This window comes from Leuresthes tenuis, unplaced genomic scaffold (genome assembly GCF_036924035.1).
Source record: "Leuresthes tenuis unplaced genomic scaffold, fLeuTen1.0.hap1 SCAF_15, whole genome shotgun sequence".
Taxonomy (NCBI): Eukaryota; Metazoa; Chordata; class Actinopteri; order Atheriniformes; family Atherinopsidae; genus Leuresthes; species Leuresthes tenuis.
This window is the reverse complement of record NW_027325369.1, coordinates 27037396-27149515: the sequence shown is the minus strand read 5'-3', so window position 1 is coordinate 27149515 and position 112120 is coordinate 27037396. Positions and strand designations below refer to the sequence as shown.

Here is a 112120-nt window from a genome sequence, read left to right as displayed (position 1 = left end):
TTCATTTAAAACAAAGAGGGATTAATATATTAGTGTAATGTTCTCCCCAAAGAAGCAGGCATGAAAACTAATTAGCTAATGCCACCATCATCCAGTTTTGGCTTCATCTTTGTTTTATATAAATGCATGTTCAGACTGAGCAGGTTTAGTGTGACGCTTTCCACACAAGTAAGCACCAAAATTAATGAACCCTCCAATAAATGGAAACACACTGCCAAAACACTCCTCACAACCATCCTCTGGGTGTCCGAGCTTTGTTCAAACCCAAAGAGAAATTAAGGAAAAAAATTCAAATGGACACAAAATATGAATACTCATAAAAATGAGAGCAGAAGGTCAGTAACGTGACGTCAGACGCATTCAGAATTTGAAACAAAACACTTACCTAAACACTAGTATAATAGCTCTGGGTTTATATCAATGACAAAGCTAAATATCTAAAATCTTCATTTATAGTTTGCTCAATCACCACACTCATATAGAAAAAAGATCGTAGCCAACGTTAACTGGAGGTCAAATATTAAACACGTGCAAGCAATGAGCTCAAAAAAGTGTGCAAATTACTAACACCTTATTATTTTTACATTATCTTCATAATAGAGACCATAAACACATAATATTAAGTCGTGAGGGTGGCTCTCAGAAGCAGAAATCCTCGGCGGGTATTTACGCTAGCGTTAGCAATAGCATCACTTAAATTTTAGTTGCTAACTTAAACGTCATTCATGCTTTACAAGACGAAAGTGCAAACAGAAAGGTCAGTTACGTTTGTACTGATAAGTATATTAAACGTGACAACAATGGTGCCGACTACACTCACATATTTTTGAAAATCACCCCGATGAAGTTCAGACGTCCGCCGCTCTGCACTAAAGGCGGATTCACTGCATCCTCTCGGTCACGGTTACGGACGCAGGTGGTTGACGCGAGAACGAGCACGCATAGGTTGTGGACAGTATGTATGCGTGATCGAGTGGTGGAGGGGCGTGGTTTGTTCAAGTTCAAATATTACTTTGTTTTTCGGTGTTGTTGTATAGACTGCGAATAAAAGTGTTTCTCTTAAATGTTATTTTATCTATGCTTTACAATCTGTGAGTTATTGTTAGTTTTTCGTCATTGGTGACCTCTGAATCCACACCATTCAGTTGTGGCTTTTGTTGTTAAAGTAACAAGTCACCTGAAAATTAACCTAACAAGCATATTAAGTTAACTTTAAAAAATTTGAGCTGATCTCTCCAATTTTAATTAACCTTTTGCATTAAATTAGTTAACTGAACAATTGTTCAAGCAGGCCTTGTTTGTCATTCATTTACTGGGTCTAAAATACGAGAATAGCTGGTTGTTCCAAATAGGTAATGTTTACAAGTTATAATTATGATTGTTTTATTATCATATGTGATTTTGATTTTCTACACTGCTTTAACCTGGCTGTTGCTCTTCATCACTATAACTTTCCTTGGACTTAAACTAATGTTACACTTGGTGTCAAAATCTAAGAATTTTTGGGTTTTCACTCAAATGCAGTTGTTTATTCCACAGCTGTATTTAACAGCAGATGGCAGTGTAGTCTCTTAAATGATCTCTTATACTGTTATCTGTTACTGTATACTGTATACATACAGCACCACATGGAGGCATTTGAGGCAGTCTAGAGAATGAGAAAATATAGATATACTGTGTACTGAGGATCATTTGATTGCACATTCAACATTCATTCATTGAAGGTGAGTGGTCAATCTCAATCAGACCTTCACACCTCAGCCTAAACAATGTATTACAGTACATTATGAAATAGATTTATTACAGCAGAAAGAGATCATCAAGAATTTGGGAGTATACACTTTTATGATGGGCACAAGTAAGATATGATTGTAGCTACAGGACACAGTGATAAAAAAGAAAGTGCACACTCTTTGAATTCTAAGGCTGCTCATTAATCTGGGAAGGGATGTGAGGTCATTTCCAAACTATCCAGAGTCCATCATTTACAGGAAGTAAATTTACAGTAAAGAATTATTATTCACATCACAAGACAGTTGTCAGTCTTCGCAGAAGTGGATGTCACAAGTTCACCCCAAGGTCAGACCAAGTGATGTTCAGAGAAACTGTAAAAAAAACCAGGAGCCACAGGTCAGACTCTACAGGCCTCCGTCTGCATGTTAAATGGTAAAGTACAACTAGAAAATTTCTGAGGACATTTCGATGGGTGCCAATGGAGCTACTGCCCGCTGAGAGGCAGAGGCTGTCATGATATACTCATATTGGGTGCAGACATAACACAGTGGCTGGCATTAACCTGTTTTGTCATATAAGGCCCAGTTGAAAAAATTCAGAATAATGGGAAACAGGTTTGCCAGCCAGTCTTGACACATATGTGCGCATCAGTGTGCACATACTCACATTTTCTCATTATTCTGAATTCATCAACTGGGCCTTATGTGTTATAACAGGCGACCTGGTTATAACGGCTATGAATGGGAACCCGAGTTGTCGCTGACTGCGCTCAGAGGTGATTTGAGAGAAAACCGTGAGCTCAAGCACAATGATGGTGACTTTGGGTGAAAGAGGACAAAATACTTATGTTTAGCAGTACAATTTGTCAAGGTGCAACAGACATTTTGGACGTGAGAGGTGTTTGTTAGAGTGATTTTGGTATTCATTTCAAGCTGGTCAAAATAGAGTGTGAAACCCCAGGACAGGAGAGTAAGAGGAGTCCTGATTTTTCCTAAAACTTAAACTGTGTCAAGGCTATACAATATATCAACAAATCCTTGAATTCGATTAAAGTTGAATCTTTCCTGCCCTGTTTAAACTTTGAATGATGTCTCTGTGATGTCGTATGGCTGAGTTATGGGGCCTCCAAATAGGGCTGTTTTTGTACAAATATATATATGCATTTCAATGCATGTACATAGGACCAAAATTCCCAATTTTTCCCAATTTTCTGGTATTCTGTTTGAGTAAGGAGAGAGAAAAATTAAAATACACTATTCCCAATTGCTTTACACATGGCGATATGCTTTTTATCCTAGTGGGACCAACCATGCAGTAATAGCGCACGGAAATTTGTGACGGAAAAGGAAGAATAAGTAGTGGAATAAGTATGCACAATAGTAACATGTTTGCTCTAAGGCCTTCGGCATTGGCACCCATAATTAGAAAAATACTGAACAAATATGACTTGTTTGGAAGGATTGTCAAGAGAAAGCCTCAAAAAACTGTTGCATGATGTTTGGCGGTAATGCACAGCACCATATTCGGGGAAAATCAAACACATGACTCAGCACAAACACGTCATAACAGCCGTGAAGAACAATAGTGGAGGGCTGATGTTCATCTAGACTGAAATACTAGATGATCAGGTGGGATACTGAAGAGGGCTAAAAACAGAAAAGTCTCCAACATAATAAAGAAGAGCTGAACAAAATTCCTCCACAACAATGTGAGAGACTGATAACGTCATAAAGAAAACGATTTTCTGATCAAGTTATTACTAAAAAAGGTTGTTCTACCAGCCAGTGATTCATTACTTACTTTTTGTAACAACGTCATGCATTGTTGCTCATCAACAGGTTGTATAGACCGAATTTCAAAACATAGGAAGGTGCATATGCTCTCTTATGATGTTCTTATACATAAGAACTTAAAATTGAGAAAGATGTAGTTTATTTTTCATGACTGTATGTAGCTTTGAGTAAGACTTCCCCTTTAAACCTTCAAATTACAGAAAAAAGGCTTGAGTGACGGTGTTCCAGATAATACCGATAAAAGCTCACATGACTTTTGTCTTAATTACAGCAAGGCATTCAGCCCAGAGTTACCAGAAATCTGAACCATTTGTTTCAGTAAATCACGTGTCAGATGCCAGTATCAAAATCAGTGTTGTCATGGCAACTGCTGCACAAAACACAACAATGATCGTAAGGAATGAAAGGTCATTCACCTGTAATAACCTAACCTGTGTGTGATCATCTTCAACTTTTAAAATCCTCTTTCAAAAGCATGTTTTGTTATTGTGGTGCCCCTTTACAGTATATCGTTGCATAACCATGTCTGTTCCCACTGCATGGCAAGAAAAAACCACAAAGACTTTTGTTTGTCAGCTCTTCCTGTTTACTGGTGAAAAGTGATCACCCCACTTCCCCCAGCCACAACTCACATGTGCAGTATAATTATAGCACTAGAAAGTTGTGAGATAGCTTTGTTGGGATAGTGACTTTAATGAGGAGCTTTTGAAAAGTAGCTACATGGATATCAGGTTACAGCAGAGTTACTGTGACCGTGTGAGACGGAAAGCCCCAGCAAGGAGAGCACGATGACTCATATATCCTGTCAGGCCATCAGGCCGAGCCACCTTCATTGGCTAACACATCTCACAAGATAAGAAAACCAACCCACCCCCCTCCCTCAATGCTAAACAAACACGAAACAATCATAATCAGATTGAAAATCTTTATTGCAATTACACAAAAGCAAGCCACAACCAGAAAGCTTATACAGGTAAAAGCTTATGATGTCACACATGATATGAACTTTGATTATATAAACAGAGAAAACAAAACAATGCATAAAATACATAAAGTAACGGGACATATAATGTCATCAGATACTACAATGGATACAGAGTATCAATAATAGTGTATACAATATAAATAATATACATTAATGTCTATATTTATATCACATATTTTTATGTATTATATTAATAGCTTTTTATCAATAATAATAATATATATAGTTATGACATTATGATCAATAATAATAACATTATAGTTATCATATTATTTACTATATATATATATATATATATATATCATATGCTGTAATGCTACAGGACACCGAAAGAACACTCCTTGGCGCTGCATTACGGGTCTCCAAGCTTCCACAGCTTTAGTTCAAGTTACAATCAGAATGTGGGCCTATGTAGACGTGAGGAGGCCACGGAGCTACTAATGGGTCCTCAAGGTGCACTCACTGATGCAGCAAAGAGTCTGTCAGCTTCCACAGCCTCAAGAACAGTACGTATATACAGCAATGCATCCCAGCGGTGGAATTACAGTTTTTGTTTGGAGCACAATTGCAAAACATGTTGCGAAACACCGAAAGTGGCCACAACTAGGAAGGCGTTGACATTTATGACATTATCATTGCGAGTTTGATTCAATTCAACGCTTACAATAAAAAGAGAAATGATTGCTTTCTCTTGAAATCCCATCAGTATACAATATTGTCAACAAAAAGAAGCTTAACCTTAGACAGAAGCGAAGCAAAAATAAAAAATGGCAAAAATAGTTTTCTTCCAGCAGTGGCATGTTGACATGATGGCAGTAGTGAATGATAGAAAGTAGCGTGGGTTCGTTCATGAAACGAATTAAGAGTTAATAAACTACATCAAACTTTAATCCAGCTAATAAACCAAAACTCTGATAAGAGTTACATCATGTGAACTCGCAATGTATGTGTATTAATGCAGAGGGCAAATTTTATGGAAAATATAAACACTTTAGGAGGGAAAAAGGGACGAAAATAGTTATGTACTGCACTGATTATGCTGAAATTAACCGATAATGTAGTGTCAAGAGCATGCCAGTACTAAAAGAATACAAGAAAAAGTTAAAAGCACAAATAAAATTCCCAGCAGTCAAAATCTTTAAGATAGCTAAATAACCCTTACCCAACACTAGCTAATCTAGCTTCACCCCTAAAGCTAGACAATATAAAGCTATTATATGACTAAATGGGATGCCTTGCCTCCACATCAGATGGGTTGGGGATGCTGTTGAGCTTCGTCACTAAGGTGTAAAAATGGAAGCATCTGCAGGTCCTGTTAATGAAAACAGCCAGATAATTGTTTCAGTCCTGTTAGATGAGGAGGGTGAGGACAATTAAAGCCATTTTTATAAGTTAACATGGTGTAAAAGTACCTGAGACGTTTGTCTTTGTATTTCTTGTGGAAAAACCATCCCAGTAGGACTAAACATAGGAAAACTAACACTGCAACTCCAACTCCAACTCCAATCCATTTGGCTGGTGATCCATCTATAAACAGACAGCAGTATATTCAAATAATTTCATCATCAAAGGCAACAGGACAAATGCTCTATTATCTTGCTTTACACAGAAAGAAAGCTTCCCCCACTACATCAAGCACATCGGAAACATAAAAATATTTGGGAAGCAGCACAGGCTCAGATATCTTTATACCATGGTAGTTAATATTACTTTATAAATTCACCGATTTATGCTGAAATATGCTGGTAAATTGGTCAGGGAAAGAGGTAGAACAACTTCATTATGTTTCTCTCTCTGCTAAACTTCCAGAATATCTGAGGTCGGCTGAAACTGTCAACTCATTTAAATCAGGGCTTAAAACATTACTATTTACTGCAGTTTACCAGTGAACTAGATATTGTAGAATAATCTGTAGCTATTGTTTTTATATTTGTCTGCTGTTGCTTTTGCTTTATGTTTGCTTTTTAAATGCATTTTCTGCACTGTTTCTCTTGCTTTTAGCTTTTGTTTTTAATGATCTATTGTTCCTTTAATGTATTTCTCTTGTAAAGCACATTGAATTGCCTTGTGTATGAATGGTGCTATATAAATAAAATTGCCTTGCCTTGCCTACAAATCTATTCACAACAAATATTTAAGGGGCTTCAATAACAAGGAGCTTGTGCACTGCTGAGATTTCTATTCATATTATCTGTTCACATTTTGTCTACATGTTCAAATTTATAACCAACATCTGATAAAACCGTTAAGTAAATTGTAGTACCTTTGTTTTGGTAAGACGAAGCCTCTCCACTGCAGTTGGCTGTAAAGCGAAGATATTCTCACATTAGAACATTGAGGAAATGGATATTCACACCATATTTCATAGTTGATCAATTGATTAAGAAGAAAATTAAGACTGACGGGCAAATATACTCACTGGTGCAAATAGCCGTTACATCGATCAACTCACCAGTCTGTGGGAAAATAAACAAATTATTGCTGTTAGGAAGAAAAAAACACATCTTCAAATTAACATAATTCTGGCATTTTTAAGGTGAGAGAAGTCATTGTAGAAGAAGTAGCTACTATGACACTTTCCATCGCTCATATATTTGCACTAGAAGAGCTCGTTTGTACAGAGAGTTAGAGAGCAGTCATTTTTTGTTTCTACATATTGCTAGTTTAATACCTCCAGCGTGCAGTGCTTCTCTAAAGACACGTAGGGTAGGCACTCTGATGAAGTCAAGCTGTCGGGGCTGCTGTGAGTCACAGGATGCAAGTGTCTTGAGAAGGTTGCTATGACGTCATCCTGAAATTAATGAAAAAAGAAAAGAGTTAGTCCTTGACAGTTAAGCAGTTAACAAAAACCAAAGAGCACATGTGCTTTTAGTAAAAGACACTTTGATATGTCAAGACTGCTTTCGAGGATGCTGATGTCACATTGGTTATTTTTGTTATGTTTTTAGTTCTTGGTTTAGTCATTTGTTTTGCCATGTTTTCCTTTGCCCTGTCATTCAGTTCATCCACGCCGCCTGTGTTTTGTTCTCAGCTGCACTCCATCTCATATCACCCTCAGTATTCAGGTATTTCAGGCTCCCCCATGCACTCTGCCAGATCCTCACCGTCATTCATGTGTTTCAGGTTTGGCGTTGGTGTTCTCGCTCATGTAATGTTATGTCATATCAGGTATAGTCATAGTCAGTCAGGTTTCTTTGTTTTACTTAATCCAAGTCAAGTTTTTTCATAGTCAATAGTTAAGTTTTTGCAATCCGGCTCAGCCACGCCTTTTGTTTTTTTTTTTGGAATAAATCCAGTTTTCATTTAAAAAGCTGCATCCAGGTCCTAATCTCCACCACGCCTCGCACCCAACCCAAGCATTCATGACAGATGACCTGTTGTTTTTGCCCACAGACGCATTAGGAACAATGGAATCAAAATGAATTACACCAACATAAACTAGGTTTCTTGTTGTGACAAAGCAAAACAGGTGTCATGAAAAACGTGGGTGGAAAAAAGGCTCGGGTTAGGAAGCTGTTTAGGTGAGTCAAACTTACACTTATGTTTGTCCATGAATACTCATTGCATCTTATCCTATCTAAGGTAGCAAAGACCCTGTAAATCATCTGGTGACCATCTCCAGAGGCGTTGCATTGGAGGGCAAGTGCAGTACATCTCCGGAAAAGAATCACTGGAAACAAAAATAGGTTACAGTTTACTATTATTGGGGACTTTCCCCATCGAGTCTCTCCATGCTAGACCTATGCGAGCCAAGATATTTCAGTTTATACAATGTCGACGAATAACTGCTAAACAAGCGTCCGTAGCTGATCTCTATAATGTACGTATCACTTATCTCACTGTAATTACTCTGTATTACTGCTCATTTAAACATGGCTCATTACTCTAACAGAGTTTAAAGGTACCAGTGTACGGAACCAACCCAACTTACTATGTTACATGTTGTAATCAAAATAAAACCTCTAAGTCGCACGTGTAGTCGTCACAATCAGATCAATAATTTGTGCCGAGTCGAGATTTGCAAAACACTAAAGCAGTTCAAGAGTGATCTAACGGAATTTCCCTATGACGTCAAAAACATTAGACTTTCTTTTTTTAACAATTCATTTCTAATCTAATCTAATGGTCGAACCAGATGGTCGATCAATTTATCAGACGTGTTTCATCATCGCTTTGTTTGTCACTTCTCTTCAAAACATCGATGATTCAACGCATGACTCAGACCGGATCCCGAAATCAGTCAGAGCTTTGCAGGAGAAAGTTTTAGCTTAAAATCAGCCACTCGAGGAAAATGTACTTACGCAGGCACAGGACCGCTGGCAGTATCTTTTTCAAAGTCATATTCTGATGAGAAAGCGCCGATCGTTTCAATTATTCAAGAGGAGATAAAAGTACGTGCTAACAGGAGCGTACCGGCAATGGTTTGATCAAATCATATTTCCGCTTTTAGAAAAAACGTACAACTACCGCCCCCTCCGCTGTCCAGCCTTCAAAATACAACGTAATCAAATTAGCATGTGTTTGTGTACATGCAAACGCGCATCTGTTCATTTATTTCACATGCACATAAACGACATCTAAATTACCCTACAAGTCTGTATATTAACTCAATTCTGTTCGCTTTTATTTACATGGCGCCAAAACACTATATATGTCATCAGGGCACCTCAAAGACTCTCTCCAATTAAAACTAATTGTAATCCAATTCATTGCAGTACAGTCGTAATCCAATCATATCAAAATAATTCAAATAGAAATGAATGCAAATGAAACCGGATGTGTTTGTTTTCTGTATTTCTTCCACCAACACAGCGCTGATGCTGGTGTTGTAGGCGGCTGATGTAAAATTGCAGCAACTGAATGAAGTTACCGTGGCTGTCATGTGATGATGAAATCATCGTGTATCAACAATGGAGAAAGCCATTTATCTCCACTGGTTTAAGCTTATTTAAAATGTTTGCATCTCCTCACTCGGAGTGCATGAAAAAAAAACTGTTGGCTGAAGATATGTTCAGATAAACCTTTATTAGTCCCATAGTGGGGGAATTCCCATTGTTGCAGCATAAGACAGAGTATGGCAGGGAGTATGCGTTTCAAAACAGAAAGGGTCTCCGTGGAAGGGTAGCTGCCAAGAGGCCATTCTTAAGGAAGGGAAACAGGGAGAAAAGGCTGAGCTATGCCAAATGACACAAGAAGTAGACTGAAAATCAGTGGCAACAGGTCTTATGGGGGGAATGAATCCTCCCCAGAGCCCGGACCTCAACATTATTGAAACAGTGTGGGATCATCTTGACAGAGAATGGAACAAAAGACAAACACAAAACACATTTTTTACCTCATCTGACCCTCCATGAACTACATGACATCCTCATTGAAAGCCAGTATCAAACCCAAACATTACATTAGTCAGAGCGATGCTGCCACCTGGTGCCTAACCAACCACACAGAGACTGAGATATTCAAACACAATGTGTCCAAAATGACCAAATAGATTAATATCTCAGAGTCACTTGTCCTTCTCCATATGTCTGATGTGGCCACATTTTCCCTGCAGAGGAGAACACTCAACATTACCTTTGACTCATAATGTTTGACTGCTTTTTAGAATTTAAACTAATTCAGATTCTGTTGATTAACACCGTTTCTGTGCACAGATACACCAGCCGGACCTCGACACTCACCGTTATTCAGCTTCTCTGCTGAAACTGGCCAATCAGCAAACAGGAAAACATCAACGTATGACGTGATAAAAGGTTAAACTACTAAAAACTCCAGTCATGAGAGTGCAGGTTTCAGTGGTTGAACTGGCTTCCAAACAGGGACCCTGTTGAGTTTTTGAACAACAGAATAATGTTTGAATGTCTACTTTTAACATGTTTTAGTGAGAGATCCTCAAAGATAAACATGGTTGCTAACCACGACTCTAATGTATATTTTTGAGTATTCAATGAATTTAATGAGTATTCAGACTCATGACAGTTTAAGTGTCAGTTGCTGAAGACTTTGGGTTAAAACAGACTGTGCTACTTTTCCCCAGGATGTGTATGATGATATGGGTCCGTTTACAACGTGAGACTTTTAAAGTCATACAGAACACGATTACTTCAAGCTACTGCAGCTAAAGGTGGATCTTCTTAAACCCAGCTTCTGCATTTTGGCGTAGTCGGTGCAAGTAAAGGAAAATGCCGTCTAAAACGTTGTGTTATCATCTATCTGACCTAATTCTGTGACCTGGGAGCACTTTCATCTTCACATGACTGACAAACACGATTCAGTCTGGTTACATCATTTTAGTCATAACCTTTGTTCTTATTTTCTCTCCACGCTTCCTCATTCCTTTTGGAGGCACTCTCCTCACGCCTCTTGATAAGACAAACTTCCCGCCAACTTTACTGTACCTCCAAAGCACAGAGATTTATATTTAAAAGGGGTATCATCTCACGATAGGAATGCTTTAAAAAGGCAGGGAAACTGGCTTGGGCGATACCCATAATTAGCTTAAAAATAGATCCGTTGTCACTTAATTTGGTTGTAAGACAAACAAAAGAACTTTAAACTAAACCAGCACAAAAAAAAAGACATATCCTGGGTTTGGAATAAACATTACCAACACAAACAATTAAGATTTTTATTAAAATTCATGTAAATAAATTTAATCAATATATAAACAAATGCCTAAAGTAACACTGGGAACAGTCTGTGGGGAAACATAGTAAACTAGGAAGAGTCGCTGTAACATAAATTAACGTATGTTGGTAGAGTGCCTGTAAAACACCTTCATCTTCTTCACTCCATGTTGTTTCACGACTGTGAATCGAAGAGTTTGTTCATGAGACTTGGATGTTAAATAAGACTCAGCTTCCCTTGACTTTCCAGTACAGTCTCATCCTTAAACCCGAGCCTGACTTAGGACTGGCTTACTTTGAAACGTGCTGCTATTTTTGGAGTCTTTTGAAATTAAACACCGTCATCGATGCGTCGAGCGAGCAACATGAATGCGACTTTGGAGCCTTCGACACAAAGTAGTAAAACATTTTCCTGTTCAAGAAGACGAATGACTGGAGGCACCGTATAAAAGCGGAAAGCGAGTTTGACGGTTACTGACGTTAGAATCCCTTACATGAAATGTGTGCTTTTAAAGATGGTTGAAAGCTGAGTGCAAAAATAGATTTTGCAATAGATTGTCACTTTGTTCTCCTCTAAGGAGACTCTGAACAACACATGTACACATTTTTTTTTTTTAAAGCTTTTGTTGCCCAACAACAGGCTGACGTCTTGGAGCAGGTAGGTAGCAACTTGAAAGTTTCACCCAATATGGAACTGGTGCATCGGTGGCCATCACCAGTGAGTCAGCCTCAGATCAGTTACATCTCCACCTCTCAGTAAATAAGACAACTAAGAGCACCCATGCTGACATTTACCTCACCGCTTTCCAAAATTCAACTCGCATCTCAGCTCTCATTTCTGTACATTTATATACTGTACGCACACACACACACACACACGCACACACACATCAACAGTAAGTGGGTAAACACAAGACACGAAAATACATCGAGTGTAACAAACATGAAGTGACTGCATGTTTTTCATAGAAAATTGATAAACTGCTTTGTATTGCTTTGGCCTGTTCTGTGAGGAGTCTGCTCATGCTGTCCTCAGGCGGTGCGGACGTAGCCGCATCCGACTGCAGCGCTGAGAGGACGTGGCAGCATGAAGACGGTGGGAAACCGTACTGACGGCACCAGTGTCTGTCTTTGTTTTACCACCGTCCCTCGTCATCTTTCTCCTGGTTTTCCCTTCTTGGCAGAGGCTTCATATTAGAACCCAAAAGTGTCTTTTTGTGCAGTCAAGTCTGTCTCGTCTTGGTCCCATTTGCCCGGGGACAGGCACTCTTCAGTGTTGAAGTCCTGAGGGTTTACCCCAATGTCCAAGACCTGGGGGTTAGTGCGAGACTCAGCGAGTCTGAAGGAACAAAAGAAAAATGGACATATTCTTAGTAAAAGTCTGTTTTCAAATGCATGAATCAAAATGAAAATGAAAAAAAAAAAGCTCATGAAGGATGGTTCATACAGCTTTTACTGGATGTAAAAATGTTCATTTCTAATGACAAGATCATGGTTCAGAAGAAAAAATAAATAAATCATACACGTGGACATAAAATGATTCCCTGAGAGAATCCCATGGTGGCGTAGATCATTTCATTAGAGTTAAACCTAAATGTTAACACAGCACTTTCATTCAGCGTCACGGCACCAACACAGTGGAAAGCTGATGGAAGTGTTTAAAATAAAAGAATCTACATTTGTGATGAAGATGTGGACACAGTGAAGGAGATGTGAGGTTCTGAAGCAAAGACTTCTTCTCCAGGGCGTGTTAAACTGTGAAATGGTAAAGAGGGGAGTGTCCTACTCAGTGCATCTGACAGTGAGTTGAAAAAGGTTCTGAGCTACGTTAATGAGATACACCACTGAAAAGTAATGCAAGACTACATGGAGAAATGACTCTGGCTGATCCACACAGATGAGCAGGCTTGAAAAACGGGTTGACGAGGGGAGAATGAGGTGGAAGTCACAATATCCAGTGAATGATATTGTTACCTGAGTAGGATTCAAAGCTATCCAGACTGCGGCTGGGGGGGAGGGGGTGCAAAGGAAACATCACAAGTCAGGCAACAATTAAACTCACAGCCTTTTTCAGCTGCCATTTCACAATGTAAATGGCTACATTCTTTGGCTGCTGTGTGGTTTAATTTTGAAACATTTATGCTTACAGGTGACTTATACCACATTACATTATCAAAGTCAGATGTTACCATTTACAGCCAGCAGAGGGCAGTAAAGAATCAAAGAAAAAACTAATGTGACTGCTGAAAGCAACACATCTGCAGTTCACAATGCAAAGTTTCCAGGAAAATCTGTGGATTTAAGACAACTTAAATGTCCGTCATCTGAAACATGATACTTCCTGCTGAATAATCTGCAGCTCTGATGGCTGAACCATTTTATGTAGGTCATAATCAGTTAGAAACAAGCATTCTTAAATATAGCAAAACAGTTTATAATGACTTTCTAAAGCCAAAATTAATGATTGATAAGACAGAATCACTCGACCCAAAACATTCATTTTACTCATCTGTAAACATCGCATTATTTTATTAAATCCTCGCACAATGCTGCTCTCTGAAGCTAAACCCTCATTCAGCAGCATCCACAGTCGCAGCCTAACAAGTTATCTCTAATTTCTTCTTCTGCTCCAACACCAGCATCAAGCTATGCAATCAGTGCGGCGGCGTCTCTGCTTGTGTGGGGAGCATCTTCGTTAATCACAGAGCTGCAGTCCAGCAGCGTTGGGGTGTAATTACAGTGTGTGCAGACAAATAATTTGTTTGATAACAGGTCTAAAATGGCCTCTTAGAGCTTGATTACAAAAACTGTGGAGCTCATTCTCTCAGCACTAACCGATGGTAAGAGAGTAAGAGGTACACTGTGAGATTAAAACGAGAAGTAGTGCCAGAGGAAATAATTGCTCTAATAAAGAGTCGGCAGAGTCTTTATGGCGGTCCAAAACAAACACAGTGCCATCTGACCTCAGTCCAACAGCTCATCTGAAAGAGCTGCCAATACAGACCGAACCGAAACATTAATCACAGCGAACTCTGACTGCAGTCTGATTAATTTGTTGATTGCACAAAGTTTGAGGTCCAATCAGCACTGACTTGAAACTTTCCTGCACACCATACCTCAACTGTTATTCCACAACAAAGTTAAAACTGAAGTTTTTCTGGAGCTACAGTAAGTTCCTCTCCATTTGGAGTACAAATACCAAGGAGTTTGTTTCTACACAGAAACTGTTCGTAATAACAGGTTTACGGATTTCATGTGAAATCTCAGTGTGGGCCTAATATGATGGCAAATGGGGCCTACAAAAGCAGCACGACTCCAGGCAGGCGGCGGCTGTGCCACAGCCTGTAAACTGAGCCTGTCTCCTGTCTGCTGGAGTGCTCCGAGTTTAGCTGAAGTTTAGTGGAGGGAGAGGCTGTGCTGTTTTTTTCCCTTTCATTATGAGAGGCCCAATCTACAGGCTGCAAGCAGTTTGTGAGGCTGTTTAGTCCAGAAAACCCAAAAATCACAGTTCTGCTCACCTTGAGAAAGCCTCATCCAGACCGTCCTCCAACTCCTGCAGGACAGAGCACAAACAGATATTAGTTAGACGGGAAGTTTTTGTGTCACGACATGCATGCAGTCACCTCTCGCCTCCTTTCTCAGGCCTACAATGGTCTTGGAAGGTTATGCTATTTGCAGTCCCACACCCTGTCCTGCTATGTGACCAGTAGATAAGACCAGTTCTGTTCAATAGGCTATTGTCTACCTCAGTGTGGCAGCAGCAAACCCATAGAATACAGTCTTTTGGGTAGAACAGGTATATAGCAGTACATCACTGCAAACCTTCTCTCCCCATCTTATCGAGCCTGAACAGCTGAAACTTACTGGCCAACCCGACTCTTGTCTTACCCATACAGTATTGTTGTTCTCTGCTGCGTGATTATGCACCGTAAAGGGATCCGATTCAGCCTGCTTTGTTCCTGAGTGGACCTGCGCTGCGTTGGCTCCCTCTGCCAAATCCAGAAGGGTCCCCGTGGCTACATCTACAAATAAAAACACAGTAACAAGCACAATTTACTCAATATGACCACATAAATGATCAGCACCTGACATTATCACAGCCTCCTGCAACAGAGAACAGAAGCAGGCATGCACAAAGTCATTAAGCCTCTAATGACTCTCATCAATTCAGCCATCTGTGGATTGTCACGTTGTGATAAGTGGGCCCAGAGTAACCCCCCGACTCTCACGTCTAACTATGGTGACACCACTGATCTGTAATGGGATCGGTTCGTAATAGTCTTTCCTGATGATTAATGTGTGTCAACACTAATCTCAGTTTAGTAGTGATGCACAGGTCAGGGTTTTTTTTTAATATCCGCACCCATCTGACCCAATATGAGTCAACCTGCCCAGTTCAACCAGCAAAAAATCTGTTAATGCACAACACAATCTGTAACAGCGGTGGAACCAACCTTACAACATATGTGCATGTAGAAGTTGTTCTTTACTTGTTCTTACTTTAGCTGTTAAGACCGTGTTCTGGCTGTCGTTTAGTCGCAATGTAAACAAAACCTGCACCCTACAACTGGTGAAACTCATCTTCAAGGGATAAATACCTTAATTATTCACAGGTATAAGCACTTATACCTTAAAAAAGATAAACAGTCAATTTCAAGTAGAACACTGGAGGCATAAAAGGCTAAAACAACACTCAAAACCTGTCACAGTCAGCTCTCCGTCTTTTCCAAGTAAATTAAATATCTGCTGCTTCCACATTCTCCAAAGTCTTTTCCAGTTTTATCAGACAAAAACAGGTCATTTGAAGATGCAACTTTGGTTTCTGGAAATAGAAACTAATCTATCAATCATCGGACAAAATAAGCATGAAAGTAAGGATGGGCTTTCTGAAGCAGGAAGATCCCCCAGCAAAATATAATCCCAACACAGGAAGCCGGGGGGTTTATATTGTGGAGTCAAACTAAGAAGCCTGCCACTGGGAGATCGTTGAAGGTATCGGGTCTCATCAATAAGGCTGACTCATCTTTGACGATGCAGTCCTGACTGTCTGTCTTCGTGACATGCCATTTAATCAGCCAAGGTGAAAGACGCATGAATGGAACCTTGCAAACATCACAATGCACTTTAGGAGAGGCTCACTCTGCTGTTTGAAAAAACACGTCTCGAAGCTTCCACCGATATGCAACTATGCCAGTTTGCCAAAGAAATCCAGTCCAGTCCGGCAGCTCAGTGACCCACCAAGTCCAAATGCAGTCACAGAGCCTATACGCTGGCAAAAATCCGTGCTCCAGTCCTGCTTCTCAGGGGATCATCCTATGAATCCATGTGCCATGAAATGCTACACATTCAGGATCATGGAGCTATATGTAATGTCAGGACAGATTTAGAAAGAAATCCCTTCCTGGTTGGAGGCCACATGGCTGAGCAGAAGAGAGAAGCTCAGGACAAACATCCCTGCCTCTTCCAAACTGAAACCTCCGACACCAGAATGATCGGGGAGGGCTGGCATACAAGCCCCCGATAAAATATCTTAGGAAGATCTTAGGAAACCTAACTGAACAACACTGACTTTTTCACACTTTCAACACAAGCTGAGCTGAAATTCTGCAGTATGATTCCACGACATGATAACAGCTTTCCTATCATAAAATTTCATGGGATTACTGAAACAAGACTTGTTTTATTGGACCACAACAGAGCCGCGGGGGATTTAATGCTTTCAGATCAAAGAGACATCCTCATTACCATTATCATCATATGTAATCCCCTTAAAATGTCATTTCTTGTTCACTATAACGATGTTAGTGAGTCATTGTTACCATGAGAAACTGTTCTGCTGAGCTCCAGGCTTAATATAGGCCAGTGTTTAACAAGTGGCTGAATACTCTTCCTCACTGAGGCCGCGGATGCTGTGACACAGAGAGTGAGAAAGATGTGATGTTAGCTGACACGACTCACCTCCTCCCTTCAGGCTGCCCAAACTGGCCGAGCTGTCCGACTGAGAGTTGCTGGCTCCTTCTCCATCTGAACTCGTCTTTACTCTCTTCTCCTTCTCTGTGAACGACAAAAACACAGTGAAGACTAAGAGAAATCGGGAAAAAAAGACCAGTCAGCAATGACTAGTCATCTTTGATTCTTGAAATAGTAAACGCAGGGCGAGTGCCCCTGCAACGCATTACTCGGAGTGTCTGTTATCTTTCTAGCAGCTGAATATATAAGCATTAACCGATTCACTAACCAAGCATTAAATGTGGGTAAACAAATCAGCGGCAGTACATTGGCAGATAAGGTTAAGGCCATTCCTCAAGCCATCTGCCAGCTGAAATCTACACCGGGGGGCTGCCTGTGCTTCAAAGTCTGTAACAGGCTTTATACATCAGTAAGTGCAGCATTTAAACAGAGTAGGTATGACATCTGGGTCAGATGGATGGGAAGCTTTGCTCACTTTATCCTGCTGAGACGTCTCTACACAAAAAGCAGGTTATCCAAGGTGAGTGACAACAGCCGTCACCAGACTTCTGCACAGCAAACTCAGTGTAGCAGAACGCCTTCAATGCCTGTTTTTCTGTTTCTCAGAATCACTCCTCTGAATTACAATTAGAGTTCAAGCAATGGCCGAGAATGTTTCTCCAACGCAGTGGAGTTCAGACTAATTCATTAAAAGTCCTACACAGACTTCCAGTGCAATGATTTCCTGGAATATTCCTGGGAAAGAGTCTGACAGTGTTGATTTAAAACACTCCATAATGCAAAATTTATGATGCTTTGTTGTTGTTCTTTGACATTTAATAGACAGTCGGCACGGTTACATGCCGAGTTGAGTCAAGCTACAGCTCCAGCTGGACTGGGCCATTTAACTGGACCAGTTGTAATAGTTTAGACACACGGGAGAGGAATCCAGTTATTGACCAAAGAAAGTATGAAGCTTCAATGTTGCCGATTGTGTGAGAAAATGTTCAAAATATTCTGCTACTTTAACGTTGTCTGTGGGAGATCTTCGTACATGGAAGTACAGCTGAATTCACTGCATAGATATTAACTTTAAGTTACCTGAATGCTGATTTTGTCACGTGGTGCTACGAGGATTTTATTAGAGCAGAGTGGCAGTCTTGGTGGATTTTGGTCATTACAAAAAAAAAGAGAAAAAGATGTGAGTGAAAGCAGCTTTATTAGGAATTTGGCTGCATTAATATGCTTTACTCTTCTTATTAAAGACTCAAAAAGATGGAACTTTGGGGCATGAGCATAGCGTTTCGGCCCACTTCTGTCTAGTTTAGTGTCCATGCAGGGGTAATTAAACTCCAAAACAAAATATCTGGGTTGATGTTTTGATTACACTTAAAAGTGGAGGTAAGCAACCTAAAAAAACTGTCCGAAAACCAATCTGTCTCCATAAGTGCTTTATTTTATTAGCCGACATCAAATCAGGAGCTTATCAGATGTGGATTATTTGCACAATATCAAAAAAGTATTCTTTTAATATCATTTAATGTCAGTACTGGCAAATCACGACACACCCTATGTGCAAATGTATGTCAAAATCATTGATAGAGGTGATACTCAAAAGCGTAGTAGAATAGATTAAATATTGCTCCTCAAACAGCGCTGCTGAGCACAAAATGCTCAACATTTCATAGAATATGTTTCTCCTCCACTGTCCATTTTTATCTTTTAGGTCATGTAAGAGTGCAGCCTCTACTCACGTGGAGTAGAACTACATTATTTGTTCAGATAAATACATTTTCATGTAGTTACTTTTGTTCCAGCCTAAATAACAGGCAGTTCTTACTGTGATCATTATGAAATCCATAAGTATTTTCTGAAGGGCTGCACGTGCGTTTTGTCTGACTTTCTTTACATCAAAACAATCTTTTGATCGTTTCTCAGAAAAACAGGCATTGAAACGATCATTTCATCCCCATCAAGCACCTCTAACTACATTGGTATCTTTTTCTAAATCAGTAACTGTTTAATTCTGGTTTACATAAGAGGCATTTCCTGTTTTGATAAGCTGTGTTCTAAAAGTAAAAAGCAAACAGGCTTCACTCATTATTTGGCTTGTTAGAAGAGATTTCCATTCCTGCGCTGATGTGCCTGATAAATAAATATTTTCTAACCACGAGTTTACTCAGGATGCACAGAGAAAAACAGCCATCTCAGCCCTCATTAAAATATCATAATTTCCCCTGACACGAAGGTTAAGCAGATGCTTAAACAAATCAGGAATTCATGAAGAAAATATAGCTGCAAGCAGCGATACGGGGTCTAGCAGAACAGCAGGTAAGCCCGCGGCTGCTCAGGAAGGCATCATGAGTCCACAGACCAAGTTTGGTGGTTGAAATGAACTCGTCTTCATCCAGGGATTCCAACGGTACCTCATTTGTCCAATTTGAACCAACGGCTCCAAAGCTATGAGCAAAATGCAGTTTTTCTACTTATAGCGCCCCCTCTGGGTGGAAGTGCACCAGACTTCTTGGGCTACTTACAGACTTGATCATGAGTCTGTGTTAGAAGTTTGATGTCAAAAGAGCAAATGGTTAATGAGATATGGCCTCACGTCCTGTTTGGCGCGTCATCGCTGAGTTTGATTGGCTACTACGGGCAAAGGGAAACGAAATAAAAAATTCGACATTATAGCTCTTGTGAGGCTTAGTCTGAACATTCTATATGTCAAGTCCCGTGGAAATCAGACAATCTGGGTGACCTTTAATGCGTTTTGAAGGTTTTTGATATAATTCAAGATGGCGGACAATCAAAGATGGCGCGAATGAAATCATAGGGTGTGTTGACCTCGGCTATATCCAGGAATTACAACGGTAACGCATTTGTGAAATTTGGACAAACAGGTCAAAGGTTATGAGGAAAAATGCATTTTTGCTAAAAATAGCGCCACCTATAGGTCAAAGTTCTACAAAATTCTTGGGCCTCTTTAAGATCGAGTTATAAATATGTGTTATGAGTTTGATGTCAAAAGATTAACCGGTTACTGAGATATGGTCTCACGTGCTTTTTGGCGTAGTCGCCGTCAACTTTGATTGGATGTACTGGGTGAACAAAGTCGAATTTGAAGTAAAAAACGAGCAACTTTTGTGCGGATTGGTCCAAAGATAATCTGTGCCAATTTTCATGAGAATTGGTCAAAATTTGTGACCTGTGAAAATTTTTTAAGGTTTTCAACAAAATCCAAGATGGCGGAAAATCTAGTTAGACGGAAAATGACGTCATAGGGTGCGTTGGAATCGTCATGATCCAAGGATTCCAACGATACCTTGATTTTGAAATTTGGATCAACGAGTCAAAAGTTATTTAGCTGAATGGGCTTCAAACTTTGACATGTTGGTGGCGCTAGAGAGTTTTGAATTTGGGCACGAAATTTGTTGAATTTGCTAATGGGACTGTCCTAATTAGATGTGCCAAATTTCACAACTTTTTACCATTGCGTTAATGGGGCTGCCATAGACTTCAATTGCAGCGGAAAGTAGAAGAATAATAATAATAATAAGAAAAGCTAGTAAAACAATAGGGTTCTGCAGCTTCGCTGCTAGACCCCTAAAAACACAAGACTGTGTGCTACTGTGATAACCCCCCCGAGGGGCCACAATGCTGACCCACTCTAAGCCAGGCTTTCAATACCGAGGCTGGAGATGAAACATCCATTCAGTCAATCCTTATAAAGACCTGTTTACGGTAGGAAAACATTTCCATTTCATCACTATCCTTCACCAGCCCCCCGCCCCCACCCAAAAAATAAAAATAAAAAAATCCAATTTCCCACGAGCCCTTGTAGCTTAGTGATGGCAGAGCAACAAAAATTTCCCCAGGGCACCTGTTATCAGCACAGTTTTCTCCTGCTACTCATAAACATGAGACCAGAGCAAAGTTATACCAGTTCACAGATGGCTGTAGTCTTTACAGGGAATGTTCTACGAAAACAGCTTTGAAGAGCAGAGATGGTAGCTGTAATATACAGAGGAATGTGGGTCAGTCATGTGTGGTGCACCGAAGAGAACCACACTGGGTGGTGAAAGAAACAAGGAAACGAGACAGACTTAATGTGGATATCACCTTCCTGCCTGGACCCTGCGGGGGTCTTGTAACTTTAATGAAACAGCCTGAGAAGAGTTTTTATTCCTACATTTCTCCCTCCTCTTCAGTGTCTAAAAAGGAATACCAGTTCTACTTCTTTCCCCTCCGTAAACCTCTAAACGAGCAAAAAGACAACTCATTAAATCTGAATAAACTAAATACTTTGCTCACCCAGAAATATCAAGGAGGAGGAAAGCTGAAAAGTGGTGAGGGACGGAGAAAGATGTGAGGCTGTGTTTTGGAGCCATGTTAGAAAGCGAGAAGGCTGTCTGCACTAAATTGGTGTTTTTTAATATTCAACCCAGAAATGCGTTTAAAAAGCAGACGAGGCGGCGTTAGGCGAGGAATCTGTGGCCTTGATCTTGACGGGGGAGAAAAAAAAAAAAAATGGAAATGTTCCCACTCCCATTTAAACATTCCATAACAGCACAAACAGAAGAAGGCGAAGGGCTTAGAAACACTGCGAGAAACAAAGAGGTGGTAGACATTTCCATTCAGTGCAAGTGTGCGTCTCTAAAGGACTGAATAAATAAGAGCGCCTTCGTGTGAGACAGGATCAATGCCACTGACATTGAATCTGTCAGCGGGCTGAGCTTCCACTGACACACGCATACAATCATTTTCCTTTCTCTCCGACACACTCGCCATCCCAACACCCCTCCGTGCCCCGCCTTTCAGGCATCCTTGCCCCCATCCCCCTCCATTGCTCCCCTCTTCTCCATCCATTCCAATAAACAGAAGCAAGAACTGGGATGAGGATGGACAGAAAAAGAAAATAGCTCAACAATAAGGTGGCAGGTGCAAAACACAGCAGGAAGTGTGTGGATAATCACTAAATCTAAAGACCACCTACAAGGCAACGCACGTGGAAAGAGGAGGAAGAGAGGTGGTGAAGCAGAAACTAATATCATGTGGCAAAGAGCTGCTCATTTACGCCGGAGTCATACACCCAGTAAATTACATGCATGTTCTGCTGAGCTGTAAAAAAGAGTGACACCATCCTTACACAGCACTTTGCCTGCCTGCTGCGTTCCCAATTGTGCCTCAGCACACACAGACATTTCCTGTGAAGTCGACAAATAAAAACGCTCAAAAAAATAAATAAATAAATAATCAAAGAGGCTGAAGATGTTACCAGACTTGCATGAAAACAGAATACATTATGAAGAGTAGACAGAATGTTTGTGCTCAGAGGGTGGAGTGAAGACACACTGAACTCATCTGAGAATTAAGAGCTCTGTGAAGGCAAAAGATTTATTCTAGCGAGTCTACATCTGCCAGTGGAAGAACCTTGGGTGGAGTCTTGACCTGGCTGTCAGAAAGACGCATCACTAAACTCAAACAGGTCTTTTTGGGCGATGATTTAACCACTGTGAGAACAGCAACGAGGCGCACGGTTCAGTATTTCACACAAACTCTTGCAGAAGATGTCAGGGCCAGTGTCAGGAAGACAAGAACATTTATGTTTTCATGTCGACAGGTCAAAGCAGAATAAAGGCAAACAAGGAACATAAAGGATGAGTACAGTAAGAGGAGAAAACAGCAATCATCCGTCAGACTCTTGTTGTTGGGGGCAACCGTGCATACCTTCCTTGGCAGCCTGCCAGAACTCGAACGCCACTCTGAAAGCCTGAGCCACGGTTAGGGTTACTGCCTGGGCCTGTTAGGAGGGAGACAGAGAAAACAGACCAGAGTCAGGGATGAATAATACCCACATGCATCCTTCCAACGGGAAGGAAGACCCACAAGGGCGAGGAGATATCACTGTGATACAAACAGGAACTGACCTCAAGCACATGAGGTTTCTTCAGAGATACTCGAAGAGAGAGGGAAGAGAAACCAGCGGACTCCACGACAAGTTGTTTATGTAACTGGGAGGATACGTGGCCTCCCAGGCCACAACTAAATTAGTGAGGGGAAGGAAAAGGAGGGAGTGGCTCACTTGTTCAAAAAACCTCCAGGGATGTGAGAATGCCAAGAGAGGAATCGCAGCCTCCTCGCCCCTCAAGCCCTCATTCCTTTTTTTTCTCCCGACTTCACATTTATACATTTGAATAAGCACAAAAAAGCACGACTGTGTCCTCAGGTCAGCATGAAGGGCCTCACGTGAGCACAAGCTGACTCAAATAATCGAATTAAGAACTGTCTACTATTATTTAACTGAACAATGTTCATCTATAAAAATCAATGGCATTGAAGGAAGAGTTCAACATTTTGGAACTAAAGACTCTTCCCATGACAGTGCTACTAGAGCTGGTCCTTGTTTGTATTTAAAAAGCCTATCCATGTCATCTCCTGTTCCCCAGCATTGCCCAAGAATGGTGGTGCAGTTTTGTGACTTTCAGACAGAGCTTTTCAGTCTCAGATGGGGGTAAAAACTGTTTCTTTTATCTTAGAGGGAACATATTTCGCAAAATGTTTTAAAAGGAAACCATCCTCACTTCAATTCCCATGAAATGTTAAACTAATTTGCGTAAACCAGAGCACGCAGTGCGCACCGTGAGGACGAGGACCGAAGTCGCTTACCATTTTTCTCTTGGAGCAGAGGAAGGCATGACACTCGAGACTCTCATTGTGTTGGCTCTGGACAATGTAGGCAAACACTTTGTCATGCATTTTGTCCGCAGTGCAGTACGATATTCTGAAACAGACAGACAGACAGACGCACACTTTAGTAAAAAAAAATCTAATTATTTTCATACTTGTCGCAGATAAAGCAAGACCCCTGGAAAACTATCTGCTCTAAGCCCTTAAGCTCGTCTAACAATCTGATTTAAACCGCTCACGAACTATTACAGAAAAAATAAAATCCCAGACATTCTTAAAGCCAGCTGCACTCAGGATCTAACCTCTGTAAGCATGATCAAAAACACGCACCAGCTGTGCAGGTACACAGCGAAACAATGTCACGACTGTGAAGGCAGCACATGCGCAGATATCCGTTCCATTTCTTTCTGTTCACACGCACACTTTGCTCAACTCTGACGCAGTAAAAGCTTTTACACCGGCCTCGAAAATACACGAGGGGACTCACGCACTACAGGAGGTGACTACTGGTGTCATTCCTCTGTGAGGCATCACGCTTGCTCATCAGTCTCAGGTGCAGAGTAAGCTTTCAAATCAAGCCATAATGCCCTACAAATGGCTATTCTCCACATTTGAGCACAGTGTCATTACTCCGTTTCCAAAGTGAAGTGCAGATTGGCAAAGTGGGTAAAACGATGGAGAAAAACACAATAATGGATGTCTGCCATCTGTCACTGATTTGCACCGACTTTACTGTGGGATAATTAAACATTAACTAATGATTATTATAGAGATAAATATAAGAGAGCGTGGGGAGAGGAAGAATCACAGCTGTGATCTGAACAACACATTCAAGATTTACAGCAAGTGTTTGGGTGGGAGCGCATTGGGGAAATTGGGTGTCAAGGAAAATCAATGTTTCTATTGGCCGTCCATCTTCTCAGCAGAAGTCTGAGACGAAAAGGCGCAGAGGGGTGTGACAAACAGCTGCTTTAAGTTTCCACGCTATCCTAAGGTCACGGCTGAACACACCTCTCTCTGGAAGTTCTTCACTTTGCATTTCCAGCTAATTGTAACCTTCAACTTATAATCCCTCAGTTGAAGGATGTAAATGAGCATTTAAATTCAAATGTTACATCTGAAGTTCAGGTGGAAGAAGATGCTGGAGGCAAAGACGCCACGTGATGTGGATACGTCAAGTAAAGGTCAGTTTTCTAAATTACTGCTTTTCACAGCAGCCAGGCTACGCTCTGAAAGTGTATTTAGTCAGATGTGAGCACACAGACGTGCAACACCTTATTTTCAGAGTTCACACGACTTATTACACATCCCAAAGCTAACAGAGAATTAAAGCGGAGACTGAGATTTGCTTGTTGTGTTAACGTAACTCGGTGACAGTTGTGTGTTGCAAACAGCTCACAAAAATGTGAACTACAGCACAACTCCACCCTAGAAAGATTGTAGTTCCTTTTTACGTTTCTCAAAGCTTCCCTTTGCTTTTTGAAGTTTCTGCACCACTCGTCAATCATGAAAAATAAAAAGAGGGATTTTATTTTTTCATATATACTTTGACATTTTAAAGCCCAAACAAAGAGCCGGTCTTGACGTGTTTGGAAGCATTTAGAGCTTTATTACGACTTCTGATTGATTTTAAACAGGTGAATGGTGGATGAAATCAACCCCAACTTGCACAGACGGGGAACAGATGTTTGCTGACAACAAGTAGAAAGACTGAAACAGAAACTCTCCAAGAAGCTTGCTGCTCATCCAAAAGTGGAACAGGAAGAAATACGGTCACTGAAATCAACTACTCTGTCAATGCTTACCTCAGAAAACTTTCAACTGAAGCTAAACCTCTGAGATTTTTAAGGTAATAATCAAACATAAGCCTATTTGTAATTATGAAAAGAATGGAAATTCCCATCTGACCTTGATAAAGCAGACTCACAAAGGGGGAATTTAAGGGAAGTGATTCAAGCTTGGCTCATGAGCTTTAGGCCAATAGAAGTAAAACAAGCATGCAGGCTGCGGCAGGCAGAGCGAGATCTGCAGGTATTTAGCAGAGAAGACGAATGTGAGTGCACGACACCCGAGGTAAAAGCTCAGCTGTTGTAGCGCTCTCAAGAGAGCTGAGATTGATGAGACATACAGATGATGGACTGACTTCTCTCCCCCTCATGCACAGACACAGAAACACTTTGCTGCCTCAGGAAACCACACATACACCCGGTGATGAATGAGAGCAGGACCAGAACAACAGCTTTGGCTTTATTTACGGATGATCGGAACAAGCAAAGCATTTCAAACTCCTGAGTCGGGGACACAGAGTGTAACAGGCTGAACCACTGGCTGAGGGGTGGAAAGAGGAAGACTGACCTGTATATGGAGATATTTTCTATCAGCTGGTTTGAGGCACTGTCGTAAAGGATGATTCCACGAGGGGAGACCGTTAACGTGACTTTCTGGAGTTTTTTTCCACTGGCTTTGGCCTGAAAAGAAGGGAGTGAGGAGACAGAAAGGGTGGAGACCGCAAAGGTAAAAAAGGATGTGTGTTAGAGCGAGAAAAGACACCAGTCCTTCAAAATGTCAACTTTGTATGGAAATTACAACTTTGGCTGTTGATGTTTAATTAGACTAGACAATCAATCACTCAAATGGTCATGTTGAAAAGCTAATTTCCTGCCACAAAGGAAAAAACTGTAGGGAAATATGCATCAAAACTGTATAAACTGAGTGAAACAGCAAAGCTATGATGCCCTCAATCCTACTTTTTGTTGTGTCTGACCATTAAACAAAATGACAAGCCCCAGAAAATATTTCCCATTGTCCTTTTCAGAAGGACAACGAGGGCAGCCAGCAGATTAGGCTAAATCAGAGCCTCGCTCTTAAAAACGTTACCATGTCCCAAGTCGCACCATTGTGCCGCTGCTAACTTCATTATCCACTGAGCTGCCAGATCCAATAACATTAAGCCTCTGCTGCTATGATAAAGCCGCCTGAGCCATACACTGAGTAACAGTGTCCACGCTAATTGCATCCTCTCCTAAAATGTCAACCTGAGCCTCGGGTGTGGGGCGGTGGAGTCACAATTCACTAAGTGGCAGTCAGGTCATAAAAGGAGAAAACTACTGGGTGATTTCTAAGTGGTGGAGTTGATGATGTGGAAAAAATGTTACAAAAACTTGATGAAAACTAATTTTCTGGGAGTAGTTATTCTAAAAGAGAAGCATTAAGAAGAGAATTGGGTGTTTAAGCTATTTCAATGTGTGTGTGTGTGTGTTGTCTCTCACCGTGGCCACTATCCTCTTGACAGCTGCCGCAGACAGCTCCTCGCCTTTGGGCTGCTCAACCATCGTGACTCCCAGGTACTTGAGGTGGAACACCATGCCCTCCAGAAGGGTCTCTCTCGTGTCCGTCCAGTTCTCTGGAAGCTCTGCAAGACGACACACACACACACACACACCGGTGACACTCCTGCACACCAACAGCCCTGCTGATTACGCCATAAGGCCGGCTGGAAATCTTCTGCTAGACAGGCAGCACTTCAGTCCACTTGTAGGATGTTAACTAAGACAGCAGCCAAACCATTAACTATCAGCTAATCCTCATAGAATAATAAGATAATAATTAGTCGATAAATAATCCTTATCGACTAATATGGAAAGTGTGGTGAAATTAGAACGGCAGCAGAGGAAGTGAGAGCATTGGTTGTTGACAATACCACCACTGTTTTGTTTTTTTTACACTCAGTTATTCTCTTTCCAGTTGCATCATGGAGCAAAATATCTCTTTTTCTGAGAAAAATGTTTCAACCTGTTCTTCAAGTTGCACCCGTCCAGGCGGCGCCAAACAAAACCAGAAAAATATGGACAAATATGTTTTCTATGCACACTAAAGTAAAATCAAAGTATCCCATTTATAAATGTAGCAACGTATGTCTTGCAAAGAGAGCAAGAGCTGCAGTGAAGGCTAGGGGTTAAAGTCTTTTTTATATCCAATGCATTAATTGTTTTTAATCCACGAAGATGAATTTGTGACGATTGTGGAAATTCGGTGGCTAAATGCACCTTCTGACCAAAAATATAAGAAGCACAGTTTTGAAGTTACTTGTCATCATGCATCTGTTCATTGCCTAAGCTGCTGTTACAGTTTCCCTGCACGGGGTCAACAGAGTGTTCGTAATCTAGTCAAACACATAATTACAGCCCTGCCCCTTCTCGACTGTAAACCATTACTTTCTTCTCATCTCTCCATGTAGTATACATTATTATTATCATTAAAAACACTATGAGCCAAGATTTAAAGGTAGCTAGTAACATCAAAAACTGGTTCCTCTTGCCCGTTTGTCTCAGTTCATTTACAATTCTGCCAACTATGTTCGAAATACAGGCGGCATGAACAACTCTGCATGAGCTCTTGAACATTTAGCAACATTCAAACTGAGCAAAATGAAGCGAAGTAGTTGCATAAACAATAGGAAGTTCACAAAAGCTGACAACGGCTTTGGCACAGTAAAACACATCCTAACTTCTCCTTAAAGCTCATAAAAAGCTTTCATATTTGGCAAACTTTGTAATGGCAACATCCATTTAACGAAGCACTGCATAAAATATGCATTTGATTTAGAACACTCAAAACAGAGAACCATCACTCAGTTTAATTTAGTATTTTCAATGCTCTCTGATCGCATTTAAGCTTAAGATAGCATATCATTTAAAGAATATGAACCGCTCCGGAAAAGGCAGCAGAGTCTAACCTATAATATTCCTTTCCCCTGAAGCCAAACCGAGCCAACTGTGAGTGGTTATGGAGAACGGTTTTTAATAGCCTAAATGCAGCTGTGACCAAACCCATACTTTAATAATGGGCGAGTCTGACGGTGAACACCCAGTCTAAGGTCAAGGTCTCTTAGCTCCTAAGTGTGGGGAACAGACCAAGCTATCCTCTCTGAACCTGTAGTTGCATTGGTGCCTGGATAAGTAACACTTTTACTGTAACAGAATCACTGGCTGCTATTCATGGCCTAAATCAGGTTACCCGGTGAACCATAAATGTACATTAAGAGGAGTAGCCGCTCAAGACATTTACAAAAATATCATGAGACTCAGCCTTAATTAGTCTAGCATCAACTTTCAGTGGAGACAAAAGGAAACCCTGCAGGTGGGTCGGCCACACAGAATTTCAACAGAAAGACAGGATGTGCTTAAAAAATAAATGTTAGGCTAAGTCGGGATGTCACTCTTACAACGCGCACGGCTGAAGGAGGAAGCTTGTGATGGCCCTGCAGAGATTTCAACAGCAAGCCTCTCTGATTAAACTGGACATACTTGTGTTTGAAAGAAGCAAGTCTCTCAGGATACCCAGCAGTTCTCCCCAACAGCAGACTTAAGAATCCCCCATATCAAGAGAATAACGCCTGTACAACTAGAAGGCACAAATGAAAGCAGACCTCTGGTCTTTGCTGCTGAAATGGATGAACAGATGAATCAGAGAAAGCAACAGCTTTCTTCAAAAATGTACATGATGGTTGTTCTAAAGAACAACTTGTGAACTGAAGCCAATTTCAAATTCAAATTGGTGCTCATACCCAGAATTCTGCCTGGTTTGCTATAATAAGCCAATTTCATACTGGCCATATTTGCACTGAACCAACACCAACAAGCACCACAGGCACCCACGCAGGCAGCTTCCTGCAGCTGCAGTGGTGATTAGAGAGAACTTCAAAGGCTTCATAACCGCACTGGAGCTTTGGCTGGTCGGTGTGAGCTGGTTGCTCGGGTGACACAGTTGTAAATAGGCCGAAAGCAACAACAAAAAGCAGGTGATAGAGCACTAATGTCTTCTCAGAGGAAAAGGACAAGACTGGGGTAACAGGTAAAGGGGCTGAGCTGATGCAAACAGCACAGAGGACTAGAAGTGTGAGGTATGACTGGCTAATAACGCTCTAAAAGAATTAAGGTTTGTCTTCTGATGGGTCTGTTCTAGGTCCAAGTACTTACCCCTGATCTTTTAGAGAGCTTCTTAAAATGTGTCTGTACAAAAAAACCCCACAAACCTCAATGCAGACTCATAAGTCAGGGGAAGCAATCGTTCATTTAAGAACACGACTGGATGAACAAAATCAATCTCGTTTACTCCCAAATGACCAAAGCATGCAAACTGTCAGCATCTGCAAACCGTGTTTGAGATTCTGTTGGAAAAGTTTAAAAGATGACTTCACCTTCATCTAAACTACATTTCACTGTGGGAGGAGACGTCGATAAGACACCTATAGGTCTTTTCTACGTCATATAAGAACAATCACATCAGACGGGTTAAACCGTCAACTGAACTTATCCCCAAAAAGATGTCAAAGGTCATCCAACGTTTGGTGGGATTCTCAATGGTTCATCTGCTCTTTTACTGAAAAAGTTCCAAGAGAAGTTTACCACTGCTGTTTATCGCTGTGTGACACAGCAGTGAGACTTGTGTGAATGTCACGTTACATTAGACTGATTTAGCCAAAGAGACAGCAGTTGAGCGGTATAGCAGTCTGGTTATTGCATAAGATGCCACAAGTCTTTCTCAAGAAAGCCCTCGTCTCGTGGCATCTTTAGTAAAACAGCCAAAAAGATCACTTCGTATCACTGTACGGATTAGAACTTTTGTCAGGGAGAGCGAATTTTAAATCATTCAACCAGTCTCCAAAAAGCTGCTCCTTCGACACCTATCGCGTACAAGGTTTCCATGACTGCGTGAAGTTTTTCATGTGATAAGAACACACTTGTAAGCCTTGACAAAAACCTTTTGGCAGCAACTCGTAGAAGTGTAATCAGCCAGTAATCACCCAGCCAACAGTGAAGTCCACTCTGCCAATCAAAACCCTCTTCCATCCCCTCCGTCTCCTCCTGCACAGACAAGTCTGAACACTCCACTCACTGGAAAGGCAGGAAAGAAACAACGAGTTCGTCTGATCTCACATTTAACTCCAAAAACCTCACGAGAAGAATGTAAAAGCAAAACAGGTTTGATCATTCGGAGACTTCAGATGTTTGGCTCAAAGGAGTGTGAAGATGATTTCTGCACAAAGACCGTCTCATGGTGCCTCACAAAGCATCAGATTGTTTGAATGTGTTTATTGCATAATTCAAGTTCCCGAATCCTGCGGCATTTCCAAGTTTTACTTCTTTGAACCTCAAAAAAAAACTTCACAAATACTAAAAATTGTACAAGGCAGAACAAAGGCCGTTTATGCCAACATTTTCATCTCCACTGTTGTTACATAGATATCTGTGGTTAGACTGTAAAGAACAACATATGGGTCTGAAGAGGTCTTTGCTTCTCCTTTAATATTCCATCATTTAAGTTTATACTTAGGCCAGGTCCACTCATGCAGCTTTAATGATGATAAAACCACAGAGAGAATTGGGTCCTTTTGATGCAACAAGAAATCTGAAGAGGCGAGACAGCACTGGAGGAAATGAGAGATTCATAAAAAATAAAAAAAAAAGAGAGATCAAAGCAGATGAGAGGAGAATAGTCATACCAGGTCAAATGTGTGATTTTTACTATAAAACAAGATACATACGCGGTTTACACAATAAATGTTGACAATTGGGGAGAAGCAACAGTTTGATCGGCATGGAAACCGCAGGAGGATTCTGCTAAGCTGTGAAGTCAGCGTCACCCGAGGCTGGGAGATGGCAGCGATGGCAGATAGAAACACAAATCAGAAATCACAGGGCCATTCTGATAGCTCTGTCGTTTCATCTCTGCAACCCAGCAGCTTCCATCCAACATCAAGAGGGTTTTTCATGCCTGAAAATGGTTGGAGTAAAATATATATGATGCGATTGCCCAACTGTTGAGAACAGACAAAAAAGATCAAGACTAAAATTCTCCTTTCAACACAAAACCAGCTCAGACATGACAAAATAAGGCAGGAACGTAATAACTGTGCAATGAGTGAATCAGACCCACCAAGATGACTAACAGTCACACCTACCCGTGTGAATTAATGTTCCAACGGGACCTTGGAAAATACTGTTTTTGACTTCCTGCTACAAGCGATCACGACTTCACAAACTCAGTCAAAGCCTTGTTACCACTGCAGAACGTGAAATGTCAAGCATGACCGATCCGTCACACTACAACTTTCCTGATACATGACAGCGAATGGGCATGGTTCTCATTTTCCATGAGAAATCTGCCAGAAAAGTCCATTTGACGAAGCATTATTTCATTCGTTTTCTGGGTTTGGGAGATGTTCTTTCAAACGCTGGACAGTACCTCCAGGAAATCCAGGTCAAGTACACTTCAGTATGACGGCAGCTTCCCTTTGGACAGGATTGGAAAGCCTGAGAGCTCCAAGAACTTTCCACACAGTGTTGTTTGTCACAGGAGTACTCTGTCAAGCCAGTCCAAAAACAATGAGTCACAGTCATAGTTTGGAATCCAGTGGGCTCAGACGATACACAAAGTTCTGCCAACCTGCATACTTTCTCCTGAACAATAAGGGAAAATGAATTCTTCATTTGAATCTAAAACACTTCTGTGCCAAACAAAGGAATAAGAACAGAAATCTCTCAAGAAACTCGAGAGTCTCAGCTTGTGTTGGGTGGAAATGTGCATCACTCTGGGATATGGGGAAAAGCTGTGTTTTCTGGATCTCTTTTACATGATCTTTTCTGAGAGTTAGAGTTCAACTGTGGACAGATGTAACACTATCTGCACCTCAGGGAGGGAGCTTTTGTCTGTCCATACCCGAGTCAAGGTCGGCTCTCAACCCGAACAAACTGGCATCGGAGGAAACAACCCCACATGAGTCTGCTTCTGTCTTTTTTCTGTCATTTCTAGTGAGGATTAAAAAAAGAAAAAACTTTAAAACATTAAACCAAGCCCTTTTATTTATTAATACAGCATGCAAGGTTCTTTTCACATTTGTTGCAATAATGAACTGGACGGCGTGATACATCATGTGAGAATAGTTCTGAAACCGTGGGAGACTTCGAACATCAGTAATATTTTAAGATTGAACAATTACAGTCTGTAAGTGTCTGAGGCCATAGCCTGTTTGGACAGATGTTAGAAGTAGCTGGCCTTGTGATCCAGCCAATGGCGCTCTGGTATGAGTCAGAAAGCCCTGACAACCTCTCAGTAAAAGAAGCTAATGTTATGCTTGCTTAAACAATGGAGGACACTGGTGAGAAATCTATCTAATTTTCTTCTTTTGTTGTTTTAGCATCTATGCTCAAATGGAAATCAGATTTATATTTCTGTCCTTTCCTACTCGCCTAAAAAAACAATAATAATCAGCCAAACAAGCTCGGCATCTCAATTTCAGCTCTTATAAGCTTCTGTGTGTCGGCTCATCGTAATGATCGAAGATGTTTATTCAGTGCAAAGGTGAGACTTATTTATGTGCTTTAATGTTTATTAGTTTATGGCCCAGAGGAATATCACATATCCGGCTTCGAGTACACGGGCAGCACTTGCTTGTTGGAGTGTTTCCCTGTTGGTTTTGGTCTTTCCACTGAGTTTCTGGAAGAGCTTAAAGAACAGCGCCACAGACCTTATGCTGCAAGACATCTTAGGAACAACCAACAAGCGCCTAAAAGATCAATATTTCTCCGTTATTCTAATGAAAGCCAGCTTAATCTCCTCATGTATCCTCAGCTCTCTTATGCCTCCACTGACCTATGCCTGTAATGACGACCCTTTATTCTTTTTTTTTAATCTCACGACAAGCCGGGCACTTTAAATAAAAATACATTTTTCAGCAGTATTAAATCACAATCAAAACACGTGGCGCTACATTAGAAACTGCAAAGTCAGATGGGGAGGAGATACCCGAGGGGATACTCAGAGACATTGCACAAACTCGATGATAGAGATATCCAACATTCCTCCTACGCCACAAAGAAGTTAAGTCTTATTGCTCTGACAAACTGATGCGATGTCTGCATCTAAGCCTTCATGTTCTGTTCAGCCTGGCGGTGCGAGAGAGGGAGCGAGCGAGAGACGAGCACAATCATCATTAATGACTTGCCATTATGGGAAAAGGCTGAGAGAGAGCATTGTAAAGAAGAAAAAGTCTTTGTCAAAGGGGAAAGTGTGTTTGTCCACACGGGATGACTGTCGCAGTCTGACCCTGCCTGGTACAAAGAGAGATTCAGGACTGATCCTCCACTCTTAACCTCAGCTTCCGTGGAAAATGTTTTACATATCATTGGAAACCCAGGGTCAAAGTCTCCCTGTGTGACTTACACAAATAAACCCAAAGATACAAATGACCACAGAGCGACACTGAAGAAGCAATCAATACAAAGTGAGTAAAATGAGAAGTGAGTGGGGCATTTCATGCCCATCAGCCGGCGACCTCTTCTTTTTTCTTCCAGCGTGGAGAAGCGGGATGCCTCCCTACTCTTCCCTCCTCTTTGTCCAGAAGGCTTACTGGAGTATTCCCAAATATAAAAAGGATGTGTTGTATCTATCAGAATTAGATTTGAAGACCATCCAAATCAATTTCATCAGGGTGTAGCGAGTAAGAGTCTTACGGTTTAAGTCCCATCATTGAGACACGTGTCTTTCAGTATTGGCTAAATCCACTCAAAGGAGGAAAGTAAGTAGAGGGACAGAGAGAGATAGAAAAAAAAAATGAGTGGCCATGCCAGTCGGGGATTAAAGCTCATGACCAGCTGAGGCCAGAATGTACTCTCAACAAGAATCTGGGTTATGAAACTGATCCTTGACGAGCTCTGCTCTCAGTCACGCCAAACAGGAGGCTCTGGATGCTATCGAAACTCAAAACATACTGACAAATAAGAATGCCTTCCATAAAAAGGACAATGGGTGCTTCATTTTTTCAGTGAATATCCACGAACACTTTCTGGGCCTGATCCAGGACCTGATTTACAATCAGGTAATCAGAACTGGCAGTCAGGACTGTTAAAGTTAAAATTAGACTTTTTTGAAATTACGATCAACCAGAGCCGCAGCCATGTGGCAGAAGGAGTCATTAATCAACAGCCTCCAGTCAAATACAGTCGTAACGATCAGCTAACCGACTTTTAAAACAGAGTTTTCATTTCAATGTTTGGGTTCTTTTTTAAGCCAAACCTCTAAACACTGACAGGTTACAACTTCTCAAACACATCAGTGATTAAAACAACTGATATCGATTCCTCCGAAAAGGCATTTTACACTTTTACCAATAAAATGGGAACATGCCTGGATCCAGTTGAAATTAAAGTAGTTTAGAACCAGCTCTGAGAAGGAGTTACAACCATTGAGACCTCTACACCGAGGCATCAGAGCACGTAACATATTGTCCATAAGTGTCTTTTTTAACCAGTTAACACACCGGATCACAGATCAGCCATATGCTCCTTTTAACAGGGAGCCCATCAGCTCCTCTACAGAAGATGGATTGGAGAGAGGGAAAAGGAGTATATCGTAATGACTGAAATTCATCTTAATTGCAAAGAGCTTCATATACAAAACAAGCTTATTGTAAAAAAAAAAAAGTGTGTAACCTCATCGGTTTTCTCCAAGGTGTAGATCCGGGTGTACTGGGGCAAAGTTTGAAGCAAGCATCAGCTTTCTTTACCTGAATTACCCAGGCCAGGGAGGGGATAACTACAGAGTTTCATTCCTGACTGCTGGTCAAACACCCAAAAGACACCCATAAGCCATCAAAGCTTGACTGACAAGTTAGATAAAAAGGGGAACATTGTAGACCTACAACAATGTCTTGCTCATGCTTTGAGACATGATTAAAGGGAAGGAGAGCCAATTCCTTTTAACAGCAGTTCAACTACTCCCAGGCTGAGAATGCCGTCGAAATATACATAATCAGTATTTGTAAGGCTTTTCTCTTGTTGTAAAAGTCACAGATGGTATTCTTTTAGTTACCAAGAGCTAATACTGACAATGAAACTGAAGATTTCAGCCATCACAGAGACCATATGTCTAGACATATGTCTGAAGAGGATAACATCAATTATTTCTTCAGAGAAAAGTGAACTGCTTAGCCCATAGTCTTTCTGCAAGCACTTCCTTACTGGTTGCATTGAGAAAGACAGCCTTTCAAAGAAATCTAAACAGTTAAAAGGTAGAGAAAACAAGATGTTTTGGGGGTTTCAGTAGATCACAAAGACAGGAAGAAACTCTGCTTTCTCAGTGAGAAATGACTAATGGAAACCATGACACAGCTGAGAACAGATAACTAAACCAGCTTGTAGTTTCACATATTCATCTACTGTAAATAAGCACTACCATGTTTTTCAAAGTATCGTATTTATCCAGCCGCGTCAGACGAAACCAGAAAAAGGCCAAATATCCAATTGTCCTTCAAGAAAAACTGTGACAAAGCATGATTGTGCAGTCCCGTCTCCACATGACACCGACTGCACACACAGAAGCAGCTTACAGATACATAATACCTAACGGGCCGTAAATCAGTGATGACTTAACTACACCATAAAGGAATCCTGCAGGAGGCAATTTCCATTACAGCCCCCCCCCCCCCCCGGTGACTTTGTGCAGGGGACACAGCGCTGACCAGCCATGCTGCTCAGCAACATGGAACTTGGCATTAAGAATTTGAAGCTACAGATGCACCATTTCACACCAACCCAACTTAGAACGCTCCCATGACGGCATCTGAACATCCTAATTAGTCACAACTAAGAAGACTTCTGGAGGCAGCATCATCGAGCCTCACTCACACATGTGGGAGTTAAAACATTTGGATTGAATTTAGTTTAGGATCCGTTTACCCCTCTGAATGGGTTGAGTGAGCAGACATTTTGATAGCTAGCTGTTTGAATGCTGGCGACCCCTTCAGAAGACAGCTCCTTGACCAGGGATGTGGGAGGGAATCGGACTGTCTGCTTCCCACTCTTGGGAGGCGTTCTGTCAGCTCAGCAAACTGACCAGTAAAAGCATGCAGGGAGCGAGAGTAAAAGCAGAGCAAATGAGTAAAGTAGGCTTTATTTATGTTGAAAACTAGGCAATTGTATCAAAAAAAGATTATTAAACAATAACTGAACATGCTGCAAACCAATACTTAGAATAAGAGAAAAGGGATGCAGTGCTGATAGATGCCTGAGAAGTGAATAGGCTGCTTTAACAAGGCCAAGCCTACACTCAAGCCAGAGAGACAAGCTCTAAAGTTCCAAAAACCCTTACCTCTAATTATGGACTTGTCTAAACTCAGAAAAGTTTAATGTCTACGCTAATACAATCCAGGGCAGAGGGAACATTATTGGAGTCATCTTCATTCTGAACTACAACTGCATTTGTGCAAAAGACAGGGTCCCAACTCTGAGCAGAAGCTTACTGACACAACGAGTAACAAGTCACAGTTTATTCACAACAACAAAGTTAAGCCTTTAAATGCAATGCAACACTTGCAAAGAGGAAGATGAAAAGCTATTTGATCACAGATAAAACGGGAACCTCTGATAAATGTGTGAGGCGAGGATGTGACTTGAATCGCAAACTAGATGTGGAGTCATGATGTGGAGTCATGAACATCAGCTTCAGCTTCCTGGACTGGTTGGTTGGTTGGTTGATTGATTGATTAGCGTGTGACCACCGCCTGCTCAGATGTGTAAGGACCCTGCTGATTGTGCACCGCTCCCCGGAGAGAAGAGTGGGCCAAAACAAAGCATCGATTGCGCCGTGCAGCACGTGTAACAGCGATCTGCCAACCGCTTCATTGTCTGTGAAATAAAAAGGCAAAGAGGCATGGAAACAGGGGGCTTCACCCCCTCTGTGGAACCACACATGAAAAGGATCTAGGCAGCTCAGCTTGGCTGTAGAAACCACGCCAGCAGCGTGCTTGTGTGATCATGCCCAACCTGCAGGGTGATGGTTGTACACACTGGAAAAATTAAACCAGGCATTCCCAACAAAGCCTGTGGTGGCTTTAGTGATAATTAAACCTTTAAGTTAAACCCAAGCACAAGGCTTAAGACTGAAATAACCACTCCTTCATGCAGGCTGCTATTTATTTATTTTTTTTTTGTTTCACATTATGTATTGCCTAGCAACAGTGCGTTACCAGGATTGTACGGGCTTGCCACGAAGGCGACCTCACATTTCTGTGCCTCCCCGCTCATGCGGCTCCGCAGCCCGCGTCAAAGAATTTCAGCTCACGGCAAAGTCCCCGTGGTACATTTCAAAACACGACAGTCTGCAACCTAACGTGGCAGGCGACAACTACACGATTTCACGGGACTCCTCAAACTTTTGTAGCGCCGTGTCTCGGTAAAACGAACGCGAGAAACTAGAAGCACTTGCGAAGAACTGGTTTAGGAGCCGGACTTGTTAGACTACCGCGTGCGCAAAGCCGCAACAGGAGTCAGATTCCGATCTGAGGGCGCTGCTGTCAGTTTGAGTGTCAAGTTCTACAGCAAAACTATTCATTTTCAGGGCGTCGAGTCTGTCGGCTGTGTGTATCCAGCAACTGCGCCAACAGACGGGCTGTTAAGTGCACCGTAAACACCGTTTTCAACGGTTTTAACGGTTATGAAAGCTAGCTTGGTTTAGCCAAGTTAGCCGTGGTTATAGCCAAATTAGCACCAGCAAATGCCAAGAGTCGTAGTAGTGTGTTGAGAAACTGAACACTTACTTTTATGTCTGCCCGCACCCCAGGACTGTTTAGCGATACTGGGACTCCGTATAATTGCCCTCCCAGCGGATTTCAAAGCGTCCATTTCGTAATCCAAAAGTGGGGCTAAAAGCCCGATGAGCGCCTGTTTGTCTCCGTCGAATCACTTCTTTTGGTTGAAAACAGCACCCTCCCGTCCAAACTTTCTTTTCATCTGTTTTCTTCTCCTTTCCGCACGGTTAGGCTTTAGCCGATGGTGGATTATCATGTTCGTCCCCTGGGCGGTGTTATGTATGTAAATTAACCGGATAACGTGCATGACGCCCGTTTGGGCTGTCACGCGAGTTGTTGCAGCAGCGGCAGCAGACGGGCGGTGCTGCAGCTGTGGTTCCTGTTACCACACGTTCGAGCAGTTGTTCTCGTCCAGCGTTTTTCAGTAAAATATAAGAAAAACACGCCGCAGATTGCGTTTATACCCCCGTCACGTTTGCTGTCTGGAAGGTAGGAAGGTGAAACCACCTCACCTCAGCAGGTGAATTTAAAGGTGCTGGGCAGGTGCTGCAAACAGGGTTGGGTGAGATTACTGTGACAGTTAGTCACTTACTGAGAACAAATCAATGAAAAATGTTGGGTAATCTGAATATTTTCAGATTACTGTTGGAATGTTTTCAATTGAAAGAGTGAAGATACTGAACTTTTTGCTGAAAAATCGACTTCGCTTCCAAATATTTAAAAGCTATCCCTCAAATGTTCCAGTAGCAGATATACTGTGTGTTCTGTACCACTCAACACACTGTTGTGTACATTTTTGTTGCTGATTAAAGGTTGAACAGAGTTTGTTTGTTTGTGCTTTTCCCATCACACATTGTCTTTGCCTCATCTATCTCCCTCTAATATTGTTCATGAACTATAATAAAATGTCTCGGTTTCAACATTTGAAATGCTTCTGTGCTCTAATGTGAAGGAAATCTGCTTTCACACAGCATCCCAGCTTCTTTGGAGCCGAGGTTACACAATAGAATGGATTTAGCGTGCGCCATTGAATAAATCCAATTAATCTTATGTTAAACATCAGATACACTGTATTTCCTTTCGTGTTATTCTGTCATTCAATATTCAACTATGTAATAAAGTAATCCATGGCAGTATAACATACAGAATCTGGGTGAAATATAGTTCCTCATCTTGTAATTCTTTTATATAAATCCTTCAACGTTGGCTGTAAAGGATCTTTAAGAATATTATTGCTGATTAAAATGTCAGACACACCAGTATACTGCCTTGAACAGTACCAGTTCCTATGCTTCTTTTTTCATCTACTCCACTATTTCACCCCAGTTGCCGGATCTAATGCAGAGTAAGAAAGATGAAAGTCTCCTGAAGGTTGAGACTGTTGGTTCATTTCACTGTCCTGAGGAAGAGCATCTCTGGCCAAGAGGGATTCATGTTATACTGAGAATCAATAAGAATAAAAGTTAATAAGCTTAAAGCTTCAGTCAACTCAGAACAATTTCTGTTTGAAATTTTCTTTGAGAATAAAGGAAACCTCAGGTAACTTTAATATCTAAAGACTTTTCCAAATGCTTGGAAACAACGGGCTAATCATGCATCATTATACCCAACATCCCAATTAATGTTGTAAAACTATCCTCAGAGTTTTTTCGTACTTTCTTGGGTCACAAATCAGAGGCTTTGAAATGACCCCAAGGATGATCTCCGTGCTGAGTTTCACTGAGCTTACATCATCACCCTTAAAACGAATCACTCAGGGGACTGGCTTGCAAAAAATCTTGCAAAACCAGATTTCATGGGAGACGACAAGCTTAGAGACATCAGATCAGGAGGCTAACACCTCCCTTGAGACATGTTAGGCAACATCACTGCTTTCTTCAATCAGAAGCTCAGCGAGCAGTGACAGGACATGCTTCGCTTTAAAAAAAAAATAAAAAAAACATCAATAGTTTAGCTTTTTAAACAAACCTGCTCCTCGGTGCTCGGCCGCTGCGTTCCCTGTAGATCGCCGTTTCATTGCAGGCAGCTGCAGTCCTGCACCCATCTGCCCAGAGACGCTGCAGATTATCAGTCTATAAATTGTTTTCCAGTGACTATAAGTGACTCAGAAACTTTATCCCAATAAGTCAAAGGAAACAGAAGAGCTTTATGTGGAATTTCCTTATTTAAATCTTTTTTTTTTAAACAGCTGGATTTAACCGCTGATAAATGCCCAGACAGGCAGCTTCCACATCTGCCTGGCCACACAGGTTATTCAGCCTGTATTTGGGGAAGTCTCGTGCGATGCTGACGGCTTCTTTCATGAATTGTCCTTGGCCAAGGGACTCTTTATCCCCTCAAGGAAATGTATCTGCATCTGAGGAATTATCGCTCGATTCAAAATGTGTGGCATCACATAATTTGCTCTCTTTTATGCTCCTATCTCAGACTGAAATCACAAACCTAAAAGGTCAGAAAAGCGAATAAAATGTGCTGAAGTGCTAAGTATTTCCCCTTTGGCAATATTTAAATGGAGCACGCCCACCACTAAACTCAGCACTGGTGGACAGCGTTGTAAAAGCAGCATCTTTTGATTAGCAGTCTTCAAAATCACTCAAGAAGAAATTACTCCTAATTTACTTCTGCCGGAGCTCAATGGGATTTTATGTTCTTGAAAAAACATAATTATGGTTATTGACGGGGTAATTAACCAGATCTTGTGTGGACAAGAGAGAGAATTTCTTACAGCCGAGAAGCAGATGGAGGCTGCCTCCTAGTGGCAAAGAGATGACGTTGTATTTGGAGCCAGATTAACAGTTCAGAAACTGAATCATGTTCAAAGGGATTTACCAAATGCCTTCATTAGTTTTAGAAGTTTCTTAAGTAAAAGGACTTCAGAGAGATGTAATAGAAGCCGCTGAGGACCGACCATTCAGCACTTCCATAAATCTCAGGAATACAGAGTGGGCGTGGTATAAAACAAAACAAGCAAAGTGACAGAAATAAGCAGGAGGGAAAGTATATCTGCAAGAAAAAAAAAGGTTTTTATTTCCTGTAAACCTCACAGAGCGAGAGCGCAGCCAAGGTCAGACCTGGGGGAGAACAGAGCAGTGACTGTGGGGCATAGAAAACAAAAACACTTCGCCGTACTTTCAACCATCAGTTGGCCGAACAACTGACTAAACCGTCACTTTCACAACATTTTCAAGAAGCCAACGACGGCAATCTGGGCGAGACAAAGAAAAAGCTTCTTCGGTGTGCGGCTGGTGAAAACCACACGCGAGGCAACACCGAAACCCCGTCGGGCTCGAGCAGACCCTCTCCCCGCAGGGAAGTAACGATAATACCAGAAACAGGACTGAAGTAAACTGCTTTAAAAAAAACAGCCACGTTGCAAATACTGAATAACATTCACAAAAAGAAACGTGGCTCTCTACTCCCTCACTTTCTACTACACACAGACGGCGGCTTTCTCTGACCCATCAACAGAAACTTTTAACTGCGTATTTGACAAACGTGAGCCAAAGTATTTGCAGTTACATTCTCAAACACATTACCAGAGAAACTCCAGTCTTGGCACACAAACTGAAGTGGCAGATAACTATCTTATCTGGAACATGGCATTTCCTAAAGCTCCGTTTACATTGCACAGTCCATCTTTACAGTTTTCCCTTTCAGAGCAGCACACGTTTTCAACGGTGCGCCATTAAAATAAAAAAGAAAAAAGAACCCGGGGAGGCGGCTCAACCAAAGGACTCGGGGCTAAATGGCAGCAGCGATGAGCATCTTTTAGAACACGATGAGCTGCAGACGGGGACATAATGTGAGAATAAGTACTGTGAAATTTAGAGCCGTTCAATGTGTCTAACAAAGGACACGGCTGCTCATGAAAGTGGATGACGATCAGCTTCCCTACCAGCGGGGAAGTTAACAAGACAAAGAAAAACAAGGGAATGATGTCCCACTTCACTATGCTGAGTGGAATCCTTCTTCTTTCCAGCTCAGTGAGATTTTCCCACCAAATTCAGATGGTTTGGATGGTATCTCATGTCCTCAACTCAAGGCACTGTGATCATATCAACCATTGAGAAGCTGTACACACACTCACACACTCACACACACGCTCACACACTCCTCTGTCAGCTGTGGAAACCAAAACTCCCACTAATGCTGAATATCTGCTCGGGTCCATTTACTTTACTTTAAAGTTTCTGCTTATAACACAAGTTATTTTCACAGCTTTTTGCCATCAACGTTTCCAGTCTGTTGGGAAGGAAAGGAAAAAAAAAAAAAAAAAAAAAAGAAGCCTGGTGAATTTCAAAGTGAACACAGAGAGCCACACAAAATGCTTTAAAAACTATGAAAACGCCACATGCCGAAGCAGATTAGAAAAGGGTGAATTTTGGTGACCGATTGTGGATTAAAACAATAAGTTAAACAAGTCTGTGCCAGTCTTTGCACTACATTCCTCTGGTTGTACAAATGTTGTCCAACTATATCCGGAGGATAATGATCTGTCAAATAAATTAGGATGCAAGTCAGGAGGTAAGATAAAGAACTGTTTTCCCAATTTTAGGAGGCATTAATCAACCTAAAGTAAATACAGTAGCTTGTTCCAGGAACAGAGAGCCAGTTTCTGTTGCAGCGATGGCGGAGATGAAGAGACGCACCCGAATCTGTGAGGTTTCACTAGACATTAAAGAGAAAAAAAAAAAAAACTGACGCTTCCTAATCGACATGGGATGTCCATTTTTTAAGTTGTTTTTTTGTCTTTTGTTTTAACTACAACAAATACAGTCACACAATACAACAACTTCCTTCTGACCTGGCGAGGAGAGAACAGAACAAAACTATTCCCAGCCAAAAGATGACGGAGCTGCGGGAAAAGTAAAAATGTTGGGAGGGTGGATGGAGGGGCGGGACAAAGCCTTCACTTTTTGAGGGGCTGGTAAACAGAAGCGTTGGGGTCCAGGCCGGAGGGATTGGTGTCCATGAACTTTGAGGAGTAGTGGGGGGCCACGGGGGTCATGCTGCTGGTGTCGGCTGTGTAGGAGATGCTGGGCATGACGGCCATCACTTCTGCTATCTTCTGCTTCAGGTCTTTGATCTCCTGGTCCTTCTGAAGGATCTGACCTGAAAACAGAAACACACGTCAGATGTGGCGACTCAACGATACGTGGAGGCATCACGATGATTATGAACATTTCGTGAACCTTGTGCGATCTCCAGCTGTCTCTTGGCGTCTCCAAGTGCAGAGAAGAGGTCCAGTTTGATCCTGGTCTCTGCACTCAGACTGTTCTCCAGATGCTGGGTCTTGTCCTGCATGGCTGACAGGGCTGACATCAGCACCTCTGTGTCTTTTTCATTTTCCTTATATTTATGAAGCTCCTGAAAGACAAAGCATACAGTCGGAGGTTAATATCTCGGGCCCGTTGCTTTGGCATACTGCTGATAAAATGTCTGAAATAAAGAAGGTAAATAAAGTCCGCCAAACGAATGCTGATTAAACACTGCGCTCAAAAATGTTAGTGAGTATGTTTGACCAGCGGGAACGAGGCTTTGGATGCAGTATCATCTTTACACATCTGTTTTTAATCAAAGTGGCAGCAGATAAAGACTGAACCACTTCTAATGTTCTTCGGAGCACAACAAATACAAACAGAACATGGTAAGAAACTATCCACACCCCTGTGGAAATAAAAGAAGAGACAAGCAGGTGCGCTGGTGTGAGAATGTGAAAATGGTGTTGTTCTAAACAATACCCAGTTACTTGGCACGGAAACATGACGTGAGCTGTGATTACGACACATCAGAGGATAATCAGCCTTCGCCCAGTTGTTAAAAAATCCAAACATTTCATGAATGATTGAAGAGGAACGAGTCTGAAACCAAAATGCCACAAATGCACACTGAGCTGGTTTAAAAGATTCTGTAATGTTCAATCACCAAGAAAAACAAACCTGTACTTTTAATTCGAGCTCTCGTATCTGGTCCTCCTTTAACTTGATATCCATTGTTAATTTTTTACACTCTGTTTCTAATTCAGTGATCCTCCGCCGCAGCGTGTCTGTGCACTCCCCCCTGAGAGAAAAGAGAAAAAGACGAGTGAGAGCAGCGTAAAGTGGTTGCTGAGAAGCTAATTTCATATATCGAGGCTGCACCCACCTGGATGCTGCTGCTAGCGCCACTGCTCTGGCTGCAGTGGCCTCCTCTAACTTCTTTCGTTTCTTTTCATCTGCGAGCTGCTTCTCTGCAGAAGCTCGGGCCTCCTGCTCCGCTTTGAGCCTCTTCTCCAGTTGGCCCACAGCCTGTTTGTCCTTTTGCTTCGCCTGCACAGCATTATGGAGCCTAACACATCCAACCACACAACACGGAGCAGGTGAGAAAACTTGATAGAATAAGCAACAGAATCCCTGCTTCATACTTGTGATCTATGTACTCAAATGTCGATACCAAGGTAAACAACCCAAGCCTTAAGTATACAGTGTGTGACTTCATCAATTTACAGTATAAACTTTGCACAGATCAGGCAGATTTCTCTGAAAGTAGCTGTCAGCAAACTTTTAATTTGCATCAAAAGGTCAGCATGTAACTCATCTAAAATCAGTGCTGTGTAGCATTAGAAACTCTATAACCCCAGCTAATCGTGACAAAAACTGATCACTAGCCCAACTTTGTGAAGACTTAAGAGACAGTCGCCCCACTTACTTGCTCTGCAACAGCTCGTTTTCCTGGCGCAACTGACCCAGCTCAGTGCGTATCGAGCGCTCAGCGCTGCCTAGCGAGCCAATCTGGCTGCGTAGGTCCTGCTCAACCTGCCGGCTGGCCTGCAGGTCAGCCTTCAGCTTCTTAATGTCCTGCTCCAACCTGTCCCAGGTGGAAATGTAAGCACACGTATTTGTAAATTGAGATCTGATGACCCGGCTAAACAAATGATTTGTTTATGGTTTCACGTACATTTACGAATATTGATTAAACAAAGACATCCTGCATCCAACTTGTAATGAGTCAAATTCAGAGAGTAACCAAGAAAATGTTAAACTCATGGCTATATCCTGAGCAAGGAACAGTCAGAACAGAGTGCACTTTGATGCAAATGGTATTTGTGTGGATTTATGATAATTTATTTGTCATCAACCAGAAAAATCTGCAACCAGATCGACTACTCTCAACATTTGAGAGCACGGAGGCACTAAACCTTTGACAGAAAATTAATTACGCCTAATTTATCTGACATTGAAAAGATATGCCACCTTTAAAGCTACATTAAAAAACAGGCACTTTAATGGTGGTCTGCTGTAAACGAGCACAGAGCTGCTTGTTCTTCCCGAGCCTCGACACAGGCATCTCTAAAAAGTGGAAGAGACCAAAGTCCTTAAAGTCAAGATAGGTTCTCAAAACAGCTCACTGCACAATCAAATCAGAACAGTTACTTTATGAAAACACTGGAGTGAGGCGTTAATGAGAACTCATCTGTGTCTGATCATGAGCTTCTTACCTAACAAGTGCTTCTGGCTTGCTCAGCTGGTTGTTGGGGATACAGTTTTCGGTGGGATCCCTGTGGGAGCCCCCAGCAGTCCCTTTCCCTACTGGTAACTTTTGCTTCTTCTCGTTCTTCCCTGTGGAAGACGAAGATGACGACGCAGAGGAGGGCACGCTGCCGTTGGTGGCGCTGTGGCCGCGGGGCGAGGAATTAAGCGCTGCGGCGTTGCTGCTAGCATTTTTGTAATTTTTAGAGGAGGAGGATGATGAAGAAGAACAGGAGGAATTGTTGTCCTCTTTAAGCAACAGATTCTCTGTGCTGCCCAGCTCTGTGGTCAGTCTCTTGTTGTTCATATGGTTCTCCATATACTCCATTTCCTGGAGTTTAGAGTCCACTGATGATGGCAGGATGTTGTTGTGTTGCTTTTTAGCCTCCCCGCCACCTTTTCCTTCTTTCCCTTTTTCTCTATACTCTAGCTCTGGCAGTGACGCTGATGTCTTTTTATTGCCTGGAGCACCATTTTGTGACACTGGAGGTGTGTCCACTTCAGATATTCCTTTAGCTGCTGCTGCTGCTGCATGAACACAGAGGAGAATAAAAGAGATACACATAAAACATCTGCCCAGTTGTACAGGCATCATATTCATTTTTGATCATTTATAATGAACCCCTGATGTTCTTTATTTCAAACATGACTTCCTCTACCCACTGTGAGCACTGATATGATTCATATGTAGTTTGTGGTAATTAACATCTCAGGTGATGTGAATTTGTTTGAACCATTTCCTCACTGACTTCTCGCTCTGTAAGAAAAGTAGGACTTCTTTCATGTGTTAATCGAACCCCACCTAATGACCAAATGAATGATCGTGTGCATGGTGTGTTTGCTTAAACTGTGAGGTAAATGCACCTGTAACCGCAGCCTTTGAATAGAAGGGGAACGCATATACTGCAGATGTATGTTAGCATAATGATGGTTTAAGTAAACAGGAACAAGAAACACAATTTAAGATTAATGACAAACCAATAAAACAAAGGAAAAGATGTACAAAATATCCCCTGTGCCAAAATCTACAAAACTGCCCAGAGAGATAAGGAATTATGACTTTACCAACTGTGAAAAAGAAAAAATGCAATTAAAACAGCGAGAGGATCCAACAACTACCCAATCCATGATCGTACCATTACTGACTTCAGACAGCAGGCCAGCCAACTGGACAGTAGAAAGACAATGAAATCTAGTTCTTTCATGTCTGATGAAAGGAATAAAGTGACTTTTGTTCACTTTTTTTGTGCAGGTGAAGCAGGAATGTACACAGCATGTATGTGGGTTTCGGTCTAACCTTCTTCGGCTTCTCGCTCTTGTCTCTGAAGCATCTGTTGCTCTGGAGGCAGAGCCTGCTGTAGCAGCTGCATATAAAATTCATTCTCCTTCTGCACCTCCTTTTGCTTCCTCAGGCGCATTTTATAACTAACGTAGCTCTTGAAGCCAAAACCCAGCGTGACCACCGGGTAGCCAATGCTGAAGAGATGGGCACAAAATGCACACAAATCACAATGTGCTAATTCAATCAAGGAAACACTGAGTCAAACAGCAATTGGATTATTAACTATATGAAGAAACAATCAAATTTCTTTATATAACACAGGTTCAAAGCTAAATCTGCTTCAGAAAATCAACTTCATAGATTGTGCATCGATGAACAAAGCTTTGTGAACATCAAGACTGATACCTATAATACTGTTATTATTCCACACTGACTCTAGTTTAAACATAACAGAGGCTTACCAGTGTGCAGCAAAAGGACGGCACAAGTCCACGTGAAAGTTCTTCAGGTCTTTGAATCTGATAGCTGCCTCTATGTACACAAAGAGTATCCATAGAGACACGGTGGGCAGACAGACGCCTCTCTCTGAGGACAAAGAAAGGGAACAAAAATGTCAGAACTGCATTTTAAACCAGAACTGTGTTCATGACAACAGCTAACCAAATTTGTTCAAAGTATACAGAACACCTTGATCACGAATGACAAAACTTTGGACTAAAAAAAAAAAAATGAGATGTCAAAATACGTACATGTGGATCAGGAGTGTACACAACATGTAAATGTAACAAAGCTTCATCGGAAAGAAACCAAATCTGGATCAAGACAGTAAAGACTTTCACAAAGATTTGTCCCACTCATCAATATGGTCAAATAAGCTAGATCCTGCTTTCATAGATATCTTTAGAACTTCTCTACACTGGGGTTGGCAAACATCCTCAGAGACAAATGGATCCTAAAAATTAATATCTAATTAGATGCTCATTTGCAGCGGTATTGACTGGAAAGACCAACTAGCGGTGAACACCGCTGAGTTCACAGCTCAGAGCTGCTGCAGAATAAAAGCAACTGTATATCATTTTTATCATTGTAAGAGGTCCAAACTCTGACCACCGAGACAACAAGAAGCACCAGTGCGAGGAGCCGTCAGACCTGTGACGCCAAAGTCCTGCTGATTCAGCATGAAACGGTTTGTAAGGTAAAAGCACAACAAAGAAGGGAAACGCTGCGTGTGTTTCGTTTACCACTCATGTTGTGGTCAACATTTGTGGCAATAACTACTGCAAATGTTTATTTGCTCACTCGACCCTGAACTTGGATAAACTCTGTAGAGACAGACACACTGGGCTGCAGGAAGTCTAAAAAACTGAGCCTTAGGGAATGAGCCGCTCAGTGGAAGCGAGTCGGTACATGAATATTTATTCCATATTAACACCACTACTAATAAATGTTTTGGTAATAAACAGACAGTTAAACCTACAGAAATACAAAGTGCTCTTTATTCTAAAGGAAGGGACTGGTAAGGGGTGCTCATTTTTTTGGCCTCTGGATTTAAACAAGATGAAAAAGAAAAAGGTTTACAGTTTCTAACTTTAAAAGGTAGTCTGGAAGCTACTGTACTGAAAAACATTGCTTTGAAATCCTAATGTCATGACAGCCTTCCTCTACACTGTGTACCGGTTTCTACTGCCCACCATTATCACTAAAGACGCATAACATCACCACCAAGCTGTGGAGCGCTAGAAGATATTAATACTCCTGTGACATCCTATGGTTCTGAATGTCACCGGTGAGTTAAGTCTTAGAGCTCGGAAAGCAAATGGGAACCACTCGGTTTGTCCCTCCCCCAGCAGGCACTAGGATTTCCATCTGACACCTGGCCTTTGGTCGACACAGGCAGTCGTCACTAAATCAATCTGACAGCTAATCTGCAGAGCGCAGCTCGCTTACACCGTGTAAAATTCTGAGAAACAAGCCAACTGTTTGTAAACAAGATAACACAATGTGCACTGCTCATGCAGAAAACTGTCCACACTTTTTTTTTTTTTTCAACCATCTCAAGTAAATCATTTCACTGTCGCGAGTTAGATCTGATTCCTCTGTTCACACTGCAAGGCTGTAAAAAAACAAACAAAAAAAAAAAACAACCTTTCAAAGTAAGAAAAATCAAGACACAGGATGAACTCACCTGTGTGCCAAACATACTGCACCCACACATAGGTACTGGCAGCAAAGAACAGCCATTGCACTGGGATGAAGAGGAGGCAAATGATGTCCGAGGTGAACGCCACACACACAAAGAATACTGAGAAGGCCTGATGGAGAGAGGAGGTTATGATAAACTGTGCAGGAAACAAAGAAACCCCCCCCCCCCCCCCCCCAACAAAAAAAACCAGTAATTATGCTCTGAAGATTAGGAATTAGCGGTCTGACAGAATTAGCTGATGTCTACCATAACGCAATCCTTTAAAACATGTAGAATAAACCACTTATTTCTCCGAACAAACAAAACCATGACCAACTTTATAAATATGACCTCTTCAGTTCTCTTTCTCCCTTCTCAGAGAGACAATCAGACACTTACACTGCACATTTCAATAAGAGCTAGCTGTCCGGCACCAATAATGGACCAAAGGCTAAATAAAACTACAAGAAATTAACCATCAGCATTCACTTAGCAGATGTTAGGCTGACTGATGACCTGCAAGTCTGATCAGAGCTCAACTTTTTTTGCATGATGAGAAATGAAATCGGAGAGGTAGGAAATAAAATGAAGATAAACACGACGTGTTGTTTTTAAGTTTAAGGTAAAGCTCCACTCAACTTACAGTCGCGAAAAGCTAATGATCAAACAAATAACTGCAATTATAGTGTTTTATGCCACTTTTACAGTATAAATCTGGTTAGCTGTAGTCAACACACACACCTTATGATGTGGAAAGGGTTGGATTTAAGATTAGTGGTATTAGTGCCTTTGTTTTTGTGATAAATATGATGAACTGCATCCTCCAAGTTAATGGGTGCTTCATTTTCCCTTAGCTAAAAACAAAAAATGTGCCCACCGCTGTCTTGTCTGGCAGAGCAAATTTCTGATGTTAACATTAACAGGAAGTCATCAACATGAGGTCCCCTGTATGATAGAAATTAGGGTCCTCAAGATAAACAGCAGGTAAGACGAATTCTCTACAAGAATCTCATTAAAGCAGAGCAAAGTTTCTTCTATATTTGTTTAGGTTTGGCTGCCTCAGAAACAATGTGACCATCTTGTGGCTTATTTTGTGGCATATCTGACGGCACACAGTCTGACTCGCTGTCACCTTGTCTTTATCAATGCTAGTTCCTAAATGCGTGCACAGAAGATATCAGATAATTGTTAGAAATCAGGTGAGGCACCAGTGCATCTCTAAATCAAGGCTGACTGATAAAACAGTGCTACAACAATCAGCAGCATATCTGGTCTTTAAGCAGTTAGCCAAGCGATAAGGCACATTCTGCAGTGAGAGAGACACTTCAGTCTTAATGTGGACTTGCAGCTATACTTTATGAACAACTTTGAGCAGTAAAATTGAGGAATCTCTGATCTGTCAAACAGTATTTCCTATTAGTATACATTTTTGTTGTGTTTTCACATTTAGTTCAACTTTAATAACTCAAAATAAAAGATGAGGCACTGGTTCTTTTATATGTCAGGTGTAGCAAGTTAATGCTTGTTTTTTTTCCATTGTTTTGAACCCGTCTGCACACCGTGTAGCTGAACTGTTGTACGTACATATAAGCTAAACATTATTGTCCATATTGCGTATCGTCTACAGTTTCACAGAGAATATAAGCGTGTCTTTGGAGAAGCTTGGCCAATTAATAAATATGAATAAACATCCATAGCTACTCACCAGCCCCTGGTATCTAAAGGAGTCGTACACACTCCGGATGAAGAGCCAAAATGGCCAGAGGTACTCAAACCTGAACTCAAGTACAAAGTCTGCCAGTAACACCAGTGCCCACACCACCAGGAACTTCAGGTACAGGAAGGTACTGAAATAAAAGACAAAATGAGTGAAAAATTATATTTTGCAATACAAACACAAAACATTTAAGAGTGTTTTTAAGCATTGGCAATTCAATTTGCTTTTAAAATCAACAAAGAATATCATCAATTATCTTAAGCAGCTTATGTTAAACAATGCAGGGATACTTCTGAAGGCGTTCGAGAAAAGGTCTTCAGTACATCGATGCTGGTATATGTCCTCATATGATGTTATTCTAAAGATTTGGACATGACAATAACACACAACTACTTAAGAGCATGTTTATCTCTCAAGAGTTATATTATTTGCACACACACATATGTGATTTGCGGCTGTTTTTCCAATTCAGTTCTCAATTTTACAATTAATTTCAAAGAATAGATAAGATATATTTGACCATAATTGACTGATACATGTTAGAATAGCGAGACCCAGACTGGGACTCGGTCGGTCCGTCGGGGGGGGGGGGGTTCTCTGATCGGATCATTTAATGATGTGGGGCACCTGCTCAATAATTCAGCAACTGACCCATATCTTTAGATCTTAATGCCACGTGTTTAACTAGTGGCTGACCAGATATATAGAAAGTCACACAGAGGTGGAACCTGTCAGGGGGGGAAAAGACAACCCAGCTTCTGTTCAGATTAGACAACCCGTGAGTGCAAGACAAGCGCCTCACAAGTTGAGACTGATTGCAATCTTATCAACGTATGTTTGGTGTTAACAAAGCTCACAGCACTTTAGCATTAGTGAGGCTCATGTGATGATGTTGGCAGTAAGCAGGCAGAGCTGCTGTGGTGCTGACCAAAGTTGCATTCACAAAAAGGGAAGCAGCTAGTTTTGACAGCAGATGTCAATTGACATGGGCAAACAAAAGTCAGGGTTGTTTCGTTAATTTGCAAAAACGTGCAACAACATACGTCTTAAACCAGCACTGCTGTAAAATAGACATTGTGACATGGTTAATAACTGGCTGCTTTAGGGCCTAGCGGTACAGTTAGCTTAACAGCTAACGTTACCTGCTAGTGTACAACGAAAACATCGCTACAGCTAGCTTAGCTAGCATCGAGCTAGCTTAACAGGCTATCAAGCAGTGGTAGTTCATTGGCATATGTGGTAACGACAGGAAGCTAAACGCGCTGCATTGTGTCTAGCCAGTGTCCCCATATCCTGTCGTGAGGAAGCCCCCTTCGTCAAGCTCCATGCAAGTTACCTGCCGTATATACCCTCGGTGATTCGGTTCCGTTTTAACGGCCGTCGGAGTTTGCTGCAGTCCGCATTGCGCCGCTTCATCCTCCTCCCCTTGGCTTTGGCCTTCGAATAACAACTGTAATCTTATCCAGTTTTCTTGTGTATACGGACAAAGATAATAAATGAAGTGCCTGTGGTATATGTCGCTTTATTATTTTCCCCCAGTGAACACAAAGAAATAAATAAAGTACTCTATTCGGGAACCTCCTCTTTTTCTGTTAGCGCAGGCTCAATAAGCCCAAACAGCGCTGTATTTTACAGACATCCAGTTGTCAGACGGCTGGAATGTCCAATCAACCTGTCTGCGAATGCTTCTTTCTTTAACTGACAGGCATATGAGCCAATCAAGTTGCACAAAGGTCGCTCGCTCACATCTCCCCTGTCAAAGACAACTGAATAGAGCGTAGATACTCGGTGTGGACATGCCTCACCGCTCAGCCAATCAAATCTTTCTGAACAAATCGGGCATTGTTCATTAACCAATCAGATGATCGCAGAAGCGGGCCATTTGGTTCTAGCCTTTGGTTTTGGTTTATTATGAGCAGAAAATATGCAGTCTTTGGTACAAAAACTCCATTTGTGTCAGATACAAAAACATCCATTCCAGCATATGGGGCTATTTATATCAGGGCCTTTGTGAGAGGTTCATTGACAGATTTGCCCCAGGGTCGCTGAATGCCATTTATCCTTTGTTACCCGCTTGAAATGTGCGCACGGTGAAACAGACGTGAGCGTGTTTTACTAAAAAGTAAGGGTTGTATTTACTGATGTATATGTTGTGATGAAACCGTATGTATGTCACAACCGAAGGTTTGATGAATATTGTAAGTATTTAAAATAGTTAATTTAAAAAAAGAATTAGAGAAGGAGGCCCATATTATTTAAGTTAAAACGGTACGTTTCTCTTTCACGACTCAAACCATGCTGTGAAATATGTTACACAGTCACTGTAATTCTTCAAATGTGTCTCTTGAAGCATTAAAGATCACGGTTTTTTTTTCAAAGACACATGTCTTCGTGTGCAGCGGCTGATAAAGACCTGTGCTGGCTGCGCCCATTTTTTAAAACCGGCGTGGCCACACAGAGAACACTTCTAATGGCTCCTCAGTACGCTCCAAGTCTGCGCTCCCGTTTGTCACCTTTCTTGTGTTTTCTGCAAACAGGCTTTATCTTCATAGCTGCCTTCTACTTTGAAATCGAAAACAATGTAAAAGTGGATGGGAATACCTTCAACAAATTTTACGCAGGTGAGTTTTTATGCGTTTGGAGGGGTGGAGGGCTTGGAGAGTTGGGGTCTACAATGAGGCATTTTATTTTTCATTTGTGTTGGATATATGAGGAGAAACATGTTTCAAACCAACTTTACGTGCTTTTAAAAAAGCTAAACTAACTTAATGTAGTCCAAAAGAGAGAATCTGCAGCTCAGTTTTGTAGAAGTACATCCCTTTTTTTTGTGACCCAAACTTGTGCCTTTTTACTTTTTTTGCAGAGTTCCAGGATGTTAACGTGATGGTGATTCTAGGTTTTGGCTTCCTATGCACCTTTCTAGTGCGTTATGGTTTCAGTGGCTCAGGGTTCAACCTCCTTGTGGTTGGCATCGCCTCCCAATGGGCAATCATACTGAATGGCATCGGGTCCTGGTATAACCAAGGAAAGATTCGGGTTGGTTTGAGAAGGTAGGATGGATGTCACATTTGAATTCAAATGACACAGTAGAAATGACTTAATTTGAATTTGTTTGACAGAATATGAGATCCATTTTGTAAGTTTCTACTGTTCTAGATTTTAAGTCACTGCTAATATTGTTTGATGTAGCATCTTGGTTGCTGAGATGTGTACGGCTTCTGCCCTGATTTCAATCGGAGCAATACTGGGGAAGGCCAACCCTGTCCACCTCATCCTCATTGCCCTGCTGAATGTGTCAGGATTTATCTTGAATGAATGGCTCCTCCAGACTCTCCTGAAGGTAAACAGTGCCCGTGTTTTACCTGTGCTCAGTGTCATATATGTTTGCAATCTGTTGGCGATGATGTTTCCTTGTCTGCAGGTCCAACCTCTGAGCAGCATCATGCTGCTCCATGTCTTCGGGGCCCTCTTTGGACTCGAGATGACGTGGATCCTGTACCGTAAAGGCTCAAAGCAAGGATTTGAAAAAGAGAAATTTGACAGAAGATCAGGATTGTTTTCCATGTTCGGTGAATAGAAGGCTGTCCATAACCTGAAGTCATGGAAGTTTTATTTTCAGCATGTTTAAATCAAGCCTCTGCATTACCACACCCTCACTGCTGTACATATGAATAGATATTCTGGTTTTTGATGTCTTTGTTCTCCAGGCACTTTGTTTCTATGGATCTTTTGGCCCAGTTTTAACTCAGTCCTGGTGGACCACCGTACTCCTGAGCGGAAGCTTGTGGCCATATGTAGCACCTACCTGGCCCTGGCTGTGAGTGCAGTGACGGCAGCTGCTGTGTCTGTGCTCTTCAGTCCCAAAGGAAAACTAAACCTGGTATGATGTGACACTGGATATGTTGATATGCTATCATGCAGCTTCATGGACTAAACGTGCTTGTGCTAGTCTTTGTACGCTTGTCAAGCATCCCAAAAAGAACCCAACAAGTAAAGTGATATGAAGGGCTTTTTCTTCTCTTCTCTTTGAAAAGATCCAAATGCAGTCGTGCATCCTCGCTGGTGGTGTCTCTGTTGGGGTTGCCATGTCAGCAGTTCATCAGCCATGGGAAGCCATGGCAATCGGATTCACTGCTGCTATTATATCAACCACTGGATTCAAATATCTCAAGGTTTTCATCACAAGATGCAAATGTGCCTCTTCTTTAAACAAACTATATGTACACCTCATGCAATTACTTCTTTTTTACCAGATCCACATGCTACTCGCATTCGAGTGCCATGACACCTGTGCCACTCTGAGCACACACGGACTCCCTGGTCTCCTGGGATGGCTTGCCCAGCTCCTCCTGCAGATTAAAGGCTGCGATGACCGCACAGTGTAAGAATGTAACCAACATACGACAGGCATCAACAACAAACCGGAGGTGTGACGGCCCGTATAACTACTCTTTATTTTGCAGGGCTATCCGTTTTTCCGTGTTTCACATTAGTGCTCTCTTTATCACCATCAGTACGAGCTTGTCCATGGGAATTCTTACAGGCATGTCTTTTTTTTTTTTAAGTGAGCTTTTTATTTTTGGCCGAGGCAATTTTGCATTAAAATATGATCAAATTTAGTTAAATCTTGGCACCAATATGCTTGATGGAATCTAGTGTATATCAATACATTAAGCTGCGTTCTTCCTTAATATTTTATCATCGTTTGAAGGGTTTCTACTAAAGTGGAACTTCTGGAGACCACCTCAAAACAAGAAATGCTTTGATGATCAAGCTTTCTGGGAGGTAAGTAATCAGCCTATCTCAGTATATTTCTTTACTGAACTGCCTTATGTTTGGCATTGGCTCATGCTGTGCTCTGAAATCCCTTCGAGGATGACTTCACTAAGCTACTATGAATATATTTTTGTGTTTTGCAGTTTCCACATAATGCAGTGCGCAAATAAGAAGATGGAGAAATACGACACATGGTGGCACCGATTCTCCTCGGTGTCTGTAATTTCATGTAGCTGTTTTTGCTTTTATGTGAAGAAGTTATTACGTGCTTTTGTCAAGATAAGGTCAGACTGTGGAAAAGAGGAAAGTCAGTCCCATTTACTGCTCAGTATGTTTAATGTTGCCATGGTGTCAGAAAGAAGACCCAATGTTTTGGGTGTTACACAAGAAAAATGGAGAGCTGATGCACATGAATCCAAATCTGTTACATAAACAACATGCTGTTGTCTGCAGGTCTGCAGTGTGGGCTAATAGAATTCAAAAATAAATCTGAATATACACAAAGTTACAGAAATGATGAAGTGTTATTACAGAAAAATAAAAAGCAAACAACCCTGTTTGGTTACATTCAGTAAATTTGTTAATTGTTCTGAAACATTTCCCTCAATGATATCTTGTACCATAAGAATTCAACCTACAAACTAAAGGATGTTATCGAAATAAAGCCAACCCAAGGAGGAGTAGTAGCAAAGCTCCCAATATACACGAGTTGTAAACCATTTTAACAAACTGGTTACACAGTCCGAGTGCAAACAGACACGTTTGAAGATGTGCCACATTTGAAAATATTTAACCTTTCAACAAACCTATGAAATTTTGTGCTTAGTTGTGATACAGCAAATACCATAAATTAAACATGTTAATTGGAAAGCTAAAAAAATATATAAAGCGTATAATTGCTGAAGCATGTCGCCTCATACAATATAGATAGTAAAGAGTGTATAACCGTGAACAAAAAGACACGTGGTCCATTACTGCCAGAGATCCTCTGTGCGTCCAAACTTGAAAACCAAACCCCTAAATTAGGAAAACAAGCGCAATTATGAATAAATTCCATCTGTGTATGCTAAACACGAAAGGACTCAAATATGCCAGTTAAGACTATTAACTTACCCAAAGAAAATGAATGCATTTTGGAAGAAAATGGCTATACCAGGGTACACCGGAGGCTTCTCTGCAAAACACAACAGTTACATAGAAGTTACACAACAGCCTGTCTCCTTACACAGTCACTGCATCACAGTCTTTCACTCTGTAAATGTTTCAAAGCATGCCTCTGCATTGCTTAACCTTCTAATGTCACAAACTGACCGAGCAGTGAGGGCAAACTGCAAAGCATTCAAGCAGATAAAACAGCACTTACGAGGCACTACAAATCCTCCAAAGAGAATCCACATGGAGGCAATGAGGGAGCCAAAAGCCAGCATGAAGCCAATAAAGAGCCACACTCGAGCGCCTGCAAGGAGAGATAAGGAAGGGTGGGTTACTCAGTGACATGACATAGTGCTTCTTTATTAGTCTGGATACTGCTTATGTTGCAATGATGATTTAAGATATCAAATGCACATAGAAGGGGAGTTAATCATACACACCTGTCTGTCCGATGCAGCCTTCGCTGTAGCTGTCTCCTCTCACCTGGCCATTGGAAACAGCATTTATCCTTGATGGGTCAAATAAGAGAAGAAATAATAACAAATAAACCAGAAATTACTCAGTAATAAGACGTGGGGAAAAAAGATTCATTTAAGTATATTAATTCTTATTTTCAAGAGTATGGAATCGATTTGTGGGTTGGAAAATGTATTTTCCAACTGGTGTATTTGCACATTTCTTGCTTTAACATTGTTGAAGAAGAATGGGGATGTGAGTATGTTTCTGCTGAAGGTAACTTTCACTTTCAGTCTGATCAAAGTGAAGCCACAAGAATCTAAAGGCGAAGTACAGGGAGTCACAAGAGCAATGTCATTTCATCACTTTAAATTTGGACCTAATTTCTCTGGACCCAGAGGTTTGACAGTCGAAACAAAAGGAACTGGTTCTAAGTAAGTCTCTGACTAACTGAGGAAAGCAAGCATTTGTACACACTTTAGATTTTAGAATATTTTGCACCATGCCACACATCAAATACCAGAACCTGGTGTTGATATAATCTGAACAGGTTTAAAGTACACATAGCAATACATTACCAAACTTCAAATAAAAAAAAACATGAGCAGGCGTGGGGAGAAAAACGGTCTCACACACACTTTTAGGAATGATACATGTTTACGTTCAGCTCAAAATACCTTATAATTTAACACAATATGTTTGATAAAATGTCTCCTCAGTATAACACTGAATATAGTTATCAAGAGGGAGAACTTGGTTATTATGAGAACTGTTAAGAGAGTTTTTACCCTGTGTTGTTAGAGATGGACATCAGCAGGTAATACTGAGGGGAAAAGGATGCCACTAGCCTAAGCTTTATAGTTGTTATTATTAATAGAATAATATAATAATCATTATCTCACAGTATGTGTATAGTTTAGCATTAATATAAACACTTTAAATAGAAAACATAGATAAACTTATACCACACCTCTGCTGTACAAAACAGCAGATTGTAATCTTTTGTACTGAATATAAATGTCTTAAATCAGGAATCAAAGTAGGACCCAGAGAATCTGAATCAGATTATGTGATACCTAAAGAATCCCAAGCCCCCACTAAGTACCGCGAGACCTTATTTATCTGATGAACTTGCCACTTAGCTTAAAATCTATCAATAGGAGGGTCTCAACCCCCACAATGAAGGATGCAATGAGAGGGAAAACTGTTTGCAGATCGTTTCAGCCACATGACAAGGCCTTGCTCAGTTGCCATGGAGATAGATTAGTTGTTATCACATGACAGGCAGCAAGGAGATTTCAGTCAGGCATCACAACTAAAACAGATCACAGAACCGAAGAAAAAGAGTTAGAAGTCGTCAGCAATGATGGTTTAAGTTATTTACATAAGGCACCAGAGACTCTTCTTGATCAATGACTGGGGTAACGACCCCCCTCACAGCCATCACATGATTGAAACTCTATACTGAGGTCATGAGATAACAACTACACCTTATCCATGACAATAAGCAGCTCCATGTAGTGATGAAAACCCGCTAATGCAGCTGTAAGCTTCAGAAATGACAAAAGAGTTGTACAATGAAATGAGAAAAGCCAGTCTTACATAAGAAAGGCCACTGTGGCTATGACCCCGCACGTGTGATAGGCATGATGAAACTCTCCCTGATCAGGATATTTCACCGCAGCATCGATGATAATCCACCAACCTGTAAAGAACTGCAATGACATGATCACAATTGGTCGGAGTTCAGTGACTATTTACAGACATGTGAAGGTATGATGAGCTTGTGCAGGAATCAACAGTGCTTAACACATTAATGATAAAAATCTAGGAGGGAAAACAGAATGGGAGCACACATAGTCCGGGTGACCTGACAGAGGAAATCAATGTAAATACCAGAACTCCAGCAGCTATGGAGGCGATGGCGTTTCTCCTTTCTCCCCAGTCCACATTGCACTCGCAGTCTCCGCAGCGGATTCCGTCCAGAAATCCTGACATGACTCTGGAACAGGGTGTTAGGTCCAACAACGCGAAAAGACCACATCAGAAACACTCAGTCACCTCGGTAAAACAATTGGCCAAAATACATATAACACCAAATATAGAAGAGGGTCAGTAAAATGCCTCCGAAGGTGAAATAAAACCTCACAAACAATGATTACTTATGTGCGCAGTCGCAGTACAGTAACAGTGATGCTAAACCCCCTGGCTCGCAAGCACCGACTATACTGTATGTCAAGATTTATACTGTAAATCAGCAGAGTTGTCACATCTACTTGACAACAAGGCAGCATACGCATCTAGTTTAAAGTTACAGAAACTGACAGTGTACTGAGAGGATAAAACGGCTGTGTTATCGGGCTCTTTTGTTCATCGCTTTGGCACTAGCAAACATTTCCTTGAAGGTTTCTAGTAACAAAGTCGTCATAAATAATATCAAAACTCAAACAGACAGCGTTGGAGACGAATAGAAACAGGCACTCCGTATGCAATAATTGCGCGTGAAGCCATTTTCAAAGCGTTTCCTACCTTTTTGTTTTCGTTTTTTTTTATGTAGACCCTTTGGTTAAACCCGACTTGTCTTCTGACGGAGCTTGCTGATGCACATGCGCACTTCACCCGTTTGATGGGAGAACCAGACTGTTGACATTGTTGCCTTCGCGTGCTGTGGACAGAAATAGGAATTTTGTAAGTCCATAAGCACGTCTGACGTTCATAAAATGGACACATGGACGCTGTGGTCTAACGGTAAAGTAAGTTTACTCAGGTGAAGCTCTAAATTACCAGGACTTTGCTTAAATATATTTTCATATTTTACTTTCTGTTTAGACTCCACTAGCTAGGTGCATCAAGTGAAACTAGACTAGAGCACAATCAGAGCCCTTTTGTATGTTATTAATAATATAATTTAAAATGTTAAATTGAAAATAAATAATTGTGGAGCTACTTTGGCAATAAAAACATTGAACATTGAATTGAATAGCGCGAGTCAGTGATTCATGTGCTTATCCTTCCATTTGATAAAGCCCCACAGAATATGGTGCCTAACATATTATTAACATGCCCTTATAACCACTTTATCACGCAGAGCCTGCATCTATGTTGCACTCTGGTACCTCCTCCAGTTGTCAGTTAAATAGGTTTAGCGCTGTAATGCAGCAACCAGGGTTTCACATAGTAAAAAAGCTTGAATATTGTTCCCCATTTTCAAGTGTCATCAGCTAAACGAGTAAAAAAGCAAATATGTCTGCTTTTTTAGGGTTAGGGTTACTCATTACTTGGAAGTATAACGTAAGTACCATGAGGACAGCATTAGAGATCTGCATTTTGTCGACTATACAGTTTCACATTTTAGCAGGAAGCTTTTGCAGGCCGTAACACTTCATTGGACTGAAGGTAAAAGCCAGCAAACACGTAAGTGGAACTGAAATTAATACTTTAAATAATGAAGACAAGTACATAAGATAGAAAAAACATGCATTTAGTCACATACTGATTTGGATTTTTCTGATTCTGACCCTAGGTAAAGAAATGTAGCCAGAAAAAAGGATTAATTAATGCTTTTTATTGAAATGAAATAAAAGTGTACACTGTCACGTCAGATAGATTCAATTTTATTGTCAATGATTAAGTACAAGCACTTTAACAATAAAATACAGTCATGAAACAATCTTCTAAAAAGTAAAAATACATTGTCCTGCAGGGTTAGTTAAATATAGCCTGCAAATCTTCAAGAAGTCATTTGTTGTATGCCCTTACTGATGGGAGATTTGTGACTGAGACATCATGCGTGGGTCACATGCAGCCATCAAGCCTGCTGCTGCCAGCTCTTTCAATACACACAAACTGTACTGCGTATAAGAGAGCGGACGGAGCACAGAGAGAATGCGTTTGAGGTTATAGCATAAGTCAGTATCTGTATATTACTGAGGATTATCAAGTACATGTAGGAGACATTCACAAAGAACATACTTATGGTCAAAAGACAATTTTATGTTAGTGGTTCATGGAAAAAAAAACAAAGCTAGTTGACCATCATCTTAAAAAACTCCAAGCAGCTGCAAGGCAACGGATATGGAAAGAAAGATGACTCCAAAATATCCAATGTAGCCGTAAGCCCCTTGCATCCTCTTGGCTGGATCTGATATTAAGTAAAACAATGCATTTATATATATATATACACACCATATACTGTATATTATAAATATAATATGTTGTGTAAGTAATTATAGCAAAATTATAAGAGAAGCATTAACAGAGCAGTAACTTTTGTGAAACCTGGACTGCTTTTTAGCTATATTAGCACTGTTCTTTTGTGCAACTTATATCATTGTGAGTTAAATCTCTTACAAGAATAATTTGATTGATTTATGACGGTATGAAAGTTGCATAATCACAGTGGATGAAAAGTTCAGGTGTTTTTCTGCTCCTAAAGTTAGTCTTACCTCCTGTGTAGTATCCCCAAGCATAGGAAAACCTGCTGGTCACCCAAATAGCCCCCAGCACAGATGCAGATAGCTGGTTGTAAAAACAAGTTACATCAAATTACAATCCACTGGGGAAGTAAGGCTGTTTGCTGAAAATGTGCTTAATCACCATGAAACCGGTTTTTTTAGACTTGCTATCTGGAGAATTCATGCCAAAGATCATGACGAGTGGTTTCCCCAACCCCTGTCACATTGCGAATGGTTGAACATTTTAGTGGCCCGTGTCTTCCATGCACATAACGTGTGGCACAAAAGAACTACCTTATTTTAAATATGTACTATACTCACCGGATAGACCAGGGCTGCAATGGTTTGAAAAACTAGCCACTGGGAGTACACCTCTAAAGTGTTCTGATGGGCTCTCTGGATACAGTTGAACACTTGCTCCTTGTCGCTGTACATCGTGGGATACTGGAAAATAAATGTGTAAAATGGATAGCTATGTCATAAACATACATCAAAACGCTTAAAAGCCATATAACTGCAGACTTTACCTAGAAATGTTGTCATTATTTTGCACTATAGAACAAATTTCAACTACCTTAACATCGTATTTCTTCCTGGCGGCTCCAACCTTCACTGCTAAATAACCTAGCATAATCCAGCTGTAGAGGTAAGTAAATATGGCATAACCGAAACTGGATGGTAACACAGTTAGGATATCCATTTCCGAGCGTTGTATGACCTGCAGAAAAGTTTCAAGGTGGCAGAATAGATTGTTGAGCAATCCACGGTTTTACACGCCGGGGACAGCAAGGTAAACGGAACAAGTTATGTAAAACATCGCGAGATTACACGCCACGACCGAGATTAAAATAAAGGGCAATGCCGCTAATATTTTCAACAATTTAATTTATTCCTCTTTACCTCTCGAGAAAGATATATACAAAACATCCAAATGAAATAACTTACCACACAGGCAGGATTTTTAAAGATGCATACTGTATAAGATAAGACACTTAATATGGTGTTGAGCTTCTTTGCAGTTACCTTTTTTCTCACATCACGATCTTTACTCAGTTTTGGAGAGCGCTAATACAATGATTCACTCGTATTACCCAATTATTAACAACAAATTGAAACATAGCAAATGCAGCTAAGATGAGCACATTGCTCTCTCAGCGATCCAGTAACATTTTCCGTTAAAAAAGGACTGATGAATAAATAAATAAATAAATAGTCAGATAAAGCGTTCAAGCGATAACGTGTGCAATTTTGATCGAATTACAATATCAAGGTAAGCCTTCGTGCTTCGTGTGTAAGTCGGTGTGGAGATAAAATGTATAAATTCACAGAAACTGTGATTTTCTGAATGTCTTATTTTTGCGAAAACCTATTCTGCAGATGTATCTAAAAAAAACAGCCTCCATTACAATATTACAATTCAATTACAATATCAAGGTAAGCCTTCATGCTATTCTCGGTTTCACTTTTAGTCGGTGTGGAGATAAAATGTATAAATTCACAGAAACTGTGATTTTCTGAATGTATTGTTTTTGCGAAAACATATTCTGCAGATGTATCTAAAACATCCACTCCTCCGGTTGCCTGCGGCTTTAAGGGTCTTTCTAAACGATTGGGTTATTTTGATCAAGGACCGAGGTCGAGTTATTTCCTTTAACACTCTTCAGTCTCCATTTCAAGTTTAACTATCAATCAATAATAAAGATGTGAACATTACTTTTTAATCTCGTTTTGTGGAGATTTGGATTTCAGAAGTTAAACCAAGAGTGAGTTGAACAGGTTCGGCTCTAGGGAATGAACGCTTGAGTTTGAAGTGGTTAAACCAATAGAATCGTCCGGGGCAACCCGTGAATGGAAATTTCCAGACGATTCTTAAAACCCATTGCTGCCGCAGTCCAACGGTCATTCGCGTGACGACACCCAACGGACGAACAGCTAGAAAGAGGCTACGTTCTTGTTTTTCGAAATTTTAGGCTGTAAATCAACGAATTTGATCACCGTTTAGCTTTCTATAGAAGTTGTGTTCTAGTGATACATATTTAGAGGCGGTTTTCTTTTATACTTCTCGTCTTTTCAAACGTTTTCAGAAAGAGTCTTACGCCGCTGTTGCACTGGTAAGTTGTACATTATATAGCTTTGTGTTGTTTTACCATTAGCGAATATATTACTCAAGGGATTGGCCTTGTAAAATGTATTATCTTCGTGATGCTTGAGTTAAGTGCATGTTACTATTACTTCACGGCGCCGGGTATGAATACGAATTAGAGGAGGGTTTCTATGCTCATGTTAGCAAAGCTACTAGTAGCCTGCGTCATTCTGGAAATTTCCAGAACTTCCCAGTCAGCCGTTGAAGTTATGCAACGGTGCTGCGGTCGCTAGGGGCAGCACGGAGAAAATAGTTGCGCAATATTTTCTTTTCATTCACTGGCTTCGGGTTGTATAACAAGAAGGTCATCGTTACCATAGCCCTTTGTACGGTGCAAGTGTAAGTTCTAGTTCTAATTATGTTGTTTTCTTTCCTATTTCAGCCCGTGGCAGACTACTAAACAATGGCCAAACGACCAAACTCCCACTCTGACATGGCCCAGGCTCGTCAGAGCGATGGCATTAACGTGATCTTCGACCAGAAGAGCCCCGGTTCCTCTCACTCGCGCTCCCGCTCGACAAGCAGCAGTGCCAGTAGTTGCAGCGGCCATTCCTCTGGCTCAGGCTACTACAGAGGACGCAAAACCCAGAGGACACGCCACAGGTCCTCATCGTCCTCATCTACCTCATCTACCTCTTCATCTTCAAGTAGTAGTTCCTCTTCTCGCTCCAGGTCCCGCTCCCACCCTCGTTGCCACAGACGTTCCTCCCGCTGTGGCTGCAATGACCATCGCAGATATGGCCGGGGCCGTTATCGCTGTTCACCTCCACGTCGCTATAGGGCTCGTTCTCGCTCCTACAGCCGCTCTCCCTCTGTAGAGCGGTACTCCCGTCACAGCAGATATTACAGATCCCGCTCCAGATCCCGGTCTTCTGGACGCTGGAGTAGGTACAGGAGACATGTGAGCCAGTTAAGATGCAGATTCTCCAGATCCCCATCCAGAACACACAGGGTCCGGTCAAGATCCAGATCTCCTACCACCTCTATCAGTTTGAGCATGCAAGGTAAGTACATGTACTTCAGGGACTTAATGTTTGAAATTCCTGCTTAGGTCCAATTCATTAAATGTTGTCGAAATCTGTTTGTGTTGCTCAGACAAAAGGGATCTTCTTGAAGTTGCCAAGGCCAATGCAATGAAGATCCTGGGAGTGGAGAACCTGGAACTTCCTGAGAGTGTGAAACCAATCCTATCAGAGCGGTCGGAGTCCAGAGGGTTGTCACCGGAGCCACTGACAAGGGTGAGACATGGCTCCGAAAAGAGTGTGACACAGGTGAGCATCTGAAACCGTTAACTATCTGAGGAACACAGCACACACTGAAGACAGAATATTTTCTCACAGTCCAAGTCATACTTGGAACTTTTTGTTGTTTTCAAATTATTCTAAACATTTTAATCTTTTTTAAAAAAAAAAAAAATTTTTATTGATTATACCCATAGCAACAGTACGCACACAGTTAGTTTTACACCATACACACATGATCCTGATTTTTTTTTTTTGTTTGTTTCCATTTTATTACAAACTTACATGGACTTATTTAGTTGTCTGCTGATCTGTGCTGTTGAATTTCCTGTCTGTTAACCCTTGGACCCCATGGGGGAATACACATACTCTCTGTATTTATTCCTGTCTTCATAGATAACATGACAGTGGTCTCCTTCACTCATCGGCACCTGGGATTAAAGGGCTGTCATGTGACTTGGGTGACAACAATATTTGTTTGCGTGAAAGGTTATCTGATGACTTTGTAATGTCTTCATGTGTGATCATTTAGGGGTTAACCAGATACAGATCATACATACCCACGATGTACACCTCTGCTAATTGCACGCATACATTGATGCACAAACAATTCAGAATATATTACTAACTCACCTTCATATATATATAAATGGAAGTAGTAGAATGTTGACATTACAAATGTATTTATGCTTGCAGATGAAATGGGTTATTGTTATTTAGCAGAGTTCTCCACTCGCTGATGGAACGCAGGCGTGTGGACTGCATTATAGTGACTATTCCTGTCAAGAGAACTATAAACAGATGAAGAACTCCACTCCGTATGCCAAAGATAAGTTGGTACACAAGATGTGTGCTAAGGGGCTGGGGGAGCTGCGTCGTCATCATTCTGCCACTGTAGACAGAGAAGACATCTTTATTTCTGATAAATATTTGACATCTTTGTTTTGTTCAGCTTTATGGTCTGTCCTTGAAGCATTATATAAATTATTGGAGGGGCTGCATGAGGGATGCAGTGTGAACATACTTTTAATGCTGAAGAAATTATGTAACCTTAGTAATCCATCTATATGAACTTTAGACTGTCAAGCTCACTGTGCCTTTGGTTTCTCACTCATGATTAACTTTCCATTTTTCTTCTTTTTTGAATTAGGACAATGAAGAGGAGCCTGGCGTGTCCAGCCCAAGGATGTCTCCAAGAGGGAAAATTGCCTTCAGTATTAATGTAAGTGACATGGAGCTGCATTTATTGCAACAAGTTCATCCTTACCCAACGTGAAAACTGATATAATGTAATTCTTTGTTTCCAGAACTCTGTGGCCAAACCCACAGTGGCAGCTCCATCTTCTGCTAAGGTAACTCCCCGAGTGGACAGCTATGAAAGCAGGAAGCCCTACGGCCACTGGATTCCAGTCGGTTCAGGCCGAACCTCCCGTGCACGCAGACACACTAAAGCCACGTCACCTTAGTGTAGCAGGGAGTGTAAATCATGTAAATATTTTGTACATACCATGATGTATCATTTCGTGGTCGTTTTTTTTTCCAGATTTATATGGGAAGGAGGCAAGAAAACATTCAGGTGGGATTATTTCTTTCCCTTTTGTGTACTGTGTTTATTTATAGATTCAATAAAGTCACTTTTGAAACTACCCGACTGTGTTTGATCTCTTTTTAAACTAATAAGCCCCTCACTAAGTTTATAAAATCCAACTTTATGTCAAGGACATGTGACTACTTTAAAACCTTAAACATGGAAAAGTCTTGAATGTGGTTATATACAGATGTTCCCACAATGACCACATGGTGTCAGGATCTCCATCCATCTGGCTGCAGCCCTTCATGATGCCAACATTTAGTCACATTTAACTTGAGCGAGGGAGCCCTTAATGAGTCATAGGAAAGCTAAATGTCAAACTAAAAGCACCATAATGCTGTCGGAGGGGGGCGTCATGCTGTTGAGGATGCTTTTGTAACTCGCCCTGAAGCTTCTGACTTTGACAACACCTTAATAATTACAACCGAATTATTTTTATTTGAGGGTAATTAAGTGGTGATAAATTACAATCTGTCTGGTAGATTGATTATCTCAACATAATAAAAGGGAGTTTGGAATGTCTGACTACCAGACTCTGCGTCTCCTGCTGTAACCTGACCTGAGATTCTGTGTAATTACTTGAGACAGAGGGTGCGGGATGCAAATATCACTGCATTGAATCTTTGCATTGCTTCTGCTCCCGTTGCACTTCAGTTAACTGATGATTTATCTCGCAGGACTCAAACGAACACAACAAGTTTGTCCTCACGAAGCACTCGTCGTGTTTACAAGCTTTATATCAAATCTTTCAGATGTCAGACTGTGACACGCCACAGTAAATTTATAATCATCTACCTGATGTCCTCAGGTTAATCAGATAAGACTTCAACAGTAATTTTAATACATCATCCACACCTTGACAGCTTGAGAGCAGTTGGTTGGTTTGACTTTCTGTCCTGCAGAGGGTGCAGCTCCCCCACGGTTGGAGCTCAAAAAGCATGGGAACCCGTTCGCCCGTCTGTGCTGCAGTCACAAGGCTTTCCTGCTTACGTTGCAGCCTCAGGCGAGTTAGTGGCGAGATGGAGGTGATAAATAAATTGAATTACTCCAGAGGTGATCCTTATCTCTGCGTGCACCTACACTAAAACATTCTTTTGGCCGATATCCTCTGCCGAACATGCCCAGAGGTTTGATGGCGGTTCATTCTCAGGCTCAAGATGTCTTCATCATGAGACCACACACAGTAAACCCTCAGAGAAACCGAGAAGGACGCAGGATAATTAGAAGGGGTTTATTTAAAAACAAGGGTAAGAATAATGACAGCTGTTCTGACTTCTAATACTATACAAAGGAACGTCTTCAAATAACTCTCGTCTTACAACGAATACGCCATGTAAGCTTTTAAGTATATGTACTTTTGGTATGCAACAACAAAACATAACACAGCCAAGAAGCAGAGAACCACCAAAGTGACTGGACCAACTAGACAGCTGTGCCTCTCTCCAGGTTCTGTTTGATCTCTGCTGTGTATTTGCCGTAGAAGCGCTCCGCTTTCTTGTTGAACTTGGCATTCCTCTCGTTAATGTAGTCGATGTCGGCGTCGTCGTTGTAGGCCCTGCGCCGGCTGTACTTGGACCGCTTCTCGATCCTGACAATCGCAAATAAAGGCAAGTCATGGAGGATTTCATAAACCAGCGTGGCCACTATCCATGCCATATCCAATAACAATAATTGGCCACAGGCAATAATTTGAGGGTATGTATTTAAATTTGGCAATGGAAAAAACACACGTACTCAAGAGGAAAATACAGTCAAATTGTGAGCTCCGACCCTTGATTCACTGTGTCTTCAAAGCATTGTCATGCGTCATACTCTGGCAGCCGAGTCCTTGTCTAATGCCCCACAGTTGCATCTCTACCACAGGCCTGAGACTGCCTCAAATATAGAACAGCTCAGGGAAAGACCAGTGATCAAAGGTTAGGGACTTCTGTATTGAAGGCTAAACTCTCAGACTCCATGGTTTAAATAAAGAACACTAAAGCTACTTCTGAACTCTTTCCTCTTTACCCTTTTAGTGTGGAATAAAGTCTGCCTCACCATTCCACCCATGCCAGCTTGGATTTCTGTGGTAACCATTTGTCATTTATTTGACACATGGTCATGTATGTGGTCTCAGCAGGTTCCGTGCCCCGACCAGGACCGCTTACAGTTACCAGGGATCTGCCTCCTTGTATCAGGATTTATACCCTGGAGTTGGCTTCCATCTCTACGTTTAACTGACTGAACGGATCATTGCATGATAAATGGAAAAAAGAGGTTGTTTGGACTGTCTGAGCAGATCAGAACCACCAAGATTGAAGCTAAATCTTCCTGAGCACCACTCTTGCTTTTCTTAAAAAGCCGTGAATAGATGAACTTGTGTCTTGTTGATAGCTTTTAGCTTGTCAGCTCAGTCTTGTGCTCTTTTCTTTTTGTTAAAGGCAACATCGGTCGGTACGATAATCGACCGAATAATCTACCCAGTGAGTCAGGCTGGTATTTAATGGGCAGACTTGAGGCTGAGCTCGAATTAACTGCGGACTGGGAGAGGATAGGGCATCTCTTTTTATCATCTCCGAGTGTGACTTACTGTTTCTCAACATCCTCCACCATGCGGTCAATGCCATCCTTTGTGGGAACATGGGTTCCGTGTATCAGGCTGTTGGACGTGGGGTAGAAATCCTCACCACTGTGGAACACCAGCAAAACAATTAGAAATACATAACTAAAGATAATCACCATTTACTGACTTTTCAATTCCATCATTGTGATTATGGCTGTCCAAATAAGGGATGATGACGTGGCTTCAGGGCACATGGCGATGTGCTCATCCTTCGCGCTTCTGCATGTGGCAGCTTTTTATGGGTGATGAAACCTTCAGGCACTGGATTCTTTTTGACCTTAGCATGAATGCCGTACACATTAAAGCTTTAAAATCTTCAAATTATTTCTGGATCGTGCAACCACGTCAACACAAAACCCAGGGCGAATTGAGGGTGACCGAACATATAGAAAAGGCTTTATGAACATGTGATGGGCTGATGTAAGGGCTGATTAACGCAAGTTAATAGTCACTATTTATTTTAATTGACTTGAAATTTGACTTAAAATCCATCTTTTTTCCCCCCATTAGTATAATTCAGAGAACTTTTACACAGCTTGATGACATTTCTTTGCATTCTTGGCTGCTGATGTGGAAAGGAAGACGGAAAGGAGGCTCGACTCACCTTTCCTCTCTTTGCCTCACGTAGCTTTCCAAGTCTGGTCGGATTTGCTTGGTGAGTCTCTGGTACTGTCGTAATTGTGCCTCGGCATAACCTGTCGTCCATTGCGTTTGTGTGAGAGAGAAGAGAACAAAAAAAAAAAGAAAAAAAACGAGTTATAATTAGTGGAACAAACAGCAAGCAGGCATGAGGCCCGGCAACCCAACCTGCGGAGGGCTGAAGAGCTCTCCTCCTCCCGTCCTCCCTTGAAGCCCCTCTGGTGATCATTTTCTCTCAGAGGTTTTAATTGGGGCGGGGGGGGTTAATGCAACAGATGGCAGCCATATTCAGCAGACACAGCAAGTCTTTTTTTTCAGTAGATTAAATTAGGAGCCGTTTTAAATGACTGGCATCCACACTCACATGCAGCCAGTATTGCTTTATTTTGTGCTACTACACAGAACCAAGGAAGCTTTCTACCAACCTTTCTCTGTATGAGAGATCACATGCCACATCCCAGTAAAACAAGAGAACGGTGCAACCCTTTTCTCATCTGTAAACTGTATTAGATTACTATTAAATTACTAAATGAATAGAATGAGGCTCTATGGTATGACAGGAGGGTTATCCATACCTAAAATAAAACCGTTTGATCCAATCACTGCATGCTCGAAGGGATCCAAAGTCAATACAATCTTTAAGTAATGTCTATGTATGTGTTTAACCCACATAATGTGTGTTAAACAATGTTTCGCATCTGTATTAGATGTGAAACATCTTTAACTGACAACGAAATGTTCAATCAGATTAGATCACTATCAGCTGAAGCTAAATAAGGCTGCCGTCTGCACTTCAAACTGAAATGTCTCAGTAAATTAATTCTTCGATTCAATATGTGGCTGGTGACGTGTGCAACAAAAAGATGGCATCCTAGTGTTTTAGACCGGGTCCGGATGTTTGGATAGGTTTATGCTCACAAATGGTTTTCATTTTTCAGTTTGATTCTCTTTGATCAGAGGAAGTTTTAGTGAACTTTGACAATCTTGCCAAGTTTCAGAAGACACGGACAGCATGAGATTGTTTCCAAACATTTAGCAACCCGTAACAAGTTCTGGTATCTGCTCTTCAATCATTACAGAAAAATCTCCATTCATCAAATGACAGACGTTGCCAAAAACGTGTCGAACATCGTCGACTTAAGAGGCAAAGCACAGAACAACGCATGTCCAAAACCCAGGATACCGTGCCAAAGAAAGATTACCACAAACAAACCCATCACCTAAAGCTCTTTTCAGACCTGAAACACAAAATAAATCAATAGTACAGCATCTATCTGTTAAGGTGACAACATTCTTTCACTTACATCTTGGTCACTGTTACATAGTTTTTTTCATTAATTTATCAAACTCTTATTCTAACCAAAAAAAAAAAAATCAGAGAACTCAACCACTCATAAGGACCATTTGACACATAAAAATAACCCCAGAATATCACAAAACAACACTGACCTTTCTACCATACCTTATTCAACACTATTTAATTAATTAATAGATATAGGGGCATCCAGTTTGCAATGTAATATTTCACTTCCCCTTCATATGCGGTCTCTCCTGCCGCCTCTTTGAGTTTTGTTCCCACCATAATGACAGAAAAGCCAAAGCATATTAGCAAAGTGTCCAGAAGCATTAAACCTAATCTCATTTGCTTCAGATTGATAAAATCATGTTTGTCTGTAATGGCTGCTCAGTTATAAATGCACACTATGATCCTATCACACTTTTCTCACTGTCTAACTGCTTGAGGCCAATCAGCCCTGACGCCTCTGATGTTGTTTTTCCAGCAAGTTCTGATAATTGTGGGTCAGAAACCAACAAAATGACACCACTATAAAATACAGAGGAAGTATAATTTATTTCCCCAATATTTTCCCCAATCTGTTTTAAGTAAATATGTCTGGGCATTATAGGACATTTCAAAGGTCTGGCTGGATTAATGCTAACATAAGTAGTTCGGTATTGTTCTGTGTTCTGACTTAGGAAGACTGCTCCGTTATTGGACACAATCTGGAGACACTCGAGGCTGTGAAGGAGAGGACAACTCTGAACAACTGTTATCCATTGTGGATCATCCTGAACATCCTCTCCATCACATACTGGACAAACAGCAGAGCTGCTCCTCCTCCAGGAGGCTCATTCAGCTCTGGTTCCACAAGGAACGCTACAGGAAAGCATTCCTGCCATATGCCATCAGACTTTACAACAGTTCACCTCCGTCTAACAGAGACACAATGAGTGAAAAAGTATTTATCTGTGTTTATAAATGCCTGCACAGCACTCATGTTCACGCTCATTATTTGTTATTCATACCATTTGCACATTACTGTACTTTTGTTTCTTATTATTTTGTAAATACTTCTTCTCTTATTTTTTCTATTGCACTGTGCTCTACACTTGCTGCTGTAATACAGAAATGTCCCAGCCTGGGATCAATCATCTTAGTAACATTAACCTGTTAGTTAAAGATTTGTGATTTTTCATTTAAAGAGAAACCTTTCAAGAGAAGGAATTTCTTCACTCATCTATCTTTATATCATACAATCCCACTTTAGTACCCGTTTCATACCCTAAAAAACAATGAAAGCATAAACAGCAAACAATCGGCCTCCACCTTTAGAGGCGCTACCAACCTGCAAATCCAGTGTCTGGATTCTTCTTCTTTTTCTTTCTCTCCCATCTCTCTGCATCATCAGCAGTGATTTCCAGCAGTTTCACCCTGTCATAGTCCTCTCCACGAGAGGCGCATTCCTAACAGGCAAAGATTAGTTGGATTGTAAATGGAGCAACACACTTTGGAGAAATTTTAGACACCATTATATTTTTAAGATTTTGGTCCATCACACAGTTCAGAGTGGTCCAATTCCAAAAGGATCTTCCACCTTTCGTATATAACATTCAACCACTTTATCCAGCTACACAAGGTTTAATGCTGTAATAATCTCTATACAAATTCTTGAAATATAGCCATAACATGTTTTGTTAGTACGCTGTGAGCTTATCCTTTAAGTCCCTAGCAGTTTTAAGCTTGAGAACCATATTTTTACCACATCTAAAGATATTCTCTGAAGAAGTTCCTGAAATATTGGATTTATCGAAATGGAGTGGGCATAAGGTGGGCATAAAGGACAAGTGAGCTTTCAGCTTACAACCTTACTAAAAACTGAATAATCCTGATAAAAAAAAAAAAAAAACCTTTTTTTTTAAAGATAAATTTAGATGAGAAACAGAATCTATGGCTACAAACGCAGACTTAAAGACCAAAAATACCTTTTTCTTTTCACTTTCAGCGAGCTCCCACTCCAGTCGAGCTTTTTTAGCCTCCCAGTTGGCAGGAAGTTTCTGCCTCTTATCCTCCTCCACAACCTCCTGGTGATTTAGTTTACGTGCTTCGTTCTGTAGTGAAAATTAACACACACGCAAAACAGGATTACAGGGAGAAATATGTCCACAAAGTGCCACTAAACATGACTGGAGTCAAAACCACGATTTATTGAACTGAAAATAAAACAGTCTTCTTGGATCTTGTGTTTAGCTTTGTGACAGCCCAGCTTACCACGTAGCATTAATTGTAAAATATCATTTACAACATACAATGGTTTCTCTTGGATATTTAAAGCATGTTTTTTTATTTATTATTTAAAGGGAAAAACAACTGACCCGTTTAAAATGTAACTCTCTAAATTTACGAAGTCTCGCTTCTCTCTTCTGGCCAGCCACATTTTCACTCGGTTCCCCCTCAGCAGCTGTGGCAGTTTCCTGCAAGTGAAAAAAGTTATTCAAAATATAAAATCGTCCTGTTTTATGGTCAAGAGTAGTCTACTACGGGTGAGACAAATGAAAACACCTGAGAGATGTAACGTTAGTTAGCACATACGCTAACAACTGTTAGCTTAGCATGACAACATACGACGGTGAAAAAGGACGGAAATTAGACAATCTTTCGGTAAACATAAACTCAATTCATCTGAACAACAGTATTTATCGACTATTTATCCCATGTATAATGTAAGAAACTATTTCCAAATTCCTTTAATATAAAAGTACGAACCTCACTGCACGACGCCATAGTTGTGCTCGGCTGGGGAAAAACACCGGAAGTGCGATATTGATGGAAGGATATTACGTCAAAACGTAAAAACACACACACACACACACATATATATATTCTTAAGAAAACAAAACAAAACAATAATAATTATTATAACAATAACAATGATAATAGTCATAGCAATAATAATATTAATAACAACAACAATAATAACAAAATAATAATACGACTATTTTTCAGGGGACGCTGAAGTAATTCTAGTTTATCCGGAAATATATCGATCTCTCCTTTCAAAAATACACGTCATGGTCTACTCAGTAAATGGAATATAACAACAGCAGCATTGTCTTTCCTGATCATTTTAACCACACATTAATATATTTTTATACAGAAATAAAGTGAATCCACCCCTGCTCTTTCAGTTGACGGTCTATCAGCATTATGTGAGCCATGCTTTTCTCACATGAGAGAGATCTTATTTTTAACTGCTCATATAATATTTGCTGTTCGTGCTTTATTCAAAATATTAATCCCAGTACACCTCAAATAATGTCAACTTCTGACTTATACTTTTTATTTTTTAAACGAAAAGTCATAAGTTTTGAGCTAAGGATGGCTTGGAGCTTGTCTGTAGTTCAAAGCTGGGGTTTTATGTTTTACTTCAAAGAGCTGAAAGTGTGTACATTGTAAGAAATGGGTGAAAGTAGAGTAACAATCAATAAAACAATAAAATTATCCTTAGAAATTAAATGAGGATGCTTCCATTTGAAGAATAAATCCACTTTGTGTTTGTCATTGTACTGTATGCCTAAATCAGCAAGTCAGAACGCAGTGTTGGAATTTTATTTTTCTTCTAAGCCGAGTGTCTAAGGCCAGACACTCTTTTTGAGACAGATTTATTGTTTCTAATATCGGGAAAAGTAGAATTACAACAGTTTCAAGGTAGGCAGCAGAGACCAGTGACAATCATTTTGTATATGATCAAATGACAGATTTGGTCATAGTCTTAACTTCTGCCTCTGACTTCAAAATAAAAGGGAAAAGTGTGCTTTTACACAAGAAATCTTCCATGAAGTTTGACGTTTGTGCAAAATTTTGTAAGAATTGACACATACATATAGTCCTGAGTTACATCCAAAATCCTTTTATCTTTTAGGACACAATGACTTTTAACAGCCAAACTCTAATGAGTTCATATCTGATTCCAAGTAAAAATTAAATTCTTTCAAGAGCTGCTGAAATATCATGTTATTTCTAAAGAAAAAAAGCAGAAAATATAAAGCCTTCCTCTACAATTGTTTCCAGCTGCGAGGCATTTTAAAGAGTCACCTCATCTGCCGATGTTACAATTTAACAGAACAATTTCTATATCTATCAAAAAGGTCTTTCCTGAGCATCACTGAATAACGCTCGAAAATGAGAATACACAGAAACAACAATAACAAAATAGACACAAATACACTCATCATTCGGGTATTTTTTATCTGCATTAATTGTGAATTATTTTGATGTTATTTTCAAGCTGTCTGAGCAGAGTAAGAAAACTCAATGCACGACCCAGTCATGAATAAAGATGAACCTTAGTGAACATTTCCCTATTTGATACATACGTTCATTTTCTGTGTGTGTGTGTTTCGTTATTTTCCACACCTCCTGTGGAAACTCCTCTTGTAAGACGACAATCCATCTCGCTGATTTTATTTGGTGTTGTTTAGTCTGACGACTGCACGTTTGTGTAATCAAAGTCAAATTATTATGACACATAAAAAACACTCCCAAAACTGGTTGTATCATCACAAGAGACTCATAATTGTTTGTTGTTATGCTTCCTCAGTTGTGTGCATGTTTGCTCATTTCATCATGGCACCATGGTAAAAGTAATTGCCAGGCGTCTTGTGTTTTACAGAAATGCCTTTGTGTATCATTTTAAACCAACCCATATTGCTTCCTTTTGAAGTTTGAATTCACTGAAAAATCCTGCCGGACTGTATTGGAAACTGGCATGGTACACACTGACAGCAATTATGAACATGACTGGAGGTTATAAAGTGAGAGGCATGAAAGGTCAAGCATAAAGTCTTCAATGTACCACACAGAGAGTCTGTTTAGACTCTCCTAAACCCAATTGTTATGGTCGTTTTTGCCGCAAAGAAACAGAATCTTGCATGTATTATGATGCATTTTATTTTTACCCAGAAACACACGAGTATCATTCAAGGCCCTAGAACACGGGACCTTCAAATCTGATTCAATGATCTGATCAGAAGACAAAAGTAAACACTTTCCAAAAGCCATCTGAGCATGTTTGACTTGCCAAAATGGATGTGCTCCCTGTTTGATTGCATTATACTAATAGAGATCCTTTGGAGGATGTAATTAAGTGAAGTTTATAGTCTTAGATTAAAGCATCCTCTAGATCACAGGCAATGTTAATGGAGTGATGCATTTTCACTGGAAACCAGATGGGAGTACATCACAACAGAGCAAAACATCACTGGGTGCTGTAATGGGCATGGCTCTACTATTAACATGGAAAAAGGAAAACATCTTCATAACGAATGACTCTCAAATAAGTGACTGAAAAAATAGCTGGTATAAGAAACAGGATGAAAAAAAAGAGCATTTCCTCTGTGCTTGATTAAAATTCAAAATGGACTCGAACACAACAACTGAGAGTGGTGTTTATTACTTTAAAATTTCCAGACATAAATACAGAACAGTCATGAGTTTACAGTGTGCCTTATGGGTGAATTATTTTTGCTTGATAGCTGTTAATCTCTCTCTGTTGATGTCATTTACACATTATTCACTGTTCTCAAGTGTTCTCATATGTCAACTTCCCTCAGGGTGTATTCATTCACTTTCATGGAGGTTTGAACATTTTGTGCTCTCTGTCCATCGAGAACAGAAAGAAACAGAGCCAAGAAGTTGACAGCTTGTTGGCAGGAGTTTGTTCAGTTAAACAGAGTCCACTCATGCAGGAGGTGTTGACTGTGATCAACTCACAGATATCAATGAAGCAATTATTACCTAGCAATTCATTAATAGGGGGTCTCCCAGTCTGGTGCCTGATAACGGATCATTAGCAATAATGATGTCCTCCATTATGGATCTTTAGGGAAGCAATGATTAACAGATTCATAATGTTGCAAGAATCATAACATAGCAAGAATATAGAGAAAAAAGATGTATAGCAACTAGTGAAATATTTATAGACATTATGCTGACTGCGAGAGTTATACAGCTATAAACATTCAAATCTGACATATGACAACATCCCTCTCCAGACTTCCACATTAGAGTTCACAAGTTACAAAAACAGCCCTTCTGACATGAAATGCTCCCAACACAAGCTGTTATCTTAAAACCCTTTCTGCTTTTCTGTTTTTCTGTGTTTATAGAATATGACATCTCAGAAAGATCAGATAAAATCCTGTCAATTTGAACAATGTCTTGCAAAATGAAGGATAGATGCATTCCCATAACTTTCCCTGCTGTTTTCAGGTAATCATTGACTTCATAGCTGGCATTTGATCAAGATTTACTCACCAACAAACATTAACTTGCAGTTATACCTCATTTGCTACCTGTCTGTCCCATATAAATTATTCAAATTCTATGTCCCCTGCTGGGAAATGCTTCTGCACTGGTAACCATAAAGTTTTATGTTTAATACGTGTAAATAAAACATACTTTAATGTGTAGTATATTTGTAATTTGCAAAATTAAAGTACATTTAAAGCACATTCAAAGGGTTAAAGAGTATCGGTAGTTTCCAAGACTCAGTTGAGAGAATGTAACACGAGCACAGGATCATGAACACAGCAGGCTTAAGCAGTATTCTAAGTTCACTAAGTGTATATATATATGCTTTATTTATGGGGTTGCCATGAAGCACAATCCCACTTTATGTTGCGAGAATGAAAAAAAAAAAAAAAAAACTTATCATGAAAATTTGTTCTGCAGCACTTATCATAGAGCAGAGCCACGATTACTTTTTTTTTTACTTTATTTCTCAGATATATACAGTGTGTAGAGCCATTTCTGATAAAATAACTCACAATAAACTGTGAAATAACTCACAATTTTTAGCAAATAAACAAACAAATAAATATCTTAATTCTAAAACCATGCTTAAAATGTTCAGAGCTTAGGACCAAAGAAAGTTTCCACAGTTTTCACTCTACCTGAATTATTTTCAGTATAATCATTGCATAATCAAGAAGCAAGAAGGTTCCTGGTTCAAATCCTGGCTGGGCTCAAATGAGAGCTGGGATAGGCTGCAGCTCTCCTGTGACCCTGAGGTGGATTACGTGGGTAAAGAAAAGAAGATGGTAGATCATTAATTTGACGACACTTCTTACGAGCTTACAACAGGTTCATTTGCTGCGAAAGATACAGTTTTGCTTTAAATTTTAAATCCAGACTGAATGTGTGACAGGCAGGCAAAGGATCTCAGTTACGTTGTCGTGGCCATTTAAAGAAAACTAAACTTTTGTGCAATAGGACATGAATTTCACATGTGTCGGGGCCACCCAAAAATGCTGAACAGTCACTCCTCAATATTAACTTTTCCAGTCAAGCAAATCAGGTCTGAAATAGGGTAATATTATATCTGCAAATAAATTGCACTTTGGTGGCAGATTTATAAATATGAAACAGACTTCATGGTGTTTTATAACAGCCTCCCATTAATAAAAGAAAAAGACAATTTTTGTTGAGTCTGCTTAATGCTATGAATGAGATACTATATGTTGTTTGCACACAAGCACGTGTTTGACTGGTGCTCTTATCATGCTCTTTATAAGAGCTCCTCTAGATAGCGCACGGGGGGGGGGCAGGGCCTCTTGCTGAGCAGGCAGCTGCTTCACATCTGGAACTTAATATAAACATCATGGCCAATAAAATCATTCCATTTCCTTAATTACTATTCCTGTCATTTCCGCACTAAATGAAAAGTTATTAATTCAGGGCCAACACAAACATGGTTCTCCAATACGAGGAGCTGCTCCTGAAGCGTCGCCACCCTGACTACAGGCTGCTGTCACTGGACTGGAACCACAAGCTCCTGCCTCGCTCTGCCAGTGTGCGTTTGAGTGAGTGTGTGTAGTGAACAGAGGCCAGGACGCTACAGACATGATTGGAAGACAAGATGCCGTCTTGTTTTCCATCTCCTCCAAATGTCCCAGCTGGTGCCAGCATAATCATGACAGGCAAAAGCAGTCCTGTTTCATCCCCCTACCCCCTCCTGCTCTTGTTATTTCGCTGCCTCTCAATGTGTTCGACACATGCATCGAGACCCTGTTTTCCTCCCCGTTTATACTAGGCCTCCTCTGTATTCATTTTCTCTTGTCCTTGTTAAAATAGCCTAAAGGGTGATGATAAGACTGTTCACACAGTATCCGTCTGTGAATACTTAACGCTTCTAAACATGTTCTAAGAAGGGACAGTGTCATATGTCATAATGCAAATGTTCATCTGAGGCTTTCCTCACAGCATATCGTTATCAGCCATCATAAGCGGTTAAAGGCTTCCCATTGATTTGAAAGCTGTTGCTGCCTTTAGATAAACATATGTCCAAAGGGCATGCATGAATGGAGTGAATGAGGTTCTAACTGGATGATAATCCCACCACTTAATGCATCTTTGTATGAGCACAAATGACAGTGAGTGTGTTGTTATACAGTCCATGCTTCACTAATTAAGTCTTCCCCTGCAGGCAAAATAATGCTAACATAATGTAGATCATGACATTTATGATTTGACACAGTTCTAGCTGCACTGGCTCCAACTGAAGCCATCCACAGGCAGAGAGGGGAAGAGGATCTGGTGAGCCACACATATACTTACACAAAAGATGCATGCATGCACTCAAATACCACTAGTTTTGTAGTCAATGCTTTTGCTCCACCACACACAATTAAAGTTCCAATTAAAGGCCATTATGGGTTTTCCACTAGCAGCAACCGCAGGGAGAGCAGCTCCACGACCCGTACATTGCGGGCGCACAGATGTCTCCTGTGTTGTCATCCAAAGGAACTCAGACTGATCCGCAAACTTTATGATCATAATTACTGATCAAAATTAAAGTGCAACAACAATATAAACTCCGAGGACTGCAATAAAAAAAAAATAAAAAGAAGTTTGAGCGATTCCGGTAAGTGGGGCCAAGTGGGACTTTTCAGAGAGGAGTGTTTGTAAGATGCTCATTCTGAGGAGAATTTATTGAGGGGATGACAAGCACTGTCTGAAGCTACTTTCTCAAACCACTCCCGTTTAACACAAGAGGGAGCCATTTTCCTGATATTTCACCAGAATTTGAGTGATGATATTAAATGAAAAGGCCACTTTTCTGTTCTAACTAAAGCTACATGACCCTGATTTCACAATGCCACTATTACCAGCAGATTTGAGTTCTCACCCCCAGAAAAGAAAGCAGAGGGCCCGATATATCTACTGTGAAGCATCTATTCACCACCAGACCCACATACAAGTTCAACAGAAGTGTCTTCCCTTGAGCGGGGCCCAAAAGTGTCATGGGTTTCCGCTTCTGAGTTCCCATCCTCTTACCCAGTGACCTTAATGAGAGAGTAAAGCTCTCATCTGGCCAAACAATACTCTGTTGTATACGGCCGTGATAAGAGGTGGCCACTCAACAGCCTCTGGACATGCAGCTGTGTAGGCGAACAGTCTTCTCTATTTGTCTCCTGCATGACACACAAAATCAGTTGCCAGATAAAATAACTTCACACAGAATCACACACACGTGTCAAAATGCATGAGGCTGCGCCAACACACACACACAGACACACGCACACACACACACACACACACACACACACACACACACACACATACACACAGACACACGCACACGCACATACACACACACACAAAAGTGAGTCCCATTCCCACCCAATTCTGCTCTCTGAGAACTAACAATCTGTTTAAACTGCAGTGGCTTCTTTCATCTCGGGTTCAAGGCGCCGATGATCTAATTTCAAATCTGATGATGAACAAATCAGAGCCAAATAACTAAAACAAGCGTCAACAACAACAGCACCGTGAACTAAGTGATAAATGAGCTCTTTCTTCGCGGACAATATGGCTTATTCTCTGAACTATTTAGGGATTAGAGAGGTCTTTTACATTCATGGCCAAACTTATTTTGCAGGGCAGATTAAGTAATTTGCAGAGTGGAGAGTATTTTCCCCTGGGAATAATGTAAAAGAGTGACACTTTCAGAGTGAGAAAATGTCATATTTTGATAGAAATAAGTCTTAGAATTGGCAGAACAAAGTTCCCCAAAAGAAACTAAAGCTATAAAACATATGTAAAGATAAGTGAGTGAAAAAAATGGGGAATGTGTACCTCTATAGTTTCATAAAGGCTTTACAAATTCTGTGAACATGATACAGATCATTTTTCCATGAAAAGATTTGAAGGGGACCATTTCAACACATACACACAAGTTACTGCAAAAAAAACACTGCCTCTTGGGTCTGATACCTAATAATGAATGCAGGTGTTTTAAAAATGGTTACACATAAAAAAAATAAAAATCAGAGCTGGGAAAAGTAGAGGAACAGAGAAACAAGGGTCTGGTGGAATATTCTCATAGTGTTTTGTTTAGCAACCTTTCTGAGCCAAAATAAGAGCAGTTTGAATTCTCCAAATGCCAAGGCTTCCTTAATTATCTCCTTTAGCACACACCGGACCATCCTTTATGAGAGAAAAGACATAATTCAGTCCGACAGTCATCAGCGGCCGGGCTTCCATAACAATGCTTGATTATTTCCATCCACGTGTACTAACTGTGATTCATGTGGGTAAATATGAGGACATGAGAATGATTTTCTTATGATATGATTATGATTTATATGGCATAATTTTCAAATAACAGCGTAACAAATTGTATCAAGTATCTAAATCACTTGTTAGGAAGATTTATTGAACGTTTGTAGCTTCAGTGCTGCAGACCCACATCACTGCTTAGTGTAAATGTGGTTGGATTCTTGTTGCAGTGTGGTCGTTTTTAAGAATTTTTCCTGCCATCTTTCCTTAACCCCATGACATTTTCCAGGAGGTCAAGGAAAGTAGTATCGTATATACAGGTAACCCAGTCCAACAGTTAGCACTAAAAGTTAAAACAATAAGAAATTTTTGATTCATACCTCTGGTAAGCTGCTCATTTTCACGGCTACTGCTTTTCAATTTTGTTAGTAGACTTTCCTGTTTTGTTTACAGAAATGTGTTTCCTGACATATATCTGTTGTTTTGTTGCCTGAATATTATTTTATCTGTTTTGCTGTTTTCTTTTCTTCTCAAATTATTGAACATGGTTGTATTTGATTTGTGGTTTGGTTTTATTGCAGCGTTTTCTGCTTGATTGCGTTTGCTCAGATGTCACGTTTTATTTCATTTGTGCCACTGACGTGAAGACATCCTGGTAATTACTGGTTATAACCACTCTGTGAACACCATATGAGGATCTGTGAAGGTGGAGTTGTGGAGGAAGGTGAGGAAGCTGTTGAGGGAAATAAAGAGCTGGTCAGCTGGTTGGCGCACAATTCAAAATGAAATTATGAATCTGAATTAGAAGCAGAAGGGAAGGAAAGAGAGGGGGACAGAGCCGTGGCACAAACCCAAACCATGACAACCAAACTCAATTAATGACTAAAGCAATTGCTGCTGTTAGAAAAATCTAAAGTGTAAAAATTTCCAGTGTGGGGTTGGCACTATTTGGTTTATCCACTCACAACAGGACTGTGGGTGACTTGCAGTCATTAAAACCAGATGCACATGTGGGAGTGCTAAACAGGAGAGGGAAAACAATGACAGATATTCCACAGTCAATGGACTGTCTCAGCTAGACAATTTGCAGTGATGCAGGGTTACGTGTGAATGAATGAGGTGTTTCCCCTAATGTGAGCAATAACCTGACCCTCATGGGAGGAGCAGGCGAAGTGCGGTGGAAAATATTCACTGAAAATTCAGGACTGGAGGTCCATTTTGAAATGTTGCACATGCAAGGAAAAACTGTGTGAATGCGTCCACCAAGGACAAGCGGAAACACAGAAATGCAGTGGGTGAAAAATTGATATTTGCAGATACAAACTGATGAAAAGGAAAAAGGGAGCATCAGGCAGAACGAGCTTGAACTGTGTGTAAATAGGGTGTATAGAAACCAGATATGGGGCAATTCTAAAGGTAATATGCAGAGAGAATGAGTTTAGCAGAGTCCATTAAAGCCAAAAGCCTCGAAGGGAACGCTTCTAGGCAGACATGGGACTCTGATGGAGATAGCCAAGACACTCTAACTCCAGGTTAGTGTCTCACTCTGAGTAATGGACTAGGGTGTTTTCAGACTCCCATGGCCCCTTGCGAGCCCCGTTGAGCCCCTATGATGAAGTTAGAGAGGGGGCCGGAGTGGTACAGCACAGAGAGAATGAGCCTTGATCGTCTCTAGTTGCTGTTGAATGTAATTTCAGATCAGATTGCAGCGGAAGCAAAACTGACAGAGGAGGAATCTATCGAATTCAGCTCAGACATCACAATAATATTGAGTCTTGTTTATAAACACACATTCAGGATGCTGCGGGAGGATCATTCGTTTGAGAAGTTCAGTGCCCTGAGAGCAAAGCCAGAGTGAAATAGGTGTGAAATTGGGCCATTTGATAAGGCTGCTTCAAATTTATATTTGGCTGACAAAAAAAATAAATAAGTATGCATTTATAAGAAATATGATTTAACTCCAGCTATTAAAGTCTAATCAAAGCCATAAATACTTCACTTCTGTCCTGTTTTTCTTTTCTTATCATTCATTGTACCCCCAAGACTTTCCTAAGTAGTTAACTGATTCTTGCCGCGTCCCTCCAGAGCGACGCCATCGCTATTATAATGCCATCATTCTTGCCTGCCAAGCCGTAGAGAATGATGTCACTTCCACTCTTGGTCATGGTGGTTTGGGTTTGGCCACTGGTGCATGTGACAATTTGTGCACGACTAGGAAGGCCTGAAGCTTCCAGCTTGGCGATCAGCCATGACATCCACAGACTCACCCAGTTTCAGTGATGCAGCTTTTGACTGTGCCCTCATTTCTACTTGATCATTTTAATACAGCCATGTTAAAAATCGACCCCCCCACCCCCACTTGTTTTTTTCCGCTCGTCACGCTGTGCATCGTCTCCTCTCTCGTCATTTAGATCGTGGCTTTGTAGTCGTGTTGTGAGGCGGAAAGAAGCTGGGCAGGGTGAGACGGAGGCCTAGCAGTGGCTCGTGTATGACTTCTGGAGGGGATACACAGAACAGGCGATGAGAGAAAGTGGAAATATACGAATGGCAAGATGCCGGCTCGGCCTGTCCCACTCTGTCTTGAGTTTAGTGGCAGCCTTTCTTCTAATGCCAGGTGGGAGGGGGATGAAAGAAGGCACTGTGGAGGCGGGTGAGTGGACACAGGCCTCGAATCAAACAGCAGAGACTCATGGAGGGTGGTGGTGGTGGTTGTGTGTTGAGTCTGAGGAGTGGTGAACCAAATGGATGTTTCAGACTTCTCATTCAAATGTTGCACAAATAATTCATGAATGTCACATGGTTTTTGTTTTGTATATACTGACGCCATTTAAGAGACTGTCATTAAAATGCTTTGTTCCGTTTCCTATTCTGATACCCCAAGAAATGACACACGACATGCATCTGAAAATAGATTTCTTTTGGACAGTTTATCCTAAAGATGAAAAACCCAACTAAAAGATTTAATAATGTGAGATGTTTACGCTTTCAATTCTGTTTTTAATTCCTCTTCCATGTGTACTTATTCCACAACGTGTACCACTTTCACCATGACCAGTGTCTGTAATTTGTCAGTCAAGAGCATCACAATTCAAACTCAAGAGTTTGCATTCTGTATTTGAGGATGGGAATTTCACATACATACTGGCAATGTGACTCAGAGCAGGGGCAGATCCTTTGTTGTCCCCATAGTGTCTCATTATCATAGCGGGATCTCAGTGGAGAACCCCAGCCCAGAGTGTGGTGGTGAGGACGGGACAATCCAACCACCACTCACAGGCTCTGGTCGGATGGGGACACTCATCATTTGGAGGTTTGGTTCCGACTACTTCCCCTGGTGAGGGACTTAACTGTCTCCACTGGGAATGTGGTCCCTTTTACACCCACGCCTGAAGACAGAGGATGAGTGAGGAGTAAACGTTCACAAATAAAACAAGAAATACAGCCGTGGAGAGTGAAACTGACTGTGTAAAGCAGGGTCAATAAGTCAACAAACAGGAATGGCATATATAAACTGTCTGAATCTAATTTCTAAAAAGAGCCATTTAATATATCGTGGATATCTGTAATGACAGTGCCTGGATACTTATTATGGTGCTTTAGAATTTAAGTTTTTTTTTTTAAAGCAGATTTTACAATGAACTTGTTCAACTCTGCCAAGATTTTTAAATCTGTCAATCATGTTTTATAACCCTTTGTAAGTGTGTGCTGGTGTATTTTTTTGCAGTAACACAACTGGTGAATTACATTTTATTTCTCTAATTCTTGCTTTATTCTGGTACTGGCTGTAGTCTATCTTTCGCTATCTGAAAGCACTCAAGCTTGTCAAGCATGTGGAGCAGTGGTTAAGTTTAAATGCTGAGTTTGCAAATGGTAACAACACAGTCTGCTTTTCAAGGTGCTCTTTGTGGAAAAAATAAAAAAATCAATTACAGCTATTCATATATATGGAAAAAGCAATACCTACCATTATATAAACACAGCTATGTACTATGCACCTGAGATCTACAATAGAAACACTTTCGGGATGTACCACATTTTTCTCTAACACCAGTTTGTACCATTAGATGAGACGTGAGTCACAGTAGGGTGTAGTCTGCCCTGGAGCCAATAGAAGAACAATAGGTAGGTGTACCCTGTGATACAAACAAACTATTAGCAAACAGAACGTAAAGACCAGAAGAAGTTAGTCAAAATACAATAATTACAACAATGGTGAAAGAACCTGGCAACCGACCATTCAGCAGCAAGGATACGAAATGACAGAAAAAGAACCAAAACAAGAGTAAATATTGACATCTTTTATTCACTGGAGACAGCTTTTGGGTGGTAAGGGACTGAAATCTTATGCAGAACTTGCAATTTTGCAGCTGAGAAAAAAAAAAGTTTTGTGAATGTTGTGGATATTTATAACTAGAACCTTTCTCCGCTGACTGCATTGCGTGTGAGCACACACTGAAGCGATGCTGAGCCTCCTCTGATAGGAGTGTATGAATTATCAGAGAGAAGCAGCAGCAGGTTATTGAGGACAACTCTTTTGCACCAATAACACTAAATCCTTATGTGAAAGGGTTAGAGTGTTAATATGGTTGCTTTTATGTTTGTGCTAAAAAGTAGCTAATTACATAATATGAACTGTACACATGTAAAGGTAGCTGTGGTGTCGTGACCAGCCCACACAGTATGATCAAAATGAACATATTTTCATTACTTACTCTTAGTTGTAAGTTGGATAGTTTCTTGTCATTATGAATGATTTTTCTGTAACAATTAAAGGAGCCAGTAGTGATTTAACAGGCAACATCATCAATAAAGAAGAGTTTTTCCCCTTTCTTATTATTATCCTTTACAGACTTCTAGATAAATTTAAAATTAAGGCTGAAAAATTTGCATAAAAAGGGGATTAAAACCCTCATATCTTCTAAAAAATATGTCTTACAGAATCATTCAGATGAATATTCCTATCAAATATATGGGACTTCTTTGTAATATTCAGTTCAGTGTTTTGGTTTTTAGACCCACCAGTTTGTGTTTTTTGGCAGCAGCATGCAATAGTTTTCATACCCTACTTTGAGTAAATATAGACCAAAAAGGATATTTTTACATTTGCAAAGTGGTTAAAAATTCCAACTCACTAATCTTATTGCTTATTATGCAAAAAACAGATGCCAACTGAAAATTAAACTGAAAGGGAGCTACAAGTGGCTAAAAAAATGGTATATACATTTTCTAGAAACACATACATTTTAAAATATTTTTCTTTTTGCATTTACTTTGGCCTAAAATTCACCAAAATTACACATTTAGGTAACTGACAGCTGATCTGTTTGCTAAACTGCCTCCATGGTAAAGCTAAATAAAATCATATTGAAAAACAACAGACATTGATCCAGTGCTGTAAATGTATCACAATGAAAGAAATAGAATGAGAAATATGAAAAACAATTAAGATATTAAGATAGCTGTCATTAACCAGTCAATGTTAAGTAAAATTCTGCATTCTTGTAATCTGATTTAAAATCACAGATAGTGTTATTTCCTTTTTTAGAAACAAAGAGGAAGACGACTCCAGTTGGTTTTAGCATGACAGTGTTCCAGTTTGGTTTTTGTACTTTCACGAGGGAGATTTTCTATTTCAAATCAGTCCTTTTGTGCCCCCCCCCCCCCCCTTTTTTTGGGGGGGGGGGGGTGTGTCTTAAAAAAGTATGAGTAGAGTAGGCATCGGAGTCAAATGAATTTTAATGAGGTAATTTGGTGGAAATTATGCTCTTGCCTTACAGACATGTCAGTGTAAGTCAATGAACAGAACCAGACACTGCTCAGTTGATTCCTGTCTATACCTCTGAAATCAGACCATGTTTCATAGAGGAATCCATGGGTCTGAGTACACAATCAGTGTAATTTTCATCTTACTCTGCAGTGTTCCTGCCTGCTTGCCTAGCCCCTTGTTTACAGTTGAATGCAGTAGCTTTATTGGCTTGGACGTTTCTGTTCTAAAACTAATCATTTTCATTTCCTCATATCTTATTTCATTCATTTAGTTTATTTAATCACAGTATATGGGAGCTGCCAGTGATTCCACATGAGCAGTGTCTGCTAAAGAGAGAAGGACTTTAACTTTACAGCAGACCATTTTCAACTGCCACGGGAGCAGAGACATCCATACTGTATCTAATGAATGAGCTGGAGTTGAAGCACTTAGGGCTCATCTTGGAGGAGCAGCAGGTCCTTTTGATCTTTGAATTCAGCAAATGAAGTCAAAGGCACAGACAGAGACAAATCACCTGTGGTTTTGGGAAATTCCTTTAGAACTGACTGACTTTCCATACTGATAGGGGGTGAAAAAGGTTTGATCTTTGTTCGATCGCTGCTGCTTCAGATTACCTATCTCCTTATTTCTGCAAGTGTGTGGGGGTGAACAGAAAGAGAGATTAGAGACTTTCTCTGAAGACTAATTGCGCAAACTCCAACTAAAAAAATCACTGTGCTGAAACAATGTAAGCTTGAGGCAAGCAGCATGTGGATGACTGTGATCACTGAACTGCCTGGCAATGTGGCAGTCTTGGGCCAGTGAAGAATTATGGCCTTCGTCTGCTCCATTAATTAACAGCCATTCAGACAGGAAACCAGAGCCAGCACTCCAGTCCACTTTCATGTCTCATCCCATTTGCCAGCAGAAACCTCATTTTTCATTATTTATTGTATCACTTCCAGACTGAAGATCATCAATACTGTGAAAATGAAGGGGGGCATAGATCTTTCTGGATAAAGATTGAAGTGTATAATAGTTTGCTGATGAAATACTGGCCTGCGGTACGTGTTGTTAGTGAAAGCCTCAGTGGGCTGTCGCTGTGTGACATTAAAAAGGCAGGCTTGTATAGCCACACATCCAGGCGTAACAGTAATGAACCCCAGGGACTGGGGGGGAAGCGGCAAGAGGAAAGTGGATGCAAGTGTTTTATGATCTGGCAGTGCCGTGGACAAAGCAAATAATCGCCAGACACAGAGGAGCAGGTAGTTTCACTTAACCCCTGCTCAGCGCTGAGCGCCAACTTAACTAGAAGCACATGGGCGCAGAGCACATTAGATAGACAGGGAGACAGACACAGACTGATTTTTCCTATTAAGTGACCCACCAGCTAAATATTCTAAGAGGTGCAACCAGCCTAATGACATTGCTACCCTACAGTAGCAGACCTTTTGTTGGTATATTCAGCTTTACTGCAGGGACTTACTCAAGTTCCCCAAGCCACAGGCCAAGTGGTAAAACATACAAAGGAGTTTAGGAAGTCACAACTCCGGTTGATGTACCTGCAAAGTCAAATGGAGGAGAGAGCATACATCTCGTGGACTGTGGTCTGCTGTTTACTGGATGTCTGTGGCCTGTGGCTTTGTCTACCTCCCATTAGTGTGTTCGGTGTTGTTCACATGCCGACTGGCCCTCCGGTAAATGTTGCTTATCGGTTGGCCACTCTTGAGGGCACTGCAGCCACAGAAGCCCCCTGAGGGTGTAGAATGGAAGAAGTGCGCACGTGAGAGAAAGTGCATGTCTGTTCAGGTATGCATGTAAGTGTGCATGTATACAATACTGTCCAAAACACTTGGGTCACCTCTCTTTTCTTTATACATTGCCAGCAAAACAGGAAATATATACAGTGGTTTAAGGAAACTATTTAAAAACCTAAGTGGAATAAATACATAGAAAGTAAAAACAGAGTTTGTACAATTCTAATTCATCCCTCCATAAGACCTGCCACAGATTTTCAAACCACTTCTTGTGTCATTTGGCATAGCTCAGCCTTTTCTCCCTGTTTCCCTTCCTTAAGAATGGCTTCTTGACAGCCACCCTTCCATGGAGACCATTTCTGATGAGGCTTTGGCCAACAGTAGGATTCAAGTTGGATCAGCTGAAGGTACAGATGCATCTCTGAAATCTGAAATCTTTTTATTGTCATTATACATGAGTACAACTAAATATCTCAGGTCTTTGCTGGATTTGCCCATTTCTTAAGAACATCTCTCTCAGATACTGTTCATTTGCTGTTTCTCTTTTGGCCTCACAGTTCTTCTTTTGACCTCCACTTGTCCAGTTTCCTCAAGACACTCTGCTCCATATGTGCCATATTTTTGGCAAATAGTTCTTTGGAAATCATTTGGTTGGAGTATAAAGTAATATTTTATGCCAGTCAAACTGGGCTATCTTTGCCATCTTTAACAGAGGCAACTAAAAGGGAAAATGACAAAGACAAATGTCTTTGCAACAAGCAGCCAGTAACAACTAAAGACATAATTTGAAAAAGATTATTTTCATCTCTTGCGTGAGCCTTTTTTTATGCTTTATGGATTTACAGGTCAGTGTTAAGTGTCTTAACAAATATGAAGCATATTCCCATGAAAAGTCAGGTAAAAGGACTGGATTGAATATGCATGAAAAAGCAGTCAATGTTCAAAGAAAAACTGTGAAAGATCATCAGAAAGGCTTGAGGACTATTGCTCAAGATCACTTTAAAAGATTACAAGAACGTCTGCAAAATATGCAGAAAAGAGGGGTGGATCAGGACTTTTGCAAAGTTCTGTGCAAAAGTTTACATGTATGACGACCCAACATGATCATATTGTTCAAAAGTGAATGCAGAGGGTCAAACCCAGCATTATCATCCATCTTACAAGTGTGGAGCTGCCCAGGTTAACTTCTGCTCTGGTCATGAAGCGCCACTATCAGGTTCCCCCATGTGGTTCCACTTAGACCGCCAGGGGCTCCAGCTACAGTCTGCAGACAGTCTCTTAGGCCACAAGAGGGGCAGGCCCCAGCGACTGGGTATGGAGCAGGCCAAGTAATCCACATCATGGCACACACCTCATTGCTGCCTCGTGGCCTCTGTGGTGCCTTTCAGGAAGAGTGAATGTGTGTCTGTCTTCTGATTATTACAGAGCTTCGCTGCTTGCAATTAATGATAAGAAAGGTTAGGTTTGACGTGAAGGAACAAAGAAATGGAATGTTTTCTTAAAATTAGTGCATCAGTTAAATTATGGAAAACTGTGGATGATCAGGATAAAACTTCAGACAGAGAAGCAAAGCAAACATTCAGAGGAGAAATTTTGTTACAGTTATGATTTATGGACCAGTGCACAGATTGGTGATGAAATTACAGCTTTCAAAAGACACACCCTTCACTACTGTACATGTTCCCAGCTATTTCTGCTCGAGTCAAAGCCAGTCGTTCTGTTTCAGTGCCCCCCAATCCCTCCTTACCCCTCCCCACCTCCACCACTTACAGTCTATCACTGTATATTTTTATTGATGAGGCTTGACAGTGCCCCAATTCCAATATAGCTTCGGACATTTGATACACACACCCCACCCTCAAAAACAAGAATCAAAAAAAAAAAGAAGAAAAAAAAGGAAAATATACCTTGGCCTCGCTTTCTAAGTTCAGAGAGTCTACTCTATAACAGCAGGCCCTAATTTCTCTTTCCAGTCATGGAATATGATAATTTTCTTATTTGCAAGAAATATCAATTGCTCAAGGCGGACACATAATCATTGGGGAGGAAAGGAGAGGCTACCTGTGTAATGTGCTTAACAGGCTAACCCATTTAGCCGCAGGCGCTGTTTGAAAATGAGAAAGTGCTGATGGTCAAAATCAATTTTCTCTGTGTCCAAATTACTCCCTGCCCGGCTTAGAATTTCACCTAAATGGCCAAACCTTAAAACACTGATACTAATTCTATCATATTAGAGCCTGGTCATATAGTTGAAGTTATTGCTAATGTTATTTCGCTGTATTTATTGATGTAGGGAGATGACGCGAAGGCCAGGGAGCAGAGTTCTGTTACTGCCTTTGTGTTTGTGTGTAGATGTATATCAGTTCTACTTAGTGCATGTGCTGCACATTCAGGCCTCAACCTTTAACTGTGTTTTTGGATATTTGTTGTTTAGGGGTCCACAGATCTCATATATCAGAGGAGAAGAACTACATAAAGATTGTTAGGTCTGTGTTATGCCACGCTGAAAACATCCTGTAGATCAATATCTTTAGCTGTCCTGAAATAACCGATAAGCATCTTTATTTTTTGAGATCCCTTGTTTCTTAGTAAGTGCTAATAAAAGGGATTTATTTCCACATTAAAATTTCTTCAGAAATGTTTTAGTACAACGGTCAAATTATACTGACAAAAAGCACAGCTGGAACATTTGGTTAATATCTCTGTGAATTTCTAGGGAAGAGGCATGAAACTGACTAGTTGTTGGTAAAAAAATGGAACGGGAGTGTTTAGAAGAGGTTGTAAGATGGTGTGAGTTTAAGAATATTTTAACAGCAACTACTTCCAGGTCTAAGTTTTAATTTTTAGTCTCTGCTACAATAGATGTAGAGTGACATCTGTTGGGATCAGTCTGTCTGGAGCCTTTTAGTTAGTGACCTGTTAAAGAGAGGGATATGCTGTGTTTTTGTTTTTTTCTCTAATCTTTAATGCCACATAGCTTTTTTGTATATGCAGTAGGTCTGCAGAGTTACTAATCCTAAGGCTGACACCAAAGAAAGAAAATTCTCTCCAACCGATCCTTAAGACCTGATTTGTGCCTTCCAGCACCTGTCTACATCACAGTGTGTGTAATGCCTGCCAAAGGGCCTTGCAATCTGTCACGTTTGACCCAACGGCTGACCAATTGCAGCTGAACCGGGTCTTTAGGGAGGGACAGTTAAAGACACAGAGACAAAGACTTAGCATTATGAACAGAAAATGACAGGAAGTGTAGCAGCGGTGTATGTATGATCATGTAAACCCATTAAAATGGAACTTGAAGTACAATTATGAACTTGTGAATGAGCATATTATGGTTTGTTTAAGTAAGATAATGGTACGATATTATGAGTTTGCCGTCTCGTCTTCCAGAAAGCTAAAGTTTAACCACAAACTGGGAATGCATTTTTTTTATTTAATATAAACTGACAGTCAGGGTGCTGTCAAACCTAATGACTGTACAGCACTCAAGTGTGTTTAAGCGCAAAGTCTAGTCTCTTTGGTCAGTGCAAAGGCTGAGAACAGAATCATGGCTCTGTATAATGATCTGTGCCTCAGCATGAAAGCTAACGGGACCAGAAATGTAAAGCAGAAACACATTGTAAGGTTAGATGCTAAAGGCATGGCATTTACATTTGATGCACATTTTTACTGAACATACACAGAATAGTACCTGAGCGTAATGCACATAATCTTTTTCTATTGTGAAAGTATTTCACTATCAACTCTTAGCATTTTTCATTCTTATTTCTTTGAAGAATAAAACTTTTTTGCATTGTTTGAAGTTCAGTAAAGTTACAGCCAGCAGCATTAAGTTAATTTAGGAATAAAAACAGGAAAGAGTGAAAAAGCTTTATTTAGTTCATCAAATCTGTGCAAAAACCAAGCAGAACAAGTCAAGCGATTGCTCTTTGTTTCCAATCTTTATGCAAAGCTATGCCAATTTCATCCTAGCTTGAGCTCTACTTTTAGAAAACAGATATAAAGGAGATGTTAATCTTCCAGCTTTCTAACTCTGGTGCAGTTCATTCAACAGTAAGGCTAACAAGGGAGCTCAGCGACTTTTATACAGCAGTCTGGTCTCCACTCACAACAGAGACCAGACTCTACAGACTAACCTGTCACTCAGTATGTTTACACGACACTCAAAGATAATCAAATTATTGTTATTATACTATTGTTAGTTTAACTAAAACTGACTGGGCTTTTATAGTACAAGTTAAAATGTATTCCAACAAAAACTGTACCAAATCAAAATGTTTAAATTCGAACTGATATAGCCAGATAATGCAGTCAGGATTCAAATGACTCCTGCATGTATGTGTTCACTTGGGCTCAAACTGGCCTTGACGATCTGTGCATGCTTCATTTCCCACAATGGGCTTTAACACAATTACAGAAGAAGCTGGTGCACAGAAGAAGAAAAAGGTACCATCAGAATAATCACAAGGGACAGTATACATTTCCTTTGTAAAAATAAATAAACATGTGAAATCTGCAGAGCTATAAAGATGTCCAATTCACTGCTTCACATGGTAACAATCGGTCACCCGCTAAGTTTTTGGTAAGTTGTTTGGTCTGTGATGTAACAGGTGAACCAGAATAAGCACAGCACTAACAAGCTGCACCACCCGTCGTGGCAGAGACATATTTCAATCAATATATTGATTTCTTTCCTGTGTTCGTACATTGGGAACCGTAGGACAGTATTCCGATTAAATGGCCTAGGTGAGCTGTAAGTGTAGCTCAAGTTAATTGAGGAAGTAAACACACTGATTGATGTTTCTTTGTCTAAAAAACTGTTATTTTTCTTTTTTTTTTTTTTACTGACATGCTGTGTTGAGGGTAGCACATTATAGATTTTTCTTTTGTGATTAGTAACATGACCTATTAGTTTTGCAATAAAAGTAATCTGTTTCCAGCTACTTTGTTGAATAAGTAGTTAGTTGTAATGGTTGTTGCTTTACCATACAGTATATGCACATATGTGCGGAAGAGCGGAAGAGAAAAAGAAAGAAAGAGAGAAATAAAGAAGTGAAAGGAATATTGTTTTTGGATGATAATAAATGTCTGTCATCTGCATTTCAGATTTGAAGAAGCACATGCACCACATCTCCACAACAGCATCAGTGGTACACACTTGGCTGATGCATATATCAAGTATATATTTAATATTTTGTAAGATCAACATTCAAATCCCTTTAACTTGATGCAACTTGTATGCATTTAGGCCCACATGCTTGATCTGACGTTTGTTGGACCACATAAAAATGTAAATGAAATATTGCAGCTGTCATTTCTGTGTTTAGCCAACAGTTTCTGACTGTGAACCACGGTATAGGCTTTGCAACGAGGTAGAAAAAGTGCATCCAAAGGCAGTGCACTAAAGTGCGTAAAGAATTGGACAGGTTGTCCTTAAATGGCCACACTGAAGTACTCCAACTACTCACTCCTCTCAACAACTATTGTAACAAGGCACTGTAATTAGTTACTTTTTAATCCTGTAATCCAATTAGTTATTTTTAAAAGTAAGTTTTCCCAACACTGCTGACATGCAATACTCACTTTAGAACTGTTCTACAACAACTGAATCAACTTACATGAAATGAAAAGGAGGTTTCTTTTGCTTTGGTTTTTCCAGATATGCTGCCAGAATCCTGACGGTTCCCTCCAAGAAAATATTTTTTAGGCGCTAGCAGTTTCTTATGAACTCAGTCAAACTGACCCTTTTTTATTTTCACATAACTACTACACGATACTATAATTACTGCCATTTTTCTTAGAAAGTTAAATAAACTGAGAGGCCTTTATCAACCATATCTGGTTCACTTTTACTCCATTTTCATTATAATGAATAGACAACAATGGTTCCAGGAAATTTGCAAGTAAATTAAGGGTTGCATATAAACTAATTTCCTGAAATGATCAGAAAACAGATCCTAGAAGCAAAAAAAAAAAAAAAATACCTGGAGAGAGGCAGAGTATTTATCCTTGTTGTGCGTGTTCATAAATTTCAATGTGCGCACATTCCAGATTTACATACGAACAACAACACAAATTTTGTATAATTTTCCATCAAAATCACTTCAGGGGTCTCGAGCTATTGTCAGCACTACTATATGAACTTCAAATGGAAATGTTAAAATCTCTTAAAGCCTTAAAAACCTGTGCAGTAACTGGCAATATTAATATGATACAGACCTGCTTCAGACTTGCTCGAAAGGAGCTGGAATTTTACTTGCTGGGACAGACCTCGCTTGACTTTCCCCAAAACAACTCTGGTCAGGACTATAGATCTGTGGATTAGAGGTTAGGTTGGCTTGTGGCTGTGGCCCGTCCACCTGGGCTAGCCACATCATAAACAACAGCTGTGTGTCAGGTCTGCTTCTGTATCAACATCACCACACTGGCCACTGGCTGGAGCCACACATAGGTATTATATCCATGCAACTTCCTGCTGCAGGACAGGCCTGTAAACACTGAGGCCACTGTCCAGGAAGTCAGCTGCACTGCTGTGAGAATATTAAAAGGTAAATGCATGAAGTGTGAACTACTGAGAGACGAGTGTGTTTGGTTATTTATCTGGATTTTTAACGTGATTTAACTTCCAGGCTCATAATAATTAATGGACTTCAATATGCCCCCTCACACTTTCACTCTCAGTGCAAATTCCCAGAGCTTGAGATTACATATCTGTTACAGCTCTGATTTATCTGTTTAGCTCTTTCCGCTACTCAAAACCCAGATCAGCCTAATAGCCTTTGTCAGCTGTTTAGGCGTGAAGAAGGTATATTGTAACCATTTGGGCAGAAACGGGCAGGCTTTCCCGATATTGACTCAAACACACAAAGAGGAGAAGGAGGGTAGGCGTGGAATAAAGTGACACTAATGGAACACTGATGACAAAACAAGGTGCGCACAGGGACCACTTTCTACCGTTTTTAATTCTTAATGCCGCCGCCTCGGGTTTCAACATGTCTTGGGCCGAGGCAGCAGCTTGCGCCTGGACGGATCTGGCACAAGGATTAGGATGTCTTCGCGAGGAAATGGTCACGTGATTTACTGTTGCTGGAGAGGCGCTACAGGTGCCAGTGCATGACGGGGGGGGGGTATGTGTGTGGATACGATGACCGAAATCTCGTCTCTTTGGAACCGCACAAAGCTCCTCACCCTGCTCCGGAATCAGCTCTATCGTGACTGGGCTGAGAGACAGGAGCGTCACCCAATACTTTGAAAACACACTTTGATGGCAATTAAATATTAATATGGGGAATCATAGCCTGAGAGCTGTATCCACATTACATGGAGCATGCAAATCGCTCCAATCAGTGAGCCAACTGAAATAGCATCTGGAGAGTTGTAAAAATATGACTATGGTTATCTTTAATGTCATTAATATGGACAAAACCAACTGCAGAGGGAAAAGATAATATAAAACTGGGAAATAATTACAGTAATTATCATTAATTTACATGAGAACACAATGTGGTGCATGGCTACTTTTACCCTGTATGTGAGTCACCAGCCAATATCAACAAATAAACATGAAACTGTTTAAAAGTGTTTTCCTCATTTGATGCAAATGTCAATTTCAAAAGTAGTTTGGCTTCAAAGAGGAAGGGTGTGGCAATCAGGAAAAAAAATATTGCAGACATTCAAACACAGTCATCTGCCTTTTCTCTTGGTTTCTCTCAAACCCTCCATAATCAGGCCTGGTTTCCTCCCAATAGGAAAACATCCCTCTTTCCTCCTTGCTTGCGTCTGTCAGCGATTCTGTGTGGGCCTGGACTCAGCTCAGCCCGTGGCCAAAAATATCCCCCCATGGCTCCTCTGACTGGGACAGGCCACATAGACCACAGGCGCACAGCCCTAAAAATACAGAGCAGCTCAGCCACAGCTCCCCTCGTTCATTCATTAGCACCGAGCGGACTCAGGACATAACAGAAGGAGTGCAGCGAGATGGCTGCTCACTGCAAGAGATGAAATGTTTCTAACAGTGTAGTAAGTGTGAAAAACAATGGCTGTCTACTGCGAGACAACTTTACACCCAAAATTATGTGTCGAAGAGACATTCAACTTCAGATTCGTTCCTTCCAATTTAAGCCTGGAGACAAAAACATCTTCTGGCTGTGACTAAATATTTGGCATTGGTGGTGGCGTGGGAGAAATTCATTTGAAGTCGTAAAGCTGTCTCACCAAAATGATTGATTGCTCTCTGGCTGGATCTCAAAGATATCACGTCTCATCATAGTGCCACTCATTATCTCCGCAATCCAACATAGGGAGAGTAAGACAGCAGGTGAGACTGAGAGGGTTTAATTGCTGAAGTATTTATTATCAAAGACAAGTTATATGTCTGCATTCCTCTCCTGCTGTTCAGCTGGTAAACTTCCCCACGCAGTGCGATACCCACCCGAGCGCTGGGTGTCTGCTCGATGTGTGGGCACCGTTTCTTTTGCATTCCATGCTTCCAACTTGCCAGAAGGCAGAACAGGCTCAGGCCAAATCACATGACGCTCGCGAGCGTGTGTGTGTAGGTGTGTTGGAAAAGAGGAGTGTATTTGTGTGACTACAGTTGTAACTATGAATATGTTTTCATGGAGACTGGGTTTATATAGATGTGATCTGTATCTGTTTGTCAGTATGCGTACTGTAGCAGAGAGAGCTTGCTGCATATTCGTGTTTTTTAAGTGAGTGTGTATGTCTGAGGGTGTGTGTCTATGTGTAAACAGCTGGCAAGCCTGCCTGTGGTGCTGTGTACACAGAAGTGAAGGTATTCTGGCTGAGGTTACGAGGTGGGTGGGGGGTACGCTGGGGCTGAATGAGGCATTTAGTGCTGACAGTTAAAAATACTCAGAGCAGGACCAGCACTACTGGTGCAGCTAACGCCTCTCGACTGCCCCCCCCCCCCCCCCCCCCCCCCCCCCCCCCCCCATAGACTCCTCACAGCTTTTCAACCACTTTTTTCAGGCCTAGCATGTTAAACCTGATGTTAGATAATGTTTAACCAAAGGCATGAGTGCAGGGCTGGGAGTCCTCCCACACAAGAAGGCATGTGGGTTCCCTGTTCGTGCAATTCAAATAGTTGGATATTCAAAATTAAACCTTATCATGCAGTACAATGCTGCAGTGATGCTGTGTCTGCATGTGCTCTGTCGGGATCATTAGAGGCAGTTGACAGATTTATGGGTGCATGACAAAGTTATTGTTAAAACCTGTCGGTGAATAAAAATAGATTTATCATTTCAATTTAGATTGATGTCTCCCTTTTATCTGCAAATAAATTGTAATAAATTATATAAAAATAATTAATTTGATCATGGGTCCTGTCACACATTTTGTCACCTATTCATATTTCCCTTCAGCACATGGGCAGTGTGCAGGCACAAAATCAAAACATAACCTAACATTGTGAGGGCCACCTTCACCAAAATAGCTGTGTACAGGACAGATGAGGGTGTCATGTGTTGTCTGGCACTTTGTTATGATGGTGGTAGATGTCAAGGTAACATTCAGAAGAATGTCAGGTTTTTACAGACGCTGAGAATGGCCTGAACACAAACACAAGCATATATATCTGAGGTGAAATTTCACAACATTTTGCCACAATAGATAAAATCAGCTTACATGTCTGAATTATTTAATCAGCTAATTTTAGTTATTTTGTTTGCAGCATGTCATCCTAAAGCTGCTTGGCATGCTAATGTGTGTCTGGATCAGTTAAACACAAACTCCCCTAAAGGCATGATTTGTGAATTTTTGGGAGATTTTGAAATTTTGAGAGCATGCCATTATCCTTGTAAAATTTGAATATTTAATGGATCATGCGTCCAAAATTGATTTAAGTATCATAAACAGTCTTTCTCTCCTCACTGCTCATCATGCCTCATGACACAGGGCGTGCCACTGTTTCATTTTCTTAGTATTCATATTACGTTTCTCAGTACTTTATGTGTAAACACGGAGGTCCGAGATCACAGAGATGGTTCTGCTCTGGTGGGTCTGGTTGGAGAAAGTTACAAACGACACCACAAAGCCACTAGCTGTTCAAAATAGACAAAACTAAGTTGTCACCACAAATAATGCATTAGCTATGTAGGCCAACATCTAATAATCAGAGCATTCACAAAACTTGAAGCCAGCATGGTCATTTTTGACGCTTGACTTTTAGCTTCCACGGTAAGACTTGTGTTATCTTATTACCAAGTTTTAAGGGGAAGTTCAGGGTTTTTCATCAGACCCACCGGGAAAGAACCTTCTCAGGTGAAACACTAACACAATTGATATGATAAGATTAAAATGAAACTGTTACCTGCTGCATTTTATACAAGCAGACCAAAAAACTTTATGTGACACACCTACTTCTTGTTGTGATCGGCAGACTTAACAATGATTTGTTCTAAGACAGGTGGAAATCATTGCAGTGCTAACAGATGGCCGGTAACCTTCAGAATTAATGGAGAAAATTGAAGGAACAGGATCATTTCGTTGTTACTGTTATGATTTTATTATGCGATTACCAAAGCAGCTTCAAGAGCAATAAATATGGCCAGTTTAAATTCACCAAGAGAACCTCCTCATCACACAAAAACTGTACAGTTGCTGACCAAACAAGAAGGCGAAGACCTTGGGAAATTCTGTGGCTGCTGGCGAGTCTGTTTTGAGGGAGACAACAACACTCAGCAGTTACATGCACAGTCGAGTCAAGAGCTACAGTTTAAGTTCAATTTGGCCATTTAACAGGACCACCTAGATGTATTTTGCTCTGACTAATACAGTAATTAGTTCTAATTGAACCTGCTCTCTAATTGCAACTCAGATGATGAAATACAGGTGATTTATCATCAAGAATATTTACGTGACACCAGAAAAAAACCTAATTGTGTTAGTCCGTACAATATCAGATTTTTAAAATCTATGTAAACATGTTAGTCTGACCGGAATCATGCATAATCGAGCTTCTCAAAGCCAGACCAACACTGCCAGATAATTCAATTGGAGTTTGAATCACTCCTACATTTCTATGCTTAACTAGACTAGAAAGATTCACACATTAGCCCATTAAAGACTACGTGTCAATTTACGGTCACTTAAAGCAAAATCCTGATTTGATAGCCACAGTGTCATCTGATAAAACCACGATTCGAGTAACCTAAAGACAATGTCCATGCAGTGACATCAGCTATGCTTACATGTACAACGATCTCCCACAGCAAAGGTTAGAAGCTGCAGAATGTCTTGAGCTTTTTCTCACACAGTCCACAACATCTGAAATACTTTAGTTTCCCATTCCAACTACGTAAACAGTTAGACTAGTTAAATGTGTATAACCATAGCTCATCTCAACTCTGCATGTAACCATGCTGACTGTCTTTATTGCAACCTTTACTGATGAGCTTGTTGCCCAAGTGTCTACGATGCTATCCTGCTCATCACAACAAGGACAATCATCCTTCTCATCAGTCATCATTCTGATGGTCTCATCCTCTAGCTCTGTGTACTCCTGTCGGTGCATTGCACTCCCATCCTCCCAGATCCCTTCTCTCTATCATGCACGTTGTAAATATCTGAAAACTTTTGGCATTTTATAGCTTTTTCACCAACTGAATTTTTCCACATCAGACAGCATTTCATATAAAAATGTTTTTTTTTTTTCTCCTTCTGATTTTAGTGAAATTTTATGTTAACTTCTTGTGTTCCAAAAAGTCTAAATCATCCTAAAAAAACAAACAATGGTTCAGCTGTACCTGGACCAACTTTTACTTGGAGCCATAGTTATTTTGGTTGTGTTGCACCTTGATCCAGGGAAAGATTTGCACTTTTAATTTTAGTTCAGATCAGTCGAAAAAGTCCTAAGGTCTGAAGCAAAGATAACTAAGACATCTGATTATGTGTATAAATTACTTGACAAGAGAATACATTTTTTTTGTCTAGTCTGATATATTTTGTTAGTGTTGGGCCTCTGTACTGTAAATGTCTGCTAACAATAAAAAGTTATAGTTACCTGGAGTAGGAGGAATACACTAAGTTTCCATTGGCTGAGGTTGGGCTGCTTATACATTACAACTGAAACAACAACTTAATTTCACCGATTCGATCTGTCCATTAAATCATTTTAGTCAGAAGCAAATGGAGAGCTGTTTGCTGTTTATCAGACTGAAAGCCTTTCTCTTGCTCATTTAATGATAGCATTACAGTAATATAGGTGTTTACGATAGGTGTGGGGCTTATTTAGAGTTAATAAAAGATTCTCTTTCCTATGTAATGAAGGATGCTGTTTGACATAAGTGCTTTTTGTTTGTTCTGTTTGGTCTCAAGTGTGAGGAGAGGACCATTAACTTGAGACAAACATTTTTACCAGTGGTTTGTGAAAGCCTTCTTTCAAATGAATGAGAGGAAAGGCTCTGATGCTCAGTTTCATGTCTGTCTCACTGCCTCTCTGATTTCCAAGCAGCAAGACAGTGTTTTGAGACAATGATGAAATTCTCAAAACAAAATCTGATATTTTGAACGCTAACATTGAAACAGAAGAACATTTCTACAAGTTTGTAGTTTTCACAGTTAGTGGCACTGAAAATGAAGATGGTGAAGTGGTTTCTGTAGCAGTACAGTTCTGTATAGATGATTTCAGGGTGTGCTTGATTCATCAACATGACAAACACCAGCACACCTGAATACAGCTGGTGGAGCTCTTATAAAAAAATATGCATTAGGGGGCAGGGGCTGGTGGAGGGGATACGGTTGACAAAATATAAAACAGAAAGTGTGTTTTTGTGTTAAATTTGATAATGTTTCCCTTGGGTTTCTCGGAGCCCGTGGATTAGGCTGAGTGCAGAGCGCACGACAGAGCTTCAAAAAGCAGCTATTTAAAAGTTCCAGTTAAAGGGACCCTCCAAACAGCCAAACCGCTTCAAACGGCAGCCAAACAAGATCCACATTGTTCAATGGCATGCCCAAAATGGCCATAACCTTAGCATGGGCCCATAAACAACTTGTAATTGGTTTAATTATCATATAATTTAAAAAATATGTTTTAATATAGGGTCTGTCCTTTTATTTACCCAGAGCAAAGTGGAAATAAGACTTGGGCTCGGTAACAAATTCAATATGTTCATTATGTAAACACCTTAAAGGGCTGCAAGAGAGAAGGAGGCGAGGGAACTAAATGCAAAATGTCTTTCAGATAAGAGTTTCAGTTAAATGCTGCACATATGCACAAAGTCTGCAAGCTAAATGTTTTCTTTCTCTTTTTTGTCTTTGCAAGAAAGCACAGTGAAGGGTAGATAAAAACACTGTCGACATCTCCTCCTGCTTTGGTGGTTGTTTTTCTCAGAGCTTGCAGATAATGAACATGATGATATGCCGAGCGTTTTACAACAACTGCTTCCTTCCTGGATGGAGGTACGACTGGTGGAGATGGATAAGAGAGGAGAGCAAAAGTGACAAAGAGCCTGTTCAAGAAGGTTTGTCAGCTCCTCCCTTCAAATTGCAGAGAAGTGTAAATAAACCGCCTTCTGCCTGCTGACCTCAAATCAATACTTTTGCTCTGGAACTTGAATGTTCATTGTTGATGGCAACTCATGCTTCAAACATGATAAAAAAACATGTGAAAACACACTGCACCGCAATCACAACACACAGGAATATTCAGTATGTTATATTGTAACATAGTATTTAAATCTTGCATTACTGGCAATCTGATATGGATTGCAATAAATTATTGTTTGGCTCAGCAACAGTGGCAACATGAAATTAAATGAGATGGCAAAACCCAATCTTGGTCAGGTCTGATCGTGTCTAATGAAGTGGGAGCTGTGGTTACAATCAGAGCACCTATTATAGAAATACTACATGGGATTAACTACAGAATGTGGCATGTTTGGCAATCAAGAGCTTGAGGGAATTTCTCAGCAGAAGCATTGTGCTTTTAAAACAAGAACAAGAATTTGTATTTTGACACTAATTGTTTTACGCTGCCAACACTGGTCAAAGTTACAACACATGATCATTTTCAAAAACCATCTGTAGCTTTTAAGTGTGCTTTACATGTCAAATGGATAACTCTAGTGAATATAAAACTATACTTGATTGGACGTCTGCAGCAATTCTTGGAAATGATCACAATAATCACATGTAGAACTTTCTATTCTGCCCAGTCTAACAAGAAAACTTGACTATCCACATATCCAAAGCATTGTAGTGTTGCAATGCATGGTTAGAAATCATGAGATGTCATGGCAGTTGTTTTGTGTAGGGTAGCATCCACATGACATTGCAGAAACACAGATCCTTGAGTATTTATAAGCCCTAAGTGATACTTAAGATGTATATTTTTCTAAGCGTAACCATGTATTCTGTAACGTCTAACAATAAGCCTGTATTTTAAACTACTGACCCTAATGATTCATGATCAAAAACGAAGTAGAAAAGTGGAATGACCGTGGAAACCATTGCGGAGGATGGGTCTCAAACTACTGGCCTATGACATGGGACTCAATGGTGTAATGCTCCTGTCCACCTCTCCTTTCTCCTTCTTCCTTTGAACCGTTTGTGGTCAAATCAAATGAGAACACGGTCATATGCAGGATGTCAAAAACATACATAATAACATACATAGTGATAACATCAATGCCATTATTTAGCGAAATGCCTCATGTTGATGTTATCGTGTGGAAAGTTGTGAGTTGAGCGAGTTTTTACACAGGGAATTGAGTCACAAAAATGTCATTGCACAACTTTTGCCCAGCTGCAACATGTTGTGGACGGATGACATCAGGTTGGTCTTTTCCAGGGATTCAAAAGAAATTGACTCATACAGTGTTCCACTGACAAATTTGGGCTATCAATTCGAAGTTTTTTCTGCCAATGAAGCTGATAAAATGTTTACATTTGCATCTGGATGCTGTACAAACGTCCAGCTAACGCAGCTCTAAATGCAAGCGAAACAGGCCACCCTTGATCTGCTATAGCAAAACCAATAGATAAGAGGTAGTAGAGTCATTAGGAGTGGCCACAACAGCTGGGTATAGTGTCACAGAAGATGATTGTAGGATCATTTGTATAACACAGAAAATCCCTTCAACATCCAGCTGAGTGAAGAACACTTCATCTCAAAAAGCTAAGCAAGCTTTGGAACAGTATTCTTTGGACTGATGAAACTATGAACAACCTGTAACAGAGTGACTGAAAGTAAAAAGGCTTTGAAAAAGCTTGGAAGGGCTCATAATCTACAACATACAACATCATCCGTGGCAGTGGGAAGCATGGGCACGCTTTAAATTTCACTGGTGTTTATTGATAATGTGACAGAAGTCAGGTATATACCGTCTACTCAGATTCAGTCAAATGCAGCTGTACCAATGGACACGACCCAAAAGATTATGTGAAACAACCCTGCAATTTGGAAAGTAAAGAAATGAGATATTCTGCAGTGGTTGAGTCAGTTTCCTGATCTGAAGGCAGCTGGTACCCTAAACAAAGAACTCTATGCTAGAAGCCAGTAGTTTAATATCACAGTTTTTACATATAACAGTAGCTTTAGAAGTGTTGCATCATTATGTTACATATAAAACCTAATAGGGATAGTTCTGAGACTCCACTGAGCCTCCTTTGAGACCAAATGTTATCATGCAGCAAAATTTGTGGCCTCACAACAATTTCAGGCAGCGCCAGAATGAGGGCTAAATTGCTTTGAGTCATCAGATTCCTATTAGGGAAAATGTCTGCGGAATGATTGGCAATGATACCAGAACCACTTTTTAAATACAGAAGATGAAGAAGGAAAAAGCGATTGAGGCATCAGGTCTATTCCAAGACCTAATCTGACTGTCAACAGTGTTCGCTTGTGATCGGGCCCTCCAGAATGACACACACTGCATGCCAGGCTTTTTTGGAGAGGAAATGGAGCAATAGTGGGAACCCTATAGCGTCTGGATGGTCAAGTCATCCATCCAGCAGATCCAGAAATGTTCTGCTCAACTGCTGAGAAACACAGTACCATTCTCAGTCTGTTGTTCACACTTCAGGATTAAGGCAGAAAATTAAAGTGGGATGTTCTGTGTTCATGGAGAAACTAATAGTGCCTGAAACAGCTTTATTTTGAGAGCCCTCACACATCCTCAAAATGTGTGTTTCATTTAAAACTTTAACTTTGCCATCACGTCGTTATTTTCAAAACAAGTTCTCTCCTCATTAGAAGTGAGAAAAGTAAAGGAGTGACGGCGGGCAGAGAGGAAAAAAGTAAAGATAAATGGTACAAGAGGAAAAAGGAGAAACGGCGAGAATGAAAGAGTGTTTTGGTTGATGTGAGCCAAATGACAGGCGCTGGGACACGAATGTGAAGACTTAATGGGCCTGGCCTCTGAAGTTGGCCTCCCCAGTAAAATGAAAAGCCTGTGGAGCTGGCTCCCGTGATGGATGAAGCGTTGCGCTCGCCCGGCCCTGACAGATTCTGGGAAAGTGCCTGAGCCGTCTCCGGTCCTGATAAAGAAATAAAAGTAGAGCCGACACTGCTCGTCTTGCGCCTGAGGTGACAGAGGAGCTTTAAAATGTGATGAATTTCCCCAACCACACAGTCATCTGCAAAACTGAGTCACAAGAATATATGCAATGTGATTTACTTCACATCCTCTTTTAAGACAAGATCAATAATTAATGAATTACCTGCCACCATAAACATAAACACACTTGACCAGGGTGGCAAAGGTCAAAACCTTTTAAGGTGTGAGACCCACTGATTTTTACAGACTACTGAAACAGAGGGCTGGAACTGAGCCCATATCTCCCTGTTCAGGAGATGTCTCCAATCTAGTTTTGCTCTAATTGGTACCATCTCCTCTCAGAGTGACATCACTTGAGTCATGACAGAGGTGATGGAGTCCAGATGGTAAATATATGGTGACAAGCCAGTCTTCTTCACTTCTCATCCATGTGGTTTTGTTTCAGTTCTTTGCTTATCTTATCTCTCAGATTGCAGGGATTCATCCTCCTCTGCCATCTGCATCAAGATGTTTTTAATTGTCTTTGGTTTCCAATACAATTGCAGTGAACTAAATCAATGTTCCTTCACTTCAACTCACACATCCCTCATGGTGGCTGTGATTGATCCTAAAGGATCAGTTGTCTTTTCATACAATAAATAGATTGATATGGTTTAAGCTTAAGCTCTGATTGTGGTGAAGCCTTCTGTAGACCTTCAGCCTCTAATTAACACCCTCCCCCAGCTTCATTTCCCAAAAGTGATCCAATCCAGCCCCACCAGTGAGTGTTGACCTGGCGAAGGTCGAACCTCCTCAGCTCTTCACACTCACATACAGAAAGACACAGACTAACACTCACATTGATCCTACGTGTTGGTGTTCATTTCAGATTCCTGTTAGGATCCATCCACCGCATTGATTTCACCATCTCCTCCGATTAGGCAATTGAGGGGCACATAACAGTGTTCCGATGGGCCTGATCAGGAAGACTCTTCCCAAAGGACAGCTGATAAAAAGAGAAGGTAAAAGTGTAATAAAGACAAGAACAGAAAGTGGACTGGGGCCAGAGTTGGCTTAGTTTCTGAGCCTGTTTATATGACATCAGGGATAAATTAACTATTGTGTTAGTTTGACCCAAAATTGGTCATGCAAATTCCAACCAAAATCATGTAAAATGTAATCGCTCAAAGCTAGACTAACATACCCAGATGATGCAGTTGGGGATTGAATTGCTGCATGTATACAATCCACAAGACTCAAATGGCTTTACAGGCCAACACTTTGTCCAAACTTGAATCTTTTCGCAACTTTTGGAAAAAAATAGTCTATTTCTGCACAACCAAATTCCCAATAAAGATGATCTCATTCAAATACTTTTCTATTTCTTTAGTCAGACAGCTAAATGTGTCAGAAATTGTGACTGAAAATCCACCCATTAAGACTACCTCATAAACTCTCATTCACTTCAAACATTTCCAGACTGTCGCTCTGCTCTAATAAAATTCTGATTTCATAACCACAGCATCATCTAACAAACTCACCACTCATGTAACTTAAAGACATTGGCCATGCAGTGAATCATGCTGTAATGACAGGTATGATGATCACCCACATAAAAAGTTATAAGTGGCAGAATTACACAGGGAAGAGCATTGTGGTGTCGACATACTTCTGTTATTAAATTGATTCTCCGCCAGTAAATACTAGGAGGGTGAACCAATTAACTTATCAAGTCAAACTATAATTGTAGCTTGACTCAACCGTGCATGTAACCGTGGACATCATTCATGTTTCAACAGCATGTTACGGATTTACCAGTTTCCCCCATCTTTAGTCATCCCTGAAACAACTGCTCGTAGATTTCATGCAAATACAGGCAAAAACAGGACCTGCATTTCTGGTCTCTTTTGTCAGTGCAAAGTTTCGTCAGCTGCAAGCTGGCTCTGGTTGGCACTTCATGAGTTGATAATGAAAAGGCTGCTTGAACATGTTGTTTCCAGAAAACATTTAAATGTTTTCAGCTGACATATTTAAAATAAAAGCTAGTTGAGCTCTCTCTCTATCTGGTTGTCATTCCCACACAAGTAAAATACTTTACAAATGTGCATCATTTAATCCACCTGCTCACTCCTTCAGTGGCTAATAATGTATCGTTCTACAACTTTTCTCCAACACCTCAACAGCCGACTTCTACTTTAGCCAGTTATGAGTTGCGCAGCTTTAAAATGGGGTTAAAGAAACATAAGGTTTAACTTTAAGGCTCATGAAGCTTTGCTGTTTCATATTCATAATGCTCCAGTCGGAGATGAAATTAAATGTACTACCCTGTCGGCAAACCTGTTTTCTCAGGTTTCTCTCATATTTCAAGGCATCTTCTGCTTTGTTGTTTCTTCTTTGAAGCTGTGGTAATTAACATGGCCCTAAAACTTTATGACAAATAACTGTTGCTGAACTGGCTCTACACTTTGTCTTCCATGCCTCTTCAGATCTCACGGATGACAGGAAACAACTGAGTGCAAAACATACCAAAACAATTACAGCGTGTCAAGACAGACAGTTTGCTGAATGTTTGTGATAGATAATTAAAATCCAACTATATCAATTGTATTTTGGGCTTTTAATTATGTCAATTTGCTATGTTCAAACACCTAAAAGCTCAACAAATAGATAATTAAAAAAAGAACTACACAAGAAACACTTTCAGCTGAATTTGCTCTGATCTTTGCAAACCCTGTCATCACTACAATACTGCACAACAAACATAAACATCCATCTCCGCACAGCATGTTCAACACTGTCACGATGGTTACAAACCAGAAACTTTTTGTCCAAGCCCAAAAAGACACAAGGTCCCCCCTTTGGCTTTGTGATGCACCAGCGGCAGCAATGTTTGACGCCAAGAGAACACACTGCTCTTTTTCATACGACAAAGTTGATATCAGCTGGTAGAGACTCACATTCCACAACTTTGTATTCGACTTATTTTTTTTTAGACTTGCCGTGAGACCCCTCATCAGTCCTGTGTTCTCACTCTCACTTGTTGTTCGGTTCAGTTAACTGTAAGTACCAAAACTCGGTCAGTTTAAGCAGTGTTATAGCCCATGGTGTTTCATCTCTTGACTTGATCATTTTCAGGGTCTTTTTCACAATGTAAATTGGTGTATGCAGGTCCTAGTTCAGGTCAGATGCTTACTTTCCTTGCTAATCCCGTTGTTGCTGCTCCTAAAGCACGCCCCAGCAGTGATTGCTTTCTAAGATGGGATGATTACCTTCACCCGCTGGTATAAAAGTTGTTATTGTTGGTGTCATTCATGGCAGCTGTGATTTAATCTGAGCAGCTTGCCTCTCATGTGCTTTAAGCGTATTTCTCATGTTTGAAGAGTTATGAGGAGTTCTTGTTTTTGGTACACCCACAGTGATTATATGAATCTGGTTGTAGCAGAACTTGTGTTTGGTATAGTCTTAGCGTGTATTTTGTGTACTGCCAGAAATAAGGTCAGGCTTAGTTTAGTTTTCGCACACTTCACAGCACACTTAGTTTTCCTTTTTGTTAGACTCACTAGAACCAGGGCTGTTTACTTGTGTATTTATGTTTGGGTAGGTAGTACAGTCTTTACCTTACATTTTTTTTTAGATGAGAATCATCTCAGTTGAGCTTGTTAATATCCATTTTCATCTACTAATTCAATAAATTCATTAATATCTACAGGCCCTGATTTCCGTTGCAGTTTTGCTTTTGTTATTGTACACTTCAATTTCTTACCAGTTTCATCTGGTTCTAATGTTACTGTCAGGATCGTGGGAAGGTAGGACCCAGATGCAGTTCTCTTTTAGTTAAAAAAACAAGGTTTATTCGCAAAAACAAGACAGGGAGCATGAACAAAGGGCGCGGCAGAGCCGGATCAAAAACACCCAACGGTGAGAAGACAAAAACAAAACAAGACTATGGCATGGAATCGTTAACTAGACAGGACTACGACAAAACAAGACTATGAATAACAAAGAAAACAGGACTATGAGGCAGGTAACCAAACTTATCTGTGCAACGTATGGAGGGATAGTGAGGATTCTGCAGTGACTGAAAGTAAACCAGGAAGCTAAATACTACGAAGGGAGTGATCAGTGACATGAGGTGCAGCTGAGAACAATTAACCAGGTGACTTGAGTGAACTGAACGTGACAGGGGAAAAACATGACTTGAACAAAACCTGAAACATGATTAACCAAACTGTGACCTAACAATACATAAACATAAACTGATAGTGCAGACTGTGACAGTTACTTCCCTTTCCCTGGCTGAGCTGGGTCATAACCGCACCAGAAGTTCTTGGCTATAGTTCGGGGGCAAAACCTCTTGGTTAATATTGAGAAAAGATTATTGTTGGGCTTAAAATTCATAGTTTAACAGTATTAAAAGGTGTATCCAGTTTGTTGCTGTGCGAAGCCAAGTGTTCCTGACAAAGCAGCGATATGTGATGTGTTGGGAGTGAGACTGACTCAAATCTGATGCAGCGCCCTTAAAACTTTAAAGGCAGAAGTTGCATTGTTCTTGCATCAGTGTTCTAATAGACTTCAAACATTCTGCTTTGACATTTGCAACCACTTGAGTACGAAACAACACGTTTGGCTATGTAATGGTTTAACTGGGGCAACATTAGCTTGGCTAAAACCAGCAAACTACAGAAAAGAGCTGCTAACTGTGATAGCATCGAGGACCTGCATCCACAATGTAGGGAAATAATACACAAGGATTTGTTTTCTTTTTCATGAAAATCAAGATAGTTAATGATGTGCTACTCAGCTACACCTTTATGTTAACATGAGCAGCACAAGTTAGTTTTAATCTGATGCGTTCTCTTTCCTGTTCTGGAAAGTCTAAAAGAGGATTCGAAATCTTTCACACTAATGCAATATACACAAAAGGTTCTTCCAAGAACAACAGTTTTGGATTTGGAAAAATTCAAGGTTCAAAGACTTGACATGCATAGACCTGCCAACTTTTAAATAGTCAATTTCTGCTTGAGAGCTGCCATTTAGTAAAAGAGTTAAAAGAGAAGGCACAGCAGCAATGCTTCTGTGACAACACTGACTCAAAACAAATGATTTGTGGCTTATGCAAAGCAGTAGAACATGTTCTGCTCAATGATTTCAGACCTGGAGGACAAAGAGCAGACACAAAGCTTGTCTGGGCCCACGACACAGATCACACGCAATGACCTGAGAAGGCCTCTAAACACACAGTCCAGACCACAGAAGCGGATCCAATCACAGAAACAGAGGAAAACTGTCCAGGCATTCTTCACCGTCTGTGTCAACAATGATACACCTCTGCTCCAGCTTGTCCCCTCCCTTCTCCTGCATGTCTTTAAAGCACGGTCACAGGGTACGGGAGAAAAAAACAGGCCTGTGTCACAGTGTAAAGCCAGTTCAGACTGTTTTTATTCACGATACTTCACTGTCCTGAGCAGTCCATAATCCTGGCTTTACTTGGGGTCTGTGTGTCTCTCTTTGGTGCTTCTTGCTCTCCCTCGTCAGAGGGATAAAGCAGCAGTTGAAGAAGTAGCCCACCCTAGGGGCTGAAAGCTTGTATCCCATCCAACCCTGAAAGCTGTTTTCACTCATAACATTGTCAGCGTGCCCAAGCATGTCAAAGGAAGTTATTTGTAACAAGAGGGATAGGGAACTATCCTTTAGATCTGTCATCAGGCTCTGGAAGGGGAAGCTCGCTGCTCACTGGCCGCACTCTTCTGCCGGCCAATCAGACGGCAGGAAAGGAAAATAAAAAGGAGGCTCTGTCCTTTAATGGGCAGCACACACTGGTGGTTTCATCATCCTGCTAGTGTGTCGGGTGCGATGGCGACAGTGTTTGTAAGAATGTTTTTACTTCCCATTTTTCCTCTGCTGCTCCTTCCCTCTCATCTTTTCCAGTGGTGACCACTTTTAGACACAGTGCATGAAATGTCATTATGGTCTGGTAAAAATGATTTATAAACAAAATTCATTGTGCATTACATAACAAAGATGGGTTTATAAGCAGCAGAGGCTGAAATTTGTGGACTTTTAGTTAATTTTAAAAAGCATTTTTATAAGCAGAATCAGCTTGCTGAGCAGGCTGAGCTTAACGTATAAAATGGATGCGCTGCTTTTTTTTAACAAATTTAAGAAGTTGTACAAATGGAAC

The 112120-nt window shown here is 40.7% G+C and overlaps 7 protein-coding genes across 10 annotated transcripts; 2 read left to right on the top strand and 5 right to left on the bottom strand.

The window, feature by feature from the left end:
* Positions 1–11126: 11126 nt before the first annotated feature.
* On the bottom strand, positions 11127–38634 carry ldlrap1b (low density lipoprotein receptor adaptor protein 1b). Of its 3 annotated transcripts, none has more exons than XM_072365175.1 (9): positions 38368–38634; positions 27041–27183; positions 26127–26239; positions 23751–23865; positions 22812–22884; positions 17088–17192; positions 15066–15154; positions 14657–14691; positions 11127–12477 (listed from the first exon to the last, which is right to left on the bottom strand). In XM_072365175.1, exons 1-9 carry the CDS (start codon positions 38450–38452, stop codon positions 12333–12335), a joined length of 903 nt encoding a protein of 300 aa, XP_072221276.1. In that variant the 5' UTR covers positions 38453–38634; the 3' UTR covers positions 11127–12332. The 3 variants fall into 3 exon arrangements, with proteins under 3 accessions (XP_072221276.1, XP_072221275.1, XP_072221274.1); XM_072365174.1 differs by having other exon boundaries at positions 15027–15160; positions 17097–17192; positions 38368–38633; XM_072365173.1 differs by having other exon boundaries at positions 15027–15154; positions 38368–38632.
* Positions 38635–41362: 2728 nt separating this feature from the next.
* Positions 41363–52669, bottom strand: maco1b (macoilin 1b). Of its 2 annotated transcripts, none has more exons than XM_072364951.1 (11): positions 52384–52669; positions 51036–51177; positions 49334–49460; positions 47610–47733; positions 47164–47342; positions 45836–46394; positions 45046–45204; positions 44503–44685; positions 44298–44418; positions 43551–43725; positions 41363–43470 (listed from the first exon to the last, which is right to left on the bottom strand). In XM_072364951.1, the coding sequence occupies exons 1-11, from the start codon at positions 52461–52463 to the stop codon at positions 43268–43270; spliced, it is 2052 nt and encodes a 683-aa protein (XP_072221052.1). In that variant the 5' UTR covers positions 52464–52669; the 3' UTR covers positions 41363–43267. The 2 variants fall into 2 exon arrangements, with proteins under 2 accessions (XP_072221052.1, XP_072221053.1); XM_072364952.1 differs by having other exon boundaries at positions 45836–46391; positions 52384–52668.
* Positions 52670–53503: 834 nt separating this feature from the next.
* rhd (Rh blood group, D antigen) lies at positions 53504–56380 on the top strand. Its single transcript, XM_072364956.1, has 10 exons — positions 53504–53668; positions 53911–54097; positions 54237–54387; positions 54469–54616; positions 54755–54927; positions 55082–55219; positions 55301–55428; positions 55511–55590; positions 55759–55832; positions 55967–56380. Exons 1-10 carry the CDS (start codon positions 53518–53520, stop codon positions 55991–55993), a joined length of 1257 nt encoding a protein of 418 aa, XP_072221057.1. The 5' UTR covers positions 53504–53517; the 3' UTR covers positions 55994–56380.
* On the bottom strand, positions 56141–60053 carry tmem50a (transmembrane protein 50A). The gene is made up of 7 exons (XM_072364957.1): positions 59961–60053; positions 59328–59433; positions 59034–59146; positions 57416–57483; positions 57187–57279; positions 56937–56997; positions 56141–56840 (listed from the first exon to the last, which is right to left on the bottom strand). Exons 2-7 carry the CDS (start codon positions 59427–59429, stop codon positions 56795–56797), a joined length of 483 nt encoding a protein of 160 aa, XP_072221058.1. The 5' UTR covers positions 59430–59433; positions 59961–60053; the 3' UTR covers positions 56141–56794.
* Positions 60054–60981: 928 nt separating this feature from the next.
* On the bottom strand, positions 60982–62682 carry mgst3b (microsomal glutathione S-transferase 3b). The gene is made up of 4 exons (XM_072364679.1): positions 62460–62682; positions 62207–62329; positions 61877–61949; positions 60982–61572 (listed from the first exon to the last, which is right to left on the bottom strand). Exons 1-4 carry the CDS (start codon positions 62583–62585, stop codon positions 61472–61474), a joined length of 423 nt encoding a protein of 140 aa, XP_072220780.1. The 5' UTR covers positions 62586–62682; the 3' UTR covers positions 60982–61471.
* A 1094-nt stretch (positions 62683–63776) lies between these two features.
* On the top strand, positions 63777–66915 carry rsrp1 (arginine/serine-rich protein 1). Its single transcript, XM_072364678.1, has 5 exons — positions 63777–63996; positions 64411–65032; positions 65124–65299; positions 66420–66491; positions 66577–66915. The coding sequence occupies exons 2-5, from the start codon at positions 64432–64434 to the stop codon at positions 66733–66735; spliced, it is 1008 nt and encodes a 335-aa protein (XP_072220779.1). The 5' UTR covers positions 63777–63996; positions 64411–64431; the 3' UTR covers positions 66736–66915.
* Positions 66916–68077: 1162 nt separating this feature from the next.
* On the bottom strand, positions 68078–74209 carry syf2 (SYF2 pre-mRNA-splicing factor). Its single transcript, XM_072365407.1, has 7 exons — positions 74147–74209; positions 73756–73854; positions 73366–73491; positions 72729–72846; positions 70067–70157; positions 69430–69528; positions 68078–68448 (listed from the first exon to the last, which is right to left on the bottom strand). The coding sequence occupies exons 1-7, from the start codon at positions 74162–74164 to the stop codon at positions 68283–68285; spliced, it is 717 nt and encodes a 238-aa protein (XP_072221508.1). The 5' UTR covers positions 74165–74209; the 3' UTR covers positions 68078–68282.
* Between the last annotated feature and the right edge of the window lie 37911 nt (positions 74210–112120).

Coding starts and splice junctions, on each gene's coding strand:
- mgst3b (XM_072364679.1), bottom strand. CDS start 62,585: ATGGATATCCTAACTGTGTTACCATCCAGTTTCGGTTATGCCATATTT. Junction 62,330..62,459: donor GGAAGAAATACGATGTTAAG/GTAGTTGAAATT, acceptor TTTATTTTCCAG/TATCCCACGATGTACAGCGA. Junction 61,950..62,206: donor TTGCAGCCCTGGTCTATCCG/GTGAGTATAGTA, acceptor TTTTACAACCAG/CTATCTGCATCTGTGCTGGG.
- rhd (XM_072364956.1), top strand. CDS start 53,518: ATGGCTCCTCAGTACGCTCCAAGTCTGCGCTCCCGTTTGTCACCTTTC. Junction 54,928..55,081: donor CCAAAGGAAAACTAAACCTG/GTATGATGTGAC, acceptor CTCTTTGAAAAG/ATCCAAATGCAGTCGTGCAT. Junction 55,833..55,966: donor ATGATCAAGCTTTCTGGGAG/GTAAGTAATCAG, acceptor TGTGTTTTGCAG/TTTCCACATAATGCAGTGCG.
- ldlrap1b (XM_072365173.1), bottom strand. CDS start 38,452: ATGGACGCTTTGAAATCCGCTGGGAGGGCAATTATACGGAGTCCCAGT. Junction 23,866..26,126: donor GAAAATATCTCCATATACAG/GTCAGTCTTCCT, acceptor TGTCTGTTTCAG/AATATCGTACTGCACTGCGG. Junction 17,193..22,811: donor CTGGCAGGCTGCCAAGGAAG/GTATGCACGGTT, acceptor TGTCGTTCACAG/AGAAGGAGAAGAGAGTAAAG.
- tmem50a (XM_072364957.1), bottom strand. CDS start 59,429: ATGTCAGGATTTCTGGACGGAATCCGCTGCGGAGACTGCGAGTGCAAT. Junction 59,147..59,327: donor CCATAGCTGCTGGAGTTCTG/GTATTTACATTG, acceptor ATGTCATTGCAG/TTCTTTACAGGTTGGTGGAT. Junction 56,841..56,936: donor AATGCATTCATTTTCTTTGG/GTAAGTTAATAG, acceptor TTCCTAATTTAG/GGGTTTGGTTTTCAAGTTTG.
- maco1b (XM_072364951.1), bottom strand. CDS start 52,463: ATGAAGCGGCGCAATGCGGACTGCAGCAAACTCCGACGGCCGTTAAAA. Junction 44,419..44,502: donor GCGCTAGCAGCAGCATCCAG/GTGGGTGCAGCC, acceptor CTTTTCTCTCAG/GGGGGAGTGCACAGACACGC. Junction 43,471..43,550: donor ACAGCTGGAGATCGCACAAG/GTTCACGAAATG, acceptor TTCTGTTTTCAG/GTCAGATCCTTCAGAAGGAC.
- rsrp1 (XM_072364678.1), top strand. CDS start 64,432: ATGGCCAAACGACCAAACTCCCACTCTGACATGGCCCAGGCTCGTCAG. Junction 65,300..66,419: donor CCGAAAAGAGTGTGACACAG/GTGAGCATCTGA, acceptor TTTTTGAATTAG/GACAATGAAGAGGAGCCTGG. Junction 66,492..66,576: donor AAATTGCCTTCAGTATTAAT/GTAAGTGACATG, acceptor CTTTGTTTCCAG/AACTCTGTGGCCAAACCCAC.
- syf2 (XM_072365407.1), bottom strand. Junction 70,158..72,728: donor TCCAGACACTGGATTTGCAG/GTTGGTAGCGCC, acceptor AATGGACGACAG/GTTATGCCGAGGCACAATTA. Junction 69,529..70,066: donor GTGAGGCAAAGAGAGGAAAG/GTGAGTCGAGCC, acceptor GGTGTTCCACAG/TGGTGAGGATTTCTACCCCA.